General features: G+C 34.0%; 1 protein-coding gene across 1 annotated transcript; it reads right to left on the bottom strand.

Moving 5' to 3' along the window:
* Positions 1 to 1,364: 1,364 nt before the first annotated feature.
* Positions 1,365 to 106,792, bottom strand: LOC149802641 (paladin-like). The gene is made up of 21 exons (XM_089953805.1): positions 106,759 to 106,792; positions 92,037 to 92,194; positions 79,163 to 79,339; positions 76,842 to 77,006; positions 73,117 to 73,280; positions 67,337 to 67,412; positions 64,732 to 64,871; positions 57,741 to 57,864; positions 54,520 to 54,687; positions 53,999 to 54,103; positions 52,147 to 52,242; positions 49,583 to 49,717; positions 46,000 to 46,122; positions 33,768 to 33,947; positions 31,962 to 32,012; positions 28,947 to 29,099; positions 24,162 to 24,320; positions 15,783 to 15,863; positions 11,129 to 11,269; positions 8,450 to 8,605; positions 1,365 to 4,216 (listed from the first exon to the last, which is right to left on the bottom strand). The coding sequence occupies exons 1-21, from the start codon at positions 106,790 to 106,792 to the stop codon at positions 4,073 to 4,075; spliced, it is 2,730 nt and encodes a 909-aa protein (XP_089809931.1). The 3' UTR covers positions 1,365 to 4,072.
* Positions 106,793 to 121,896: the final 15,104 nt, after the last annotated feature.

Genomic DNA, 121,896 nt, shown 5'->3' with positions numbered 1-121,896 from the left:
AGCCTTCCATAACCATGCAGATATCATCTCATGCCAATTTGGATTCTTGCGATGCGATGCAAAGTTTCAAGAACAGTGTGGATTTCAATGGAATGAATACGCACTGTGTGACTAAAATGGTTATCATTCTGTAATGTTGGACCAAACATGGAAATTCCACAAGAGCAGCTTGACAGAAAGAAATAGGATTAATTGAAAGTCAATAGTAGATTATAATTGGGCTTATACAAATGCTGACTTAAGGAAACTGTTCTTGTTTGTTGGTATTCACTGCTTCTTCAACAAAAGGGAATGCAAGAGAACTGAACTAACTACATGAACAATTTCAAAGCAGGAGAGTGTAAAAAAAAAAAAGGACAATTAGAGCAGGACAATTCAAATCAAAATGGGAAGGAATACCATATCCTTAATAAATTACCTAAAATTTACTCATGCAAGAATATCCCACATGGTACAAGTGATCTATGTACTTAGAGTGTTGTCTATCCTGGTTTATGGCCTGCCTTACAAGAACAAGATAGCTGTTTTTGTACGCATGATTTTTCATCTTTTACAGGTAAAATAGCCAATATTTGGCCAAAATCAACTATATTATGTTTACGTAACTTATTTTATTGCATGCATTCCAATCTAGGAGGTAACATCACATACATAAAGGCATCAGGTAACACAAGCATGTATCTATCATAGCTATAGTTATCAAAAGTCCCCATCCAAAGCCATCTTGTGCTATTTTCTGAAGATTTCATACATTTTATTCTTAAAGAACTTTCAATATTTGACCAAAAGTGTTCAGCACACATTTGTTTTCCTACATCAGACTAGTATAGTTCATAAATGCCGCCCACATGTATGCATTTATATGGATACACTGTGAGGCTATTCTTTCCTTTAGGTATCACGGTACCAATTGTTTTTCCATATACCTCAATGCTAATGTTTTGTGAAATACATATACTTTCTGTCCTACTTGGGCATGCATGTCACACACTGTCCTATAGAACAATGCTAGATTGTCAATTTGACAATGACATAACCAGGTACTCCATTGCATTTAAGAGAGATAACTCTACTGGAACTAGACAGGGGTAAGAGTTATCTAGTCACAACAAGCACATTTTCAGCCATGTGTACCATATTTTAAAAAAATCATAAAAAATACAAAATATGATCTAGATAGAAATTAACACAAACTCACATGTTGCCAAGAAGCTCAACTTTTTTTTAAGCCAAACAGAAAGTACAACTCTTACATAATGCACCAATCACAGCTAGTGTTGTTCTTTAATTCTGAATACAATGTTCCATACACCTTAAGCTCCGCCTACCTGGACTTGCGCAATTGGTACTGTTATACCATATGTGAATGGCACCATAATGCCATTGCTATCTATGCATAACACTATGATACAACTGTTATCTGCAATGGTTGTTCATTGCAGTTAGACCTGTGTTATAAGGTCACAGCAGATGTTCCAACAATGCCGTTGCACAACAGTGCACTAAACACAAACTATAGGGCATTTATTTATGTCCAATCACATTATAATTGGTTTCCATCAGCTAAGTAACAAAGAAACAAAAATTCAAATAATCTAACAGTATCCAAGACCATACCCATCTTATAAGCAATATGCAGAGGGGCTTTATAGTGAGAGACCACTCTTTTAACACAGCAGAAGTGGAATAAATAAAAAATGTTAATGATACATGATTTTCAGAAATGTTAACAACACAGTATTGACAATGTTGCCAAAGCAGATGATGGTTATTTTAAAGAAGTTCCTATTGTTCCACACTTACAAAATGCCAGCAAAAACTAAAAATTATATTGTATTGAAAGGAAATGGTTTCAGGGCATTTCTTATATTGGAATTCAAAATACAACATGCAACAGTAAAAAGACCACATTTAAAGTGGAGAAGCTTTGTACCTCATGCAGGTTGAGTCCAGATGCATGGACCCAGATCTGTCATCACATAATGCAAAAATAGGTCTGCTTTTGTGCAGTTTGCTAGGAGTAAGTGATAGAAGAAAGAAAAAACACAGACCCTAAACTGCCTTGCATTATATGACAACAAATTAGGGTCTATGTTATTTGCAGATTGATTTGACTTATAAGTGAGTGAATATGGTACGTTTTACAGCTGGCTAATTTTGCAGTATGCAAAAAAAATTAAGCAAATAGACATGACAGGTGGTGATAATTTTATCAAGTGCAGGGTCAAAAAGATTGCTAATAAGGTTCCTAATAAAAAATTAATTATCTATTGTATAAGAACTACAATCAAGTAAAACATGCATTTAAGCATTATTGTTTTGTCCATTACCTATAGGCAAGTTTTGATGGAGAACATAATAACTATCTTACAAGTGTTCCATGGAATGCAGTGTCCCACTTGGGATAGTGTGTTGATCATATCCTTCCTGCATCTTCTTTTAAAAAACCATAAACACAAATCTTTAATTAGGCAATGGAAAAGTGATACCTATATTTAACAATATTGATGCAGGTGATAAAACAAATACTGTTATACTTGCTTATAGGTCAGGTCAAACTGCAAACAACAAAGATCCTGATCTACCATATCATAATGCACATGCAGGTCAGGGTCTATGCTGTTTGTTTGACTGATGCTCCTAACAAACTGCACAGACCCAGATCTGCTGGAGCATCATGCAATGGCAGATCTGGGTCTATGCAGCATGCAGTTGGATTCATCTTATAGGCGAGTAAATATGGTAGGCTTACCTGTCATCTAGAGCTGCATATGACAGTGAACTAAATGATTATGATTGACACTTGATTGCTAACAGTCAGAGTTTGCAGAAAGTTGGACTTTCTGACTTAGGGTCCTGTACAAAACCTTCAACATCGGCTTGCACAAATACTATATACATTATTTGTTGATGCAGAGGCCATCAATACCAGCATCATTATATGTTGCATTTTCTCCCAAATAAGGCAAGCAAAATATCCATGTTTCTTATGTAACAATGATAGCATACATTGAGACAAATGAATTGTTGTATGTTAAATACAGAAATACATTATTAAGATGGATCACAATTTGACCTCACTGCCATTCACATTACACCACCTTGAATATTCTACTAACGTAAACAACTATGCTATGAATGACACATTATATGCCTGCAAATAAGGGCAAGGGGGTCACTTAAATTCCCTTCCCCCGAATTTGCCTCTAAACATGTTTTGGCCTACAGCCATAAAAATTAATAGCTGATCACTACATGTTTGCTCCCCATGAAAATAATTCTGTGGGTGCCCCCATATGCCTGTCCTGTACTCAATAGCCCTCTTTGTCAATAACTAAAACATTTATTCATAAAACATTTTTCTTCTTTCAGTAACTAACTTTGACCATTTTACCCCCAAAACAATAGGCTCTTTCCTTACTCTAAGTGTAAGCTATCCACAACATATGACCCAGGTTTGTGATATCCAACTAATGGTATTGTGCAGAAACTTTTTCTTCTTTCAGTTCCAGTGACTCTGGCTTTTGACCTTTAAAACCCATATCTAAATAGGTTTTATTTCTTTCAAGTGCAAGCGGTAACTGAGTTTTTACTTACCCAAGTGCAAGCAAACCCCCTGATGAAAACAGAGACTATGTTTCTTCTTTTGTTACAATGACCATGACCTTTTGAACCTGATGTTCTACCTTACCCCAAGAACACGCCATCAACAAAGTAGGTGTAGAAGAATCTTTTGTGTGGAAACAAAAATAATAAGGTTTTTCTGAAGGCGTCCACAAAGTTTTGTAACTGTAGAATGTGGGAAAATGAGTCATGGTGCACAAATCTATTTTCTACTCTCAGTCACATTGATCTTGTCCTTTGATACAAAACTCAATATGGTTCTTCATTACCTCAAATGAAAGCCATCCAGAAAGTTTTATAACTGTAGATAATGGTGAACTTGAGAAATAGAGCATGATTATTAAATTGGTAACAAACAGGCATACATATGGTTAACATATAAAAATAGGAAGGTGGTGGTGGGGTGAGACAGAAAAACCTCATGTTGCAAGGTTTATTTGCCATCAGGCTATAAAAATTCTCCTTGGAATTGCATTTCTGGCACTCTCGCTTTCCATCTTCCAGACATGGTTCTGAAGGTTTCTAATGGCGGTTCAAAGTCATAAAATCCCAAGTTGTCCAAAAGCTCATACACACCTGACTTGGCTGCAACCTGAAATAGATAATTTCCACATAAAAGAACCCAAAACTATTTGCATTTGTAGCAGTGTGTGTGTGTGTGTGTGTGTGTGTGTGTTTCAACATGCAAGATTCCAAAAGTGTTATGAAAAGAGTTAGTCTTTCATACATTGTACAAATTTCTATCAAATTACACATAGAATGCAAGAATTACAAATAGGGACAATGTTTGATTTTGTGGGATGTAATGTCATTTTTCAGCAAATAATTGACTATACATGGCAGCCAGTATATTTGGCAGGGGAACAGCATGGGAAGACCTTGGGAAGAAACATGAACCTACTAGAAGCTAATGGGAAGCTTTCTCACTACCCATGGTGGTTGAGACAAGACTCAAACCCACACAGACAGAAGTGAGATGCCTGAATGATCTGTAAAGGCAAGCATCCCAGACATGGACAAAATTTCTATTAAAATAATTATTTTGTAAATGTGTTGTCAAGTATGTACAGTTCTAGATCACTAGCCATTAATGACAGAGTTGCTTCTGTTACCATGAACTTCATCATTTGGCATTCAGATCACTTGCTATTTTAATATATTATGATTCTATGGTCTTAAACTAAGTAACACTAAAAAGCAAAATCAAACAAGTTTAGCAAAATTCAACAAATAATGTATTTCCTTGGAATACAAAGTAAAAATGTTAAATGAACTTACAGTATTGAATTAAATCCCAAACAGTCCTAAACATTCTGTTACAAGTCCAAACGTATAGTGTTCCCACTAAATTCCAGTGGTGTTCTAAATGAATTCCAATCTTGAATGTGCTAATAGCCTTGAAGAGTTTGATGTGCTAACAGTCTTGATGTATCATAATTATATAATCCAAAATAGTGATTTAGTCTGAAAATGATCAATGAGCACTTTACATTCCAATGAATAATTTAAAGAAATACTCTCAATTTAAATCTGAACACAACTGAATGACTAGTTCCACTTCAAATGTTAAGATAGGTATAAATAATTCTGATATAAACAACCTTAATATAAAAACCAAGACACAATAAGAGGACAAGGATAAGGGTCATCTGAATGGAATTTTCAAACTGTTAACAAAATTCACTTCTAAAATCTTCTAGGGTCAGAAACCAGCTTGTATCCAGAACTCAAAACCAAGTTAATATGTTTTTAAAAAATTGCATTAGTCATGTAGGCCCAAATGCCTAACCTCATTTATGGATGGAGGTCAAGCACACAATACAAATTAAATATACATGACAAATATCAAAGATACTGCAAGTATAACCTTTTCAAACTATTTTCACCTTCAGCAGATAATATTGTACCTGAATTACAGACAAAAGCCATAGTGTTTACCTCTTTTTTCTTTAACAATTTTCTCACATGTGAAACAAACTCTTAAAACTAATCTTACCACAGCAGTTAAAGAGAGGTTGTTGTTGTTGTTATTGTTTTTGGGTTTAATGCCATTTTTCAGCACAATATAGGCTATACATGGCAGCCAGTATAACTGGTGGAGGAAGACCCCTGGAAAACGCAGAGAAGAACCACTGACTCACGAGAAGCTACTGGCAAGCTTTCTCATGTACCCATGTTATCTGAGCCTGGGATTAAAACCCACACAGACAGAGGTGAGTTGGCAGTGATCAGGAATGGTAATTGCTTTAGACCACTTGGCCTCTCGGGGCCCCTGTTAAAGAGAGGTGCAGCGCTTTGCCTTCAACTTTGCATGCCATGCACCTCTTTCTGGACTTTTATTTCCACCCCACCCCTAGTTCATTTACAAGACTATTGCCACTTAATTTTGGGGTACTTGCCCCTTCTAGATTAGGATGCTGTCTCTGTACTGTGTTAGTCATGGTGAATAGTCCGGAATCAATTTTTAGTATGAGCCAATACAACACACTCATTTTGTGAATTTAAAAACTTGGATGAAAATTAATGTTTTCAGATGTTAAATGACTTTATTTATCAAGAATGGAATAAAAAATGTCTTTAACTTCGGTTAAAATAATCATCTGATAATACTGTAATTTGTAACATATACAAAGTCTCAAAATGTGTGTACACCATCTATCCATAAAAATCTTTACTAATTAAATGCATACTTTTTGTTTTAAAAAAAATAATATTTTTCTTCAAAACCTATTTAATTTCATTTTAAAGTTTCAAAAAGATTGATGTGCCAAAGAAGGTAACAAATATTTCAAAATGTTTCATGAAAAAGATTAAGAGATTAAAAACACGTACAGTTGGCATGGTCTTTTCCTTTTTTCTTTATAATCCTTGTATTTTGATGTTTTACATTTGAATCTATAATAGAAGTTCAGATTTCAAGTGGTTTTTAAAACATACTTAAGAATGACTAATGCATTGTTTGTTAGGTAGGACATTTGATCAGTTCTCATATGAAAAGCATAAATATTTGTAATTCTTGGGATACAATTTAAATGAGGTATTCAATAGAAGGGACAGGAAAATATACTTCTATTGCTGGTAATAATGCAGATTTTTTAAATATTATTATGTAATACTTCTTTCTTGTTGTTGACATGGTCTTCCTAGTCATTATTTATGTTATCATACACAAAATTATTTCTTTTGCTATCTAATGCATGCAGACAAATCTTCTCTTTTTAAGTTCACACTTATGATTATTTTTTTAATATTATGCTGACTACAGGAAAATTTGACTTTAAAATATTCCATGTCCAATGAAATGTATTATATACATGTATTCAGTAACAAAGATTGGCATAAACTGTTTTAAAAGAGGTCAACTGGATATAAAAAAATTAAAAGAAATGATTACCATTTAAAATAAGCATTGTCTATGATGCTGGACATTTGATAATCTCTTTTTGAAAGTGTATACCCAATTGTCTTTTCAATGGAGAAATTACCCTCATTTTTTTAAAATACATGTTTCTATGGTGATCCTCTCTTGACCAGTGGCTACTGGAATTTAACATCCAGAATCCATTGGTACTGACCATTTTGTCTTCAAATGTACCCCTCTAGGATGGCCAGTCTCCAAATATAACCAGCATATTAATACAAAAATATAAAATTTAACCACTCATGAGTGGACACATTGGAGTTTACAGATGAAAATCTCATAAATATTTGCATACCTGCCATATTCTCAGACAGTCTTGGGGTGTTCTGGAAAAAAAAGTTCAGGGGGGGGGGCAGCTGTATGTGTGACCAGAAAAAAATGATGTTGTCCAATTGAAAATAGGCTATATTTTCATACAAGCCTACAAAAATGATTGGATATTCAAATCTTAATAAAAGAAAATAGCTTGTCAGTCTTGTTCAAAGCAAGTAGTGTCACTATTCATGTGTATGATCGCTCATATAATCACAAACACACATAAATTAGATAGAAACATACACAGAGTTTCTGTCGTTAAAGTCCATCAAATAGCGAGTGTCTGCATTTCAAATGATGTTGATGCAACCTTTTTCTTGTATTAAATTATAGAAATAAAAATTTGCATACAGCTATGGTAATAACAATAACAGTCCTTAAAAAAAAATTACAGTCAGCAAAAATTATGAGACCATTAGTGAGTTATGATTGGACATAAAATGGCTGTGCAGACTGTTCTTTTGTAGCCTCAGTGACTCTGTCATACTGAAAAATTCACTTACCAACATACCCTTTGTGAATTTGTCAAGGGAAGTCTATGATCTTCAACCTGTACAAATCTGGTGAATTTTTAGTACTCATTCAGTTATTATATGGGCAGTTAGTGACAGGGTACCTTTTTAGTGGCAATTATATGGGCAATTAGTGACAGGGTACCTTTATAGTGGCAATTATATGGGCAATTAGTGACAGGGTACTTTTCCCCATACTTTTCTGTGTAATGACTCTTAATTAGGTACAGATATTCAACTAAGAGAATGCAATTATTTTGGAGGTGTTAGATTGATTGAACCCTTAGCTATTTAACAGTTTAAAAGAGTTAAATATGCCAACATTTCACATGAAATCATCCTTAGCTGTCACTTTTTAAAAGTCTTATAAAGAAATCTTTACTGTACAGTGAAACCTTTCTTTAAAGGACACCCAAGGGACCACAAATCTCCTTTATGAGCAGGTATTCTTTACACAGAGGTAAAAACAATATAAAATTAAAAAAGTAGAGATTCATGAAACACTGTTCTTTATAGACAGGTGTTCATGACATGCAGAATTCTGCCAAGGCAGGTTTTACTGCACAGTTAAGTTTACTTGTTTCATCCATTGACTGAAAGGTCTCTTCCACTGGATGCTGTAGTCAAAGTGAAGATATGTATTGAAGATGATCAGATAGATGTAACGCTCCAAGTAGTCAATGCTCAGTTTTTGCAACGTCTGTCGCTCATCTTCCGTCCTTGATTTCCTAATCTGTAAGATAAAAAATGACATACTCAAAGACATTAAAAGACTAAAAAAGACTTTCTGTTTCCATGTTTTTGGCATGGTTAAATAAGGAAATGAAGAAAGAAATGGCTTCAAAAATGATGAAAGAAATCTGTTTCCAGATCTTGTTGTTCAGCTATAAAGACATCCAAATAAATCAATAAATAAAACCATTAGACTTATTTTAGCTTGAAATGATATTTTTTGGTTGAAAAGAATAAAGATAAGTCTTGGATAACATATCATTTTGAACTTGATGGATGCAAACAGTTGCAAGATAGGACATTTTCATTGGAAATAAGTTCCACATTACTTGATTTATAAGGCTGAATCTGACCCTTAACAGACCTTGTAGTAAGGCATATCGTCTGTCCTACATGTATCCGCCCCAAAAAAATATGAATGGATTTTGCTTTACTCATCTTTTTTAAAAAAACATTCCTCTTTCTTCCTGATAACATTTTAGCCATAGGTCCATTGATATTTGATTTACCAGTATTTTATTTTTTATGCACTTGAGGGATTACCAGTACATATTTTTCATTGATATAATTGATCCTACAAAGGGATGTAATCTATATTAATGACTAAAATGTTCAATGACTATTTATAATGTCAACACATTACCCATATTAATTTTTAACAAGCTTTTGTGTCAGTGTCTCTCTTTGATTGCAATAATCCTAGTTTCCTCTGACCCTTCCCATACCATTTTGATATTTGGACATCGCAACATAAATGTCCAAATGCCAAAAATGGGGTAGGAAAGGTCAGAGGAAACTTGGATTAATGATCATAATTGATGGATTGATCTTTAGTGTCCAACATCAATCCAAGCCAGTTAAGTGTTTAAACCCTGATAATGGCCAAGCTTGGGCAATAGGTGATGCTGTTAACCTCTAAGTTCTCTATCTATCATTAATTCACATCAATTACTAGTTTTATTTTCTCAAGTGGATTGAGAATCAAAGGATATGATGCTCTCTCACTCTTGCTATGGTATTTCAAGGAAATATTAAAGAATTTAAAATAAGTCTTTTATTTATTCATTTCATGTGACTGTTCTCCAATTTTCTGACTCTATTGTTAATTTTCTTTACATTTCTCATTTTCTTTGGGATCACCTCATTTCCCTATGTGTAGCCTCACTGATTCAATCTTGTCTGTGGAGTCTTACCCTCAAACAGAATAACCTGGTCAAAGCTCTAGGCATATTTAATTAGCATGTAATAGTCATGTTGTTCTTGTGACAGTGGATATTGTAACTAAAACAAGAATGAACCATTTATTCAGAAATGTTAATTAAACATGGAATATAGCAATGACCTTGTACATGAAGATAACAATGGAATAGTAGTGCCCTTGTATAAGAGGAAGATAACAATGGAATAGTAGTGCCCTTGTATAAGAGGAAGATAACAATGGAATAGTAGTGACCTTGTACATGAGAAAGATAACAATGGAATGGTAGTGCCCTTGTACTTGAGGAAGATAACAATGGAATAGTTGTGCCCTTGTACATGAGGAAGATAACAATGGAATAGAAATGCCCTTGTACTTGAGGAAGATAACAATGGAATAGTAGTGCCCTTGTACATGAGGAAGATAATGCAATGGTAGTGCCCTTGTACTTGAGGAGGATAACAATGGAACAGTAGTGCCCTTGTACATGAGGAAGATAACAATGGAATAGTAATGCCCTTGATGAGGAAGATAAGAATTGATTAGTAATGGCTTGTACATGAAGATAACAATGGAATAGTAGTGCCTTTGAACATGAGGAAGATGACAATAGAATATAGAAAGATAACAATGGAATATATTATTGCCCTTGTACACAAGGAAGACAGCATTCACCAGGCAATTGAACAATACAGAATTTGTACAGTCCCCTTGAACCCACCCACCCAACCAAAGTAAAACCGGAAAATGCATGTTAGCATCAGTGACTGCAATTTTCCAAATAATCTAGATTAGCTTACAGTGATGTAACCACTAATATTCATGACATAAAACATTGCAAGCATAAAAGACAAAAGGAAGGTGTTGATCTGGCTTAATGTAATACTCTACAGATAGAACATGGTTGAAGGATGGAAAATTTACAGTTATCAAATTTGATTTATACTCCACATCAACTTATAGGCTGCAAAATATTATATATATAAGTAATAAACTCATAAACAAACTTTGCCAATGTTCCTTCACTATCAAGCTTTATACAAACTTTAGCTGAAATCCAGTATTAAGGGAGTAATTGCACAGAAGTGAAAGTAGGTGGGGCTGAATATCAGGGGCTATAACTCTGTTATTCAACAAAATAAAATAGTCAATCAAGTTTGGCCAAGGTATTAAACTGCAAACTTAATTTGGCTGAAATGCAGAACAAATTTAGGGAGGGATAGTAACATCAGATAAAAGGAAGAAAGTCCAATGCGAAAACCTTGTTCCCAACAAAAATCAGGGTGCAAGTTAACCCTCATGCCAAAAATATACAATACATTGTACCTTGTTATAGGTTACAAAGATAATTTCCCTCAAGTGGAAGTGCATGGGTGTCATGGTGTCAAATACTTCATCCAAAATGCAGTCTACCTCTCTCTTCATCTGCTGGCCCTTGGGCAAGATTCTCACCAGCTTCTGCACTATCTGTAAATAGGACCTGTCTTGTTAGTAATACTTTTATCTATGTATATAATCTATCTCTAGCTGTCAACAGTGCAGACACAGCTCTGTAGATATATTATACATCTACACTGGTTCAAACCATAAATAGAAAACAACGCATAGACACTGATCTGTTGTTTCATATTGTACAAGTAGATCAGGGTCTATGCTAATGTCATTTATGCATGTGTAATACAAGAGCAGAAAAGTAAACAATTTAGTATGGCATTTTTCCAACCATGATACAATATTTTTGTTCAACATGGGATAAAGAGCCTGCATTTCCACATATAAAGCTGCATTACAAACACATTACTTAAAATAACATATAATCTGGTTAGGTCATTCACATTTACACATATAAATGATGTTGTGTTGTGTTAGCCCTGTAAACGTTTACAAAACCTGCCTGTAAGAGCATGACAAAATAATGTAAAGTTTTATGCCAGTCTCATTTAAAATTGCTTAAAATAAGCATACTGGCAAACAATTCCTGGTTTGGAAGTATTTTACAACTGTTGATTCCTGTGGCAAATAGAAAGGTAAATGTAATCTATGTTCTACAGAGGTCTCCTACACTGTCATAACACAGTGTCATGACTAACCACAAGTCTCTTAAAAGTGAGTTATTATTTAGTGTGTGGTCTCTGTCAAAATAGGACTCTCCCAAGTCAATGCCTGCACTGTAGTCACCAGTGATGTCCACAATGTTCAAAGTGAAGTGGCAGCTTTGTAAACTAACCTTATCCACATTTTCAATTTTCATATGCAATTAGTTTGCCAACATGTTTTGTTTCCCAAAATTAGGAAAATAATGTCAGCATTAGTTCAGCATCCAGTCTTCAGTGATCATTATACTTGGGAGTATCTTTTGAGATGACCTCACTGATTGGTACCAAGGCCAAGCAAATGACTAAACTGTTTAAACAAGAAGCCCCACATATTATTTTTGCACAGACGTCAATGGTAACTACTTCCATACATCTTACCTGCTCATGAAAACTGAAAGAGATCATTAAAAAAATTGAAATTGTTCTCTTGTAAATTCTAGGTGAATGAATTGGCATGTTTCCTTATTATGTCTCGGAGAAAGCATTGTGGGGAGCATTTTTTATTTTTTATACAGTATAATCATAAAATACATATTTTGTAACTTTTGCTCTACACATACAATTGATGCTTACAAAAAATTTGTATTGGGCATTTTGAACTCTCCTGTGTATATGAAGGGTACGTTAGATTCTTGCTTTAAGCTTGATAATGGCACAGTTGTTCATGGAATCTTAGAAGCAATGAGTCAGTTCATATTTAGTAACATGGTGATTCATCTTGCTGAAGTTTCAAGATACACATGGTTGTTTTCCTTTCAGATAAATAAGTAAACAGTCCTATCAAGAAATGAATTACTGAAGAAAACAAATCATTCTTGGACTTAATTACCAGTAAGTGGACTTTCCTGTCAGTATAATTTAATGAAAACAATTGACATTTAACACAAAAGTATCAGTTCTGGTATGCAAATGTGGAATTGTTTTATTTTCCAATGGTTGTGTTAATGTTTAAAGTTTCTTGTAAATATGACAGACTTATGTCTGCTTTGATCAAATATTAAATTTTGCACCATCGAAACCCATGATAAACTGTTGCATATGGCCTCAGACAGCTAATTAACCATAATGTTAACACCGTGGCAAATTTACCATAAATTTGAGGTAAGGCCATCAAATCATCCCTACATCCTATAAGCAATCTATTCAAGAGGAAACTTTTAAAATGATGAAAATAATATTCGATACAACTTGTTTTTGTGAAAATTTCTATTTTTAGGTGCGCATTATACAATTCCATTCAGGTGAGATTTCCCTATTTACATCCAGAATTACATGTATGGCAATGGCAATAAACTGAAAATGGTTTCAAGCTCAAATCTACTACTGTATCCAAAATTCATGACCTGTACCAAGGTATCTTCTGAAAAATTATGTTAATATTTTCTGCCAATTGTTTTTAACCAATTAGCAGCCTTCATTCTTTAAAAACAGTATTTAATACACCACAACACACAGGCTGGTTCTGTATCTGATACAATATTTAGTTGCCTGTAACCTAAAATCAAACTTTGCTCTTTGCTTTTTATTTATAGTCAAAAGCATTTACCATGAAAGCTCATGCAGACGAATAGCAATCACACAATTACCATTTGGAAGATATATCAAGGAATTTATTTACATTTGGAAGCCCTCTGTTATGATAAATGTATAACATTTTCCCTCTGAAAATTATTGATATGCATCTCTGTGCTTGAATTTATGATATATATTTTTTATTATTTTTGCCATTTGTGAGACCCTGGCCTTGTAAACTTCTGCTGGTATAGCATCTGCTACATTGTAGGCTGTCAATATACATGTGCCAAAGCTATGGAGTGCAATGTGCTATAAATAGAAAACCTTTTACTTAAATGACTCCATGAATATAGGCCTGCCTATAGAAAGTTCCCCAATGGTGTCATCAGCAGCCATATTTGTGGTATGCTGGCAGACTTACCATTGAGTTTATATGGCATTTGGAAATAAATTTGTTGATCTCAAGATACTGTTACAAAACATACATACATAAACATAATTCAAATCAGGCTTTCTGTTAGCATCTATATTTGTAATTTATAAGTTGATTTTGCTTCAGTGTGCCTTGTTCAAAATAGTCAGTTTCGGTCACATATATGACAAACTGCCAGGTTGCCCATTGTCCAGTAAAATGGGCAGAACATTGTCTGCTAGTGACATTATCAGGAAGCATCTACACAATTTATAATAGTGTAGTATATAGTTCAGCATAAATTTTAACTATTGTACCTTTTTATACATAACTGTTGTCTATACAAGCTTTAAAACTTAAAATCTGATTGTTATAGTTGTCAAATTATTTTTCATGAAAGAATTGTTTTATGTGCTTTAAAATCTTGAGAGTACTCATTTACTGCCATTAGTCACTGAAGCAGTCTGACCGACCATAGCTGACAGTTCTCAACCTCTAAATCTACTGAGGTTCATTGTCTTTGTCTGTATCACAAAATGTCTGTAATTTGATAAATTTCCAAGAATCAGTATTTCCTACATCAATAATGGAGACTACATATATCATCCAGACTCAAGAAGGTGCTAAATGTAATCTGTGGCTTCCATTTTGTAGAGTGGAGAACCTTACCCAGTTACTTTAAACAGCAGTGTACAACTATATCTTAAATATCAACAAATTTTGTAACATAACGGTTATTGACTGTGAAGCTGATGGAGGTGTCCAAAAGCATGTATATGATTTTAAAGTCAAAACAGCCCCAACTCAGTAAAACTGTGATGGTAAATAAATGAGAACTGTTGTTAACCTTGGTCTTATTTATATCAAGCCTCATTCCACATTTGGTTTATATCCATTAAGTTCTTCAAAAGTTATTGAACAGAAACAAAATTTGTGACATTAATACATGGCAGCTTCAATAAATGGAATGGGATGGATGGATATTTAGGATAATAAAATACATGTACATGGAAGTAACAACTATAACATAAGAAATTACAAGATAACAATTTACCATATTGTCTTGAATTTTTCTTTCACATTTTATTACCCATTTTTTAAGTACAAATTATTATAGGCACAATCATAACTATAATTTCCAGCTGTTTCCTTAGCGACCATAGATCTTCCTTGCTCAGAAAACCAGTAGTCTCTTGGGATGGCCTAATGGCCCACTTTGTTACATTAATCAATACAAAATTAAGATTTTTTTTTAAATTTAAGGGATCATCAGGAATATCTGACTAGTCATATAGGGGGCCCACTGACATCAACTAGTCATATACGGGGCCCATTGACATCAACTAGTCATATAGGGGGCCCATTGACATCAACTAGTCACAAAGGGGGCCCATTGTCATCAACTAGTCACAAAGGGGGCCCACTGACATCAACTAGTCATATAGGGGGCCCACTGACATCAACTAGTCATATAGGGGGCCCATTGACATCAACTAGTCACATAGGGGGCCTACTGACATCAGACCAACCAAGGTAGAATCTGCAGAGCATAAAATTACCCCACCTCCACTGCATTTTTATCCAACTGCAAAGTTCTTTATGAAAAGTTAGTGTTAGTTATGATTTTATGGTGGACTGAGGGACCGAGGTTGTACAAGTTATTAGATAATATAACATATGAATATGTACTACTGGTGTATTTACTCTTTTATAATTGAACTCCTACTGCAATCTGTACACACCTGGATCTGCTGTTATATAATGTGCAGATAAATCTGGGTCTCAACATTTTACAAGGAGTAATCAGTTGAACAATCATCATAGATGCTGATCTACAGGGCATTATGCAACTGCAGATCAGGGTCTATGTTGTCTGCAGTTGGACTAAATTTATATGCAAGTATATATGGTAGTTTCCCAGGCATTTATCTGTACAAAGTAAAGTACCAGTACTCACTATAAAATCTCCATTTGTATATTGGGCATTTGGCAGACTGATTCGTGATTGTTCACCAACACATGCTCCTTTAGGAAATCCCTGCAAAGATTTAATAGCATAAAATGTTTTCATTTAAAAACAAATTTTGAAAAAAGTTTAAAAAAAGTTAAACCATAAAGTGCTGAAAGTTTGTATACTATATGTACTTGCTTATAAGATGAGTCCAACTGCAAACTGCACAGACCCAGACTTGCTGTTGCATAATATGCCAGCAGATCTGGGCCTGTGCAGTTTGTTAGGAATAAACCAGTAGAAAACACAACATAGACCCTGATGTGCAGGCACATTGTGCTACAGCAGACCAGGATCTTAGTTGTTTGCAGTTTGACTCAACTTATAAGTGATTACATATGGTAGCAGATGCATTACATTATTCAAAGTGAGAAGCATGATAATTTAATGAAGCAGAATAAATGGTGGGTGTGGATAACAAACAGGTTCCAATGAACCCATCGTCTCATCTGCATCTGTGTTATTCTGTATCCTGACACACAATCCTTTAACAATCATGTTTAGTGGACATAAAACCTATGCTATAGCAGTTCATTGGATTGTAAATATATATTGTATATTTTTATGGTGTGGTGTCATTGATGGAATAACAAAGCATGTAGAATGCCAATTTTTACTATTATACTTTATCCAGGGCTGAATCTGGAGTGTTTGTTGTATTCTGGTGCAACAAAATAAGTGTGATGTCATTGATGCCATTAACACCAATCTTTTATTGCAGTAACAGGTATCAGCAGTCAAGTGTGTAGCACTAAATTATTACAGTCAGTCTGTTAAAGGAGGAGAGATCTTGTTTTCTTTTTGTTTTTCCTGACAGGGATAAACATCCAAGATTGAAATAGGCAAGGATTTGGTGGGACACTAGTGCTGTCATAGTATTATTAGTACCCATGTCTCCTTTCTCTACCAATTCAAATGTACAAAGCTGCATTACTGTAGCTAAACATATACCATGAAACTTAGTGGATTAAACCTCCATCTCTATCCTGCAAGCATAAGTAATTTTTCTCTGTATAATTTACTCTGCATGTAATACATAAATAGATTTGAAATTAGAGTTTATAAATTGAATTTCTGTATATTTTTGGCACAGAAACATGATCAAGTATGTATGTATGTATGTATGTATGTATGTATGTAAGCAAAGTGAACATAGTTGGGTAGAACATAATTATATATGTTGCTTTTGGAGTCATGTAAACAAGAAAACTCAAGGAAGGAAAATATAACAGGAGATAACTGAAGGGACTGACACTCTACAGGCTGAAAAGAACTTCCAGAAATTCAAGATAGGACCATTTCTTCATTTTAACTGCTGTGCATTGAAAACATCACTGATATCCTTCAGGACACATGGTACTAATTATACAGAAGAACTGTGAACCAATCTAGAAATGGGTGAACAAATAATAGAATATTTACGGGTTTGGTGGTCCATAATTGGTTAATAATGAAAATTAAAATTTTAGTAAAAATATCTTTTGAGAGCTTATCCTATATGTAATTTAAAAAAAAATATAGACAAAATTCTATTGATGCAATTTTAGTATTTTTACAGGCTTGACTCAGGAGTACTCATTAATGAAAGTAGCACCTGATTCATTTGATGCAGAATCAATAACATGTGTTTCATGCACATGTAGATAAACAAAATGCCGCGGCTCATATGGTGTTCTCCACACATAAGTTTGCATCAAGGTTAGATGTGCATGGAGAATTATAGGTCTCATCATCAGCACCCAGAAATTTTAAGTTATTGAATTTTGAATATGATAGTGTTTCCATATGTTTACTATTGGAGTTGTTGAATTAGTACCGTGAGTCCTTCAGTGATTACAATATTTTCAAATTAGCTGCTGTGAGGGACATACTGGATGTTAGACTGACACATTTCATTTTGGACCGATAAGACATCAAAACATGTCTTCTGTTGGAAACTCCATCTTGATATGACTTTCTATTTTTGGAGGAAAACAATAACAAAATTTTCAAGATGGCTGCCATGCTGGCCATATTGGATATCAGATTGTCACCATTTCCATTTACTACCAATCTTACATCATGATAAATCTTTTGAACTCAGCACATTCATCCCATAGTCTACTTGGTCCTGAATGTAAATGGTTGCTCTTAGCCACCAGAAAGGCCATCTTCCAAGTAGACTGGGAGGAGTAGCAATGCCAAACTTGTGCTAACAGACAGATGGATGATGGACAACAGATCATCCCATAAGCTCTTCTGGTACAAGAGTGCAAAAAATGAGCCAAAATAAAAAAAATACCATGCTAAAGAAAAAGATTTACCTTGGAAATATACATATTTATAATTGACTACCACTTTGTAAATAAATTCCAGTGTTTTTTCATCTTTACAATACTGAGAGTCTAAATGTTTTAAAACTGTACAGTTGATGATATAAATCTAACCTAAGTCAAGCCCATAGTCAGACATCATTTCAAGTTCATTTACTCTTTTGCACATCAATTCTAATTCTACTGTGAACAAACTTGTCAATTTTAGCCATCTTTGGGCTTAGAATAAGATTTCAAATATTAGATACCAATTAAAGTAACATGTTTGTTTCGATGTTTGACTGGATTATTATGTATGAATGTTAATTCTTATTTTATTATTCTGGGTTGATAAAAAAAATAGCTTAGGTGAACTAATGTTCTTTTATTTATATACACTGACTCCAAATAAAATTTGTCCATAATATTCATGTAAAAGAAATCAGGAAAATTCAGTAAAAGTAATCAGGAAAATTCAGTAAAAGTAATCAGGAAAGTTCAGTAAAAGTAATCAGGAAAATTCAGTAAAAGTAATCAGGAAAGTTCAGTAAAAGTAATCAGGAAAATTCAGTAAAAGTAATCAGGAAAGTTCAGTAAAAGTAATCAGGAAAGTTCAGTAAAAGTAATCAGGAAAGGTCAGTAAAAGTAATCAGGAAAATTCAGTAAAAGTAATCAGGAAAGTTCAGTAAAACTAATCAGGAAAATTCAGTAAAAGTAATCAGGAAAGTTCAGCAAAGATTTGACCATTGCTGGAAGATTTCTCCATGACCTGTACTGCAATATCAAATCTTTATGTATTGACTGATTGCAGTATTGGTTTTGGTCATGCATTTTTAAATCAGTCATTTAGGGTAAATTCCATCAGAGGCACAGACTGTCATATATATATATGTCCAGATGACCTTGTGCAGTTTAGATCAAAATGCTATGCAGAAGAATTCACCCAGAACATTAAAACTGAATAAATCATCTCTTTTAAATTAACAACTTATTTTCACAAAACAATGAATAATGAATAAATGAATACATAAAATGGGATAAAATTTGAGTGGATCAATAGACACATGACACAAGTAGTTGTTCTAGTGGCTTGCTAATTACCCAGAAAATTAAGTAGAATGACCGAGTCTTTGCTATCACCCAGAAAATTAAGTATTGTATCTAGCTGTGTATAACATGTACTTTTCCCCCTAATTCTATAATTTTGTTTTATGCAAGAACTAAAAGAAATTTATTTTCCAGGTTGATCAGGATTCAGGATGAAGACAATATAGCTGCCTACATGTGTCACATTTACTCCTTGTGAAATATTAAATCTGTTGCACGTTGCATTGCAATTAAATTGTTTATCAGTACTAGACTGCTTATAAACCTTGATAGTTTTGTTCTTTGATTGTATTTGTTTATAAATTCATTTCATTGTGCATAATAATGACAATAATAATGAGGACTTTGTACAGCGCCTAATCTTTAGAAGCTCTAAGTGTTTTACAACATTAGACAACACCTATAAGATAAGAAACATAATAATATTATTACAAAAACAAACAACATGAAATTAGAAAAACATTAAAAAATAAAAACATGTTGAGAATATTTCAGGTAGGAAACATTATTAGGTCTTTAAGTTTGTTTTTGCAGTAGAAATAAGTGAGTTTTGAGAGCCCTCTTGAATGTGATCACTGTGTGTTTGTGTCTAAGTTCAGTGGGCAATTCAGTCCATGTTGCTGGGCCCTGGTATGCAAAAGAATGCTGTCCATATGACTTTGTTTTCATAGTGGGAATAATGAGTATACGATTGTCAGAAGAGGAGCATTAGTATCTTGCTGGTGTGTACACATGGGTGAGGTCAGATAGGTATGTTGGACTAGAGTCCGACAGTGAAATGTAGCACAGAGAACAAATTTTGTGTTTGATTCTGGATCGAATGGATAGCCAGTGTAGAGTACAGAGCAGTGGGGAGGTGTGCTCTGATCGTGGTACTCTAAATATGATCCGAGCAGCTGTGTTTTGAACTTTTTGAAGTTTCTGGAGTAGATATTGAGATGAACCAGACAGAATTGAGTTAAAATAGTCCAGTCTTGAAAGTACCGATGAACACACAAGTGTTTTAGTGGAATCAACTGAAAGATATTTGCGAATTGAGCTGATGCATCTCAGCTCAAGATATGCAGCCTTGCATATGTTCATGACATGTTGGTGCAATTTGAGAGTACTGTCCAGAGTATCACCTAGGTTTTGTACTGATTGTGGGAATTTAATGTTGGCGTTGCTGATATTTATTGTTTGAGGTAAAGGATGTGAATGAGAAAGTCTTTGTGTTGTGATCAGAATGGCCTCAGTTTTATCATCATTCGTTTGCAGCTTGTTACAAGTCATCCATGATTTCACATCAGAAATGCACCTCTCTACACCTTGGATGGTAGCATCAACTTCAGTTGGGTGGCTAGATTTGTATATTTGGGTGTCATCAGCGTACAATTGGTGAGACACTGGATGATGATCTATGACACTTGAGAGTGACTGAGTGTACAGAATGAAGAGAACAGGTCGAAGAACAGACCCCTGTGGAACACCACCACATAGATCAACTGGGCTGGAGTGTATTCCATTTGCACACACAATTTGTGTCCTGTTGACCAAGTAGGACTTGAACAACAGTAAGGCTGTATCATGAGTGCCAAATACATGCTGGAGACGGTGAAGTAATATATCATGGTCTATTGTGTCAAATGCTATGGACAAATCAAGGAGGGTGAGGACTGTGATCTTTCCACTATCCAACGCAGAGAGAATGTCATTAACTACTTTTAGAAGAGTAGTTTCAGTACTGTGGCAAGGGCGATATGCAGATTGTACATTGCTAAAAAGACTGTTTGAATTTAGATGAGATACAAGCTGGAATAGAACAACCTTTTCTAAGATTTTTTAAAATGAATGGGACATTAGAAACTGGGCGGTAGTTCTTTAAATCATTATGGTCTAGTGTTGGTTTCTTCAGCAGAGGCTTTACAATGGCAGTTTTGAAAAATGATGGGAATTCCCCAGATGAGAGAGAGGTATTAATAACATCAGTTAGTGAAGGCAATACTGGATCTAAGCACTCAAGCAGCAGTGATGTTGGAATTGGATCACTGTGTAACAATTTTTTCTGTGCTATGAGCAGATATAAATGTACATAATGAAAGCAGTGCAAAGTACCACATTACAGTGGATCTATTATGTCAATTACCATATCTGTATCATAAATGTTGATTATTCCATATTTGTAATAATATACAATTTTTCTTCAATTGTTCTTGGTTGAATTGAAATATAATATTTAAATTCAACAAATGTTAATGTTCTCATCCGAGGTACATTTATAGGACATTGTTTATTTTTTGACTATGGTTAGTTAGTCTTTTATCATCATGGTAACACTGACACATCATGAAACAAAATAATCAATTAATATTTAAAATCAGAAAACATTTTGTTCCTTCTTTAGAAAATAAACTTGATTCTTAGCTTTATTTCTCATTGTAAACCATATTATCTGAAACTTCTTTGCAACTACACAGTGATTAAGACTTCAATGACTCCGTTTGATCCATTCACAGTAATCAACACTAGCTAAGCTTTGATATGCAAATACAGTTACAATGCATCTGTCTGGGTCAATTTTCAATTTATTTACTTTTCTTTGGAAAAACCTGCAAAGTCACACAAAATACATGATATTGAACTACCAAACTCCAAGGTATCATACCTGCCAAGTCACATAAAAAAACATGATACTGACATGTCAGTCCTTGAAGTATCATATAAAAAAAACATGATTTTGAACTACCAAACCCTAAAGTATCATATCTGCCATCACTATTCCTTGAAAAAAGATATTTTTGAGAAAGAAGAACATAATAGCAAACACTTTTTCCAGGTCATGCAAAAAAGTCTTTTCACTGCTCCATAGTCCCTAATCTCATTATGGGGAAAGCCTCTGGTGAACTTGTTTATGACCAGGCTCAAAACAGACTTCTCTTTTACATTTGTCCAGTCCTGAACTAGACAGCGGAGGCAGTGGATGCATTCAGCTTCCGATGAGGCCATCTGTTTACATATGCCTTCCAACTGTTCCAACTGCTACCTCAGTTCTGCAGAAGAACTACCACTGCCCCTATCATTCTCACAACCCCACTGTGGCACCAACAATCAAGGTTTTACAAGCTTCTAGATCTGTTGGTATATCAACTGGTACCATCTATTACAACATAGATGGTCTCTCCTGCACAACAGCCCTAACATTCACCATCTTGACCCTTGGTTGATCTCAAGTGATCTCCCTGCCAGAACACGTTTTTGGGCTGGGTTACCAGGTGCACATTCACCATCTTCACCCTTGGTTGATCTCAAGTGATCTCCCTGCCAGAACAAGTTTTTGGGCTGGGTTACCAGGTGCACATTCACCATCTTCAGCCTTGGTTGATCTCAAGTGATCTCCCTGCCAGAACAAGTTTTTGGGCTGGATTACCAGTTGCACATTCAGACAAGGACAGCATCTACATCCAACGTCTATGATAGGAGATGAAGATTCTCCGGTGATTAGTGCAGTAGGAAACAAATTGATCCTAGCTGTCCCCATTAACTTATATGTCATGAATTTCCTTTTGAGACCCAAACAAATTTTAGTATTGACTGTCCATAGCTGCATTTACAACAAACTTACATTCTCTTACGGCATTGCAATCGGTTTAGATTTGTTTCTTGCTGATATCATTAAGTCTCCCACTCTCTTACCCCCTAGATGGAATCTACCTTTTAAAGTCTTTAACCAAAACCACACATCAACCATTGAATGAGGCTTCATTTCAGGACCTCACATTCAATACCATGATTTTACTCACTTGGAATCTGCAATCAGATGTGCAAGATTCATGTATTGTCTGTCAACACTGGCTGTTGCTGTTTTAATAGAAATTATGAATTACAGAATCCTTCATGGAGGACATCATGAAGGCAGCAAACTGGCAATTCCATATTACCTTCTCCTCCTTTTATCTTTGATCATTTGCACAACAAAGCATGGGCATACGGCACAACGTATGGCCTGGAGGAACACCAGTGGTGAGTATATTTCATTTATTCTCTCTTTCCAGTCACTTAACACATCAGCCAATCAACCTGACTACTAAACAACAGTGTTGGGTAAGTTATTGCTGCTATTAAAATTTATTTTGGGGGGGGGCAATAAAACTAATTTTGATTATGCAATACTTACTTGTCACTATTGCCAAATACCCTCCTCTTACCACACTCTGATGTCCTGGTGTAATCATTGTCTGTGAACAAGATGACTGTTATGTTAATGGGCATGCAAAGTGCATGTATGGACAGTGTCTTATTGACATTCTCCACTCTGTGGGAGGATGTATTTAGATTAAATGGATGAGGTTTCTCAACAGAAAAAATTAAAACTGTGCATTAATAATGGGTAAGTATTGCATAATTAAAATTAGTTTTACCAAAAAATTAAATATTTGTTGCTGCATCTGTATCTGATTAAAAGTATTTTTAAAAAACAATGCTTGCCTTTTTTTGGTCATGTTTGGTGTGTTAAATCTCTTTTTGGGGGTGTGTGACATGGTTTCTATTTGCACAAATCTGGAAAGGACACATCCTGACTGAAACACTGCAAATGAAACCATTACTAATATATATCAAGTTGGGAAGAAAATCTGTTGCATAAACTGCAAAGCAAAACTTGTTTCAATCCCAAGACTGTTACATACAGTTAGAATTTGTAAAGGGCAATAACTCTTACAAACATTAGGATTTATAAAATAGAGAGACATCTTTAAATGATGACCATAGCAAAAAGAATTCATAAAAAAGAGTTGCACTCACAAAGCTGGATGGATGGATGGATGGATGGATGGATAAACTCAAAGAATGCAATATAATCATCATTTACTATTGTTCCTTATGGCACAAAAATGAAAGTTTATGGTTTCATGTGCGTGCCTTTAATTTAACTAAGAAACATAAATATTACCTTGTAATGACAGAGAATCAGTCCAGCAATGGCCATGGCAAGTGTGGTGCGGCTCTTCCCCGTGCGACAGAAGAAAGCAAATGCTGGATCCCAGTTGGCACTCTTCATCTTTTCTTGTTGGCAATATTCACAGACCACTGACATTATATTTTCAAAATCCTGTCAATAAATTGAAGGGTCAAGTCATATTTTTAAAAATATCTTTGTTTTTTTTCTTCTGAAATTGTCCATTGATATGCATCATAAATAGCAATAATAATTAGTAGCATTAATCCCTGTGTTCATCACCTCTAAGTAAACACAAAGTATATAGGTCAATGTCAAGTGCAAAAAAACAAACTGTTGAGACAATTATAATGCTATCTTATGTGTAGGTACAAGGTGACTCAGGCTCTTTTATATCCAGGGATATTATGTGTGATTTGGATTTTAACATAGCTCTTAAACACTTTTCAGTCATATTGCTACAATGCCTGCAGTGTGGCAGTTTAAAGTGATGTCTAGCACTGGGATATCTTGCCACAGACATGTAGCATCATGTCCCACCCAGTCACATTATACTGACACCAGGCCAACCAATCCTAACACTAACCCCTTAATGCTGAGTGTCAAGCAAGTCAGCTGCTAGTACCAATTTTATCAGTCTTTGATATGACTCGGCCAGGGTTCAGACCTGCAACTGCCCACATCTGAGGCAGATGCTGTAACCACTTAGACCACTGGAGCGTTCTCTGTGAATTGATTTTAAATAGATTATTTATTAGGTAACTGAGGAATTTCTGCAAATCTAGGATACAGTGTTCCATAACTGATTTAAGGCAAAGTAATATTGCTACTTGTGTGAACTTTTTTCGTCACTAATATACGCCTCACATAATGAAACAGTTAATAATATATGACATGCAGTTTTCATTACATATCATAGATATACTTTCTTTAAGCCTCAAGTCAATATCTCCCAAAATCAAATAGTTATCAACCTTAATTTTTAAAAGTATATTTATTCTCTTTATTTATTTTATGACATAAAAACCATACCATATATGGGGTGGGTTTTTGCATTAATTTTTAAGTAATTTCAGACTTTGATAAAGTTGCTGGTAGCATTTTGGAAATTTAGGCAATGTTCCCATCATTTAATTCCATTTGCCCAATTTAATTTTCACCATTTGTGACAAGGTCCCTATTTCCCTATGTATCATATATGTGGTATCTCAAAATATAAGAAACAAAAATCTCAAAATATTTTGGATCATCTCAAAGTCTCACTTTCTGAGATCAGTGTCTCAAAACACATGAAAGTTTTGTTATGCTAAGTTTTGTTTGTGAACTAAGCAAAGGACCATATTCTGAAGTGGTGCACTGCATACAGATTTAGTAAAAATAAATAACTGGTGTGAACACTGGTGTGATGATAAATACAACCAAATCAAAAGTCATGATCATCGGTAGTCGAGCAAGAGTAAAACCTGAGAAAAATGACTTCAAAGTAATGATAAAAGGAATGGATATATAACAGTTTGAAAATGAAAAACTTCTTGGCATCATGATAGACAATATCTTGTACAAGAAAATACAAGGTGATAAGGTCATTAAAAAGTTAACTCACTGCTTTATCTCTTGAACAGATAAAATCTTATCTGCCTCAAGAACAGAGTAAGATATTCTACAAAGCATATATCATGCCACACCCAGAATACTGTTGTGCTATCTAAGGTAATAGTGGTACAGAAAATCAGGAAAGTTAACTGAAATTTCAAAAAAGAGCAGCTAGAATTATTCTTGATGTTGATTTAGATACACTATCAACAAATCTTTTTAAAACCCTGAAATGGCATCCATTTTAGCAGAGAACTCAGTTTCAGAAGGGTTTACTAGTCATCAAATCCTTATATGGACTGGTTCCTGATTATCTTAAATGTAATTTTAAATTTCTTGAAAATATACATATGTATCAACTAAGATCCAACTCAAGCAACAAGTTTTATTTACCTAAACCAAAATTCAGAGTTTTATCAGAAGAGTTTTGCTTTTTCTGGAGCCAAACTATGGAATTCCATACTACCTTATATAAAGTCAGCTGACACTTGCCAAGCTTTCAAAAAGCTTTTTAGTCAACATCTACAGAAACAATAATTTGTATGATTTTGTTTCCTTCAGTACTACTACATTTTTACAACATTATTGTCATGTACTCGCCTATAATGTTTTACACATATTTGCTACTACTGTTTGTATGAATCCTACATGTACTCATCCTTGAAGCCTTGTACATATTTTTTTATTGTAGCAGTAGATCAACTGTCAAGTTTCCAACAGCATTTGTTGTCTAAAGACACCTCAACTTGTAAAAATTCGGCAATATATATATACATGTATATGTATATTTCCTACAAATGTCATTGTAGAAGGTCTTATGGAAGATTGGTCAGTTGACCAAATGAGCTTCTTCTTTAAATAAAGTCATTATTATTGTTGTTATTATTATTATTATTATTATTATTATTATTTTGCATGTGTTTCGTGATATTTTGAAGCAATGGACCATATTTTGCACATTTGTTGGGATATTTTGAAGCAATGGGCCAAATTTTCTACATGTTTTGTGATATTTTCAAGCAATGAACCATATTTTGCATGTGTTTTGTGATGTTTTCAAGTAATGGGCCATATTTTACATCTGAAATATAAGATGTACATATGAGTAAACATGTTCCATAAGTACATATGGAAGACTTCAAAAAATCAAAGTGAGACCAATGGACAGCTTGATTTCATGTTCCATAAGTACATATGGAGGACTTCAAAAAATCAAAGTGAGACCAATGGACAGCTTGATTTCATGTTCCATAAGTACATATGGAGGACTTCAAAAAATCAAAGTGAGTCCAATGGACAGCTTACTTTCATGTTCCATAAGTACATATGGAGGACTTCAAGAAATCAAAGTGAGTCCAATGGACAGCTTGATTTCGTGTTCCATAAGTACAAATGGAGGACTTCAAGAAATCAAAGTGAGTCCAATGGACAGCTTGATTTCATGTTCTATAAGTACATATGGAGGACTTCAAAAAAATCAGAGTCCAATAAACAATTTGCTTTAAATTTCCAAAAATGCATATGGAACACCTCAACAAATCCAAGAATTGAGAATACTGATGGCTTGGAGGCTTTTTGTGCTACTATGCTAAAAAAGATCAAAGAGTTGAACACAACTATTGATAATCATGATTCCTTTCTTATGATAGAAGGAAATACCAACATCCCTTAAAATATACATAAACTTAATTATAAATGTGTCAAGTCTTTTCTTCTCTTTATCTCTCAACACAGGAACTGACTGAAAAATTCATGAATTATTTTGAAAAAATATGTAAGAAATTACCTTTAATTAATATTTTCTATTAAAATTGGTCTGTATTGTTTGAAGTGCTAAAGAGGAGCTGTCCAACTATATCAAGGGAGGTAACCACCATATCAAATCATTTCCTTTGGGATCAGAATTGTAACTATCTTGACTGGCCTTTCAAGCTCACAAGCCCATATAGAAAGTGCCTTATTAGAAGCAGAAACTATCCTAGGTAGCAGAGAATAAACAGCATAGTTGAATAAAATCCCACATACATGTAATATGTAAAATCTCATAGTCTGGTACTCTGAGGATATTATTAGTATGATGTATAGTCTGGCTTGATTCAATGCAACATTACCTATAAAAGTTTGGTAAGCAGGATTTAGGATAATTATTTTGAACTAAATGCCTTGATTTTCTATGTAAGCATTAAGTTCTTTATTTGATAAAATGTTGAAAACTATGATATGAAAATAATAAATGAACAAGAATACCACAAACTGTAGGGCCCTCAGTGGCTGAGTGGTCTAAAGCACTCGCCATTACACGTCATTGCAGTCTCACCTCTGTTTGCATAGGTTTGAGTCTCAGGTTCAGCCAATGTGGGTATGTGAGAAAGCTTGCCAGTAGCTTCTTGTGGGTCATTGGTTCTTCCTGGGGTGATCCCGGGTTCTTCTTCCACCATTTATACTGGCCACCATGTATAACCTATCTTTTGCTGGAAAAAGGCATTAAACCCTACAACAGCAACAGAAACCACAAACTGCATATCTGTACATTATATATTACATGTTCAATAATTCCTCTATGTAGGCACCATCAGGGAATGGCTCTCTCTGGAATTTATTGACAAACAGTTCTCAATCAATGGCCAATTGGTCTTTAGTCAAGGTCTTCAGTCTTGAAGTAAACATAGTGCTTAGAAACCATTATTTTCTTAGCAGACCTGCTATAATCATAACTTCTGACCTTTATTACTGTAAGTGCAAGATATTCACATGGTCATCCATAAGTTTTGGGTGATGTAAGTCATTTAGTACTAACATTATTGTACGGAAACCTTTTATTTTCCTTTAGTCAGAGTAACCTTCATGCCCAAGATGACAAGGATTTTCCCTTGAGCAAGCCATCCACACTTTTTGGGTATAAAAGAAATATTTTTTTCTGAACATAGCTTATAATTATCTGCATGTCACAAAATTTGTACATTTGACATGAATTTAGTGAGGCTGTTAAATTAGCAAACATTTTATACACAGAAAAGAGTTTTTTTATCAAAGCTTGCAGCATTTTAATAAATTTAGGAAATATAAATATTACAAATATGGTAGCATTTATTTAACAGTGAGCAAGATGTTCTTTGATGAAGACTAATGAGGTACCATATATACGGGCTTATACATGAGTATATACGGTATACTTTTTTAACAAACCTTCTCTTCAACAGCTGAGTCACACTGAAGGGGCACCCTTTTGTATGTCATGTCCAGGGTTTGTAACTTTTGTTGGTCAGCTAACTCTGAGATATAGAATACGCTGGTGAACTGGTGTTCCATTTCTGGAGGCTGGGACAAGTCCTTGTAAACCTGCATGAAAAAACTGCATGAAGTGTACAACTCTGGGATTTCATATGGCTTCAAATAAAATCATTTAAATTGCTGATTATGAAAGGTCCATCTTGTTTCATTTTGAGAAAAATCCTTCTTTTGTATGTAATTCATAAGTAATTAATTGAAACTGTTACATATAGTAGTCATTGACTATAAAATCCCTCAGTGTAACACTGTCCCTCATATAATGATTGTATAGGCTTGGATCCTGGACACTGACCTGGTTAAATTCAATTTTCTATTTGCTACCTACAGTCAAATTTAAAATAATAGCTACCACCATACAAAGGCTACCTGTTTATTTGCTATAAAAACCCTCAGTATAACACTATCCCTGATATAATGCTAGTATAGGCTGGAATTCTGGACATTAACCTGGTTAAATTCAGTTCTCTAACTGCTCTTTACAATTAGACCTATAATAATATCCACCCTGATATAAAGGCTACCTGTTTATAATGATCAGATTAATTTGGTCCCGTAACCTTTTGCTATGTAATTGTTGTGTATATAGCTGTTACCTGCTCAATTTGTTAATATTAACCTGCTTGATATGGTCTGTGGTTACCTTCTCAATATGGTCAGTGGTTACCTGCTCAATGTGATTAGTGGTTATCTGCTCTATGTGCTTAGTGGTTACCTGCTCAATCTGGTTTGCAGTTACCAGTTCAGCGCGGTTAGTGGTTACCTGCTCAATGTGGTTAGTGGTTAATGGTAACTGCAAATTGCCCTTAACAAATTTTTATATAAAGGTTATGGAAAAAGATAACAGCACACACCTTATATTTCAGTTTCTTTAACTGGTTTAGGTAAATTATCAACAATACGAAATATGATGAATTTGTTTTAGTAAATTCTAAATAAAATTTAAAAGCATAAAATTTGTGATATATGAATGATAAAAATGCCTAAATTTACAAAGAGAGTTACAATCGGGTACACATTTTAGTAACCACTATTTCATAACTACCATGTTAAGCCAAGTATAAAATACAATCAATGAATTAGATAGAGTTATGAATGTTACTTTGTTTATAATTTTATTTTAACATCCTTCCTGGCTGGCATTAATTTGTATTAAATATTTATGTCCATTTTGAAAATGTTCTGAAAAGGTACATCTAGGTCAATGAGATGAATGGTATCAGAATATGCAGAATGTCTCCTGAGAAATGCTGTTTACAAGAATCTGTTGTACTGGAGTCAAACTGACCTAAAAAGGGCAATAACTCTGTTAAAGTGGACTTGAAATGACAAAACTTTTAAAAGGCACATCTACATATAATAGGCAATTCACCTAAGAAATGGTATCCTGCTAACAAAAAGTGAGAATGTCTGGACAGACAGACTGATTTACAAATAGATGTAAAAGATGATGACAATAGGACCTCACACCTTGATACATCACCCTAATAATTATGATGCAGTTTTCATCAAATATCCAAGTTTTGTAGTTTTGTTCACAATATGCCAACTATGTTTGTAACATACCTCAAAATAAGATGGCCTCATTGATAATGTCAGTCACATTTATAGCTCCCATGAAACACACCATAATGATGGTAATGCAATATCATGTTATTATCTTTTGTATCTATTGGAATATCTAATGTATAGGTTACAGTACAATTAACCCTGGTAAACCTTAACTGCTCAAAACAGATGTTGACTTCTTTTTAGCAGAATAATTGCTGATTAGGTAAAATTCTTTTGAGTAGCATGATTGCTGATTAGGTACAATTCTTTTGAGCTGTATAATTGCTGATTAAATACCTTTCTTTTGAGTAGTATAATTTCTGATTCGGTACAATTCTTTCGAGTAGTATAATTTCTGATTAGGTACAATTCTTTCGAGTAGTAGAGTTACTTATTAGGTACAATTCTTTTGAGTAGTATAATTTCTGATTAGGTACAATTCTTTCGAGTAGTAGAGTTACTTATTAGGTACAATTCTTTTGAGTAGTATAATTTCTGATTAGGTACAATTCTTTCGAGTAGTAGAGTTACTTATTAGGTACAATTCTTTTGAGTAATATAATTTCTGATTAGGTACAATTCTTTTGAGTAGTAGAGTTACTTATTAGGTACAATTCTTTTGAGTAGTATAATTGCTGTTTAGGTAAAAACAACAATCATACATCATTTTCGACATTCATATCTTCGCCAAAACATGGGCAGAATTTTAAATTGAATGACTAATTGGTGTTCTGTGGCACATCAGTACATGAATGACTATTTAATACTGCAGTGATGGGAGTAAAGTACCTTCCCCAGAAACAAACAATGGCAGCTGACCTTGTCTGATCTGGGCTAAAATGAGATGCGACTTATTAGGAATATGCCACCATAGCTAACAGAATAAATACAGTTTTACCTTTGTTATCAAAACTTTCTCTTGTGTGCCAACAAATGTTTGAGCTTTGCAACTCCTGTATGATCCTTCTACACATGACATGGAATGACATGGTTTGCACAGTCTTGAAGAACCTTTGTTCAAGGGCTTTTCAAGGACTTTCAAAACTGTTTTCAAGGTGTGTTCTTTTCCTATGGAAATTTAACTTTCTCTACATGTTACTTAATCATTGCATAAATTGATACAAAAGTAAAAGCACATAATCAACATGCCTATTAGAGAAATGAGATGCTACTCCATCTAGCAAACTATACATGTCGTGTGCCGTTTGATCCACCCAGAGTTGTATTGCAACAGAAATATTCAAGAAATTATGGGCAAGATTCAGAGTTTTCATAGCAACCATTCAAATTCATTTATTTTTCAAGGTTGTACAAACCATAAATGAATATAAAAAAATTTAAAAAGGGGAGGGGGTCACTCACTTGAAATTTGTTGTGTGTGCTGAGCAGTTTCTTCAGATTTTCTTCTCGTTCCTGTCAAAAAGTAATATGACAAATATTATATACTGCTTCCAAAAAAGCTGTGGTTGTGCAATGTAAACTGAATTATTTAAATATTTTGATTACCCAGAATGCCATTTTGTCATACTGAGTTTTCTCTTCGCAAAACATGATAGGAAAATACCACATATACATAAGAGTATCTCATCCTAAGGATAACATGCTTTCCATGGATTCATTAAAAAAAGCATTAAGCAAAATATTACATTACAAGAACTGTCAATAGATATCATAGCTCACCTGTACACCAATGCCAACCAATGACAAAGATGAAATTGTTCCAGTTCTGATGGAAATCCAAGCTTGCCAGGTGAATACTTTTGAACTTTATTAATAATAATAATGGTTTAACATTTAAAAAAAACTGCTGCCAGCATATAAGTAAGTAGACATCACAAATCATTTAGTAAAAACCCCATGCTGACATGACCATTCATGTGGGAGTAGTGATAGCACGATTTTCAAGAAGGCCACTGTGTTGGCCATATTGGCTGTTTGAACAAGATCATTTTCTTTTAAGACCAACCAGACATAATAAAAAGTCATTTAGTAAAGCCCATGTTCAGATGACCCTTTTTTCAGTAGGAGTAAGAATATTTTCAAGATGGCTACAGTGGCACCCTTTTATCAAGGACCTCCTAGACATCATAAGAAGACATCTGGTGAAAATCCCATGGCAATATTACTTTCATTGAGGAGGAGTAGCAATACAGATTTTCAAGATGGCCACTGTCTCACTGATAATGGACATCAGGTTGACAATATCTGCATTTAGGACCAAAAGACATCGTAAAAATCTTCTGGTCTAAACATGTCAATATGACTTTCCACTCAGAAGTAGTGATAACAAGATTTTCAAGATGGCTGCAGTGGTGGCCATGTTGGCTGTAAGATTGGCACCATTTTCTTTTAGGAACAACTATATATCATAAGAATTCTTTTAGTGAAAACTTAATATTGAAATGACCATCCATTCAAGAAAAGAAGCAATAAAAATTGAAAGATGGTCATATTGGATGTCTCAGAACAATACCAGCTTCATTTAAGATTGACTAGACATAATAAAGTATCTTCTTGTGAAAATCTCATGTCAATATACCTCAGCATTCCAGGAGGAGTAGCAGTAATAAGATTTCCAATAAGGCTGTTGTCACAGCATTATTGGATATCAGTTTGGCACCATTTTCATTTAGAACTATCATAAGTAGTCTTTTAGTGAAAACTCCATGTTGATGTGACCATCAGTTTAGAAGAAGTAATAGGATTTTCAAGATGGCCACTGTGTCATCCATATTGGATATCAGAGTGGCACCATTTTCATTTAGGCCAACGTAATGTTTCATGGCAGTTTAGCAGGAGTAGTCATGTTAATGAACAGATGGATGATGGATTCAAAAGCACTTCTCTATTAAAAATTACCATAATGGTTACAGAAACTGATTATAAATACACATAACTAAAATTAAAATGAGCCATTCCTGCTGAGGAATGGAATAAAAAACTAAACTCAAATTTTAACCTGCTGTCTACATTATAACAAGCCTTCAACACCAACATTAACATGCTGTCTACATCATAACAAGCCTTCAATAACTATATTAACCCACTGTCTACATGTAGCAAACCTTAAACACTAATGTTCAGTACTTCAGTGACAGCTTAGAAAGGCTGCACTGTAATTAATGGGATTTAAATTCAGTTGAAGGAGCAAGTGTTATGACAACTTACCTCAAGTTCAGAATGAGAAAAGCCTGGAAATATGATCGGCTCCTCAAGATTGGTGGCACTTCGCACACTATAGGTGGTACTGTCTGATTCTATTGCAATGTCATTGCGTAGATTAATCAATACAACATAATTGTGCTTGACCTTTTTGCATAGAAGGTGGTTGACAACATGGGCAAATCCCTATAATGAGAAGACAAATCTAGATTTTCTATCGAAACAAGGAATTCATCTAAAGCTACATCCATTTGTTTAAAAATTCCTACAAAAAGTGTTACAGTTTATGCCTTAAATGCATTCAAATATTTATTTTTTATATTTAAAGATGACTGCTGGACTAACGAGTATTTTACTTTTTACAAAACCCATGCTTTTGCAATGCAGTACAAAGATCCATAGCATTACAAAAACAAAAAAGTAGGACAAAGCCAGTGCAAAATGTATGATGACCTAAAACAGGGATAATAAAACCCTTATTATTCTATGGACCATCATTTTAGTGTCATAATCAGTGTTTAGGAATTTTCACTGTTGTCACAAATTTAATATCACATATATTCTTTTAACTTAATATATCTAGATAAGTGAGTGTCACCGGGTCAGATTTTCAATTATATCACTTTTACTACTTTTGTATTGGTATTATAAAGAAACAGAGCAATGTTGGAGGCAATGTAGGCCAGGACATACATTCCTTATAATTTGAACATGTTTTGTATATTTTAAGTGGTCTTATTTGTTTCTAATACAATAATGTTTATCCTTCTTTAGATTGTTTGTATCAGAAAAGTTCTTGTCATCATCTTACAAATTAATGATGTTGTAAGTGTACATCACAATAATGTTACATCTTCATAATTCTTATAGCTATGCTATCTAGATGTAATGAGTGATCTTCTCACTTACAATAATAGTTCATTTTTAACCTGCAAACATTATTAAACTTACCATGAGACATCTAAACACTGCAGGGAAACTGATTACCATGAGACATCTAAACACTGCAGGGAAACTGATTACCGTGAGATATCTACACACTGCAGGGAAACTGATTACCATGAGATATCTAAGCACTGCAGGGGAACTGATTACCATGAGCCATCTAAACACTGCAGGGAAACTGATTACCATCAGACATGTAAACACTGCAGAGAAACTGATTACCATGAGACATCTAAACACTGCAGGGAAACTGATTACCATGAGATATCTAAGCGCTGCAGGGAAACTGATTATCATGTGACATCTAAACACTGCAGGGAAACTGGTTATTAAATGCCATCAGCACATAATCTAAATTTCTTCTTCTGACAGCAGGGAATAAGCAATGAGTTTAAAAATAATAAGATGCATACTTATAGACATGAATACTCTCCTTTAAATGAATTTACAAATGTTTTAGTATGTAATAGCACTTAATGGCACATCAGCACAATAATGACTATATTGTACCAATTGATAGTAAAGGTCTAAAAATTAAAAAATTAAGACTTCCACAAAAAACATTTATGAAGAATAAACCTTGCCAAATAAATGCAAACATGAAGTACAACAAAATAAATAGAAAAAGTATGAGTTTTAAAATTTTGAAAATGTATAATAATTAAAATATAAAGGTCAAAACAAATCCTTAAAAATACTGGGCCACAATTTGTTGTTTAAACTTCTTTTCCTCAAAATGTTAAAGATTTTTTCTTCTCCATTGGTAAGTTTCATAAAGTTCCCTAATTATCAACACATCAAAAAACAAATTTTACATTATGGAGGTCAATGCACTCAAAAAGAATGTGCTCTAGTGTCCATGAACACTGGAAGGGTATGCACTCTGGTCCAGGTCAATACAAAAAGAATGTGCTCCAGTGTCAGTGAGCATTCTAGTCCAGGTTTACCCTTTAGAAGATTTACATCCTAATTTTCATGACTTTATTTGTTCAAGATGTTGAAAGTGTAATGAAAAGATAGCTGAAGTACTTTTAAAAAAATCATTAAATACTGAAAGTTGGGTCAGAATTACCTATTTTTGGTATGATTTATTTATTCTCCTGAAGATGCATCCATGTACCAATTGTTATGCATTTAGGAAAAATAGGTTTCATGATGCTGAAAATGTGATAGAAGCTGAAATAAAAAAGTAATTTAAGTTAAAAAATACAGCCAAATTAAACGAGTTTTGCAGTGGTTGAATTATTCTTCGTTAGATGCATCAGCATGCCAATTTTCAATGGAGTTGATACAATAGTGTTTAAGTTATTGAGGGCATACTAAACACAATATCAAAAATATAAAAATCACTTTAGCCTGCAAAAAGTAAGTCACACCAACCTATTTTGGGTATGGTTTATTCTCTATCAAGATCACCTATCTATATATACATTTTAATGCACTTAGATTACAGCGTCCAAGATATTATGGGTATAATGAACAGTTGAAAAAAATGTCACTAAAGCACAAATATTAGGTCATTATGATTTAAATTTGGTGTGCCTAACTTATTCTTCTTGAAATGCATCAAAATATTTCATGAGTGCTCTTAAAATAGCATCCAAGAAATTGAATGTTAAACAACATTCAAATTTAGCACATTTTTGTCCACTGCCTGATGTGTTAAGGTGATCATCCCTTAATCTCACAACAAGACAGAAAACTGAAAATATGGATCTGTAATCTTGACCTTGAAGATAGCACCCCAGTGTGGTATGCAGCACACTTTCTATAGTAATGCTCTTTAATTCTATCAAGCTTCATCCCTTAATCTCAAACAGCTTTAATGGTTATAGAGGAAAAGTGAGAGGAAAACAAAATATTGAGCTATGACCATATTCTTGAAGATAGGATTTCCAATGTGGCACACAGCACATCATCTAGTGATAATGTACAAGTAAACCAAGTTTTATCCCTTAATCTCTAAAAGCTTGGAAAAGATGATGGAAAACTGATCAAAGAACAATGACCTTGATCGTTGAAGATAGGACCCCTAACATGGTACATATTATACATTGTAGTAATAATAATAATAATAATAACTTCATTTATTGTTTATAAATATGCCAAGCTTCATCCTTTAATATAAAAGTGACTCTATATTTATGTACTGGAAGAGAAAGTGTGATGAAAACAGAATATATTGAGCTGTGACCTCAACTTTGAAGGAAGCACCACCAAAATGGTATGTGACACATATGTTGTTTACCAAATTCATCCCTTAATCTCAAATGACTTTAATGTTATAGAGCAGATGGGATATGGTGATGGAAAACTTAAATGCTGAGCCACGACCTCAAAGATATGAATACCCAATGATGATGTCGAAGTATACCAACTTTCATCTATGCAGAAGGAAAAGCATGATGGAAAACTAAATATTTTGACCCTGACCTTGAAGACTGGACCCTTTTTTGGTATGGTGACACAACTTCTAATGAAATCATATAAAGTAGATCAAATTTCATACTTAATCTCACAAAGCTTTAAAATGGCAGTGCAGAAAGAATGGAAAATGGACAACTTAGAGTACTGAACCTTGACATTAAAGATTTTACCAGCTAGTGTGGTATACAACACACCTTCTAATAATGATTTATAAAAAGAAAAAAAGTTGTGAAAGAACAGAAAGGTCAGCTTAGAACAGATCAGGAGATTTACACAATCTGAACAGAGTCTTGAATTTAGATCTGGAGAATTTCCATCAACTCAATTTGCAGCATGCAAATGGAGAAAAAAAATGACAACCATTTAACAAACTTCTTTATTCAATATAAAAACATACACATCATCACATCAAATTAGTCCTTTCATCATCACATCAAATTAGTCCTTTCATCATCACATCAAATTAGTCCTTTCATCATCACATCAAATTAGTCTTTTCATCATCACATCAAATTAGTCTTTTCATCATCACATCAAATTAGTCCTTTCAAAGTAATTTCTTGCCTTCCATACTGTCCTCATATGTAGCACAAGCATTTGAAGCCTGTCTTGTCAATCTTTTTCTGAATTACATTTGTGGTTGTCCACATCACTGTTGATCTCAACACCTCAGAGATGATGTATTGTTCAGCATGCAGGTTTCCTCTGGAGTTAGCCTGAATTTTCCTATGGAAATATCCTTTAGTGTATGCATTCAATGTGTTTATATTAATACAAGTCTATGGAGTCCAATTGAAGTTAACATTGTTTTCTGCCTGTGGGTAGATTCAGGTTGATTACTGCATTCCAAAACAGCTCAAGATTGGTGCTATTTGGGCTGAAACTGGGAAGTTCTTACAATTAACTGTACAGGAATGGCATAATGAATATTCATTACCCTTTGAACTTAATTCCAATCAGTGAAATTCATATTTCCATACATTAACACATTTTGTGTGATAGTAAAGCTGTTTAGATTTTGGCACTTTAATGTTGGGAGGTAACTCATGCTTAGATATCTTGACAAACTTGAAGTACTAAAGCCAAACGGCCATGTTTAATACCACCTGAGCTCTTTATAATATGTAATCCAACAATAATCCATGAGTATCTTATTAATCCTTTCTGAATTAATCTCAACAAACTCTGAATGTTCATGCCAAACATGCTCTGCCAAAAGAACCAAGGTAATTGTATGTTTTATGTTGATTAAGTTCTTTAGTGATCCAGCTATGTCCATTGCAACACAGTACTCCAATTATGCCCTATGAAACACAATAATCCAATTATGTCCTTTGCAACATAGTAATCCAATTATGTTCTTTGCAATACAGTAATCCAAGTATGTCCATTGCAACACAGTACTTCAATTATGTCCTTTGCAATAGTACTCCAATTATGCCCTATGAAATACAATAATCCAATTATGTTCTATGCAACACAGTAATCCAATTATGTCCTTTGAAACACAGTAATCCAATTATGTACTTTCAATACAGTAATCCAATTATGTCCTATGCAACACAGTTATCAAATTATGTCCTTTGCAACACAGTAATCCAATTATATTGTTTGCAATACATTAATCCAATTATTTCCTGTGCAACACAGCAATCCAAATATGTCCTATGCAATACAGTAATCCAATTATGTTCTTTGCAACACAGTAATGTGATCATGTCAAAATTCAACACAGTAATCCAGTTATGTCCTATGCAGAACAGTAATCCAATTATGGCATCATGCAACACACCTTCAAGATATGACATACAAATGCATACATAATGAGTTTCATTCTTTAATCTCTGATGAATTTAAAGTTATGTAACAAAAGAGAAAGTGATGGCAATGTGAAGCAGTGAACTGTTACCTTGACCATGAAACTGGATGTGAAATAAAGTCCAAGATATTGAGGAACTCTAATGAGCAGCTAATTTGTCTTTGGACACACCGAGGCAGCTGACATAGGCAGGCTAGGGCTGGTATCTAACATGTGACTCTTGGATTATGAGTCATATGCTCAAACAAACCAAGCAACAACTGAAAATATGAGACACTCCAGCATTAGAATTAGGTCACAGTGACCAAGTTTTTGTATGGCAAGTTACTTTCCCTGAGATACATCCACATAATACTTTTTATGACTGTAGGCCAAACAATGTTAAATATATTGAAGGCATAATGAATAAAAGATGGGTCAGCACACTAAACAACATGAAGAAATGTGCAAAGTGTAATTTTGGGGGCAAAACTAATTTTTTGATTATGAAATAATTACTTGCTATTATTATTTTACAATCTTTCTTCCTTCGGTCATTCACAAATTTAATTCTTCTATAACTTGGACCCAAATCAAATGGACCTCAGGGTGTGGATAGAGAATGGTAATGGTAATAATAACAGGTAAGTATTACATTGTTAAAATTAGTTTACCCCCCACCCACACCCCCAAAAAATATGTTCTAATAGTCATATTACATTGCCTGCTGTTTTTTAATTTGTTTACTTTTCCAGCCCAGAGTGACGATTTCTTGAAAAGGTATCAGAAAGAATGTACCATCTGTTTCCAGTTGTATGCTCTACTGCTGACTGATGATGGCTTGTCGACAATTTGCCAGGGTGACAGTAATGGACCTAATGTAAACATATTTTCATTTTGGTGGAAAATCAAATGAAACAAAGTGGAGTGAGATTGCCAAAGGACATCTTCCATGATATCTTCCAGAGATAATAGCTAAGAAAGGCAATAGTCCTAATCTTATGGACTTTGACTTTCATAAAAGAAAGCTCTGTCTCAGTGAGGGACTGATAATCTTTAATACTAATCCACTCATTCTGACTGGTAAAATACTAGAAGTACCTCAGAGAGAGAGATAGAAATGTAACTTGGGCTCTAACAGGGAAAAGAATCTATCTTGATCATCCTTAATACTGATGCAACTGTCAGTCTAGGGATTTCATTTAGTTCAGGGACTAATAAAGGTAGCTTACTCTTGGCCAAAATGCTGTGCTGACAAAAGTGAGAGACTGCATTGTAGTTGCCAATTAAAAATAATAAAAATAATAATAATTTATTTATAAAAGTAACTCAGTTGGTAGAAAAATATTCTCCCCTGAGGCCTTCTCTACATTCTACTTATTTACAATACATAGATCTTTAACACAAGTTGAAAAAGAATACTTAATTCTCATCTTAACAGTTAATCAAAGCATTTATTTTTAAATGAATTGGAAATTGAATTGTTTTATTTATAATGGCAAGCTCTTCTTGACAAGAACCCATGCAAAGCTAAAGCCATTCTTGAGTTTCTATATTTTAGATTATGGGGGCAAGATTTCCAGTTTGTACAAAGCAAATTGAATAAATTAATTGTATCCGGCAAAAATACAAGCAACTCCCTTCCACCAATAAGGGATGAATTTCACTCCTCATAGCTGACACACAAGAAACAAAGAAGTCCATCTTTATTAAGGTAAGGGTCTCCAAGGAAATCTCCCTCAGGTTTTTAAAGTAGGTTACATAACTACCAAAGTAGACATGAATGGTTCCACATAGGAATTAATGAGCCAGAGATTGATCTCTAATGTTCAAAATACTTGATCAGTTCTAAATGATGGGAAGGGGTGATATTTTTCTTCAAAAAGACAAGAAAGAAAAAAGAACTGTGGTCAAAGGAGTGGCAGACTACTCAATCAGTTTATAGAATACTCTCTACATGGCATCATAAAGGTTGAAGGTCAACTGCCTTCTAAGCTGAGTAATGTAGTCAACAAACTTGCTAGAAAACTATCTTGGCAAATAGATCATTTCCACCAGAAGTGATGGATATCAGCTAGACATGGGCATAATGGTAAAGGACACCTTGCAAGTCGTTGTGAAAACGCTGCAAGCATCAACAGTGAGGTTGATAGAAAAATGAAGAAATGACACTGGAGAAAGAAACCAGCTGCAAGATTTCTTCTAGAACTCAGTGACAAATGTAACTTCCACTGTGACTGGACCTGAGAATAGCATATGACTGTCATCTGAAGGAATGAATAGCGTTCAGTGAACAGTTTCCAACTGATGTCATCTTGCCTAACGTCAGGAAACAAATCAAAGCAGAGATGAGTATCTTTGAGCAGGATAACCTGCTCTCTAGACAGGATCTCAAGGAATGTGTTTACCATGGATATAGACTGTAATTAATAGAGTGAAACAATTACAGTGTTGTTACTGTCAAGTCACAATATTTTATAGCAGTTGGTGCCAAGTCTTTCTATTCCCCTTTCATATCATGTACCTGGTATCATAAGGGCTGTGTTTACTTTATCATTCTTGCCAAGTATGCCAAGGGCTGTGTTTTTATTATCATTCTTGCCATGTATGCCAAGGGCTGAGTTTACTTTAGCATTCTTGCCATGCATGCCAAGGGCTGAGTTTTTATTCTCATTCTTGCCATGTATGCCAAGGGCTGTGTTTTTATTCTCATTCTTGCCATGCATGCCAGGGCTGTGTTTACTTTATCATTCTTGCCAGGTATGCCAAGGACTGTGTTTTTTATTATCATTCTTGCTATGTATGCCAAGGGCTGAGTTTTAATTTTCATTCTTGCCATGTATGCCAAGGGCTGTGTTTTTATTATCATTCTTGCCATGTATGCCAAGGACTGATTTTACTTTAGCATTCTTACCATGCATGCCAAGGGCTGTGTTTTTATTATCATTCTTACCATGTATGCCAAGGGCTGTGTTTTTATTATCATTCTTACCATGTATGCCAAGGGCTGTGTTTTTATTATCATTCTTACCATGTATGCCAAGGACTGTGTTTTTATTATCATTCTTACCATGTATGCCAAGGGCTGTGTTTTTATTTTCATTCTTACCATGTATGCCAAGGGCTGTGTTTTTATTATCATTCTTACCATGTATGCCAAGGGCTGTGTTTTTATTCTCATTCTTGCCATGTATGCCAAGGGCTGAGTTTACTTTAGCATTCTTACCATGTATGCCAAGGGCTGTGTTTTTATTATCATTCTTGCCATGTATGCCAAGGGCTGAGTTTTAATTTTCATTCTTGCCATGTATGCCAAGGGCTGTGTTTACTTTAGCTCTCATTGCTTTTTTAGATGCAGAGAATTACTGTGCATGAAAAATAAGATCCTGCCATGAACATAAATATGGTAGATATTAAATTTACCTGTAACATGGAGCTTACCCCATAGAAGCTTCTAAGATTGACCCCTTTTGTCAAGGGGTTATTCTACAAATGTGTGAAGTCCCAGAATGCTTTAATCCAGTGCATGCCTATTTGCATATTTGTAATACCACATATACTCCCTGTATTGGCAGATCAGAACCTTTGTTTTTAATAGTAATGGAGATGTACTGACCTGAACTTCCTTATTCAGCTTATCAGGGAGATTCTACAATGTCTAGGATTTGACACTTTCAAATACAGAAGCCATTCTTTCTAAATTGAAGTTGTAACATCTGCTGCATCAGCTTGCCTGTATTATCACTTAATGAAAACCTTTTGATACCAACTTACTTGATCTTTATGTATTTTTTTTTTTATTTTAAAAATTATTCCATAATCTCTTGCATTATAGTGCTTTTAATTTTAGTACTTCATGGAAATCCTTTAATTTATTTTGTGTCATAATTCTTGGAAAATAATATTTCTCACAGTTCATTTACAAACATATGTCTTTAATAATTTGAACTATTTCTTTCAAGGCTTTTTTGTGTTTTGAATGCAGTAGATTTTTAACATTTATGGTCTGTGCATTATTCCATCACTATCTATTCATACATCTTGCATGGATATTGTAAACATAACATTTTTATTATGCATTTGTAAATCATTCAATTTATGGCATATCGTATATCTTTGTATAACTGTTTCATAGTGATCACTTCAGTAAATCTTTAATCCTTACAAATATAATAATATTTATGTATATTCCTTTGGTGACTCAGTCTGTTACAAATAAGAATTTAATTACTGAAGTATCATTTATTTTCAAGGGGATACATTTTCATGGTTTTGCAAAAGAAGACATTTTTGTCGGTACTTAAATTCGTGATTTTTCCCATCAAAGTTTGTTTATTTGTAGGTAATTAATTTCATGGTTAAGCCTCACAATACTCAGAATAAAGCACACAAAAGAATAAAACTATATAGCAGTCACTTGAATGTTTAAAACAATGCTATCACCTGTATGAGCACAAATCCCATGTTTTTCAGGAGAAGCAGCAATAACAAGAATTTCAAGATGGTCATCGTGGCAGGCATACTGGATGTCTGAGGCGCATGGTTTTTATTTTGGAACAATTGGACCTTGCAATGAATGTGTGTTTAAAGTTTCATGGCAATCCTCCCAAAAGTTTAAGGGGAGTAGAGATACAGAAAACTTGTGCTTTAGATAGACTGACAGATGTGTGAAGGATTGATAGAAAACTGGACTTTGCATAAGCTCTCCTTGCATCAATACAGTAGCACTCAAATGTTCACATAATTTTTATTTCTTCTGATCAGAATTACTTGGTATTGTTATTTTCAGGTGTTGATTTGCAAAAGTGTGGTTTCCATGAAATAATAAGTCTTGCCTGCAAATATGTGGTTTCCATGAAACAGTAAGTTTTGCTTGCAAAAGTGTGGTTTCCATGAAACAATAAGTCTTGCCTGCAAATATGTGGTTTCCATAAAACAAAAAGTTTTGCCAGCAAAAGTGTGGTTTCCATGAAACAATAAGTCTTGCCTGCAAAAGTGAATCCAACCCTGAAATAGGTACTTTTGCTAATTCTACAATTTGCTTGCATTCGCTCTGTGCTTCATCATGCACTTGAAAATCATTTCATATCTATTCTATTAATGTTTACATTTCATTTTGTTAATTTTCTTCTAGTCTCAGAATTGCATCCTTATTTTGAGTTTACTCATTATTTGATTTTGTTTATATCTGACTGGAATGAAATGGAAATGCATCTAAGAAAGTCAGGTTTGCACTTTCAAATGTTGTTAAAGGGAGAAAAATATTACTATCATATCCTGTCTTATTGAAAGTGTGATTTCATGAAATAGCAAATGCAAAAAATGCAAATGACAGCATTGAATTTGTGATAAATTTAAGCACAATTGTAACTACAATAAATGTACAGATATAGCTGTTAAGAGTTTTCCAGAAAATTTTATTTCATATTTCATTTTTTCCAATTAAAATTGGCAGATACAATTTAACAACAGTCCGTCTCAAGAAGAATAATGTTGATCCTTGTAATTAGTGAAAATTGTCAATGGAAAGAAGAGCCTACAATTAATGACACTGCCATTGCAAAGTGGTATCCAAGTCTAACTACCTGTTCAACATAAGCTCAACAAACATTAAGACCATGAATTCATTTACTTTTTGTGTGAATTGGTACCAATTTCCAAAGTTTGTGAAAAGAGTGAATTTCTGCTGGTACTTGATTTTGTGGATCGGGAAAGAAGTTCTATTATCCTTAACCTGGTTTGGGCCCTTAATATGAAGTTTAACTTTTGCATTAAAATGTTGCAAGTAACTTTAAATTCACCTTGGAAAAGTGTTCAACTGTATCTACTTAATTTATTTATCATTTACATTTTTTTTAATAAACTCTCTAAATCCAATGCAAGATACCTTTTTCTACTTGTGGCAAAATTCATTTATTCTGAAATTTCATCCAAGGTTTTATGCCCCTGAAATAAAGGCCCTATAAGATAACTTAAGATTGGAATGTGACAATTAAGGGAAGGTATAGAAATCAATCAATTATTGTGTCTCTGATTTACCATTATTATTCGCACTTGTAATATATTTAACTGCTTTCAAGCACATATTGACTCCAATAAAACACTTTTAAATAATGATAAAAATATCAGCAACTAAAAATATGATGCCATTTCTATGCATTTATTTCAAGATATTTCTATAAGATTATAATATACAGAGATATGGTGAATTTATTTCAGACTATTTCACAACAATGATACCTCCCTCTATTAAAATACTCCACAATGAAGAATTTTATATTGTGTAGTATTCCATTGGAATAATTGTTTTCTATTATGATCTAAGAAATACATGTAGAAGTAGCTACATTTTTACATTTGCCTTTTCCATCATACAAATATTTGTTATGGGCTTCCTATTAACAAAAGGATAAAGAAAACCAACAAGCAAACAGATAACCTGGCCTGGATAGCTAACACTTACATCAGGGCCACAGATCTGAGGTAAATATGGCAGTTTATAAAGTAGACATTTTCATTGTGTTTTCTTTGATCTGAATTGTGGTACATGTTTAAAACTCCTGGCATCAAATTTCCATAAATCAGCACTTACTGTCACTGTCAATGAACACTGGTCACCCAGTTGATAACATCAAGATCTCTAAGAAGTGTGTAAAGACATAAAAAAAACATGGCATATAACTCAAAGGCAGGAATTAACTATGGACAGATAATGATATTTTAAAAGGATTGTTGTTAATTGAGTCTTCAAATTTCTTGTTTGTAAAATGCAAGAAATCTATGAAAATAGGTACCTTGAAATAAACAGTGCAATAACATTACCATATATACATGCTTATAAGCAGAGCCTAACTGCAAACATCCAGATCTTCTATTACCTAATGCGCAAATTTGGGTCAATGAAGTTTATTAGGAGTACCGTAATCAGCAGAACACACAAATGAGACCTGATTCACTGGCACATTATGCAATTGCAGATCAGGGTCAATGCTGTTTGCAGATGGAATTGACTTTTAACCAAGTACTTATGGTATTTGTTAATAAACATTGGGTTGTTCTGAACCTTACCTTTCTGGCTGGTTGAGCCATGCCATAAACACTGATACCCTTGGTAGAGATCTTACGGAAATTGGACACATGAAGGTCTCCCCGTGAACTCAACATGTCCAACCCTATATATTCATCTGCCACCTGCAATTAATTCAGTATAATTATAAAGAATTATTTATAATGCATGTAATTTTTATTTCTCCTCATATTAAAGTATAACTATATGTATCTGTTAATTACTCAAGCAATAAAAAGCAAACCTCTAACTGAATCAGATGTCACTTAAATATTAATTAAGAAGGACTGAATATATGGATCCTAATTAAGGTAGATAATGTTTAAATACCTGGCATGTGGTTTATCTCACTGGTCATACTATAGGACTGTACTTACCCGGAAATAACGTGCATAAAACTGTGGACAGTGTCAATCAGATCTGCTGTTATATAATGAACTGTTAGATCTGGGTTTATAATGTTCAGTATACCAATGATTGTTCAAGTGATCACTGTAGAGTGTAGACCGCTCATTTGATAGGCCAGAAATTGATGGACTGTGTTTGCTGCTGCATTTATAATCCATAGATAAATAAAATAAAGACTGTATATGTATTTTCTTTGGCCCTTGTTTGTTTTCTGACACCAAAGATTATTTGCCAACATAAGTTTTTTATGTCATGTAATTTTTGTACAATGTTTTACAATATGTTTGTTCCTGAACTTATGTTCTCAGGCAGAACCTGGTGTCTCATTTTACCTAATGTGATCATGGCTGTAATAATAGCTAAAACTATTTTATATCCTTTATATCCCTTACAAGTTTTCCCAGTTAACAACTCATTCAATTAAGGTGCAGTTATGACACAGATTCAGTGCCCCAGTAGAGTCCTATATTCAATTGAATTTAGGTAATTGTTTTTGATAATTGACAACTCCCTTTGATTATGCTGCATGCCTGAAACATTTATTAGTTTAGCTGTGGCTACCATTTAATTCACTTACATAAACTCTGTAATCAAAGTGTCACTTACTGAAATCAAAGTGTCACTTTCTGAAATCAAAGTATCACTTACTGTAATCAAAATATCACTTACTGAAATCAAAGTATCACTTATTGTAATCAAAGTGTCACTTACTGTAATCAAAGTATCACTTATTGTAATCAAAGTGTCACTTACTGAAATCAAAGTGTCACTTTCTGAAATCAAAGTGTCACTTACTGAAATCAAAGTGTCGCTTACTGTAATCAAAGTATGACTTACTGAAATCAAAGTATCACTTATTGTAATCAAAGTGTCACTTACTGTAATCAAAGTATAACTTAATGAAATCAAAGTATCACTTATTGTAATCAAAGTGTCACTTGCTGTAATCAAAGAGTCACTTACTGAAATCAAAGTGTCACTTTCTGAAATCAAAATGTCACTTACTGAAATCAAAGTATCACTTACTGTAATCGAAGTATAACTTACTGAAATCAAAGTGTCACTTACTGAAACCCAAGATCACTCATCACATAAAAGAGAATCATCAATGTTCTCTGTCAGTTTCCATGTCACTTGGAGGTATTGTACATTCATGAATTACAATTCAGCTTCCATGTCACTCGGGGGTATTGTACATTCATGAATTAATACAATTCAGTTACCATGTCACTTGGGGTATTGTACATTCATGAATTAATACAATTCAGTTACAATGTAACTTGGGGTATTGTACTTTTATGAATTAATACAATTCAGTTTCCATGTCACTTGGGGTATTGCACATTGATGAATTAATACAATTCAGTTATCATGTCACTTGGGGGTATTGTACATTCATGAATTAATACAATTCAGTTACCATGTCACTTGGGGTATTGTACATTCATGAATTAATACAATTCAGTTACCATGTAACTTGGGGTATTGTACTTTTATGAATTAATACAATTCAGTTTCCGTGTCTCTTGGGGTATTGCACATTGATGAATTAATACAATTCAGTTACCATATAACTTGGGGGTATTGTACTTTCATGAATTAATACAACTCAGTTACCATGGCACTTGGGTGTTGTACTTTCATGAATTAATACAATTCAGCTACCATCTCACTTGAGTATTGTACTTTCATGAATTCATACAAGTCAGTTACCATGGCACCTGGGTATTGTACTTTCATAAATTAATACAACTCAGTTACCATGGCACTTGGGTATTGTACTTTCATGAATTAATACAATTCAGCTACCATCTTACTTGGGTATTGTACTTTCATGAATTCATACAAGTCAGTTACCATGGCACCTGGGTATTGTACTTTCATGAATTAATACAACTCAGTTACCATGGCACTTGGGTATTGTACTTTCATGAATTAATACAATTCAGTTACCATCTCACTTGAGTATTGTACTTTCATGAATTCATACAAGTCAGTTACCATGGCACCTTGGTATTGTACTTTCATAAATTAATACAACTCAGTTACCATGGCACTTGGGTATTGTACTTTCATGAATTAATACAATTCAGCTACCATCTTACTTGGGTATTGTACTTTCATGAATGAATACAATTCAGTTATTATCTCATTTGAGTATTGTACTCTCATGAATTAATACAATTCAGTTACCATGACACATGGGTATTGTACTTTCACGAATTAATACAATTCAGTTAACATCTCATTTGGGTATTGTACTCTCATGAATTAATATAGCTCAGTTACCATGGCACATGGTTATTGTACTTTCATGAATTAATACAATAATAATAATAATAATAATAATAATAATAACAATAATGCTTTATTTATGGAGGGTGACTCATTAGTCAAGAACTATTCTCCCTTGTGACCCTCTAAGGAGAGTATAACAATGCACATTGTATGAAGAAAGTAATAATTACTGTTTATTTTAACATGTTTAGTATTAAAATACTAAATTCCATTATCTATTAGAAACACATACATGTTCATGATATCTCTTGTTAAATACCCTAATATTTTCAGCAGATTTTACATGTAGTGGAAGCTTGTTCCACATAACTGTACCAGAGTATTGGAATCTCTTTTTAAATTGTTCTGTTCTTGTTTTTGGTGGTAGAAGGTTTCTATGTGATATTGATCTCAACTGGTATTGTGTTGATGATTATGAATTCATGTTGTTTGAACCATATGGCACAAGGCAATGACATGTATTGGATATTGTGAAACATAATAGTGTGGACCATAAATGATGGCCCAGAATTCATTCGCAATCTAAAAATGTAAGAGGCAAAATTTTCTACTCAACCTTTTGGAAAAATATTTGTTGGGAGGGGGGATGTACAGTGATAATTCTAAGTAAGCAAGGATAGTGCTTGTCATTGGTTTGATTTTTGTGCATTTGTTGATTTTACAGCACTACTGTTTAAAAATCAGCATAAATCTCACAAGGACAAGTCCTAGAATACACTGTCACTTTTTACATTTTAAAGTGCTGTTGGGCTTATCAGTAGACAAAGATTTCAAAGGTGATTTTTTTACAAAAGGAAATTAAAAAAAAATAAAATGAAAATGAGGTTGTGTTTACTATGGGAGAATTAGGGGAGAATTATGCTATATAAAATAACTCACCAGCACATGCTTGCCTTCATTCAGTAGCTGCTGTGATGTGTCACTCACAGGAAGGCTGAGACGAGTCCACAGTCGTATTATGTCAGGTTGGGTGTGCAGCCATTTGGAGAAGCTCATACTGAACATAGCAGAAAACTGCAAGACATAAAGTGCACAGATAACAATAAAACTTTATTTGAGACATCACATGTATAAAGGTCGTAAAAAGCTGAAAAATTTAATATATGTATTTCTTGCCTAATGTATGATGTCAGCATATAGGTGCCTTTATTGATTTTAAATAAAATATTATTTCTTATTCTAAAGTTTATAATAATATAATATAATTTTACTAATATCTTATTCTAAAGTTTATAATAATATAATATAATTTTACTAATATCTTTTAATTCCTGATTATTGAGTTATGTACAACTTAGTTTTCATCTTAAAACGTTTAGATGAAACATATCAGTTTCTTTACAATGGTATTTGGGTAGTAATGTGGGTCCAAAAAAGAGAATGTTGGGTTTAAACATTATCAGTGCAGGGTACTACAGATTATTTCCAAAATGGGGTGGTTTCATTGGGACCTCATAGCATGCAACATTCAATCTGGTTTCCACCAGATCACACCTCTTGGTTGGCCTTGTCTAAAAAGGAGCATTCATGGTTGGCCATAATTTCTTGCAAAAGTCCCTGTGCATCAACAGTTTGGCTTTAAGATTTGTTCACAATCAGTGTATCCTCTGCCATCATGGCTGTAGCATTGAGCTGTGCATTAAAATATCACTAATGGAAGAAATCCAAGCAAAATCACTCCAATAAAAGAAACAGTTAATAATCAGAGCCCTAGTGTCTTTTATATTTGTTCAAATGTGAGAATAAACACTTAAACACAAAGAAAACCAAGAGAAACTTTCTTGTTAGTGAAGACGTGTACTGACCATCACCTTGGACTTGTGTACTGACCAGTCATATGACATATGCATAATTTTGTTGGGTCCCTTAGAATACAGAAAATTTTATGACATTATCCATCAATGGAGACAATATGAGCCCTATTCCACATTACAGGCAGAGAGCAACTTTGGCTAATCCAGAAGAGTACTGTAGTTCCCCAAAAATTCATCTATTGTTTGAGTAATTTCAATTTTGTATGCCCAGGGTTTAAAGAATGAAGATTTCTCTTATTCAGGTGGATGCATCATCTACAGTCATGTAAAAATACTTTGCTTTTATAAATCAAATGTTCTGATAAATGTTTGCCACAACAAAAACCATTGTGCAGGCTAAACAAAATTAGGTCATTCCTATATTTAAATACCTAAGTGCCTCTCCTCTTGCAGTCCTTTCATTTTACCATTGTGTTTCAGAAATACACTTCTCAAAAGAAAGAGGACATTTCCAAATGAAAACCACTATTACATTAGTAAATAGTTTTGAAACTGACATACATTAAAAAAATAATCAACATCAGAGTAAAATGTACTATGCAAATCTAGAAACAATGTATAAAAATAACATACCTAATCTCAGGTTGTAAAGGAGCATTCCCTTTGTTGTACTACATGACAATCCTTTGATCAAGCTAGGAGTTTGATACTTGCTCAATGACAAGTAACAGATGGTAGTTATTTAAATGACCTCTGATCTTGCCACACAATAGACAAATGTTCAGATGCAGCCTTTAATAAGTTTCACAGACTGTATGATCAAAGTGTTAGAAAGTCCAAGCTCAGTCTCTACATAAGCACTTGCAAATGACAGTTAAGCTGTGGAAATGGAGTTTTATGATATTTATGGTGACTAACAAAAGATTTACAAGGGCTAGAAGATGATGGAGGATTTAAAAACTTTATCAGACAATGAGGATCAATTCTTGGACTTTGTACCAGATGAGAGTGATATTTATGGGATACCATGACACAAAAATGTGGACTTAACTTTCATTGTTTGTTTGTTACACATGTGGAATTAACATATTTTAGGATAATGTGAATTAATTATGTCAGTATGTGACCTATAATTGAATTCATGGATTTATCATATAAATTGATTTAAAATGTTTAGCATTATGGATTTTAATGAAAATTAAATTTGGGCCAATTGTAAGTTGTCAATTTATCTGTGATATATTCCACTCTATAATATAATTGCATTTTACACTATTTTGTCTTTATTTTTGCTATCTGTTTATCCAGTTTGGCTTGTTTATTTTACAAAGTGCAACTCTGACTCACTGACAGGTCACCCCTTCAAATGTATCTGACTTGCAAAATACACCCTGACTTATAGAAGAGTCAAAGAGAAATTTGCTTTTTTATAACCACCAAAAGTGGGGGGGAGTTTGACTTATAGTTAAATCAACTTATATCTGAGTATAGATGGTACCAACAAAATGTCACTTTTGTGCACAACCACAAACATTTGACACATATGCAGCAAGATAAATTATGCTGTATCATGCTTTGTGATATAAAAATTAAATATTAATAATTGGAATATTCAATTAAATATTAATAACTGGAATCTTTAATAACATAGTGTGACAAAGACAAAATTACAAACTATTGTCTAGTTACCTGGTCCCTTACATAGGCATTGAAGCAGATTAGGAAGAAGTAGCGATCCAAGTAATCCAGGCATCTTTTGTACAAAAACTGATGTGCATTCTGACCCTGGAAAGAAAAAGTTATATTTTATACCTCTCTCTCAATAACTCGCACACAATGGAGTCCATGAACATAGACCGCACTGTAAGCGAAGGCACGAGCTATCAAGGGACCTGCAAAAATTGAAAAAATCCACTTACACAGAGAAAACTGTTGGGGATAGGGAATTGGCATGTTTAATGACTGAATCCTCCTTTTACAATCACGTTGATAATAATTGTTAATAACATGTTTTTTCTAATGAAGTTGTTCGTTATTCTGTATAAATAACATTTATTTTTGAAAATTTCCAACATGTAAAAGATCGTTCCAACTGGTTTCAACAATCATCACGTGTATGCAAAAAATGTGTATTACATCACCACTTGTTTTTTTGTTGTTGTTTTATTATTCTGGTTCCCAGAGTGGAATTAAATAGTAAACTAGCAAGTCGGGAGTCAAAGTAGCCAGAAACTAGACTCTCTGTTGATATACCACCAAACAAGATGATCATGCTTCTAACTTCAATGGCAAAAGGTACAGGATACTATTGACAGGGCCTCACTGAACCATAAAGGGGATGAGGATTCAAGAGATACCAACCATATAATAACCCTAATCAATATGGCCACCTGACTGCAACACATGGTGGAGGGAAACTGTCTCAACAGGGAGGTAATCAAATTAACTGGCAGGTAAATATGTGTGCAGCAAAAATATGTAATTGTCTTCCAGAATGGAAATTGCTGACATCTGAAAGTGGATTTTACAAACATTTGATGGTTACAAGATTGAATTTTTAATGAAATTCCTTATCAAAACAGATTAATTACCACATGACATCTAATTTTCAGAGAAACAAAAGATTTTGGTACAAAAGGAAGGTAGACAAAATGTTAAGGAAAGATGCTATTATACCTTCTTTTCATGAAAAGGGAGAGTTTTTTCAAATTTCTTCATTGTATCAATTCCAACCATCATAAATTTCATATTTACATTTCAGCCATGTACTACAAAATGTGATCAGTTCTTGTCATTCCACACCTTTAAAGCAATTACAAGTAGCACATTAGCAATGTGGTTAAAAAAGTGCTACAACTGTCAAGCATCGCTATTCAGTGTCTTAAAGCTCATTCATAATCGTTATTCAGTGTCTTAAAGCTCATTCATAATCGCTGTTCAGTATCTTAAAGCTCATTCATAATCGCTATTCAGTGCCTTAAAGCTCATTCATAATCATTATTTAGTGTCTTAAAGCTCATTCATAATTGCTATTCAGTGTCTTAAAGCTCATTCATAATTGCTATTCAGTGTCTTAAAGCTCATTCATAATCATTATTTAGTGTCTTAAAGCTCATTCATAATCATTATTTAGTGTCTTAAAGCTCATTCATAATCGCTATTCAGTGTCTTAAAGCTCATTCATAATCGCTATTCAGTGCCTTAAAGCTCATTCATAATCGCTATTCAGTGTCTTAAAACTCATTTATAATCACTATTCAGTGTCTTAAAGCTCATTCATAATCACTATTCAGGTATATAACCTTTATAATAATGAAAACATACAAAATTAAGGTGATTCCACTACCATCATAGAAATTTGGAATTTGCTTAATGACAATAAGCATGTTGTAGTATACCTTTCTTGCAGATTGACTATTTTTGTCAATTTAGTTGTCTGTCTGAATTAGTGAAAATGTTAGGCATATGTGATTTATAGTAAATCTGAAGTTTCAAATCAACAGCTGAACTCCAGCTAAATCTACAAGTGTAATCGTTTTACCTCAATTAAGTAGTCTGTTGTAATGCTCTCCAAGTGAAGTTTGGTGGTCAGAATGTCTGTTCGAAGTTCACGCAGCATTGAGCACTGGTCAAGTATAGTGTCAACCTGCAAAAAGAAATGTTATACAGTGCAATCTATCTCATCAGCTACAGGTTTGAACAGTTTGGGTTTGTTAAGGACATGGCTGATAGTGCAAGGCAAGATATAGATAAGTGGGGGTGAGTGTGTGTGTATGTGTGTGTGTGTGTGTCTGTGTTCTACACATTATCTGCATATCACAAATGGCTGTAACTCTGAAACAGTTCTGGCAATTTTAGTTCTAGTTCCTACAATCAGTAACAAAGAGTTATCTACCCACACTTGACTGGATTCATGAGGCCCAACCTTTCACGATACAGCAGAGGCCATTTATACAAAAGTTGGATGTTTCCAATTTTCAGAGATTGGTGTTAAGGTACAGGATCAAAAGTAGGTTATTTTGTGCTGAATCAGCTGGAGTAAAGAGCCTTGCCTAAGGATACCTCAAGGTAGCTGACCCAGGCTGACCTGACAGTTGGATTTGAAGCTACACCCCCTTGGTCAAGAATCCAGTATGCTAACCACTGAGTCATCACAAATTCTGTCTCCATTAGTTGCCTCTCATGAGATACAGAAGGGTGCATTGCACCTATTCTACATTCCAGAGCCCACTAGGTTTTGTTTCATAGACTGAGTAGTAACTTAGTCCATATGGTCGTATAACCATACCTTCTATAATAATGTATCACACCAAAAAACAATTTTTTAATACTCCCAAACATCCCAACATGACTGTGCCTTGAAAAACATGATATTCAGTAATTTTAGTAATAAAAAAAGAATATTAGCATTTCTTGACACCAGGATATAAGTCCACAATCTGTATAAAACAGGAAACTTAAAGTTCTTCTTGATGCTTGTGGAAAATTCACCTCAGGTAGTTCATACAGTTCATTGTCCATAAAGTGATTAAAAAATTTGTCAGCCAGAGATAAACCACCACTTGATTGACTGACAATAGTTTGGGTGGTGTTGTGTCAAGAAACTTCAATGGGACTTGATAGGTAAAGTACACAAAGTGAAACAATCCAATTTATTTAAAGCTAGGCTGAAAAAAAAGTTGTCTTGAATGATGATATTAAAGCCAGCTTCATTAAAGATCATTGGCTTATTTGTGATCAGCTACAACATTTTCTTTGAAGTTGGATTTTAATCCATTTTTTTTCTGTAATTGGAATACTGTGACGAGCTAATCATAGCTTAAGGTAAAATGTCACATTTTTTAGTGTGTACTGAGACCTCTTGGAACCTTAAAACACACTTCTTGAGTCTCAGAAACCCCCCAACACTGTCTGAGGAGTTAGCAGGTGAGAGATACACATAATCCATGTAATCTTGCCTGTTTATCACTAAATGAGGATTCAACGCTATGATTTAAATGGTCCATTTAAAATAGCTACAAGTGGGTATCACCAAATATCACAAAACTGAAGTATTCATACAGATATTCAGATCTAATTAGACAGTGTTACATGCAAATATTGACAGGAAAATAATTATCTGATCATAACACATTAGAATTCCTTCCATTCCCTTTCAAATCCAGCTCTCCTATGCAAAGAAGATATTGACAATGTCTGCTTACCAAGAAGGAAGTCGGACTTAGTGGTTGTCTCTTGCTTTGAGTAATTGTTGCTAAATTTTGCTATTTATATATCAGTAACTACTGGGGCAGCAGTACATGATCTTTCTTGGATGTAACTGCAGGGAGGGCTTGGGATATATCAATTAAACAAATTTTACATCGAAAATTGTTTTCTTTTTCTTCAACAACATTACCCAATCACAATATGTTATGAAAACAGGTAAGGGATCAGATATTGTCTTAAACCAATCAGATCCATGTAAGGAGCAACTCCCTCATCAAGGACTAAGTTTAAATTGATGATTGGTTGAAGTTCATTGCCCTCTTATAGTGGGGTTTGGCCTTCAAATCAAGTTGTCTTCATAAGAAGGTGTCTCAGCCAAGTTTTTCTGTGCATAATCAAGAGTCCCATGAAGGGACTGATGCTCTGCTGGCTAAAAAAATCCAGGAATTCAAGATAAGACCAGTTCTTCCTTATAACTGCTGAGAGTTGAAACCATCTCTAATATTCTTCTGTGATAACAAAATTTTCAAATTAGCTGTTGGGTGGACATAATGGATAACAGATTGGCACCATTTTTACGTAGATCAAAGAAAACAGCAAAAGAAGTCTTCTGGTTGAAACCCCATGTTGATATCACTTTCCATTTTGGAAGAGTAACAATAGCAAGAATTTTAAGATGGTTACTAACTAGACATCATAATAAGTCTTTTGGTGAAAGCACAATGCTGAAATGATTAGCTATCTAGAAGAAGTAGGGTTAACAAAGACTTTCAAGATGGCTATTGTAGCCACCATATTATAAGCATGTTTGGTACCATTTTCATTTATGACCAACAATATATCATAAGAAGACTTTAAGCAAAAACTCCATGCTTATATGGCCATTTATTCAGTAGGACTAGTGATAATAAGACTGCCACTGTGGCAAGCATACTGAATCTATGAATGTCACCATTTTAATTTAAGACCAACTAGACATCATGAAGAGTATTTCAGTGAAAATTCTATTCAAACAGAATCATTCATTCATTCAGAAAGAGTAACAATAAAAGGATTTTCAAGATTGCCACTGTGACAGGCAAACTGAATTTCATCAATGAAATAGTTATCCATTCAGGAGGAGTAGCCATAAAAAAATTTCAAGACAGCTGCTGTGATGGCCATATTAGACATCAAATCAGCACAAATTTCATTTAGGAAAACAAAATGGTAATATTAATCTTCATTCAGGACAAGTAGCAATAACAACACTTTCAAGTTGGTCACTGTGTTGGTCATTTTGGACATCATATCAGCACCATTTTTATTTACAACCAAAAAGACATCTGGTGAAAACCACATGGCAATATAACTTTATTCAGGTTTAGTTATGCTAACAAGATTTTTCAAAATACCACTGTGATTTACATATTGGAAATCACATTGGCACCAATTACATTTATGATCAACTAGATATAAGAAGTCATTTGTAAAAGCCCCGTGTTCATATTACCATTCTTTCAGAAGCAGTAGCAAAAAAACAATATTTTCAAGGTGGTCAATGTGGCAACCATACTTGGCCTCATATCAGCAAATATTTTATGTCGGTTAAGCTAGACATACAAACTCTTCTTGCAAAACTCCTTGTAAATAAGACTTGCAGCTCTGGATGAGTAGCAATAACAAGATTTTCAAGATGGCTTATGTAGAAATCAGATCAGTACCATTTTCATTTAGGACCAACTAGACATCACAAAAAATCTTGCTGTGAAATGCCTATCCATTCAGGGGCCATCCATTCAGGAGAAGTAGTGCTAACAAAATTTTCCAGATGGCCAGTTTTGCAAACATTCTGGATGTTTGAGAGGCACCAGTTCCATCTAGGACCAACTAGACCTTAGTATAAATGGGTGTGGACAATTTCATGGCACTCCTTTAAGTAGTTTAGGAGGATCAGTGCAAACAAACTTTTGCCAATGGACAAAAAAGACATCAGACCATCAAAAAGCTCATCTGGTCTATAACAAGTACAGCAAAATTACTGAGACCTACAGTCTTTCTACTTGTAACTTTAATGATCCATTTGACTGACAAACCTGAAATTTAACATGCTCCCCTTCAGATATGTCATGCACAAGTTTCTTTACAGCTCTGAACTCTCCACGTTCATAGTTTGGCTTTCCTGGGGAGACCAATTTCTGCCTTTTATCAATACCACTACTGAAAAACATCATCAAGTTCATTATTAGCGAGTGACACTATAGTTTTAAGGATGTAAGAACATTATGTAATGATAGTTTTACTATTGCAAAGTGAGTTTGACCAGTCAGTCATATATTTGGAATACATGCAGTATAACCATCATGTGGATTAGAACCTTAAGTGCAAGGCTGCTATACTGATTCCCACACATTCCCCATTTCACCAAGAAACTGACAAAATTTAATTCTGTGTTACACAAAATACTGTCCTTTAACTAATTGCTTTGACTTTACAAAATAATTACTTTTATCACTGCCTGGATGATTTGTATGCAACCAAAGTGAAAAATGTTTGTGAATATCTTGTCCAGAAAATTCATATATTTATTGTCTACTGATTTATCATGCTGGTTGAAAGTGGGGTAGGTAAACAAGCTTGTTTTATATCCTATTATTATTTTATATAAAGTATAGACTGGTCTGCTAACTAAATATACTATCAAATATAAATAATCTGAGATATGTTTTCAAATTGAAGATCTCCATCTGTTTTTGGGAAATGTGTCAAATACAGCAGCTATAAACAGAAAATAAGAAGTGCATATGGATGTCTATGCAGGACAAATGTACTCTTATGCTATTCTTACAGAGCAGTCTACATTTTAAAAATGATATTCTCAAATTTATATGATGTGTGAGACTAAAATTGATAATATAAATAACAAACACTAGCTTTTATTGCTTCATTTTTGATTTTTTTTCATGAACCAGAAAAGAGTAATCCATGTACAGGCAATGTAATTAGGTTAAACAAGAGTACTGATCATGACAAAAGTGTAATCGTTGGTGTGTGTGTGTGTAAGTAAAGTGTGCTCGGAGGTCGAGTTGTCTAGTTGTATTCAAGACACACATTTCAAACTGAGTTCTCTTTCTAGTAAGAGTGACAGCCCCCATTTTGTGCATATGCCCATTTAATTAAAACAATGGCTACAGTAGGCTCACAGAACGGAGGGACCTTAGTATTAAAAATCGTATGGTTTCTACATAAAAAAGGATGTAGAATCTGATTCTTAATGAAGCATATATTGAAGTAGAATTATTTTGACCCTCTCCACATGCCAGCTCACAACTACAATTGCTTAGATAAGACATAGTGTTGAGAATAAAGTGATCTTTGAAAGCTAAAAATATTGAAGACATGGTTACATGTTGATACCTGGCTGTTGCAGCCAGTACAAAGATAATACATCTGGAAGAACCAGATGAACTTGGGCTATACTTTGGGTGATTAAAGTGGTTTCAAGGTCTGATGGTTATCTATTCAATCACCTGTTTTTGGGTATAGATAAAACATTACTTCTTTCATGTTCCAACAAGTTTTATTCCATTTTCTAAAAGAAAAGTGCATAGTGCTTACAATGTTTTATGTCCTCATGAAAATTATTCAAAATTTGGATGATATGGTAAACTGGAGGATCTGGATATTTAAATTAATGACGGCTTAACATATTTGTCAAGTCCTAATAGCATTAACATTGCAGAAAATTTATCACAGATTGTTTCTGCTACAATTTCTGACATTCAATCAATTTGTGAACATGTTACATTTTTAAACATGGCAGACACAATTTTTTTGGATATGATGTAGTGCATTGTGGTTGCTGCTATACAACCTGGATTGATATGCATGATTATGTACTACAACTGCAAGAAAGAGAAAACCCAGCAGTCATGTTGGTGTAACTAACTTTTATATTAAATTACTTGAATCAACAAAAAAGTACAAGTTAAATTTCAATAAAAACCTTTAGTATTGCTGAATGAAATTATATTTCCCTTTCACATCTAAAAATTACTGAAAGCAATAGAGGTCACTGCCATGACAGGATATAAATTACACAACAAAGCATGAATATGGCTGTCTGTACATTCAAGCTTATAAAGGTCCATAACTGTTATGAACTCCCACCAACGATATTGTCAAATGCTGGAAATCAAACTCAGCCAAGGTCTGTTCAATCAGATGCCACCTTCCAAATCTGGTTGAAATGAACACATTTTAGTTAAGTTATTTTGCAGAAAGTCAGGAGGATGAACCATCAGGGGTCTATAACTCTTCTAAAATAGTCCAAATAAAGCATGTAACTCAATGTTCATGTTCATAACAATTCAACCATAATGTATTGAATGATTCATGAGTAATGCCAAACTGTTCATGTCAAATTGCATCATACTACTGTTGTATGGTTCATGAGCTATGCCAAATTATTCACATCAAATTGCATCATACTGATGTTGAATAGTTCATGAGCTACACCAAACTGTTCATGTCAAATTGCATCAGAATGATGTTGAATGATTCATGAACAATGCCAAACTGTTCATGTCAATTACATCAGATGATGTTGAATGGTTCTTGTGCAATGCCAAACTGTTCATGTCAAATTGCATCAGACTGATGTTGAATGGTTCATGAGCAATACCAAAATGTTCATGTCAAATTGCATCAGAATGATATTGAATGGTTCATGAGCAATGCCAAACTGTTCATGTCAAATTGCATCAGAATAATGTTGAATGATTCATGAACAATGCCAAACTGTTCATGTCAAATTACATCAGAATGATGTTGAATGGTTCATGAGCAATGCCAAACTGTTCATGTCAATTACATCCGATGATGTTGAATGGTTCATGTGCAATGCCAAACTGTTCATGTCAAATTGCATCAGAATGATATTGAATGGTTTATGAGCAATGCCAAACTGTTCATGTCAAATTGCATCAGAATGATGTTGAATGGTTCATGAGCAATGCCAAACTGTTCATGTCAAATTGCATCAGAATGATGTTGAATTGTCCATGAGCAATGCCAAACTGTTCATGTCAAATTATATCAGAATGATGTTGAATTGTCCATGAGCAATGTCAAACTGTTCATGTCAAATTACATCAGAATGATATTGAATGGTTCATGAGCAATGTCAAACTGTTCATGTCAAATTACATCAGAATGATGTTGAATTGTCCATGAGCAATGCCAAACTGTTCATGTTAAATTACATCAGAATGATGTTGGATTGTTCATGAGCAATGTCAAACTGTTCATGTCAAATTGCATCAGAATGATGTTGAATTGTTCATGAGCTATGCTGGCTACAAGCAGCATCCTGTATGAAAATAAGAAATTGTCAAGAGTAATAACACTATCAAATATCAAGTTAAGGAGATAAAAATGTAAGTTATGTCTAAGTCTTGAGACAGTCTGCATAAATTCTTGGAGAAAAGAGCTTAATATTATCAATTGTTAGAGATTCAGTAGTAAAAACAAGTCAACAAGCTGTCATGCCAGACTTCAAAATGTAAATCAAGCTGACATGCAGTAATAGTTTGAGTTGCCTCTCTCTCAGCATCAAACCCTGAGCAAACAACACAAATGAACTAAAGCTGCACACTTGGAATCACACTTATAAATGAATGGAGACAACTGCGATAATATAGTTGCACTATTTAGTTCTTGAAAATAGTAATTTTAAATGTCACCCCTTCTTCTCTGATAGCATATGGCAACAACTATGTTGTTGAACTTATACTAGGTATAAGGTTTGTTTTATTAGAGCTTGCAAGTTATATTCAAATGTAACATTGCAATATTTGAATAACAATTCAAAGATTAGACACATTCAGACACCAAGGAGTTGTCTATGGTAAGTGATTTTAACAAGAAAACAGGCTGATCTACACACTAGTGCTACACAGTTGTCAAAATAAAGATGACTTAGCTGCTGAATAAACAATTAATTGGGTTTGTTTGGAAGTGATGACAGGCATTGCCATAATGGTCAACCCTTTTAGGAAGATGAAGGAATGTAGCATTCATGACGATTACACTAACACCCAATTAAAACATAAAATTAAAACACAAATGTCACCAAATAAGGCTTCTTTAATTGGCATTTATTTCATACAGTGCTGCTAACATTTGGCATTTACCAATATTTTCATTTATCAATTTCTCATCATATTTATTGAGATAAGTTTTGTTTAAGAAATGATACAAAATATAATATTTCTTATTAAATTAGTGAATTTTATGATGATGATTCATACAGTAACCACTATTTTTTACATCAAAACAGCCAATTTATCATGTTTTCACTTACCAATTTTGAATACAATTTTTCAATATCAAGGAGGGGCCCCAAGTGGCCGAGTGGTCTAAAGCGCTCTCCATTATGGATCACTGCCATCTCATCTCTGTCTGTGTGGGTTTGAGTCTCGGATTCAGCCAATCTGGGTATGTGAGAAAGCTTGCCAGTAACTTCTCGTGGGTTGGTGGTTCTTTCCAGGGTTTTCCCAGGTTCTTCCTCCACCATTAATACTGGCCGCCATGTATAGCCTATTGTGTGCTGAAAAATGGCATTAAACTCCACAACAACAACAACAATATCAAGGAAATCTTCTATTTTTGCAATTTGTAAAAGATAAATCGATACCAGTCTGACCATTATAGGTATGTTCATGAGCTATCTGGACATTTTTGAGTAAAAGCTGGTTGTATATATAAAGACTGCAAAGCAATGGTGGTTACAAGAAGTGTGAATAGACAGGCAGAATGACAGATGACAAACGTTACCATGGCTACCATATCCTTATTAACTTACTTTAAATACAGCTGAAATATACTAAAAATATTGGTCGCTTACAAATCCAATCAGCATATAATTAATCAGAATGAGTCTATTGCATCTAATATTAACTCACTGGTTTGAAGGCACTGAATGGAAAGTGGAATTTCTGCACATTTGTCCAAATTGGACTATGATTGTCAAACATCTATGGAGAAATTTGATAGCGAAATGTGGGCTAAGTATTTTAAAAGTTAACCTATGTTAATTTTCTTCAATGCAGTCACTTTTTTAAATCATTCAACAAAAATAATAAGAGAACCATGAATGATACAATATATGCCCACACCATGTTTGATAATCCCCAATGTAGGCTCTCATAGTTTATATTATATGCCCACACCATGTTTAATAATCCCCAGTGTAGGCGCTAATACCTTACATTATATGCCCACACCATGTTTAATAATCCCCAGTGTAGGCACTAATACCTTACATTATATGCCCACACCATGTTTAATAATCCCCAATGTAGGCACTAATAGTTTACATTATATGCCCACACCATGTTTAATAATCCCCAATGTAGGCACTAATAGTTTACATTATATGCCCACACCATGTTTAATAATACCCAATGTAGGCACTAATACATTACATTATATGCCCACACCATGTTTAATAATCCCCAGTGTAGGCACTAATACCTTACATTATATGCCCACACCATGTTTAATAATCCCCAGTGTAGGCCCTAATAGTTTACATTATATGCCCACACCATGTTTAATAATCCCCAATGTAGGCACTAACAGTTTATATTATACGCCCACACCATGTTTAATAATCCCCAGTGTAGGCTCTAATACCTTACATTATATGCCCACACCATGTTTAATAATCCCCAGTGTAGCCACTAATAGTTTATGGGTCATTCTGGAGATCTACTAACCAGCAGGTCTTAATGACCTTGAACAAACTAATTTTTAACTAAAGTTACTGTGCAGAAACCAATATTTTATATTAGATTCACAATGACCTTGACCTCTGGACACACAAACATATAGGCTTCCTGCAAGATATAAGTGCAAGCCATCCCAATAACAAATATTATGGTACAGAATCCATTTTTCTTTAAGTCGCAATTTCTCTTATCATTGGCCTTTGGAGCCCAAAATCAAATTGCCTCATCCTGACATTAAATACAAGCCATCCACAAGCTTTGGTCAAGGTATGTGGGCTAGAACAAAAATTGTTATGCAAAAACCAATTCTTCTTTCAGTCAGAGAACATGATATTTAACATTTTCACCCCAAAACAGGGCCAGCATAAAACAGTACAGTGTCCTGTGCCAATCAAACAGACATTTGGTGTCCCACTCCAGCACCTATGAAATTGGTGCAAGTTATAACCAATAAGAAGATTGTCATCTGAAGAAAAAACAAAGGTTTTGTTTCATTTAGTTCCCTTTACTGATTTTTGCAACCCTTTTTTTCTCCAATTTGATTACCCTCTGAAAATGCCTACCTGTGCAAGTGCACTGCTCATATATAGCTTGCACTAGTCCTGCTCCAAAATCAATAGGCTTCTTTCTTACCCAAAGTATTATCCATCCACAAATGTAGTGAATGTACAATGTCAAGAACTTTAATTTTTGTGCACAATTTTTTTTTCATTTTTCAGCAATAATCTGAGGGCTTCAAGGGAGAATAGTTTATAATAACCAACTAATTACCCTCATAAAGAGCATTTATTATTAGCATTATTATTAGCATTAGTATCATTATTACCTTAATCTTGACCCTTTGACCCCAAAATCAATTGGTTTGTACCTTATTCCAGATGTAAGCCATCCACAAAATCTGGTCAATGGGTATTTTATACAACTAATGTTGTTGTGGGAAAACCATTTCCTTCTTTTAGACACAGTGACCTTGATTATTTGACCTATTTACTCTGAGACTGATAGGATTCTTCCTCACCCCAAAAGCAAGCTATTTACAAAATTAGGTAAAGGTAGATGGTGGAGAAATGTAGTTACTGAACAGAAACAAAATAGGTAACTGACAGACACATGTATATATGGATAGACTGAAAGACGTCATAATATATACTCCACCTTATGGCAGGTGTGCAACAAAAAATAATTTTGCAAACAGACAGATGGGTAACACAGGTAGTACATACATCTATGTTCTGAACAGCATATCATGTAAGCATAAAAAAAATTGAAATGTTAATTTGAAAAATCAAATTACTTTACAAATCTTTGATTTTTCTGCTGGTACGCACAAAGCAGATGTCCCATCACCAGTCCAACAGTGGAACGACCAGATCCTATCTGACAAGTAAACAGCATTGCAGGATTTGTATTGTCCTGGAAAAAGGCTGGAGATTCCTACCAATAAAGTAAACAAAATTTTAATTTTTAAACTACCTTTTTTCTGTTATATGTGTTGACACTCCATGCAGTTCTCCTAGCAACAGGTATTAATACAGTCCTCTTTATTCTTTCCATGCCTAACAATTCATTCACGATATTAGTATTCACTTAAAAATGAAAATGTTATAATATTTGAAATAAAATTAGCTGAAATAATAATAATAATAATAATAATAATAATAAAAATAATAGTGCTTTATTTACAGAAACACTGCTTTTCTCTGTGTTGAGGAGTTTCTCATTAATTTACCTGTATATCAATTATTCGATCATTTTTCTCATTCCTCATTCCTTAGGAGATCTTCTTGATTAAATCAAGTGTTATAATTTATATAGCTTTTTCTAAATGTAATTCTATAGAAGTTTCCAGATAGCATTGAAATCTTTGAGATATTTGTTTTTATTTTTAACAAGAAACAAGCAATCTCAGTGATATTTTGTGACCTCCTCCCACCAGATAGTGAGAATTCAAAAGTAATCAATAAAAATAAAACTGTCAATTTTGTTGTATTTTACCATTAATCTTGTTGTACATTTATTATGAAGGGTTTATCTTCCTTAAGTTGTTTCTTTTGCAATTCTTTATCTGTACATTTTTTGAACTTAACTTTTAATCATTGTGACAAAGCCAATAGTGCGCTGGCATGCTCTGCAATCCTATAATGCCTATTTAATTTTTTTCATGAAGTACCAATCTTTAAGAATTTACCATTCCTTTTAAAACAAGGATAGAATAGACACATGTAAAAATAGAAACTTACGTGATTATGAACAATAGTGTCTGTTAACATTGACCTAAATGTAAACCCTAGACAAGAGATGCTGAAATCAACACAGAAAAACACAAATTGTGGCAACACAGTTAAGTGTAAAAATAGGTTAAAGTGACCAAGTTTTAATTGGTGATTGTACTACTCCACATGATGCATTTACATTCCAAGTAAAGTGGCCCATGGCATTGTACTTGAGAAACAAAGAGCTAAATGCAAAAGTCAAGCAAAATCAGTAGATACAGTGACCTATGACACATAACATTTCAACTTGTCTAAAAGCAATTTTATCCAAGAAAATGACCCCCAAAAAACCTAATCAAAGAAAACCTGAACTAAATGCAAAGGGAAACACAAATTGCAAATACTGAACTAGTGACCTAGTTTTCATTGATGGATGCAGTACACCTCATGTTACAATTACAGTATACAATATAAGTCATCAGACAGCAAAGAGTTGCTATTGAACATTGACTGCAGGTCAGCATATATAACTAGAGCATGCATAGAATTGAACATTAACTTCAGATAAGCTACAACAAAGTTTGGTAATGAACAGAAGGAAACAATTTAAAATTTTGGAAATCTAGAACTGTTGAATCTACATGTACTACTACTGATTACTCTGAATTTAGAATGACTCAGATGCCTATGTTGATGGTCGTTTTATTCCAGTTATGGAGGGGACCAAATCTCTAGGGCTCATTTTCAACTGTAAACACACTTTTTTCCACATATTAGGGACAAATGTCAAAATACAGACATAGATTTAACATGAATAGGGACTCTAAAGTTATAGTGCATGAAGGACAGTACAATGAAAAACTTAAATATTGAGCAATGACTTTGACCTTGAAGATAGGGACCCCACAATATGGTTCACAATGGATCTTCTAGTGATGAAGGATGGAAGCAATAACTTTGACCTTGAAGATAGGGATGCCACAATGTGGTTCACAATGGAGCTTCTAGTGATGAAGGATGGAATGTTAAATCTCTACATTTCATAAGGCTCTACAGTTATTGAATGGAAGAGTAGGAAAAACAGGAAATTTTAAATAATGAGTCGTGACCCTGAAAATATCTGCTCCCCTCCCTAAATGATGTATATGACATGCTGTTGAATGACGTAATATAAGTACATAAGTTAAGTTGCTTAATCTGATTTCACTCTTAAATTATGGAGCTGAAAGTAAAGTGTAATGGAAAAATTTAATTCTTGAACCAAGACCTGGACCCTGAAGATGGTACTTCCAGTCTATTGAACTGACACTTTTTCTAATGGTGGTGTGTAACTAGACCCAAATGTCATCCGTTAATCTTCAGTGGATTGAAAGTTATACAGCTTATGGGAAATGTAATGAAATATTAAATTACTGAGCCATGACCTTGACTTTGAATAACAGGACCCTTCCCAGTGATGTATGTGCATAACAATAAAGGATAATGTATAAATATACCAAGTTTCTTTCCTGAATCTAAATGGTTTGATAGTTATAGAACAGAAATGAAAGTGTAGTGGACTGATGGTTGGATTGACCAGTGGTAGCCTGAATACACTGTACCATGTCACTAACTTTTTGCAACATGGTTGTGGACAATTAATTTTTGGCCACATATCAATGAATCTTTTAAATATTTGAGGCTCACCTTGAACACTGTGATGAAAAGATCTACATCTTGGACTGAAGGAGAAGAGTGAAGGGGAAAACACAATCGTTGATACCTACAATGAGAAATGGTAAGATATACCAATTATTAAATTTTCTTCATTTTAAAATTTTCCAATACAATATACATGTATATAATATTCGTGTCAGTTTTAAAGCATCTGAAACATCTTATTTTTAATGATCAGCCGTACTCAAGTATTGGAATCGCACACGTTGTTTGAGTTGAGATTTTAGTATTTGCAAAACATTTTGTTTGCACACATCTGCTATGTCATTTTTGAACTTGGTGACAAACAATATGAATGCAAAAATAGATGGTTTGCATTGTACCAACATTATGGAAGTACATGAATTTGGTTTTTGATATTTTATGACAGAGCATTATAAGTTACGGTTATTTATTGCCAAAACAATTACAGCAAAGAGCCTTGCCCAAGGTGGTCCAATTGTAAAATTTAATCCACACTATTTTGGTTGTGAATCCGGCATGCTAACCACTGAGCCATACATTTTGGTGGAGGGGAGATCAAGGGTAAACAATAAACCACCAATACCTGCTTAATCATCTGTCATACACATCCATGAACCAAACAGTGTCATTGTTTAAACAAGTTTGTTACATACAACTTGTCAGCAGTGTTAGTCATTGCCTTGAAGTACATGTACCCACCCCTGATATCAGCTTCAGATCACCCATATTTATACAGGCCACTTGTCATTATAATGCAAAATTGTTACATGTACACACTGACTAGAACAGAACCATGTAAGTTGTAGGGGTAGAAGAATTTGTTGTTATAATCAGACATATTACTCCCTGTTTTTCCTCTGCCATAGTACACAGTCGCAATTAGAGGTGCACTGTGTTCCCAGTATACTGATTTACTGCAGTATTTTTCCAGTGGTTTGTACCACAGTAGTTTTTCACTGTACCAGAATGTCCGTAGTTCCCATCGTATACAGAAATTCTTGCAGAATCTTTAATGATATAACAGCATGTTTATATTCATGACAAAATAGTTTTAAAACTTGTCTTTTTTACAAACTGCTTTATATAAAAAAAATTAAAGATGAATATTACAAATATAATTATATTTATGATCTTTTAATCACATGTTTGATGCATGTTACGTATGCCAACACGGTGGCATGTCGGAATGTTAATTATAATGACTTTATGATTAGTTGAAGTAATAATCTGCCTCGAGTCCCTTATACAAAGGAACATATTTATATGCAAATCCACATATATATGCATATACACATACATAGTAACATGTACATATGTATAGACAACACTGTATTTACTTTCTTTTTTGAATAATTCCTTATTTTGTTTGGAATTTTATACTGTTTAGTAAACATGGTTGACAGGTGGGGAGTATTACCAGGTAGCCTATACTGGAACAGTGACTGTAAATATACAGGAGCACTATTATTGGATATCCTGTACATTAACTTGGCTTTTCTGAACTGGATTTGGTCTTTAATATGTAATATGTTTTGTAACTTACCAGCTAAGTTTTCCCAGCTTTCTATTTGGATTGATATTAGCCCAAATGCTCTTTTTTGAAGACTTGCCTAAGCTTTGTGATGTCTTTATCATTTGAATTACTCCTTACAGTGTTTCAATAATATAAATAGGGTTGAATGTAACTGTTATAAAATAGTTTTATGAGCCTTTCTAGAAGAAAATGTCTTATCTTACTGATAAGCCATACATTTGAATTAATTTTGAACTGATATATTGTATCTGTTCAGTCCATGATAGGTTATTATCAAACAAAACACCAAGTAGTCTATCATGACAAACCATTTGCAAATTTGTATCCTTCCATGCCAGCCTTTTTAGTTCATCACCATCGAAATTAATTCATTTTTGCCATGTTGAGATAAGTAATATTTTAGTTTTACCAGTATTTGCTACCATGCCATTGCATGTGCACCAGTTGTCCATTTTTTTAAGGGCAGTCTGTAAAGAAATTTTAGTTCATGCTTTGTGTTTTGGATGTCTGACAATGTTGTGTCATCTGCATAGAGATCTGAAGACGAAAGTGAATCTCCTAGTAAAAGTGGTTGGTCATTCATAAATAGTATAAATATTAATGGACTTAGAATTGAGTCTTGTAGGACTCCATATCCAGGTTCAGACAGAACATCACAAGACATAATATCCATCTTGATCTACATTGTTTGAAAAGATGTTAAATTGTTTTTTTTGATATTCTGGTACTGCTCACAAGGACAGAGGGAAAGAGGATTAACCTTTTAATTTACTTTCCTTATATTTTTGACAATCTACCAGGAAATTGGTGACTCACATTCTATTTTGATGGACATTTAACTTAACTTGGAACCAAGAAAGAGACATCTATGATGTCACAGGTGAGAAAAGAAGTTTCACTACGAGGTAGTGGGAGTTCCCAGATCTCACAGGGATTAAAATGGAACATAGTGAAGAGGGGACACTGATCTGATGGACAAGGCATTAGCATGGCTCCCAATCCCCACAGGAATTAAACAGTAACACAGAGAAGGGTGGAGGGTTTCACTGTCCAGATATAATCAATCAAAATCTGGTGTCTATTGCTTGAAGAGTGTAGTACTTGATGACTAGTGCTGGAAGCCCATTGACTCACTGATGCCAGGTGTTCTTTCAAAGACTAGTCTGGACCTGATTGAAGAATCTCTGTTTAGAGAACTAGAGTCAGTATTGAATCTGTTAGAGTGAGAGTGCTGCTCTTCAATAATTTTGATAGGAACTATTCATTCTTACTGACTATTGGTACTTTCTGTCCTTTGGGAGGGGTCAGGTTTCCTCACTAACAGGTGTGTCAGTTTATCCAAGAGCTTTATGCGATTTCCTGTTGAATTCACAAAAAGAGGAAGTACCTAGATCCTGCTGGGTCATCCCAAGATGAAGAAGTGACATTCTGCCTAGACCCTGCTGCTAATGGAATGGGTCATCCCAGATGAAGAAGAGGAAGTGAGACCTTTCTTCATGTAAATGTAGTGACATTATGCCTAGTCCCACATAATGTCTTTCCACAGACAACAAATACCAATATGACAACAGTCAATTCATATACACTTATTACACATTAAATACATGGAGAGAGTATCATGCATTTGTCCACAACTTGCAACATATTATAAGCTGAAAGGCATGGAGATGAGAATAGTCCTGCTTTCCCCCATAAGGAAAGACAGTTTGATGAAAATGGAAAATATGTGCACTGACATGTTGCAGACAGATCTATCAGCAATAATTTCAATGTATTATGAATAGATGATATCAGACCCCTAACCAACCATCAATACAGATACAGGTTTTTGATGGATTAAAAGACTTTCTGGTCTATATCATGTTTGCAATGTGTTTTAGTGCCAAGTCCATTCACTTCAAAGGCCACTGTAAATATATTAATTTCAAGGGTACAACAAATCATCATCACCACTTATAAGTCTAACTAAAAACAATACTTCTTATCCATTTCCCAGAGACAGGCTGCCTTTTTTATAACACAGCACTCATCAGTTTCATTCATCTCCCAAAGACAGACGGTCTTTTTATAACATAGCAATCATCAATTTCACCCATTTCCCAAAGACAGGTTACCTTTTTATAACACAGCAATCATCAGTTTCACCCATATCCCAAAGACACACTGCCTTTTTATAATACAACAATCATCAATTTCACCCATCTCCCACAGACAGGCTGCCTTTTTATAGCACAGCAATGATTAGTTTCATTCATCTCCCAGAGAGAGGCAGTCTTTTTATAACACAGCAATCATTAATTTCACCCATCTCCTAAAGGCAGGCTGCCTTTTAAAACACAGCAATCATCAATATCAATTTAATTCGTCTTCCACATACAGGATGCCATATTATAATACAGCATCATCAATTTCATTAAGAATCAAATATATAAATGCATGAGGAATCAGGTTTGATTACACTTTTTAATAATCTTTAATTCTTTGTACACAACCTGTCAATGAAAATATTTTTTTCTGTTGTAGATTTAGTGTGTGTGTGTGTGTGTGTGTGCAACCCCAATTTCCATTAACAATCATGCACTCTCTCTCAATTGGAAAGGCTTGGTTGGCCCTTTAAAAAAACTAACCAGCTTTCTTTAAGATCAAGCCCCTTAAAAAGAAATCCTGGATCGACCCATTTCTGAGTAGAGATAACTTTGATTTCCTATTTAGTTTGCGAAAAGAATTGTTCTTAAGAAAAATCAGTGTTTTCATATTGTTCCAACACATATCCTAAATATTTAGAAAGTAAACTAGTCAATTTTATTAAATGAGAACTTTCTATGCAAACGTTTCCTGGCATTCTTTGATTTATCTTTTACACAAAGTAACTATTCTTGTAAGACAGTAAGAATGCATATTGGGAGAAAAATCAGTGCACTCTGTACAAAAAGCATGTGTGCTCCTGGCATAGAAAATATACAAGCTTAAATTCTGAGTTCCCAGTGTCCTTTTTGAGCAGCTGGACATAATTGAGAGTGGTTTTACTTTACAATCAAACCCATCCTTAAGTCACCTCTGGAAATTTAGAAAAAGACAGGTAGTGGCTTAATAGAAGCCTGTTTCTACAATGATTTAAGGTAAGTGATCTTGAAAAGGTGGTTTTCTAAGTAAGTATTTCCATAACAGAGGTGATCTATATGGCAAGTTTGACTTTTCATACAAGAAGTAGGGAATTTTCTCTGCAGATAATTATTTATTCGTAATTTGCAGATACATGAATACCTGTAGTAATAATCAACCTCAGTGAATAAAGATCATCAATTTTTACAAATGCCTACATACACAGATAGTTCAACATAAAAAAATTAAATAATATTTCCCACATATGTCAGTACTGAATCATGAACTACCAGTAGTGTGATCATTGCAGATGTATACTGGAAGACTAGTTTATGTGGAGCAAACACTTAAGTTATCTTCAGAGATTTGTTTAAATGGCTATGTAGCATTGAGAGTTGCATCCTACTTTTTAATGCACCATTTCTGCTCAGAAGCCAGGATAGCTCTGTTAGTAGGGCATCAGACTTATAATCCAAGGGTTACAGGTTCAATACCCACCAAGGCCAGATAGAGTTGTTTGCCTTGGAAGTTTCTTGGAGAAAGCACTTTGCTCCCACTTTCTTGACAAGATCAAGCTAATAATGTGTTTTAATTTATGTTAAATACCAACAACAACAACATCATATGTTCCTTCACATTATGGTCAGACAATATGATTACTGAGTAGCAAATGACATTACTTAATAAATACACACTCTCAATAAATCCACACTCCTAATAAATACACACTCTTAATAAATCCACACTCCCAATAAATACACACTCTTAATAAATCCACACTCCCAATAAATCCACACTCCTAATAAATCCACACTCCCAATAAATACACACTCTTAATAAATACACACTCTTAATAAATCCACACTCCCAATAAATCCACACTCCTAATAAATCCACACTCTTAATAAATACACACTCTTAATAAATCCACACTCCTAATAAATCCACACTCTTAATAAATCCACACTCTTAATAAATACACACTCTTAATAAATACACACTCTTCAACTAATGTTTACTTAGACAAGTATTACTTGTGATCAAGTGTGGGCTTTCAGGATTCTGCTCCATCTGGAAAGCATAATATTTAGACAGGATTGAGGGTGATGAAGGCAACAGTGATGAAGAAAAAAATAAATTTACTGAATACTTTATATTTGGGTTGCTGAAGGCTGGCCTCCCATACACTTCCTCAGACACCAGTAGGTTGTCCTCAAATTCCACAGGCAGCACATGTGGCTCATGATCAAGATTGTCTAGGTCATTGTAGAAGAAAAATTTGTTTTCATCTGTGATTGCAGCTAAATCAATTACCTGTTGAACAAAAGAAGGTTCAGTATATTTTCATATGTGGTATATAAAATAAGCAACTGCTTGATTTAAAACCAAATCAATAGTCCCTCAAAGGGACTGATGTTCTATAACCAAAGGCAATATTCTGGCAAAGGGACCAATCTAAAACTGAACACAATAGTCCCTCAAAAGGACTGATGTAAAACTGAACACATTAGCCTATCAAAGGGACTTATGCTCTTTAGGGTGAAAATAATGTCAAGGAATTCAAGATAAAATAATTTCTTCCTTTTAATTGCTGCATGTTGAAACTATTTCTGATATTCTTCATCAATAACAAGATTTTCAAATTGGCTACTCTTGTGGACATACTTGATGTCAGATTGGAACCAATTTCGTTTAAGATCAAGTAGCAAACATCAGAAGTATTTTGGTGAAAACCTCATGTCAATATTACCTTGCATTCAGGGGCAGTAGTACAATTTACATTTATAAGATCAGCAATTTTGAAGAAATAGTGAAAGTAAGATTCCCCAGATGGCCATTTTGGAGGTCAGACTGGCACCATTTTGGAGGTCAGACTGGCACCATTTTCATTTTATGACTAGCAAGGCATGATAAGACATCTTTCAGTGAAAACTCATGCTGATTATTCATTCAAGAGAAGTAGTGATAACAGATTTTTTCAAGATGGTCACTGGTGGCCATATTGGATGTTTGAGCAGCACCATTTTCATTTAGGACCTACTAGATATCATAAGACATCTTTTAGTAAAAACTCCATGCTGATTTGAGAAGTAGATATAGCAATTATTGGATGTCCATGTGGCAGTTTTCTTTCTGATCAACTAGATCATGGGATGAATGTGTGTAAAATTTCATGGCTATCTTCCAAGTACATTAGGCAAAGTAGCAATAACAATCTTGTGCTAGTAGACAGTAGATGAATATATATATATATATATATATATATATATATATATATATATATATATATATATAATGGTGTAAGGTGAAAAAATAGTATATCTATAATATCTGTATAGTATTTATGTTGTATCTTTCAAATACCCAAATTGTATAAATGTTTTTCACCTTTTGACCTTGGAACATCAAATTATTCCAGACTATTGGCACATCAGCACAAAATCAATTGGACTTCATTTGGAACACCACTGGAACTCATTTGGTATACTCGATACTTTTGGACTTGTGATAGACCTTTAAAGACTATTTAGGATTTCATTCATCATACTCTAAGCTATTTTTAATTATTCATTTTGTATTCTAAGGAAATAAATTATTTATTTAATTTTACAAAACTAGAGTTGAACACAGCTTGAAATATATCTTGCCTGATTTATGGGAAAATATAAACTATCCTATCTATAAGTGTATGTAACCTTGACCTCTGACCAATCCATTTATGAGGGTTACTGATAATATGGGACATTACATTCAACTAATAATGTTGACAAATTTTCATTTAGGGGTCAAAAATACCTGCACCACTACTATTAAATTACAAAAGCAACAGGCTTCTTCTTTGTCCAAGAAACCAAACCAATTAAGAGTTTAATAAAAAAGACATGTAACACTTGTTTAAAGAACACTGGAAATACTGTGATACTCTCCATCTATCCATTTGTTCCCATATTTCCCAAAATGCTGGGTAGAATTTCATCAAAATTGTAGTTTTCTAGCCCCATATGTAGCCATCTGAAAGAGGGTCATCAGCCTTTGCTTCTACACCTAGGGTCCCTTGGAAGGAGACAAAGGTCAAATATGTGAAAATGCTACCATCATTGGCATTTTCAAATAATTAAATTTGATATCATTGCAGGAGGCTGCAGCATATGTGAGGTGTATTTGGATTTTGACGTCTGTGTTTCTGTCAAGGGTGGTGCTAGGGAGAGTATAGAAAATGCAGCATGGAGGTTTGCAATGGCCACTGCAGTTTCTCTAGCTGAGGGGGAGGGGGAGAAGGGGAGAAAAAGCTTTAACCTTTCAACTCCATTCAATACAGCTTACAGTCTTTCCAACAGCAAGGCAGCCATATAGTTTGGTGCAGGTGTGTGTCCTTGTAATTCATATTATTTTACCGAGATTTTCCTTCATATCATGATGACCTTCACCTTTGTTCTTTGACCCCAAATTAATAGTCTAGCAGTAAGTGCAAGTTATGAATGAAGTTTGTTGATTACATACTGACTTAATTACAGGTATCAGGGAGAAACCATTATACCTCATTTTGTCACTGTGACCATGGCCTTTTAACCTTTCCACACAAAATGAATAGGATACTTTCTTGCAAAAAGTGAAAGCCATTTGCTAAGTTTGGATAAAGATATGTGACCTTTAACTAAATATATTTCAAAGCAACTAAAATGAATGATGTACATGCAGACTGATGGAATGAATATGCCTTAACATGTTTCTACATATTGTATATACTCGCTTATAAGTGGAATCCAACTGCAAACCGCAAAGACCCAGATCAGTCATCACATAATGTGATGGCAGATCTGGATCTGTGCAGTTTGACAGGAGTAATCAGTAGGACAAAGAACACGGACCCAGTTCTGCAGGCACATTATGCTATAGCAGATCAGGATCTTTGTTGTTTGCAGTTTGACTTGATTTATAAGCAAACAATATATGGTATACCAGTGGTATAATAAATATTGTGAACAGTACATTATGTGCCCATCTGAAGTTAAATATTTCTCTCTTTCTCAATATAGATATATATATATGGCTGATTTTGGGCAGCATGTATAAGAAACAATTGTATTTATTTAGTAATTGTTACTTTGACCTTCAAGCAGTTCATTTAATCATCTGTAGCTTAATTGCCTTCCATCACCAGGAAGTGATCCTAAACATTTGATGCAATTATGTTGTGTGTAATTAAAATTATTTTACAGAAACTTTTCTCCTTTTTGTATCACACTCACTTAACCTTTGACCTTTTGTCTGAAGAATAAAAGATAAGAATCTACAAAGTCTGCTAAAAATACAATGTGTACGAGTGAAATTATTGGAGAAACTATTTTTATTTCTTCAAGTCACTAGAACCCTAATCTTGGACAGAGGTACCAAAAATATCAAAAGTATCATTTCTTACTAAAATTGCAAACCATCAACAAAATCAAGAAGTTTCTTCCTTATTGTAAGTGCAAGCTATTTACAAAATTAGGTCAGCAACTAAAGTTACCATGCAGAAAAAGTTTTTGGAGTCATAATGACCTAGGACTTTGACTTTTATGACTACTGTCATATGATTTCTACCTGACAACAAGTTCAGGTAATTGGTTTAGAACTAATGTTATTGTATAGATGTAAAGGGATGGAAGACAGATGGAAAAACATATTCACAACAACATTGTTTGATACACTAATGCCATGAGCAGGGATAACGATTCAAATTCTACATCATTGTTCCAACAGAGATTCAAGAATCAATAGATATACAATTGACATAACAATAACCCTGTACCATGAAAATAAAGTTTTGTGTCAAAATGACCTTGAACTTTGACCCTGTACAAACTGTATTATGTTGCTTCAATTTAATTTTACCTCCTTTCTTATTCTGGCCTCATCAAAATCAGCTTCTTTTGGAGTTTTGCCAATCACAACACATTCATGACATTTATCGCATGTTCTGATGGAATATGGCTGAAAATCTTTGCCAGTTTTAACAAACAGAACTGGTTCCTCTCGCAGATTAAACAGATATACATCCTGAAAAAGTTAAATGCAGTCCATCAAAAAAACAAAACAAGAAAATAAATAGATAAGCAACAAATTTAAAAGATCAAAATGGCGCATCACATAAAATAAGAAAGTAAGTAGCTAGGAGCTTAGTGCTAAGCAGCATTTCCAAATCCCTCCACTACACAATAATCATCGTAAACCCTGTCTCTTCCCAGCATATTGCAGATATATGCCTTAGAAATGATTTTCAGTATTAAGATCTATTAAAAATGTGTACAGCTCAGCAAAGCATTAAACAGATGAATTTTGTAGAAACAAAAAGGGGGGGGGGTCAATCTCCAAAATGAATGGATCCCATGGGTATAAAATAAAATGCTAGCAATAAATGGTCCATCACTCATTCAACTATGCATATCATATCCACATAACTAATCTCATGGAAAGTAGATGGCTAAAAGTTAAACTCATATGATACTGTACATTATATATGGTTGAGAATCTATTTGTCCAAGGTAAGCTTGTGATGTAGAAGCTAGCATTAAGAAGGGAGGTAATCAGGTGCAATGAATCTTCTAAATCATGATCAAGAGATTTGGAAATTAGGCTCATCAGAAGTCTCATTAACATAAACCCACATATCAAATTTAGCTGAAATCCAACAATTTCAGCAACTTTATGCTGCAGAAACTGAAATTTATGGCAGTTGTAAAGCGGGGCCAAAACTTCTAAAATGTGTCTTGGAATACTGGAAATTTAATTCAAGCAAGAGAAGATGCATGCCACATTTAGATGAACTCTAGTAATCCTTAATAAAGTTGTGTTGTGGAAATCAAAGTTAGAACAGTATACAGTCAGGGGCCATATTTACTGTCAATAACGATATGGAATTCTGGAAATTGAACATTTTCATAATCTTATACAGGCGATAGAAAAACTGCATGCCAATTTTTGGATGAAATCTAACATTCTGCAGAAATAAAAGTTAGGACTTGGGCAAAAAAAATGGCCATAGATCTTGCAAAGGATTTTATGGAAACTTGGTAAGCAAACTGATTCAGGGTCTCATTAATATTTTAACTTTTTATGAATATTTGGTTGAAATCTAATGAGTTTTGGTACTGTTACACTGTGGAAGCATGACAACAGGCAAAATGGATGGAGCATAATTCTTGTAAATAACAGCATAGGATGCTGGAATACATAGCTATTCAAAGTCTGCTACTCACTTGCAGACCAAATTTGTATGCAGCCAAACTATAACCTTTTAAAGTTTTGCCATGGAGATTCCCAAGTCTGAATAACCAGAAACATGGAGCCATTACTCCAGTCATGACACTACTGCATGCTGGATATCAAATCCACTCAGTGTAAAATATGATTGAAATCCAACAATCCTTAATAAAGTAACATGATGCAGACACTAAAGCTGAGAAGCCAGATAATTAACAGCTGAAGCTCTTAAAAATGTCATCCACTAATTTTATGGGTTTTTTAATTATATTTCATGACCATAAACTGTACAAAATCCATAATTTTTACTCTGAATGACTATGCATTCAATATACTTTTACATTAGGTGTTTGGCAAGTTCAAGAATGACATCACTGCAAACTGAGGCTTGGTCAAAGGTGGCATAATGCAGTTGGTAATGTTTGGACAATCCAACACTTTCATTAAGTTTAATGGTGAATTTCAGGAATTTGGTTGTAGAACTCTTTGCCACAGAAACAGATTTTTAATCTACTCATACTGTTCTAGAAAATGCATGAAAAATGTACAATTTTAAAAACAATCTTTGCCTTTGGCCTTCAAGTGTGCTAACAACATTTTACTTAAAATGTGCAAGTCCAAAATGTGTAAACAATTAGAAAATTGCTCCACTGGCTTGAAAATCAAATCAGGTCATCTCTGTAACAATACAAATAAGCCTATCAAATTTTATTAGCTAATCTCACAATGGGCTTTGCTTAATTGTGCTATCAAAGGTTTTGTCAAAGAAAAAGATCAATCTTCAGAAGTTTACAAGTATGTAAACAATAAAAATAAAATCCTGTAATCACCTAAAGACTGAATTATTTACTCTACAAATACACTTGCCATTTGTCAAATCAAGATACCATCACTGTAAGCAGTTAAAGAGCATAAAGAAATGTTCAAACATTAAACCACCATGCACTACTCACAGAAAATCCCCCAATGAAGAGTTGTTCCAGTAGACCCTCAAGCTCTAGCATTGTTGGCTGACCAGACATAAACACAGGAACCCCCTCTGATTGGTAAATGTTGGGTGCCACACAGTGACCAAACCGGGACATCTCCTTTCTTGGGAGAACAGGGTCACGAACAATGCAATACTGCCCCTGAAATGAACAGAGTACTGCAGAGTGATGGAAATGATAGTACTATGAAACCTATTCATACAGAACAAGTCTATGTAAAGAGCACCTGCCCATATACAGGTATTTTAATAAAAGAACATATGTGCACGCACGCACGCACGCACGCACGCACACACGCACGCACGCACGCACACACACACACACACACACACACACACACACACACCACACACACACACACACACACACACACACACACACAAGAATTCCCATTAGGAATCAAATGCTTGTCCTGTAAATAAATGATACCTGTCTAACATGGGCAGAGGATACTTTTGTCCAAAATGGATATGCTTAATCGATATAAGGGACATTATTATTACAAAAAAGTGGTGTGATTAATATTAAATGAAGGATTTTTTCCCCTTTTTTTTGCATTTACTCACATATTTGCTAAAACTTTTAATTCTGGGACTTGATTTTGTTCATTCACTATGTCTTCAGACCAGTTAACTTGTATAATCTCATATGTTATTTTCAGGGACAACTGCACATGGGTAAATGAACACAGTGCATTGGCCAATTTGATAAGTTTCCTTCATACAAGAGATGCCTGTCCATGAAGGACACATTTTTAGTGTAGTTTATAGACATGCTGTGCTGTGCAAGACAAGGGGCTTCAAGAGTGGTAAAAAGTTTAGCCAATCAGATGCGAGATCAACAACAGTGTGTACCTCTTGCTCATTTTGAAACTCATCCAACAGCTTGATAATGTAAGCATTAATACCAAGGTGGGGGAGGAGGAAACAGTCAAAGTTCAATATTTATCTAACACTTCAGTATCTGTCTGCCTTTCTTCCTGCTCCACTTTCTTAGAGCTCTACTGAAATCAGAGTCTTCAAAAGATGTCACCTCTAGTTATGTAAGTACATACTCCACTCTTTATATTGTTCTGTGCTCCCTTCTGAAGGGCAAGATGCATAGCTAGCTTAGTCAGCTTGAAGATGTTTGGAATCTGATCTTTTTGGCTGTTATGTACAATTTTTCAGAGCTCAAAGATATTATTTTTTAAATACATCAGCTTCAAAATTTGACTCTTCACTAACATAAACTTATATTCTTGAATCAGTTCCATGATGCCATATTAGGGATTTTAGTACATCAATACCATAGTCTGCTTGTGCAGACAGAGGTATTGAAATATATATTGTTCCTCCTTAATTTCATTTTTTTCATCCTTATTTATTCAGTTTACCTTAACCCTGATATGGATATATGGTTTTGTAGTATATGATCCACAGGGCTAAAATGATTGATTAAGAAAATTAAATTTGCATTCTATTTTTAAATTGTCTGGATTTTAATTAGGCTCTGCACATGCAGTATTCTGCCCTTTCTACATTTAATTTCATAATACCACAGAAAAGGAGATTCATCTCATTAATTGTTGCAGTTTATAATGATGTCTAGCACTGGGGCATCATGCCACAGACATGTAGCATAATGTCCCACCCAGTCACATTATCCTGACACCAGGCCAACCAGTCCTAACACTAACCTCTTAATGTTAAGCACCAAAGGAGGCAGCTGCTAGTACCATTTTTTATAAGTCTTTGGTATGACTTGGCCATGGTTTGAACCCATGACCTCAAACATTTGAGGCAGACACATTAACCTATTAGGTCACCAGATAAAGATCTATTTTACAGATGTATTTAATAACAGTATCCCCAATCAGTAGTGTTTATTTTGTAGAAATTTCCAGATTTTTTGGGTAGCTAGATTTTCTTTGCTGAGAAGAATCCTTTGTATTGAAAGAGCCATGAGTTTCATTGCTTATTATTAAAATAATGATGGTGTAATGACTCCATGGTCTAAAACTATGTAACAGAAAGAAGCAAATCCAACAAGTTATGCAAAATCAGCAAATAATTTATTTCTCTAGAATAGAAGTGAAAATTTAAAAAGGACACAGTATTGTGAATTAAATCCCAGATAATCCTAAATGTTCTATCACAAGTCCAAATATATAGAATGTTCTGAATTAATTCCAATAAACCTGAATATCTTGATTTATCAAGAATTTTGAATGTCTTGATGTACCACAATGATATTATCCAGAATGTCTTTGAATGAGTTCTCAATAATATGAAAGCAGTTTTAATCCAAAAAGTCAATGAGCATTTTGTAAATCTAGTGAATAATTGAAATAAATAATTCCTTTCAAATTATATCTGAATACAACTATAAGTGATTCCACAGACTGAAAATAAAACAGGAATGAAGACTCTGTTTACAAAATCCTCTACATACATATTTCACTTGACCTAAGCTACAAAAGAATTTCCCAGGGAAAACCCCAGTTCTTGAACCAAATCCAAATCCAAATCCACATCTTCTTTACTACTTATAATCATGACAAAAATCAGGTAGACAAAACATGATAATAGTCAGGTAGAAAAAAACTTTGCCTTCAATTACAGACAAAGGTAAAGCACACAATATAAATTAAATCTACAAAACAATAGCCCTTGTTGTAATTATTTTCAGAGCCTATCTCAACAGTCTCAGTTTTATATTTCAATACCATGAATGCTTTCAGACTGGAGTGCAGTGTTCTTTCATTTTCGACAAAAGTTTCGACATGACTGTTCACCTTGAGTCCGGTTTTAGTAACTTAAGTATGTCACATTACATCTGTGATTTTATTTTTGCACTTTTTGGATTCTTCAACAAACATTAAACTTTAAATTTTCATGTTTCTAATTCTTTTATATTATTAAAAAGAGATTTTCAATATCAGTAGCAACAGAGCCATATTTTACTTCAGTTATTTCTGATAACAAATTATATTTGTCTATATTCAAATGCTTTACTTAATCCTTCAGCCCTTATGATAAGACTCAGTTTTACTCTTACAGTTCCCTGCACCAACTTTGGTAAAAACTTTCCAAATAGCCTTAAGGTTATTTCCATTTTCATCCAGTACTTTTTTGTAGTGTGACTTATCATTAACTTTATTTCCATAATTTTATATTCTGCTTAATTTTGTACAAATTTATTATGGTCTCTGCTTTATTGCATCTAAAATTCACAGGGTGATTCAACCTGGCTGGTTGTCTTTCTTTATTCCTATATGTTTTTAAAGGGGCACATTTGTTTACTGTTTCCATGAAAAGATCCATCCAGGTACCTAAAACACAATCAATATCTTTAATGATTTGGATTGTATTCCAAGGAAACTGTTTCCATGAAAAGATCCATCCTAAAACACAATCAATATCTTTAATAATTTGGATTGTATTCCAAGGAATCTGTTTCCATGAAAAGATCCATCCTAAAACACAATCAATATCTTTAATGATTTCGATTGTATTCCAAGGAATTGGTTTCCATGAAAAGATCCATCCTAAAACACAATCGATATCTTTATTGATTTGGATTGTATTCCAAGGAATCTGTTTCAGATCATTCAGAAATTGAGTAGTATCAAATTATCTATAAGTAATGGATATTATTTTTCTTTGACTTTTTGAATATAATAAAATTCAGCCAATTGTTTTTTACATAATGACTGAGAAGGTCTGCTTATATCACCTAAAATGTACAATTCCTTGAAACTGAGGCTCAAGGTATGTGCATGAATCAGTTTTTGACAATGGATATCTCTTCACAAAACCAGCTATGCATGGTTTAGCTTCTCCTGGAGTAACTGTAGCCAAATGTATTATATTTAGCATAATTATCAGTTTTAATGCATACACACACACACACACACACACAATAAATAATAAAAAATAATAAAAGAACACATGCATGCACACACGCAAGCATGCATGCACACACACACACACACACACACACACACACACACACACACACACACACACACACACACACACACACACACACACACACACACACACACACACACACACACACACACACACACACACACACACACACACACACACACACACATGGAGCCCACCTCCTGCTTTCCTGTCCCTACTAAAAAGTTTGTCATAGCCATCAATATACAAGAAATTTCATCATGGTTTTCTGTCAACATTCTTTTCAGGAGTCCAATAAATGTATATCATTATTTGGAGTAGTTAGCAATACCTTCACTTGATCCATCTTTCCTCAAATACCCTGAATATTTTTGTGACTTATATGTAAACCCTTACCAGAAACTGCTATATTTAATGAGATTTACATCACTGTTATTATTAGAGGCACTCAAGGAGACACTAATGGTATTATGACTATATCAAGAGAATAAATAATATGTCAAAAAATGCACTTGTTTTTATTTCAACCCCCAATATATATATTTAATTTGTATTGTTTGTGACTTTTCTTAATGATTATATCTTATATACACCTGTATTTAGTTTAAACTGACCATGTCCAAAATGAAGTTAATGGTGCACCTGACCCGTGACATTTATAATATTTCTCTAAGATTAAATATTCAGATCATTATCAATGGAGGTAAACATTTTATTTGAATCTGAATCTAGGACATCAGTTTTCCACTTGAAAATTCCTAAACTTGTTAACAACTTTGAATATTTTATAAATGAAACTGACCAACATCCTGACTCTATTATTATGTCTTAGCTTTTTATATAATGTTGTTAACTTGAAACATTATTCATTCTTGCCTATACATCTGAAGCAGAATCAGCCTTATTGATGTGTTCAGTTTTTAATTTGGTTGGATTGAATTATTAAAATTATTATTCACTGGAATTACAAAGTGCTCAATAATATTCTTGGATAAAACTTTAACCATTTACCTCATTTAAGTGCCTTGCATACCCCTACCCCATTCTCATGGTAGCACCTTTGGATGCCTCCACCTGATTCACATGGAAGCAAGTTTAGATGCCTCTACACCATTTTTATGGAAGCCTGTTTGGATGCCTGCTGTAAACATCAGCTATTTTGAGTTAATTTTCATAGCATCACCTTCAAGGAAAACCCCCTATTAAATAATAGATTCATTGATGTAAATGACCATTACATCAGATCACATGGTTACTGTTCAAGCTTGAGTTGTACTCTGCTATTTTAAGTAAAAGGGTTGGATTTTCCACTCTCCAAAATGGAGGCTGCAGTTTTTGTTTAGTACTTTCTGGAGTTTGGACAATTAGAATCATGACTATGAAAGCTTCAATAACCTTAATAAAGGCTGTGATGTTGATTTAGGCAACCATGAGTTTTTTTTTAATTTATCAAATTCAGGTGATTTAGTGATGCAGACTAGACAAAGAACTGGTACATTTCAAGTATGAGAAATGGCAGCTTTGGTTGGTCACTCAGCTTCACTGGTTTTGACAGTGAATGAGTTCTCTTAAAATTTTAAAGCACATAAAAATTCTTCCATGAAAAATAATTATACAACTATAATAATCAGATTTTATTCTTAACTCTTTCTACACATAATAGATGGCTAAATAAATGTAAAATGGTTCGAATTGATGTTGAACATAACATACTACACTGCTATAACAATTAACAGGCACACATATGTGTCTGGAGCCAAATGGGTAACGGGTGTTCTACTTATAGTGCACTGCACTGTGTGACTTTGGTACATGTATGTCAACTGCTTATAAAGCCATACACTCTATGAGGTAAAGAGTTAATTTGGAATTATAGTGAATTCAGACAAGGACATTTAAGCTTATATTATTGTGATATATCAAAAGACTGTTAGCACATTACCTCACTCCAGGCCATTGTCACATCAACACATTCAAGACTACAGGCATATCAATACATTCAATATTGGGATTTATTTGGAATACCACTAGAATTCAATTGGAACTACATACATTTAGACTTGTGATAGAACTTTTAGAACTTCTTGGGATTTAATTCACAATACTATGGGTTTTTTTATAAATTTCACTTTGTATCCTAGGGAAATAAATCATTTGTTGAATTTTAAAAAAAACTTGATGGTTTTTGTTCATTTCTGTTACTTAGTTTAAGATCATAGAGTCATAACTCTCCTTAAATCACATAAAATGTATGCCAACAAAAATCCTATGGATTTAAAGAGCCAATCTATTCATCAAAATTTTGAAATCTACTGATATGATGTCCTGGTTATGTCACACTGTAAGCATGTCTCAATTTCCAGTGGAGGATGGTTATATCTGATCAATAGTTAATTGAATATCATCACCACTCTATGCTATAGAAGACTGATTTGCAGTATTACAGACCTCAAACAGACTTTGATTGTTGCTATATAAGACTGATTTGCAGTGCTACAGTTTTGAAATAGACTTTGATTGTTGCTATAGAAGATTGAATTGCAGTGCTACAGACTTAAAACAGACTTTGTTGCTATAGAAGACTGAATTGCAGTGATACAGACCTGAAGCAGACTTTGATTGTTGCTATAGAAGACTGAATTGCAGTGCTACAGACCTGAAGCAGACCTTGATTGTTGCTATAGAAGACTGAATTGCAGTGCTACAGACTTAAAACAGACTTTGATTGTTGCTATAGAAGACTGAATTGCAGTGCTACAGACTTGAAATAGACTTTGATTGTTGCTATAGAAGACTGAATTGCAGTGCTACAGACTTGAAATAGACTTTGATTGTTGCTATAGAAGACTGAATCGCAGTGCTACAGACTTGAAATAGATTTTGATTGTTGCTATAGAAGACTGAATTGCAGTGCTACAGACCTGAAATAGACTTTGATTGTTGCTATAGAAGACTGAATTGCAGTGCTACAGACCTGAAGCAGACTTTGATTGTTGCTATAGAAGACTGAATTGCAGTGCTACAGACTTAAAACAGACTTTGATTGTTGCTATAGAAGACTGAATTGCAGTGCTACAGACCTGAAGCAGACTTTGATTGTTTCTATAGAAGACTGAATTGCAGTGCTACAGACCTGAAGCAGACTTTGATTGTTGCTATAGAAGACTGAATTGCAGTGCTACAGACTTGAAATAGACTTTGATTGTTGCTATAGAAGACTGAATTGCAGTGATACAGACTTGAAATAGACTTTGATTGTTCCTATAGAAGACTGAATTGCAGTACTACAGACTTGAAATAGACTTTGATTGTTGCTATAGAAGACTGAATTGCAGTGCTACAGACTTAAAACAGAGTTTGATTGTTGCTATAGAAGACTGAATTGCAGTGATACAGACCTGAAGCAGACTTTGATTGTTGCTATAGAAGACTGAATTGCAGTGCTACAGACCTGAAGCAGACTTTGATTGTTGCTATAGAAGACTGAATTGCAGTGATACAGACTTGAAACAGACTTTGATTGTTGCTATAGAAGACTGAATTGCAGTGATACAGACTTGAAATAGACTTTGATTGTTGCCATAGAAGACTGAATTGCAGTGCTACAGAACTGAAGCAGACTTTGATTGTTGCTATAGAAGACTGAATTGCAGTGATACAGAACTGAAGCAGACTTTGATTGTTGCTATAGAAGACTGAATTGCAGTGATACAGACTTGAAACAGACTTTGATTGTTGCTATAGAAGACTGAATTGCAGTGATACAGACCTGAAGCAGACTTTGATTCTTGCTATAGAAGACTGAATTGCAGTGATACAGACTTGAAATAGATTTTGATTGTTGCTATAGAAGACTGAATTGCAGTGCTACAGACTTGAAACAGATTTTGATTGTTGCTATAGAAGACTGAATTGCAGTGATACAGACTTGAAATAGACTTTGATTGTTGCTATAGAAGACTGAATCGCAGTGCTACAGACCTGAAGCAGACTTTGATTGTTGCTATAGAAGACTGAATTGCAGTGATACAGACTTAAAACAGACCCTGATTGTTGCTATAGAAGACTGAATTGCAGTGCTACCGACTTGAAATAGATTTTGATTGTTGCTATAGAAGACTAAATTGCAGTGCTACAGACTTGAAACAGACTTTGATTGTTGCTATAGAAGACTGAATTGCAGTGCTACAGACTTGAATAGACTTTGATTGTTGCTATAGAAGACTGAATTGCAGTGCTACAGACCTGAAACAGACTTTGATTGTTGCTATAGAAGACTGAATTGCAGTGATACAGACTTGAAACAGACTTTGATTGTTGCTATAGAAGACTGAATTGCAGTGCTACAGACTTGAAATAGACTTTGATTGTTGCTATAGAAGACTGAATTGCAGTGCTACAAACCTGAAGCAGACTTTGATTGTTGCTATAGAAGACTGAATTGCAGTGATACAGACTTGAAATAGACTTTGATTGTTGCTATAGAAGACTGAATTGCAGTACTACAGACTTGAAATAGACTTTGATTGTTGCTATAGAAGACTGAATTGCAGTGCTACAGACCTGAAGCAGACTTTGATTCTTGCTATAGAAGACTGAATTGCAGTGATACAGACTTGAAATAGATTTTGATTGTTGCTATAGAAGACTGAATTGCAGTGCTACAGATTTGAAACAGATTTTGATTGTTGCTATAGAAGACTGAATTGCAGTGCTACAGACCTGAAGCAGACTTTGATTATTGCTATAGAAGACTGAATTGCAGTGATACAGACTTGAAACAGACTTTGATTGTTGCTATAGAAGACTGAATTGCAGTGCTACAGACCTGAAGCAGACTTTGATTGTTGCTATAGAAGACTGAATTGCAGTGATGCAGACTTGAAATAGACTTTGATTGTTGCTATAGAAGACTGAATTGCAGTGATACAGACTTGAAATAGATTTTGATTGTTGCTATAGAAGACTGAATTGCAGTGCTACAGACTTGAAATAGGCTTTGTTTGTTGCTATAGAAGACTGAATTGCAGTGATACAGACTTGAAATAGACTTTGACTGTTGCTATAGAAGACTGAATTGCAGTGCTACAGACTTGCAATAGACTTTGATTGTTGCTATAGAAGACTGAATTGCAGTGCTACAGACCTGAAGCAGACTTTGATTGTTGCTATAGAAGACTGAATTGCAGTGCTACAGACCTAAAATAGACTTTGATTGCTGCTATCACTTGTTTTGGAATATATTTCCTGAGCAATAAAGTTGAATTTCAGTGTTAGTCCATTTTTTGTAAATTAGGAATAGTGTTCATTGATAACTGTAACTCAGTAGGACTGTTTATTGCCCAATGAATGTTACCTGAAAGATAAGGCCATTATCTCTGTGATCAATTACTTGTCCATATGAAAAGCTGATTAATTTGATGTTCCATCCAGATATTCATTTTACATGTAAAACAATTACAGAATTACCATCACATTTCAAAGAAAAATAATCTCTATTATCATATCAGGTTTTTTAATGAAAGTAGCTTTCCTTTAATTTTGTTTGTGATACCATGATACAAGGTTACTTTCCTTGACAAACAACTTATTTTTATTGTCTGTACTTGCTCATAAGTTGAGTCTAACTTAAAACTGCACAGACACAGATCTACTGTTGCATAATGCACTGGCAGATCTGGGTCCGTGCAGATTGTTAGGAGTAATCAGTAGAACAAACAACATATACCCTGGTCTGCAGGCACATTACAATATGGCAGATCAGGATCTTTGTTTTTTGCAATTCGACTTGAAATATAATAGAGTATAAATGGCAGGTAAAATAGGATCCAAGATAATGAATGAACAAATGAACACAAACAAATGCTATATCATACAAGAACAAAATATGTCCTTGCCAATTCATCCTAAATCATACAGGAAAAAATATGTCCTTGTCAGTTCATCCTAAATCATACAGGAACAAATATGTCATTATCAATCCATCCTAAATCAGATAGGACCAAAATATGTCCTTGTCAATTCATCCTAAATCATATAGGAAAAAAATATGTCCTTGTCAATTCATCCTAAATCATACAGGAACAAATATGTCCTTAACAATCCATCCTAAATCAGACAAGAACAAAATATGTCCTTGTCAATTCATCCTAAATCATATAGGAACAAAATATGTCCTTGTCAATTCATCCTAAATCATACAGGAACAAAATATGTCCTTTTCAATTCATCCGAAATCATACAGGAACAAAATATATTCTCGTCAATCCATCTGAAATCATTCAGGAACAAAATATGTCCTTGTCAATCCATCCTAAATCATACAGGAACAAATATGTCATTATCAATCCATCCTAAATCAGACAGAAACAAAATATGTCCTTGTCAATTCATCCTAAATCATACAGGAACAAATATGTCCTTGTCAATTCATCCTAAATCATACAGGAACAAAATATGTCCTTTTCAATTCATCCGAAATCATACAGGAACAAAATATATTCTCGTCAATCCATCTTAAATCATACAGGAACAAAATATGTCTAAACATAAATGTTTTTCAGAATAAGTTTTTTCTTTAAGGAACCAAAATTCTTCACAATAAACATAATTTATTTTTAAAGGAGCTGAATTCCTCACAATAAATAATAAATGTAATTTTTCACATAATCCTCCTCTCCATCAACAAAGTGGTGGATAACTCAAGTTACTGTGCAAAAACAAAACTGGTGACAAACAGATTGACATATGGACAGACAACATCATGGCATAAAATATACTCCACCATATGGCAGGCATGTAAAAACAGAAAGCCCATTTTTCTTGGATGCTTACTAAGAAATTGAGTCCAATTTTTTTCAGGTCTTAAAAGTCTGATTGTTTAATATTTGTAGAAACAGCAGCCACATTTAAATGCAGATCAGCAATAATTGCACAAACTTGAAACCCCTCCCTCCTCCACTGTAGGATGCTTTTAGTCACATTTATTCAAAAACTGTTCACCAGCTTTTAAGAAGACTGATAAAAAATATTCTATTTATAGTAACAGTGGCCAAATTTGATAGTGAAACAGAATCATCTGTATAAATTTGAAAGGTCTTCTTGCCAGAATGCTCTCTGTTAAATTTGGTAAAATAATGGAAGTTTTTGAGAAAAAGTTGTTTCAAGGATTTTCACCTTTTAGTAATGGCACCCAGATTGGATAGGATACTGAAACCTTTTGAATCAATCTGAAAGCCTTTAATTCCAGATGCTTTCTGTTAAATTTGGTTAAATTCTCTTTAACAGTTTTCAAATGAGTTGTCCAACAATTTTTTTTTTTATATTTCTAAGTAACTGTGTCTATTCTTGATGGCAGACTGGCATCATTTAAATAAATCTGAAACCACTTAAAGTCATCATGCTTTGTTTGTTAAATTCTGTTTTGCGGTTTGTGAGAACATGTCATTCAAAAGCTTTTCTCATTTTAGTAACAGCAGCCATATTTGATGGTGAATCAGCATCATTTGTACAAACATTATAGCCCTTCATGCCATGATGTTTTCTATAAATATGATGAAATTATTTGAGTAATTTTTCTTTAAAAGTTTTTCTATTTTCAGTAATGGCAGCCATATTTGATGGCAGATCATCCTAATTTTGTAGTAAATTAAAAGCTCTTATTGCCAATAGGCTTCCTCTCTAATTTGGATAAAGTTTGCACTGTGGTTTTTGAAAAAATGTCATTGAAAGATTTATATTCTTAGTAATGGTGGCCATAGGTGATGGCAGATTGGTATAATTTTCACAAATACAAAATCCCTTCATGAGAGGATTCACAAGGGACATAGCATAACAGACTCTGGGTAATACAATAAATTCATTTGGCCTTGTCTCCTGGAGAGCTAAAAATTCTTTAATCTTATTTCCATTTTGAGTAATCACAGTCATATTGGCATTGCAAAAATGACCAACATTGCTAAAATATTTGAAGCCCTTTTTGCCAGGATAATACCTGTTCAGGACAAGTAGTGATAACAATTTTCAAGATGACTGCTGTGGTGGTCATATTGAATCTCAGTTCAGTACCACTTTCATTTAGGATCAACTAAAACAAATAAGTAGTATTTTAGTGGAAACCCCATGTTGATATGACCATCCATTCATGAGGATTAGCAATTTTCAAAATGGATGTAGTGGTGGCCATATTGGATGTATAAGCATCACTATTTTTATTTAGGACCAACTAAACCATATAGTGAATGTGTGTTCAATTTGTTCCAGTTCTGTTCAGCGTTTTTTTAGAAAAGTTTAAAGTTTTGTATTTTTTTGTATGATTGTCATTATTTATCTAATGATGTACTGTAAGTCTTGTTTTTTATGTGTTATATACATTATCTTAAAAACAATTCTGAGGAATTAATCACTCAACTCTGGTTTTGTCATACACATGACAGATGCAGTACCATATCATACGCCCACATCACCCTTGGCTAGGTGAGTGTGAGCTAAAAATGATATAGCTCTGCTTTTCTACTTTTCTGATTCACTCAAACTTGTTTCAGAATATTCACCTACTAAATCAGCCACTCCAACACTATGCATCATTCCCTATAAATCTGACTGGTCTGCATGGTGTCAGAATAATGTGACTGTGTGGGACATGATGCTTACATGTCTGCAGCATGATGTCCCATCACTAGACATCACTATAAACTGCCACACTACAGACATTGTAGTGATATTGCTAATTTTTTTATAGTTAAATTAAAAATCAAAAACACACACATACACACACACACATACACACACACACTTTGCATCACTTAAATGACTTGTTTATTCCAGGCAAAATACTGCATCAAGTTTCTGCAGCACCAACATCTTTAAGCAATCAAAATTTCATGCATTTGGAGCTATTGAAACTGTAATGATTATATTCATACCTGGACAAGAGGATGTTCTGGAATGTTCTCTGACAGGCTTCCATATTTTATTGGTCCCTGGAAGGAGGAAATGTGCTGGTACTCTTCTCTGCAGTTTTTTATGATAATTGGGGCAACAGAGTCACTTCGAACCAAGTATAACGGTGTCTTTGCATCCTCTAATGTTTGAAAAAGGACAGAAATATATAGTGATCATTCAAATAAATAGAATAGGAAAAAGAACAGAAATATGTAGTGTTCATTCAAATAAATATAATAGAATAAAGAATAGAAATATATAGTATTCAGTCAAATAAATAGAATAGGATAAAATATAGAAATATATAGTATCCATTCAAATAAATAGAATAGAAAAAGAAAAGAAATATAGTACACGTATTCATTAAGATAGATACAAAGAAAAAGAATGAAAATATATTGTATTCATTCAAATAGACAGAATAAAGAAAATAATAGAAAATATAGTATCCATTCAAATAGAATAGAAAAAATAATAGAAATATCGTATTCATTAAAATAAATAGAATAGAAAAGGACTGGAAATATATTGTATTCATTCATATAAACAGAATTAAAAAAATAATCAAAATATATAGTATTCATTCAAATAAATAGAACAGAAAGAAAGAAAAGAATTGTAAAGAGTTCATTCAAATAAATGGCTCACCTTTTGTCTTTAAATTTGTGGTTTGCAGCAAGTACAAAATCAATAAAATTTCAAACAAATACAAGTACCAGTAAATTTAAAAGTAAAACAGTGCTGTTTTTTTTTTTAAATTAGGTACCTGAATAGTGTTCATTGATAACTGTAACATTGATAACTCCTAGCCTGACTTAGGAGGATATAATTGCTTTGCCCTGCCCTCCACAGGATGCATCCAGCTCTTCCTGGGGGATGCCCTGTCTTAATATAGTAACACAAATGTACATTTGGGGCATAAAACTAGTAACCTGCACTTTTAACTTGCAGCGCAAAAATTCCCGTAAACATACCAGTGAAGTCCTATCAAATCCCTCTCCTCTCCCCAAAAGAGTAAGTAGCATTTGGATTTAACAGTATGTCAGCAAAATACTGGCTATATGGTACTGATTAAAAATAAAGTTATAAAAATGTCATTTATGAATAAATTTAAAAAAACTTAAGGAAGATAAGAAAAGACTCTGCTTTACTGTAAATGATGGGCAAAAATTACTCTGTCCTCAAGTTCTTGTCTTGGGAAAACATGTAATTACCAGATAGACATTATAAAGTCTTTTGAATGTCCATGTTGATATGACCAACATGGAGGAGGAGCACTAACAGGACTTTCAAGATGGCCACTATAGTGGCCATATTGAATGTCCAAGTGAAATTATTTTCTTCTAGACCCAACTAGACATCACAAGAAGTCATCTGGTGAAAACCTTATGTCGATATGACTTCCTGTTCAGGATAAGTAGTGAAACAAATTTCAAGATGGCTGCTGTGGTGGTAATATTTGATCTCAGTTCAGTACCATATTATTTACGATCAACTAAAACACATAAGCAGTATTTTAGTGGAAACCCTATGTTGATATGACCAGTCATTCATGAGGATTAGCAATTTTTGAAATGGCTGCAGTGGTGGCCATATTGTTTGTCTAGGCATCACCACTTTCATTTAGGACCGACTAAACCAGAGGGATGAATGTGTGGGTAAGGTTTTAGGGCAATCCTTGAAGTAGTTTCAGAGAACTGGCAAGAACAAATGTTTACTTATGGCCAGACAGCTGAAAGACAACAGTCCAGAACTATCATGGACTATGGCAAGTAGAGCTAAAAACATGTCATGCAAATACCCTTTCCTGTATTTTGTTTATTTAAGAAATTCAAACAAATTATCATGAGCACTTGAATATTAATTTCTGCACTTAATATTTATGTTTCCAGTGTTGTGTGCTTTGAATTAGTCAATGTTCTCTCATGCTACAGCATGTTTCTCAAGACATTATTGGTAATGATAATAATAATAATAATAATAATAATAATAATAATAATAATAATAATAATAATAATATTGACCTTATTTAAAGAGGGTACCACAATTAGCTAAGAACTACTCTACCTTGAGGCCCTCATTCAAAGGAATTTATTTATTTTAGCTGCATTTATGAAGCTACTGGATATATTGGGTTTGGGAGAAGGAAGTAGAGTGGGCATTTCTAATCTCAACTGGAATACTATTCCAGAGCAAAGTTCCAGAGTATTGGAAACTTTTTAAAATAATTTCTTATTTGGTTTGGGAATTTTATACTGTATGGTAGACATGGATTGCAGGTGGGGAATATTGCCAGGTAGCCTATACTGGAATAGAGATTGTAAATATTCTTGGATATCCTGGCTTTTCTCAAATGGATTTGGTCTTTAATAGGTAATATTTTTAACTTACCAGCTAAATTGTCCTTGCTTTCTTTCTGGATTGATAGCTCAAAAGCTCTTTTTTGAAGATGTGCCAGCTTTGCTATGTTTTTATCATTTGAATTACCCTATACTGTATTACAGTAGTCAAAATAGGGTTGTATGTAACTGCTATAAAATAGTATTGTGTGCCTTTTAGGGAGAAAATGTCTGATCCTACTGAGAAATCATAAACTTGAATTGACCTTTTTTCACTGATATGTTTGATATGTTCAGTCCATGATATGTTATTATCTACCAAAACACCAAGTAGTCTATCATGACAGACCATTTGCAAATTTGTATCCATCCATGTCAGACATATTTCATCACTATCAAGATTTGTCGTTTTTTGCCTTGTTGAGATAAGTAATATTTTGTTTTACCATTATTTACCACCATGCCATTGCATGTGCACCAGTTGTCTGGTTTGTTTAATGCATTCTGTAAAAAATTTTGAGTTCATGCTTTGTGTTTTGGATATCTGACAATGTTGTGTCATCTGCATAGAGATCTGTAGATGATATTGAGTCCCTTAGTAAAAATGGTAGGTCATTAATAAATAGTATAAATAGTAATGGACCTAGAATTGAGCATTGTGGTACTCCATATCTAATTGTTCCAGGTTCAGACAGAACATTATTTATGTAAACATGTTGTGTTCTCTCACTTAAGTAAGAAGTAAACCATCTAATTGTTCTTTCATCACATTGGTAGATTTTCAGTTTCTTCAAAAGGATTTCATGATCCACCATGTCAAATGCTTTCCTGAAATCTACATGATTTCTTTTTTGCTCTAAATGCAAACTAAGTAAAATGTTTTAAAATGATAGATAGCTGACAACTCAAGATATTGTGTGAAAATGAAAGAAGGAACTGATAGATTGATTACTGTATGAAGAATGTAACATGACAAGCTCTGCCTTATGGCAGACTTGTAAGAAGTGACATATATTCATGGAAATTCTGTTCCCTGCCAATTCCTGTATTGCCTGTAATTTTTCATAATGTTTTATTAATTATTCTGTAAGGAACACAAATAATAGGCTAAAGAATATTAATTGCATTCTTAGATACCTAAAATGTGCACAGTTTTAATTAAAAAATATCTCTGAACCAAAATTTTAAGGACCAAAATTAATGATACGTTTTATTGGTTGATGGGGCATGAAATATTAGAGGATATAAAAAATTACAAACAATACAGTATTTTGGCGTTCAAGCACCTCCATTACTTGGACCTACCATGCCTCTGGCACCCAGTTCCATTGACCTTGTGACACCTTGTTAGCATCCAGATAGCTTGATTATATTTGTGGGAAATGAACCAACCTTTAATTTCATCATTTTCTCATGAAGATTCAAATATAATTAATGTGCTTGATAGCAAATAACAGAAAATGCACAAACATATTTGTGTGATTGCTGCTGAAATGAAAACAAAACCATTGTGGCTTCATTGGTTTATCCATACACTAATATCAATTCCATTTCAGCATTTTAACACCAATTTGTTTTCCATGCAAACGCCAATATTCAATGTTCATCCTGTGATTGTTTTTAAATGCAACTGTCAATATATGATCAATCAGTGATTATTAGAAGCCATCTGGTAATAGTGCAAATATATGTATAGGTCAATATTATAAATCAAGCCTGGAGTTAGAATGGATATTAATTTGTGTCTAAATCAACAGAAGTGTGGATTTGAAAGTTACTCCTGTTCCAGTTCAGCAAACATTGCACATGAGGCCCAAGTGGCCATGGGATCATTCACTTGTCAAATGTAAAAAAATCTGGGTTAACATGAAGCATTTAAACAGCTAAATTTGTGGCCATTTTTAAAATGGCAGCCATGTTGGAAGGACACTAAACAGCATTTGTACAAAACTTGAAAGACCTTGTACAAGGATAGTTTCTTTGAAATTTGTTTCACTTCTGATGACTAGTTTTCAAGAAGTCTTTTAAAGCCTTTTCTAGTTTTAGTAACTGCAGTCAAGATTGCGTTAGTAAAAACTGAAGTAGCCTTCATGCAGTGTTGCTGTTTTCAGTCACATTTGGTCAAATTGTGCTTAGGGTTTTTAGAAGAAGTCAATTAAGGGTTTGTCTTCTTTTAGTAATATGGCTATATTTGACCATATTTAAAGATGGACTGGCATTATTCTTAAAAACACTAAATAGCCTTCATTCCAGAATGCTTTCTGTCAGGGTTGGTCAAATTCTGTTCAGCAGTTTTTGAGGAGAACTTGTTTGACATTATAGTTTTAGTATCAGAGGCATATCTGCATTGTTTGGATAAAATTATGTTGGATAAGTGAATGATCACAGGCCCACATGGGTTTCATGTGCAATGTTTGCTGTTTGAAAGTTCTTCTATTTTTAGTAATGGTGGTACTGTTTCATGCCCATCTTTTGTACAAAAACTTTAAAGCATTTATACCTTGATGCTTTTGTCAGATTTGGTCATTTGTTCAGTGATTTTGGAGAAGTGATTTAAAGGTGTAGTATTTTTATCAATGGTGGAAAAACCTGAAGATGGATTGGTATAATTTGTACAAATTTGAAAGCCCCTCATGCCATGATGGTTATGGTCAAAATCTTAGCAGCTTTTTAAATGTTGTTTACAAGTTTATGATTGATGTCGGATCAGCACAGTTTGCAGAAAATTATAGTAAAATAAGCATCACTACTTTTTCTCAAATTTTCTCAAATTTTATCAGGTGGTTTTTAAAATGAAGCTATTTAAAGATTTTTCTATCTTCATTAACAGTGCTTATATTTGATGGTAGATCAGTAACATTTGTACAAACTGAATGGCTATTAAAACTGAATGTTGTTGGCAAATATTGGTGAAACATAATGGTTTTTGAAAAGATGTTGAAAAGAACAATTGTCACCAGATAGATGACAGATGATGCATGACAAACTCAAAGCCATATCATAAGCAGGCCTGACCTTATGACCCACACACTAAGTCTGATAAAATTTATAAGTATTTGTTTAATTAACCTATTCACAACAAAGAGCTGGTAGTTAGGATGAACTGTTGTTGTTATAGGGTTTAACGCCATTTTCAACACAAGATAGGCTATACATGGCAACCAGTATAAATGGTGGAGGAAGAGCCCAGGAAAACCCCAGAAATAACTACAAACCCACAAGAAGCTACTGGCAAGCTTTCTCACATACCTACATTGGCTGAACCTGAGACTTGAACCCATGCAGAGAGAGGTGAGATGGTAATGATCCATAACGGTGAGTGCTTTAGATCACTTGGCCACTCGGGGCCCCTGGATGAGGTGCAAACTGTGACAAAGCTCCAGGCCAGTACTTATGTTTCTTGAATAACAAAGACCCCTTTACAAAAACTCTGACAAACATATACCTGCCATGATTTTGTTCATGCAAAAATAATGAATCTGAACAAGAGATCCTGAAACTAGTAATGTTACTGAAACTACATTTCATCTACATTCATTCTGCATTTCATCTGCATTCCATTTGCATTCATTCATTCATTCTGCATTCCATTTGCATTCATTCTGCATTTCATCTGCATTCATGTTGCATTCCATCTGCAATTCATTCTGCATTCCACTTGCCAACTGGTCTTTTTGTTTACTGTCTAAGAAATGCATTCTGATGTTGAATTTATTGCTTTCATTTTCATTCATCTGAAATGCAATTAACAGAAATAGAGAATTCATTTCTGATAATTTGAAATGGAAAAACAAACATACAGCTTTTGCATCTTGTCTTCTTAAAAGTGTGTTTAAAAGAAAATGCATACTATTTAAACAACAGCATTGAACTTACAATAATTAAAAATATAACTGCAACTGCAATAAATTAAAAAATTAGCTGTAAAATGTCTGTCAGCAAATTTTATTTATTTTATCAATAAAACATTTACAGTTACAACCACAGGTGCTCGACACGAGCTTGATGTTAAGAAAAAAAAACAATCATCTAAAGGAAAAAAATTATACAGAGTGACAAAAATGCCTTAGATTACCCGGATGACCCGTTCTGACATAGGACCTTCTATATCATAATATATAGAGGGTCCTATGTCAGAACGGGTCATCGGGGTAATCTAAAGTATTTTTGTCAGTCTGTGTGATTTTTTTCCTTTAGATGATTGTTTTTTTGTTCTTAACATCAAGCTCGCATCAAGCACCTGTGTCTCTTATATATTATGATACAGAGGGTCCTATGTCAGAATGGGTCATCGGGGTAATCTAAGGTATTTTTGTCACTCTGTATGATTTTTTTCCTTTAGATGATTGTTTTTTTTTTCTTAACATCAAGCTCACGTTGAGCACCTGTGCTTGTACATAGTGAAAAATTGCATGTTGGAGTGAAACATAAAGAATCTGATCCTCAGATTATCATGCCATGATGCTTGAGGACATGGCAGCATGAAAAACACATGCACATAATTTTACATCCATTCAATAAAATATATCTATAGTGTTTATCTAATGGCATTATCTTTCTTGTTCTGCCTTTTGCACTTGTGTTCTTCATTTCCTTCATATTGACACTCATGATTTCATGGCATTCATTATCTGCATTCCATTTGTGTGCATACTTCTAGACATGTCTACAATGGTTTCTTTCGGAGTAATATCCTCACTTTGGGAAGTGTTATAGATTATTATTGCCTTCAGCATCAGCAAGAGATAAATGAGAAATTAACATGTTTCACTGCACCATTAACCAAGCAGAATGAACAGTAACTTCAGCTGAAGTGACATTTCCTGTTGGCAAGCAAGTAAAAACAATTGGGGAAGTAAATGCTAGATTGCAGTTAGTAGTACCAATCTGGAACATTGACTATGAGAATTCAAAGACAGACAAAAAAACAGATATTATGTTGATTTGGTTTTGTGACTTTAATGCCATTTTTCAGCAAATGATAGATTATACATGGTGGCCAATATATTTGGTGGAGAGAGAACCAACTTATAGGATGCAACTGCATACTTTGTCATATAACCACATTAGCTAAGCCAAGACTTGAACCCATGCATACTTAAGTGAGACTTGGGTGTGCTGAAAAGGTAAGACCACTCTGCCACTCTAGGCTGTGTTATGACACTATAATTATACATGTATTTGTACTAGACATACCCTTAAAGCATGTCAGTCATGCAACTCTACTTATCTGATTACCTATGGTATCATGGAATAGTTTTTAAAATTTGCCTTTCAACTTTCTTAACTTACAATTCCCTCCCATAGTTACTTAACTGTTTTATGAATTATTCTTTTTAGAAGGCAGGTTGATGTGGCATCACATTTGTGCATAAAAACTGTCATTTGAACCCTTATGGCCATTGTGAAAGATATCAGCTTAGATATGGTGGAAGTAGCTTATGATGTTATATATTGAGTTGTTCTCACAGTCTGAACTAAAACAGATATGGAGGAATAAGCTGTATGATGTTAGATAATGAGTTGTCCCCACAGCCTGGATTAAAATAGATATGGCAGAAGTAGCTGTATGATGTTAGATAATGAGTTGTCCCCACAGTCTGAACTAAAATAGATATGGTGGAAGTAGCTGTATGATGTTACATGATGAGTTGTTCCCACAGTCTGAACTAAGATAGATACTGTGGAAGTAGCTGTGTGATGTTACATAATGAGTTGTTCCCACAGTCTGGACTAAAATAGGTATGGAAGTAGCTGTATGATGTTACATAATGAGTTGTTCCCACAGTCTGGACTAAAATAGGTATGGAAGTAGCTGTATGATATTGCATAATGAGTTGTTCCCACAGCCTGGACTAAAAAAAATATGGTGGAAGTAGCTGTATGATGTTACATAATGAGTTGTTCCCACAGCCTGGTCTAAAATAGATATGGTTGAAGTAGCTGTATGATATTACATAATGAGTTGTCCCCATACTCTGAACTAAGATAGATACTGTGGAAGTAGCTGTGTGATGTTACATAATGAGTTGTTCCCACAGCCTGGACTAAAAAAAATATGGTGGAAGTAGCTGTATGATGTTACATAATGAGTTGTTCCCACAGCCTGGTCTAAAATAGATATGGTTGAAGTAGCTGTATGATATTACATAATGCATTGTTCCTACAACTTGGACTAAAATAAATATGATGGAAGTAGCTGTATATAATATCTATCAGCATCATTCTTTTCAATTTCATTTCTTGAAAAACAAATGGGCTATTAGGCCCAGTTTACAATATTTACTGGGATAAATACTCTCATTTCTTTTATTCATTTGTAATTTACTTAAATACAATTACCTCATTATTTGACCACATAACCCACCTATCTGCAAGTGAAATCCAACCATTATACAGGTGACTACCTGGCTGGCTTTTATGAGGGACTGCTCATATCCTAAATGACTGCTGATAACAGTCATTGATTGGTAGATGCTGATAGGTCACCTGGATTTCAACATAGTCAGTCAAAACCATTCAGCAGCATACACATTTCATTCCCAGTTTACCTCGAGGTATGTCATATCAGTATCCATAATACACATACTGGTCAATTGGAGGGCATTTAGATTGTCAAAGTTCACAATATGCAATCTATATTTGGTTTCAAAATGGTAAAAACAGGTGCAAGATCACTTCATAAATGTGTAGATCTTGCTGATAGTCAAACTTAATCAACATTTTAATGATATGAAACTACTCAATGAGTTTGATCAAAATCTGATTCACTATATAATTGAAAGAGTGTTGACAAACTCAGTCAGGCATTAGATCACTTCATGGATAATAATAATAATAATAATAATAATAATAATAATAATAATAATAATAAATTTGCTAAAATTACATTATTTACAACATTCTTTACACAATATTTTTTATTCTTTTACACAAAAGTTTTATTTTTTATTCTTTTTAGGCATATGCAATGTGGTACAATCCATTACTAACCAGTAAGTGTAATTTTTCATGCAATTTATCAGGTGATAATGAAATGGGTTTATTGTTGACCTTTCCTTTACCTCCCTTAAAATACTGTTCTGGAACAAACTGTAAAAACAATTATCTAGCTCTGTGTTTGCTTTTGGAACAAAATATTATTGGTTGAAAAATACCTTAAAATTAAGTGTGTTGCCTTGCTCTCTCACAAAAAACACAGGCTGCAGATACACTGGATATTCTGTACATAACTTGAGTTTTTTTCACAAAGATTCTTTTCTCAAGTGAGGCCTAGAATTTAATATAAATTTCATTTTCACCAGAAGGACTAGTAGATTGAGAAACATACTAGTCCTGCTGAATCTTCACTAGTCCTTCCCACAAAATAATGTCAGATGAGTATCTAGATTTTCTAGCCATTATGCCAATTGAAATTATATAAACTACAAGACCATTGGGTAATTTAATAGCCTTGGGTTAGTAGACTACAACTAATGTTTTTGCTCCATTAACTGTTAAGATTTTCCTGTTATTCATGTCAATGATATTTAGTTCTTTTGTAGAGGGAATAATTTGTATATGCTTCCATCATACGTGTTTTTTCCGACAACATCAGAGTAATCAAGAAGTGGCTAAATATAGCTTTTAAAGTACATTATCTTATGGTTCATTGACAAATAAAATTTTACTTTGCACCATAACCTCAAAACAAACAATTTATTTTCAGTATAAAGTCTAGATATATTTATTCCACTGCAAACTCATGTAAACAATTACTCCCCTGAGTTTTGTCCTGCTGTTCACTTGGCCTTATCAGCAGGTGTGCTAAAAACTTACCTGATAAAGTTAAAGTGTTTCCTCATTTGATTTTAAAAGACTAAAAGAATCTAGCTGAATTTTGTATGAAGACAATGTAGCCCTAGTTAATGAGTTTAATTAATTGTCTAGTATCCGCCATGGAGAAGACAAATTAATGTGTGTGTTGGGGAGGGGGTAAGTAGGTAGGTAGACAATGTAGCCCTAGTTAATGAGTTTAATTAATTGTCTAGTATCCGCCATGGAGAAGACAAATTAATGTGTGTGTTGGGGAGGGGGTAAGTAGGTAGGTAGACAATGTAGCCCTAGTTAATAATTTTAATTAATTGTCTAGTATCTGCCAAGGAGAAGACAAATTAATGTGTGTGTTGGGAGGGGGTAAGTAGGTAGGTAGACAATGTAGCCCAAGTTAATGAGTTTAATTAATTGTCTAGTATCTGCCATGGAGAAGACAAATTAATGTGTGGGGGGGGGAGGGGGTAAGTAGGTAGGTAGACAATGTAGCCCTAGTTAATAAGTTTAATTAATTGTCTAGTATCTGCCAAGGAGAAGACAAATTAATGTGTGTGTTGGGAGGGGGTAAGTAGGTAGGTAGACAATGTAGCCCTAGTTAATGAGTTTAATTAATTGTCTAGTATCTGCCATGGAGAAGACAAATTAATGTGTGTGGGGGGGAGGGGGTAAGTAGGTAGGTAGACAATGTAGCCCTAGTTAATGAGTTTAATTAATTGTCTAGTATCTGCCAAGGAGAAGACAAATTAATGTGTGTGTGGGGAGGGGGTAAGTAGGTAGGTAGACAATGTAACCCAAGTTAATGAGTTTAATTAATTGTCTAGTATCTGCCAAGGAGAAGACAAATTAATGTGTGTGTTGGGGGGGGGGGTAAGTAGATAGGTAGTGGGTAAGTAGGTAGGTTGACAATGTAGCATGTGTTTAATTAATTGTCTAGTATCTGCCACGGAGAAGACAAATTAATGTGTGCATGTTTGTGTGGGGGGGAGGGGGTAAGTAGGTAGGTAGACAATGTAGCCTTAGTTAATGAGTTTAATTAATTGTCTAGTATCTGCCAAGGAGAAGACAAATTAATGTGTGTGTGGGGAGGGGGTAAGTAGGTAAGTAGACAATGTAGCCCAAGTTAATGAGTTTAATTAATTGTCTAGTATCTGCCAAGGAGAAGACAAATTAATGTGTGTGTTGGGGGGGGTAAGTAGATAGGTAGTGGGTAAGTAGGTAGGTTGACAATGTGGCATGTGTTTAATTAATTGTCTAGTATCTGCCACGGAGAAGACAAATTAATGTGTGCATGTTTGTGTGGGGGGGGGAGGGGGTAAGTAGGTAGGTAGGTCTAGTATCTGCCATGGAGAAGACAAATTAATGTGTGTGTGTGGGGGAGGGGGAGGGGGTAAGTAGGTAGGTAGACAATGTAGCCCTAGTTAATAAGTTTAATTAATTGTCTAGTATCTGCCACGGAGAAGACAAATTAATGTGTGCATGTTTGTGTGGGGGGGAGGGGGTAAGTAGGTAGGTAGACAATGTAGCCCTAGTTAATGAATTTAATTGTCTAGTATCTGCCATGGAGAAGACAAATTAGTGTGTTTGTGGGGGGGGGGAGGGGGTAAGTAGGTAGGTAGACAATGTAGCCTTAGTTAATAAGTTTAATTAATTGTCTAGTATCTGCCAAGGAGAAGACAAATTAATGTGTGTGTTGGGAGGGGGTAAGTAGGTAGGTAGACAATGTAGCCCTAGTTAATGAGTTTAATTAATTGTCTAGTATCTGCCAAGGAGAAGACAAATTAATGTGTGTGTTGGGGGGGGTAAGTAGATAGGTAGTGGGTAAGTAGGTAGGTTGACAATGTAGCATGTGTTTAATTAATTGTCTAGTATCTGCCACAGAGAAGACAAATTAATGTGTGCATGTTTGTGTGTGGGGGGGAGGGGGTAAGTAGGTAGGTAGACAATGTAGCCCTAGTTAATGAGTTTAATTAATTGTCTAGTATCTGCCAAGGAGAAGACAAATTAATGTGTGTGTTGGGGGGGGGTAAGTAGATAGGTAGTGGGTAAGTAGGTAGGTAGACAATGTAGCCCTAGTTAATGAGTTTAATTAATTGTCTAGTATCCGCCAAGGAGAAGACAAATTAATGTGGGGGGGTAAGTATGTAGGTAGTGGGTAAGTAGGTACGTAGGTAGGTATACTGGTATATAAAATCAGGAAATATTACTGAAATTTTAAAAAAAAGCAGCTAGAGTTATTCTTGATGCTTATTTAGATACACCATCAAAAAATCTTTATAAAACCCTAAAATGGCTAGCAGTTCGGCAGAAAACTCAGTTTTAAAAGGGTTTACTAGTGTATAAATCCTTACATGGATAATGGTTCCAGGTTATCTTAAATGTAACGTTAAATTTGTTGAAAATGTACATATGTATGAACTAAGATCCATCTCAAACAACAAGCTATATTTACCTAAACCAAATTCTGAGTTTTATAAGAAGAGTTTTGCTTTTTCCAGAGCCAAACTCTGGAATTCCATACCACCTTATATATAGTCAGCTGACACATGCCAAGCTTTCAAAAAGCTTCTTTGTCAACATCTAGAGAAACAATCATTTGTATGATTTTATTTTGAAACTGAAACCCTTCTGAAACTGAGTTCTCTGCTGAAATGGAGGCCATATTAGGGTAAACCCTTCAAAATAACTTTCAGCAAGAAGTACTACAAATAAAATACAAAATTTAAATTTAAATATATTAAAATATCTTTCAAATCTCTTTAAAACAAATTATAAAGGTAAAACTGTAAACTCATGAAAATATATGAAGGAAGAAGACAAATTAGATCACTCAATGAATGGGATTTCTTGTCTTGGTGCCAACATAACCCAGCACTGTAATTCTCACCCATTTGTAATTCAAATATAAAACACTTTATAATGCTAATTTAACATCAATTTGTTTTAAATATTAAAGATGTGTGGTACATGATATCATCAGACTGCCACTTGATAAATGACCTGAAAACAATTGATCTAAATCAAACAAATATGTACTGATAGCAAACCCATTTGATTTCTCTGCCACAGTGGCAGGTAAAGTGATGTAGGCTTCCATGAAGTGGTAACTTGAATGATAACTCAATCTTACAGTGAAGCACTTAGAGGGTTAAATTTCTACAAATAACTTTCATCCTCCAGACAATCTGTATCTGTGTTATGGCACACAATGCTAAGATTGATCTTTGATAAACATGCAAGTCTGTGATGACTCCAAATTACATTCATCCTCTAATGCATTACACAAAACATTACTGACTTACAGCAGGACTGTTTATTGGCATATGTTGAGATAACAAACAATTTCAGGAATTTTGCCCCAACCTACAATGATAAGGTCAAGAATTTATGTAATTATGAAACATTGGGCTTTATGACAGATCTGTAACTAAGTTTCATGGCTCTATCTCAAAGAGCTTTATAATGAAAGTGCAGAAACGTGAAGACAAAAAAATGACCTTGACCTTGGAGAAAAACTGGGATTGACTGATACATGAAATGCCATCAAACTGAGAAACAAAAGTATACTACTATTTATCCATTTTAAAGCAGAAACAAAATAAGCCTTAAAAAACTTACCCGTGGTCTTGACTCTAAAAACTATGGAAATCAAAACATTTTCAATTGACAATACTGTATGTACTCGCTTATACAATGAGTCTAACTGCAAATTGCACAGACCCAGATCTGCCAGCACATAATGCGCTTGAACATCTGGGTTTGTGCAGTTTGTTAGGAATAATAATTATAACAAGTAAGATAAACCCTCTGTGAGTGCATTATGCTATGGCTGACCAGGATCTTTGTTGTTTGCAGTTTGACTTAGACTTAAGAGCAAGTACATATGGTATATTAGTATGCAGAGTTTAATCCATTTATATTACAAACACTTGCTTTGTAGTATATGAAAAAAATGCCACTGGGACCTAAATTACTGATATGTGACCATCAACCTTGTAGATATAATCCCAAACAATTTTTGTGACACTTTCTATAATGAATGTAAGAATATACTGAAATAAAAGCAGAATACAATATTATTTAGTTACTTGGTTAAAATCAATGAAGAAATACCATACGGTATAGGAAACTCCAAGTGCCAGATCACTGACATCTGGAATCTCTCTTGAAAATATATATACATTTGATGTTAGCTCTAATTTCCACACCATGAGTATAATTATGGACTTCTAGAGATAAGGTAACTGCAGCAAGAGTCTTTATTATTGTATCAGAACATGTGGACTGGGTAAAGTTTCATCCAAATATCTGTAGGGGATAAAAAGTGACTGCCTAGAGAAGGAATATGTAACCAGCCACTGACTGATAATATACCTTGTTGTTACTTTGGTTTGGGTGCATGAGTTACAACTATGAATATGCTAAACATTGATCAGTCAAACTATATAAAAGATTAAAGTTTCATTCAAATAGCTTCAATGGCTCATAAGTTAACCTGTACGTGGCAAGAGGTCAAAACCTGTACATGGCTAGAGGTCGATGATTCATATTTTACCTTGATATGACCTTGACCTTGAGGCAGAGGGCATTGTTATACTATGCAACACATGGTCTGGTCATGATATATAATAGTTTCAATATCTTCATGGGTTTAAAAGTGTTACCTTTGTATGACCTTGACCTTGAGGCAGAGGGCATTGTTACAGTATGTGATACACTGTCTAGTCATGATATATAACAGTTTCAATATCTTCACTGGTTTAAACATTTGATTCCTGACAAGTATAGAAATCACATAACTAGAAAAAGTTTAATTAAAATATCTTGCATGTTTCAGAAGTTATACTCCAGACAAGGATACAAGTCATATAATCATCTTTCCTTGCAATGACTTTAACCTTGAGGCTGGAAGCATGACCTTGGTATGCTACACCATTTAGCCATGATATATATGTGGGCAAAGTTTCATAATGACTTCTGTAACTGTTACCAAGTTATAGGCCAGACAAGCAAATATTAAATGATGTATGGATGGATAATATAATATAATACACTTGACCTTAGATGGGCATAAAATGATGTATAAGTAAATCAAGTTTTGTCCCTTAATCTCAAATGGCTTGACAGTTCTAGTGTGGAAAGAAATGTGTGACAGAAAACTTTAAATACTTACAGAATAATGTAACTATATCTATACCAAGTTTTTGTCCATAAAATGTGAAGGGTCTCATGCAACCAGATCTTTTGAGAACTCATCTGTGTTTATAAAAATTGAGTTTGCCATCCTGTTTTCACTCTTGGGGCAAAATAGACTATCTCATCTTATCTCCCTCCTTAGCAGATGGGAACTTAATGAATGTCCAGTCTCCCAGCCTCCACTCATGAGAGAATGGGTATGAGACTAACCATTATTTTTCTATCCTTGGAGAAGGCCACTAATGATTCACTCTCAACACTACTGGAATATTCTTCCTTCTCTTTTAGATCATTTGAATTGGGATGCAGAACATTATTGGGGGGGGGGGGTATGAAAGCTCTATAATGAATCCCTGATTTCCAGAATACTGTCCTTTAGCAACACTTAATGTCATTCTATAAGGGAGAATTGGAATTTGTCATTGGGACCAATCAAGTAGCCATCAAGCTTAAGACTGTCTGAAGTACCTCCATAGTTACTTTAGATTGTGTATGTGCCCACAGCAAGCTCTTGTTCTCAAATTAATAAAAATGAGACAAACTCAAATAAAAAAATGAGGCAAATCTTTGAAGCCTCTATCAAATCCAAATAAAAAAACCATGTAAGAAATAGCCCAATTTTTTTGGGCATAGCATTGATTTCTTAGCTCTTTGTGTAATTGGTCTACAGTCCTACTGTCACTTGCTTTTACAAAAGTAACTTATTTTGACTTTAAAGTGATATATGTTTATATATAGTGTACTTTTAAGTCACTTGCACTTATCATGTGCTTTGGTGGATGCTGCACAATTATCTTACATAGAAAATATGCTTCAGAGTTTGATTTTTCGGACAAATGCTATCATAATATCTCTTCTGTTTCCAAAATTTAAACCATGGCAGTTTACGGATGGAATTTGTTATGCTGACTTGTTCCCAATGACAATTTTCTTTTGTTCACCTAATGTTCTTTCCAGTATCATGTAGTTAGTATACATGAATAACTTAGGATTCAGAGACTGACATTCAATTTTTGAGATGAAGAATGACCATAGGAATCTGAAAAAAATACACTGCTTCCAGCAAGTCCAAACCTGCTTTCTGATTCAGGAGTAATTTTAATGATAATTTATTCTGCCCAAGACATATGGTTGAAAGAAAATTTGTATTTTATTACTCAGGAAATAAATTAGGTTTATGGTTGCCAAATTTTTTTGTTTTATTTCTGCAATAAATTTAATATTAGGCATACTATTTCAAATGAGGTGATAAGAATCAGCAGGCTGATGTACTGGGGTAATTTCACTAATTGTCATTTAAATTAAAAGTGCAGTTATTTTTATAAGATTGGAACTTGTTGATAAGCATTTACATGTACCAAACTTATGATTTATATTTGATGATATAATTTTCTGTAAAGGAGCTTTTCTAAAAACCCAAATTTATTAACTTTAGTGAGTATTCACTTGTATCACTTATAAATATTGTATTTTAGTGAATGAATTTACATTTCACTTGTGAGTATACTTAGTGAATCCATTAGTTCTCATTTTACTTTGAGTATGCTTCATTTATGAGTCCCTAATTTGCAAATATAATCCCTATCATTTACCTATATGTCATTTACAAGCCCTTTATAAGTCATAAAAACAAATGACTTATAAGCCATCTATAAGTTATTTTACAAGGATGGCACTATCATAAAAAGTTATTTTGCCGTGGATCAGAATGCCAAAAGACTGATATACTGTTTGAAAAGTTATTCACTCATTAACTGTAAATATATAAATGTTATTCTGAAACCAGGAAAGAAAAGGAATCGTACTTGATACGCCACCTTAGAACATTGAAACCAAGTGGTTTAAACCAAGAAGACTAGAAAAAGACAGACATGTACAAATAAAATTATCTTTTTGCAGCCAAACAATTTTCTTTTAAATAATTCTCTAAATTTTTGCTTATTGGTCACACAATAGCCTATAATTACTATTATAACAATGAAATATCCGGTATATAATTTGCACTTACATAAATTTACATAAAATAACAGATGTCATTATGGCGCATCAATCTCTAAGTCAATATACAATATTTTCCAGCATCTGCAATAAGTTGAAATAAACTAGTCAAAATATAATAAATTTAAAGATTTAATTCCTGTAGAAATAGTCATATAAAGTTTTGCAAACACAACGGTTTTTCTGTTTTGTTTTTGTCTAATGTGTACATTTGTATTTGCCTTTGAAAAAGACTCGTTACGAGTTTAAAGTGCTCAAGTTAGTTAGATACTAGTTTTGCACTTGTTCATTGTCAGTTTACTGCATATATATATATATATATATATATATATATATATATATATATTTGCCAGTTAATGAGTGAATACATCTTCACACAGTATAACAGTATTCTCCACCTGTCTTGTCCTTTGGATGATAATATAAGCTTTATCTATGTGATCGAACTGTAGTCCAATACCATATTGGTAGAAAAATCTGCAACATATTCAGTGTTATGAGAGCCTGTCAGTTGGCTCACTTTAGAAATTTATATTTTATATTTGATGAAGGAAAAAAATTCACAACTAGTTTATAAGATTTCCAAAAACTTGCAGTACCTTGGCAACCACTAAAATTTACCTCTGTACTGGAAAAAGACAAGGCTGTCAGTATTCATGTACTGACAAACTGTAAAATGTGTCTTAAAAGTTAACTGTCTCAACATCAAATTCTGTAAGAAGCCAACTTATTCCATTCATACAGTGGTAGTCCCATATCCCTCCTGACTTTGATCAGTGACTGTCGGCAAGAACATAGCACCAGAAGGAGAGTCATCTAATCTCTTTGATGGATAAAAAGACTTGGATATTCAAGCTAAAAATAATACAAATGAAAGCACCCCTGTTTCTGTTTCATAGACATTAATCCTATCAGTCACTTTCTGCTTCATTCCATTGTGTTGAAGATTATGTAATCATGGCATCGTGATCTACAATTTCATTAAAAATTACAAGGTGCTATGGATTTTTTAAAAAATATCATTGGTACCTTTATTTACTCTAGTTCAAAATAAATTAATAACCAAGTGTTTTGGGGGGTTAAGGTTTCTATTTATAGATTATTATGAGTCATGTGATCTAGTCATGCTGAAGTTGAAGGCTACACTTGCACCAAGCATCAAAACACTTTAACTATTACATAAGTTATTTGAAATATTTTGTGTAAAACAAATTAGGTATTTTTAGCTACATTTAATGATGTTAACCTGATAATTTTCCAAGTTACAGATAAGATGAAATTCGCAATGCTGTGTGGGATGAACCATATTGTTTTGGTATTGGCATGTGATAATGTTCATTTTGAAAGCAGCTTATGTAAAGGTCAGAAATGCATTCGTTTAATTTCCTTATTCTCAAGTATAGTTTACAAGATAACTTTCTAAATCTACGCAAGTGATAAACCATGCATTGATAAGATTGGCTGATTAGCATTTGTACTGGTAAAATTTAGTCTTGTACATATTTTTCCTTCCTTGCCAGTACAAGGTATGGATAATAGCGGAAATGCCGGATCATTTCTTGTAACATTTCTCTGAGATAGACATTAAAAGTTCCACGTGTTACTTTGGACTGAAACTTATGCCTGACATAATGGGGTTATCGACTTAACAGGGGTTGAGATAAGCGGGGAAAATTAGCATAGCCAAGAAGGATTTTTTCGGACCGGACCAAAACACACACACATGTTCTCAATATAACTGAAGTTGAGATAAGTGGGTTTGACTGTACCATAAACATCTGCTTATAAGTCAAATCAAACTGCAAACACAAATAATGAAAATAATAATATCTTTATTTAAAAAGGTTAATGAAATTAGCTGAAGAACTAATCTACCTTGAGGGCCTCATACAAAGGAATTTATTTATTTTAACAGCATCTCTGAAACAACTGGATATATTGGATTTGGAAGAAGGAAATAGAGTGGGCATTTCTAATACTATTCCAGAACAAAGTTCCAGAGTATTGGAATTGTTTAAAAAATAATTACTTATTTGGTTTGGCAATTTTATACTGTTTAGTATACATGGATCGCAGGTGGGGAGTATTACCAGGTAGCCTATACTGGAATAGTGATTGTAAATATTCAGGAGCACTATTATTGGATATCCTGTACATTAATTTGGCTTTTCTCAGCCAGATTCAGTCTTTAATAGGTAATATTTTTAACTTACCAGCTAAATTTTCCTAAATTCTAAATGCTCTTGTTTGAAGATGTGTTAGCTTTATATCCTGATCTGCCATAGCATGATGCACCTGCTGATCAGGGTCTGTGTTGTTTGTTCTACTTATTACTTCCAACAAACTGCACAGAGCCAGATCTGCCAGTATATGGGTCTCTGCAGTTTGCAGTTGGACTCATCTTACAAGTCAGTATATACGGTAGTAATCGCAGAAGAAAGTGTTGTTCATCAGCTCCCATTCCACTTTGATGTTATTATAACAATGGTGGGCAGCTGCTAATTGACTGAGAACACTGTTGTATGCATATAAATCCTTTCTCATATACCATGATGCTGTATCAATAATATCTCATTCATAATGATCAAACATTTGCCTTCTGTATGATTGAACCATACACACAATGTTCTTGTATTTATGCCAAATGCTTGAATAAACAGGGGCAAAAATGGAGAGTTATTTAAAGTTGGGTCAGGTTAATCATTGGACCAATCCTGGGTCAGAATAGATATAGTGACCTAATAAAACATTAAAACATAAGCTAGACTGACATTTTTTGCACTCCCTGAATTTGTCTACATAAATACAGGTGGACTGTTTCTACAAATGGTAGGGATTTGGCAGAATAGCCACATGTGGTTTTAAGAAACTGGCTGGGAATAGGTGGAGAAGAAGCCAACATCTCTTGTAGAACATTGTTTGTATCGATTGTAAGGATCACAGAAACAGTCTGTAATAATTGATGGGCTCTTTTCTTGAATGGGTATTAAAGCTGAAGCCTCAGCAATATCACTCTGTTGTGATTTTTTCGAAGTCCAGACACTTACTGATAGATTATCAACTGTCAAATGCAAACACAGAATGACTAATGTTGAAAGATGTTAAATCTACAAATAAATTGATTGCACTACATTTTTACATACTCCCTGTCATATTAACAAAGTCTCAGCAATTTTGACTGAAATTCTCCAAGAAATGTGGAAAATTAATCAATAACCATGCCATTTGTTTGAAATGTGGAAGGTGTGAAAATAAAACACACTGCTCACATTAACAATTTAACATCATCCCATCATATTTGCTTATTCATTCAGAAGCAAGAACATGCAAATTAAACAGAAATCTACCTCATGTAGTTGTGATTTGCCTAAATTTAACAATGGTTACCATTCATTATTCACACAAGGAGTTTTAGAAGAAATTAAAATCATACATAACTTTAACATCCTGTTAACTCTTTAATGTAGCCAAGATAAATTTCATTGACATCACAAAATTTGAAAATTTCTTGCTTATTTATTCTCATCTGAACTCAATCTGTACAAAAAGTTTTAAAATATTCATTATTAAACAATTTTTAAGAAATTCCCTACAATCCATCAATATAACATTTCATTTTTCACAGATTTTTATAAAGCATTACAATTCCTGTTGCAATACAGGACAGTCAGATTCTGGTGATATCCAACTCTAAGGTGTGGAACAGCTCAGACAAAGCTGCATGCTAAATTTGGCTGAAAAACATCAGTAAAGTAAGGCTGCAGAAACCAGTGTCAAGGTGATGTACGATCAGGGGGCATAACTGCTGTAAATAACATCATAGAATGTTGGAAACCAAACTCATTAAAGTTACCATAAAGATAAAGCTGAGTCATGTATAGTTTAAATGAAATCCAACAAAACTGATAAAGGTCTGCTGCAGAAACCAAAGTTAAGAGAATAGGCCAGCTGGAGACATAATTCCTTTAAATAACAAATATGGAACATTTAAATTAGTCCAGCTGCCATTTAAGGCATAGAGATGAATGCCAAATTTGTTGAAATTCAACAATCCTTATTTAAATTGCTGGAAGGAAAGTTATGATGATAAGAAACCAGAGGCCACATTTTTTTAATGATCACACAGAAGATTAGAAATCAAACTTTTCGAGGTCTCACCAATACAGTACTGCATAGCAGGTTTAGTTGAAATCCAACAATTCCAAGTAATGTTATCTCACAGAAACCATATTGTTGATGAACAAACAGATGGAAGAAAGATGGCTGAATAGATAGATGTGATTACTACAGGTCACTGACAACTTCATATAGCAGGGCAAATTATACATCTACGCTGGAAATATTGGTTGTTATCAATGACTGTACACTGTAACTCATCAAGTTAAGATGAACCTCGAAAAGTTTGATTGCCAAATATGTTGTTTTAAAATGAAATGCCATGTAAAAATTTGACCATGAGGGCATTAGTTTCTGGCAGTATGTACAGAGAATAGCATTTATGTCAGTTGCATGTATCCATTGGTCTTTTCATACCCTGGTCCATAATTATATTGATCAAGTGTGTGTGTGTGTGTGTGTATAAATTAAAGGGTGGGAATCTTATTAGTTTCTATGTTATAACCCTGGGGTTAAGTTCCTGGGGTTATGGAATTACCCCAATACATCATATCAAGAGCCATATCTGAACTATGTTGATACCTGATCATTAATTGTATATGCTGATTTTCCTACATATGACACAATTACAACTCAGGAGTTTTTTAAATTTATGTGAAGTCCCTCTGCTTCCTTCCTTAGTCCCACCCTAAGAGCACTAAGGTAACATACATTTTTTTAAAACTGTTGTCACAATCTATACTCTCTATCACTGACTCTTATGTCTTGCTTAAACAATGTAAGGGGAATTCAAAGACATATATTGAGACACATAAGAAAGGATCATGTCACTATATCTTCATACCTTTTTAGAAGTGTGGGGATAATTTTGTTTTGTGTATGTTTATATCCAGGGCTATCATAATAGGAAAGCAATGCAGGTGACTTATAACCGGGATGCCAATTTGTGAATGATGTTATTTTAGTCTGTTTTTTCCTTAAATAAACATACATCTTTTTCATTTAAATATCTACATCTGTTTTTTTATTAATGACTATTAATACATTTTAAAAATAAAGCAGTGCAGTGTTTCTTACCAGGTAGAAGGTGTCAAAGGCAAGACTTGCCCAGGGCTCTATTCCATGCAGTGCAAACTTGTGACAGCCATGTTTACACCTTACCAAGATTACCTGATCCTATGATCTTTCAATGGAATATTGATTAGGCCCTAGTGGGTTTTGTTTTATATACATATGTGCTGTATAGATGAGTTACTTCTTAACCAATCAGCCATTGTACCAGACTTTTGATTAGCATCAACTTGAGAATTACAATCATTTGACTATATAGAGGTCTATCAGACACTTTCTATGTATAGATTTCCCAGTCATGAATTTCTCGCTAAATGAGACTAATACAGACCTGAAATTGGAGATAATCTATTGGAAAATAGACACATGATGATAAGGCTTAATGCTCACTTACAAATTAATAGCGTTTCCACTATGTTCTTGGATTACAGGTTTATGTACCCCCAAGGTCACTATAAATGGGAGCACAACACAAACATTTTTGTATGAATGGGAACATTTCACTAATTGGAGCAATTTCTTCTATTATTATATTTTCAACTCCAAATCTAATCTCAGCCTCAGAAAATAACTGTTGCAAGGGATCTCTACTTTTTTTATGGCTGCAAACATTTACCAAATTTCAGTTCTTTTAAAATAATGAACAGATACCATTTAATTAAACCAATCTGAAAGTCAGCCTTTCCCCTTATCTGCATGATACAATCCCAGCTAACAACTACTTCTATGCAAGCTCTTGACAATGTGCATGCTGTACCTCACTCAGCTCATGACTGTTTGATCTGATATAGGTCTTTTACCTTTTAATATGAATTAAAGAATTCAGTTTGCTGTTATGTTGTTGTTGTTGTTATAGGGTTTAACGCCATTTTTCAGCACAAGATAGGCTATACATGTCGGCCAGTATTAATGGTGGAGGAAGAACCGGGAAAACCCCGGAAAGAACCACCGACCTATGAGAAGCTACCGGCAAGCTTTCTCACATATCCACATTTGCCGAGCCCGAGACTCGAACCCACACAGACAGAGGTGAGATGGCAGTGATCCGTGACGGACAGTACTTTAGACCACTCGGCCACTCGGGACCCCAATTCAGTTTGCAATACATGACCTTGCTGAATTCCTAGGAACCATATTGAGATTGTTTGTACTGTGACGTATATTCACATGATGAAGCAATTAATAATGCAAACATAAATAATGCCTGCACATGCAAACAGGATGTTTTTGTTGGATCTACAATGACTAGGAAACTCTGCAGTAGCATATACATTTGAAATGGTGTTGGGTTAAAGTAAAATATTACTGGTACTCTTCAAAATTCTTTTAATGAAAATGTTTTTCAAATGTATTTCATGTTGTTTCAAGAAACCTGATGTGCAATGTTATAATATAATTAATTAACAAGAAATTCAGTTTTTCTAAGCAACACTGCATTCTATGAGAAAATCATCCATACTTGCATAAAGAAAAGAATTAAAAGAAAAATCTTACTAAACTGTCTTTTTAAGCAGAAATGTGAAAATATATAATTTACTTGGATAGGGTAGTTCCTGCATTGCTGAGAGTCATGTGCATGTTTATCTATAAGGATATTGATTTGGTAAACATTTGCTGGCAATCAACTAAACTAAACCATTTGTATCAATAAATGTTGTGGCCTTAATTTTTTGTTATCTTCATTTGATGGCATTTGAACATCATCTGGCCAATACAGTTTTCTGAGATAATGTTGTTTAAATATTTGCCTTCTTTTTTGTACTGGAGGCCATATTTGATGGTTGATCAACATCATTTGTAAGGCCAGCGAGACATATGTCAAAGTTTGGTAAAATTCGGTGGAGCTTTCTTCAGAAGTTGTTAAAAATTGTTCCATTATTTTCCATTGTTAGTAGCAGTGGTCACATTAGATGGTGAATCAGCATCATTTTTATGCCATTTCAAGCCCTTTATGCCAAGATGCTTTCATTTTTATGACATTTCAAGCCTTTTATGCCAAGATGCTTTCATTTTTATGACATTTCAAGCCCGTTATGCCAAGATGCTTTCATTTTATGACATTTCAAGCTCTTTATTCCAAGATGCTTTCATTTTATGACATTTCAAGCCTTTTATGCCAAGATGCTTTCATTTTTATGACATTTCAAGGCCTTTATGCCAAGATGCTTTCATTTTATGACATTTCAAGCCCTTTATGCCAAGATGCTTTCATTTTTATGACATTTCAAGACCTTTATGCCAAATGCTTTCCTTCATATCAGGTCAAATTCTTTTTGGTGTTTCTTTTTAAAAACCATTTAAAGGTTTTTCTACTTTTAGAAATTGCATTTATATATCTTGGTAGATCAATATATAAATTTTACTTATGTTAGGATGTTAGCTGCAAAAATGTTGTCAAATTCTGTGCAGTTTTTGCAAATATAATTGTTTAATGTTTGTCTAGTTTTTATAACAATAGCCATATTTGATGGCAGATTTGCATCATTTACATACAATATTAGAAGGCCTTCATCCTAGGAATGTTTCTGACAAATTTAGTAAAAGCCTCTCCTGTAATGTTTAGAAGAAATCCCTGCAATATTTTTATATTTTTAATAATGGCAGTTTTAACTTATGACAGATCAACATATTTGCATAAAAATAAAAGGCTTCCATTTCCAGAATGCTTTCTGTCAAACTGGGTTAAATTCTGTTGAGTGGTTTCTAAGAAGTCATTAAAAGGACTTTCTATTTCCGAGTAATGGCAACTATATTTGATGGCAGACTGGCTTCATATGTAACATAATCTTTGAAAGACTTTAATGTCAGGATGCTTTTTGCAAAATTTGAGCAAATCTTGAAGAAGAAGAAGTCGTTTGAAGTTTTGAGCAAATCTTGAAGAAGAAGAAGTCATTTGAAGATTTTCCTATTTTTAATAACGACAGTTATGATTGATCAGCATAATTTGCACAAAAATGAATGGCTTTCATTCCAGGATGTTGTAAAAAAAAATCAGGTTCCATTCAGCAGTTTTTAAGATGAATTAATTTTTAAAGCTTGTATATTATTGCAATGGTGGCCATATTTGATGAATGACTTATCATCATTTATAGAAACTGGCCTTAATATCAGGAAGTCAGTTTTGGTTGAAATTGGTTTAGATGTTTCTGAGAAGTTCAAAATGGCAGTTGTTTATGTGCACACAATAGACAATAGACACTATTACATGGCAGACACAAAACCATGTCAGAAGCACACTTTGCCTTATGGGTAAGTGAGGTTGATAAAAAGGTCATGTAGGTCAACCAGAGTTCTAAGTGAACAGAAGCTCACAAGATACCTCAGCATTTGTGCCATGAGTGCCAAGAAAAAGAAGCCTGGAAAACAGGTCACATGACCTCAGTTTTAGTGTGCAACACATGTTCATTCCCAAATACATCCACTTTGAAACTTAGGTTAGAGTTTTGTGAAGAAATGCTGAAACTAGAGCCTTAATCCATTTATCAAAAACACTGAATAATCCCTGAAACATAGGTCACAATGAAACAAATGTTGTGTATGACATGTATTCAACCCTATATATACGCACATATCAACTTTGGATATATGATCAACATATATTCTGATACAAGAGTTATGATTTAAATAGTGAGAACAGTCGAAGGAATGTAGTCACATTGACAGACAGATTTATAAAAGCTAATTCTAAAACCCACCCAATTCTTCAAGCAGGGACAAGGGGATATCTAATTATTTACATTACAGCATACATACTATAAGCACAGAGGCGAAATGTTTAAAAATGCTGTGAGACTGAACAAAAATGCTTGAGAAGTCTAAGAGCAAATGTCAATTTAAACAAATACAAATGTAAGCAGTATGCATATTTTCATTTAACAAAACTGAAAAGATTCCATCATTATGCATGTATACAATGCTGGAGATCTTGTGTATATTATATATTAGTCTCATTACATAACATTATGCATGTATACAATGCTGGAGATCTTGTGTATCATAGAAGTATTGGAGATGGTTCTAAAAGTCCAAAATGCTGCATGAAGACTCCAGCAAATGCTGGAGATAAAATATATATGTGATAGAAAACAAATACATGTACAATGAACACAAGTTTGTCTCGGTGTGCCATATGAATGCCTGGATCAGTATGTGAAGACTCATTCCTTTGAACTATGCTAATGAGAGTGTTTTGAAATTCATGGTCTTGCATACATTGATGTTCAAATCTGGAAACCAGCATCAGATGCCCCACACATTTCCAATTCATCTATGTCTATCAATATATTCATTCATTATATATATAGCATCCTGTCAATCTGCTCCTCTTTTGATATCTTGACCTATCGTTGCCAATATGCTCCTCTCTTAATATCTTGACCTATCATTGCCAATTTGCTCCTCTCTTAATATCTTGACCTATCATTTCCAATTTGTTCCTCTCTTGATATCTTGACCTATCATTGCCAATTTGCTCCTCTCTTGATATCTTGACCTATCATTGCCAATCTGCTCCTCTCTTTATCTCTTAACCTATCATTGCCAATCCTCTCCTCTCTTTTATCTCTTGATCTTTCATTGCCAATCTGCTCCTCTCTTTATCTCTTGACCTATCATTGCCAACCTGCTCCTCTCTTTATCTCTTAACCTATCATTGCCAATCCTCTCCTCTCTTTTATCTCTTGACCTTTCATTGCCAATCTGCTTCTCTCTTTTATCTCTTGATCTTTCATTGCCAATCTGCTCCTCTCTTTTATCACTTGATCTTTCATTGCCAATCTGCTCCTCTCTTGTATCTCTTGACCTATCATTGCCAATCCTCTCTTCTCTTTTATCTCTTGATCTTTCATTGACAATCTGTTCCTCTCTTTTATCTCTTGACCTTTCATTGTCAATCTGCTCCTCTCTTTTATCTCTGGACCTATCATTACCAATCTGTTTGTCTCTTTATCTCTTGACTTAACACTGTTCATTATTCTTTTTCAGTTGATGATGTTGTGCATCCCTGTATTTTCTATCTCTCAATACATTAACTGTCTGTTTAGTTTCATTCATTAATCCATCCAACCATTTTATTTATCTAAATTTGCAAGCCTCTCTGTCCATCTGCACATTTTTATCTGCCTACATGTGAATCAATGTACCTATCCATCAATATAAATAAATGTGTATCTATTTATCTATCAAATAACTTACCATGGTATCCATTTGCATACTCTTCCTCATCAGAAGATCCATTGTAAGAGCTGGCTCCAGTTCCCATGGCAATTCAGTAATGAGAGTCTGCCACTGGTGCAAATAGCTTGATCTGGAAGAAATTAGCACAATCAGGTAACTTACATCCTCAGCATAGTTCAGCCAATGGCAGATCAATACAAATGGCATAGCTACAAAGGCAAACAGATAGGTGTATAGATCAGTGCTCTGTAATGAGTGTTAAAAGGCATACTGTACTTACAGCTTGATATTTGTCGTCTGTACATTTGTTCCCCCAAAATGATTTTTAAGATGGGGATGTTTCATTGAATTTTGAGTGAAACCATGTGAAAAATGAAATCCCTCCAGAGTTGACCCAAGATAAAACATCAAGAGAGTATATATACACCACTCCCTCGATAACTTGCAACCAGGTAACTCACAAAACTGTTTATAACATTGGGTCAAGCATGGATCCCATTTTCATATCTAGAAAATACCCCAAAATTGGCCCTTATTTGTTAAATGTGAAGAAAATCATGATTAAATTTGGTAGCTAAAACCTTGATATATCTATCTCATTTTATTTCTGAAAACAGTGGACAGTACCCAGAATTTTGAATCAGAATCATGAAATTCTCAACTTTATTCAGAAGTCATATAGTTTGTTAACTTTTCTTTCCAAACAACATTCCTAGTTTACTGTAAATAACAATTTTCAAAATTTGTTTGATCAATGAAAATGTCACTAATGCCTACAACATATTGGTAATACTTTAATAAATAAAAACAACTTCAATAAATTTTGTTAAGTGAAATTTTTGTTTTGGTTAAATCTTTTAGTTCAGTTTAAATGTAACCATCATAAATGCAATATGCCATCTTGTATTCAAATGTGAAATATGTAAGTCTATTGTAACAGCTATGTCCATGAGTGTTTCTGTGAGAACCTAAATAAGTACAAAGTTTGTTTTGATATCTGACTTACGGAAGTGTTCATTGTACTGTTGCACTGAATTAAAACAGACCTGCTTTGTATTATCACATTTATCATGTCTTCTGTAACAAATCAAATAAAACGAGTAGAATAAACTGTTAAAAGGCATGGAAATCTTGCCCAATTTTATTAGAGCTATTAGCCCCAATGTTTCTTGTATATTAATGGCTATGACAAACCTTATCGAAGGGATAGGAAAGCAGGCAATTCTGGGCTCCTTGTGTATGTTAGAACTGGTACTATTTCTAAAAGATGATAAGACTTAGAAATACGGGAAATAGAATCCATTTGGCTACAGATCACTCCAGAAAAAGCTAAGCCCTATTTAGCAGGTTTTGTGTACAGACCCCCATCATCATATACTGATTGGTGTGAACATCTTGAACTTCAAGTAGATAAAATTTCAAATGAAGAGAAAGAATTTTACATTCTAGGTGATATAAATAGAGACCTTCTCAATGATCAAATAAAAGTATATTGGATAGATTTTATTGCTTTGTTAGGTATGGAGCAACTAGTAAATAAACCCACCAGAGTAACATCTACCACTAAAACACTTATAGATCATATTTATACCAATGCAAAATAAAACATTTTGGAACTAATAGTTCCAAAGATTGGTATAAGTGACCACTTTGCAAATTTTCTAACATGTAAAGTCAATGGCTAATCAACAAAAACTAATATCCATACATCCATTACTTTTAGAGCCTTTCAAAACTTTGATACTGTTAAATTCCTGGAAGACCTGACACAGAATCCATGGAATACAGTCCAAATCTTTGAAGATATTGATGATGTTTTAGATACTTGGACAGATCTGTTCATCTATATAGTGAACAAACATGCCCCTCTAAAAACACACAGGATAAAGAAAGACCAGGCTGGATAAATTTTAGAAGCAATAAGGCAAAGAGACCAACTAAAATCAGTAGGAAATCAAGCTGAATATAGAGTTTGGAGGAATAAAGTTAATAAAATAATACACCAAGCCAAACAAGTGCACTACAAAAAAGTGCTGGATGGTAGGCACTATTATGGTTGATTTTTGTCAATCTTTTGATCTTGTAGACCATGAAATTTTGCCTGAAAACTAAAAATCTGTCAAAGCAGTGAAAACTC

This window comes from Sinohyriopsis cumingii, chromosome 3, assembly GCF_028554795.1.
Source record: "Sinohyriopsis cumingii isolate HCF-2022 chromosome 3, ASM2855479v2, whole genome shotgun sequence".
Taxonomy (NCBI): Eukaryota; Metazoa; Mollusca; class Bivalvia; order Unionida; family Unionidae; genus Sinohyriopsis; species Sinohyriopsis cumingii.
This window is presented reverse-complemented; position numbering and strand designations above follow the sequence as displayed.

What these genes read in the sequence shown, in the direction of transcription:
- LOC149802641 (XM_089953805.1), bottom strand. Translation starts at nt 106,792, where the DNA reads ATGCCCTCTGCCTCAAGGTCAAGGTCATATCAAG. An exon ending in GGGAGCATGTTAAATTTCAG is followed by an intron (nt 54,688 to 57,740) that starts GTTTGTCAGTCA and finishes AACAAAACCTAG; the next exon opens with TGGGCTCTGGAATGTAGAAT. An exon ending in TTTCTCATTCTGAACTTGAG is followed by an intron (nt 32,013 to 33,767) that starts GTAAGTTGTCAT and finishes ACTTTTTGACAG; the next exon opens with GAACGAGAAGAAAATCTGAA.